Genomic DNA, 116,805 nt, shown 5'->3' on the forward strand with positions numbered 1-116,805 from the left:
CGGGTTCTAACAGCAGAGACAACAACATTCAGAGTTTCGATAGATTCCAATGAGTTTCTCATACTTTGGATGAAACCACATATTTTCCTTCCTTTCCCGATCACGGTCTCGGAGTGATGAAAGTGCTATAAACGCCTCTTCATTCGACAGGATAATTCTCTGAAGATTATTAGCTAATAGGAATTGACGATTAGCCATCTCTAATAAGAGTAAAGAGAGGTATCGTCCACAAGACCTGTTTGAAGTCAAGGCAGTAGTCGTAACAGCCATTGACAGAGGCTATGATCCATCTCAGCCAACAGAGGGCATATTTCACCAAATCGCTGTGTCCTCCACAGTGGCAATGAAGACGAGTTTTTAGTCTCGCCCTCAAAACATTACATACTAGTAATCCCCGAGGTTTATTTTCTTTTTGTTAATTCTAATTATGTGAATGACCTTACCGACCGAACTCAACATTAACAAACACACTCATACATGAATGTACGCATAAATCAATATATAGGTACACATTTATAATTGATATTTAGCGACAACAAAACGATGAGACCTTAATGGATATCCCCGTGTTTCCATTAACCCGCTTTTTTTTTTTAAAGCTTGCGGCCCATCGTCAGATCTACCGTGAATGTGAACAGCAATGGCATTAGTAAAGCACATAACTGACTGCATGATTCGGGACAGTTTAACGGGATGTATAGAGAAAGGGTGTACATATTTGGATACAATGTCTGCTGTCACACTCCAATCACTGGGCCTAGAACACCGGTGACAAGACTCAGTACAATGACACACAAATGATGACGTAATCGACCGTGCAACACAGGTGCTCCAAAACAACGAGATACCAACAACATGCAGAATTCCTCACCAGACACAAAGAGAAAGGCACTGTTTGAAAAGGTCTCCTCTTGTAGAAGACTCTTGTCTTCATAGACGACTCCTCAAAGAATCAATTGAATTATATCGTATCCAAAAGATTCTAGCCAACTAAAGAGACCTAACGATTTGGGTATAGGCCTAAACTGGAGAAGATAGAACGAAACTACAACAACAGACGGCTCACGGTAAAGAAGACCTATAGCAGGCCATCCCATGCCCTTTTTACCTATTGTGACACCATGAACATAGAATCCATCGTAAGTGCTCGATTGTAAAAACAAATGCCACGAAACGAAAAGTACAGAAAACTCAATTGCGACGAGAGAGAACAAAATTTACGTAAGTACGAGCAATACCTCTAATCAATGATCACTCAAACACCAACGTTAACAGCACAGTCACAGCTTCTGATCGGAAACAAAAACAGACGATTCAGAATTAGAACAGTGGCACGACAGAAAAATACGAACAAGTAAGTGTAACAACAACCATGGTAACATTATCTAAAACGTAACCCCAATTCCTTTAGGTGAAACACCAAAAGGTAGCCATTTTGTAATCTCTAGACGCACTTACGCTCTGAAGGTTTGCAATTCTGGCTCACGCCCTCTCGCGTCGATGCTCAGACAATACGAAAAGATTTTGAAACAGGCAGACGAAAAATATCCTTGAAAAGCCCACTTTGTCAACAGCACATATCAAACAAAATATACGTAGTATAGTAGTAGGAGGACGATAAGACACACACGCACACTCTGGCTCCCCGTACTCCAAGAACTATTCCACCACACAAGTGTGGCATGCACATTCTCCCCAAAACAACAAACCTTTCTATCATTGCAACTGATTGAAAAAAGATAACAGGCCTAGATATAAAACCAACCAACCAACCAACCAACCAACCAACCAACCAACCAACCAACCAACAAACAAACAAACAAACAAACAAACAAACAAAAAATCATGGACATACAACTCTGGTGGAATGCGACAAAAAAGGACCTAGAGATCATTAGACAGAGGTCAGATTCACTATTGACTACCGGGCTTCCACCCGATAGTCAGTGATGATTCCTTTCCCTTACAGCAGAGCGTACTGCGTGAAATTCAAGTCTCAAGCGAGTATGTATGCCGCTGTTTTCTATTTTTCAATTCCATTACGACTACTACCCACTCACTGAAGTCGGTGTTTATTTATAAATGAAATGAAGGGCAATTTGTCAATCAGTTGCAATTAAAACATCTCGACTCAAGAATCATTATCTTTTATAAACCTGTGGTCACCTCAAATTAGGAGTCCTCATTTTTTTTCTTATTCATGTTCCATATTCCACATTTCATACAAGTTTTATTATTCCATTTGATTTTGAAAAAGAAATGTTTTTAACACAATGGTCAGTTTGAAACAAAATTGCACAAGTGTATAAGGACGTATAATTGACGTGTAATATGAGGAACCCACTAAAAAGCATCTTCCTTAAACATCTTCCTTAGCAAAATTAGCAAAAAAATGGTCTTCTTTATCCAGAGTAGCCTCTTCACTTTTTGCACTGTTTCTACCAGTATTGACTAGAGGCCCTCGCCGTTATCATTACCTTAGCATTGCAAGATACCCGCACCCAGGGTCGAGAGGGACATCACGAATAAAACATCATGTTCTTGGACGTACAGGCACTTGACGGGATTCGAACTCGGGACCCTGGTTGGAAGTCAGGAGTCTCATCCGCTACTGTGCTACAATATTGTATCGGGATCCTCATACTCAAGAGTGGAAATCAATCAATTCTCCAACTCAGACCATTGTGACTCCCATCCTCAACTCTTTAAAGACACAACCCAGTCCTGAACTATATCTCCAATATCAACACACATCAAACTCCATTCTTTTCAAGATTATATTCTGAAATGGAATAATGCAAAAATCGCATATCTCTAGATTCTTAAATTCCAAAGAATTACCGTTACATCAAAGCAATAGTTAAGCAAAATTGACCAGTAATTCAGTAGTTGTTTTTATACATAACCAAAAGCACAATCGAGAATCAAAGCGATGTGTTTTCAAACATGTTTAGGGAAGAATTTTCGCATGTATTTTAAAGGAATCGTATAGTTTTGGTTGAGACCTAATTTCAGGTTTCTAACATTTTTTGGTGAGATAATGAGAAACCTCTTATGAAATATGAAAGAGCATGTAATTTAATAAGGAATTCAACGTTTATTTGATGGAAATTGGTTTTGAAATGGCTGAGATATCCAAAACAGAGCGATTCTAATAAGTGTGGGACCCACACTTTATTACGATCGCTTTGTTTTTCTTTGATTTAGGATGTTTCAGTCATTCCAAACCCGATTTTCATCAAATAAACTTTGAATTTCTCTAAATGGTATGCTCTGCACTAGTTCATAAGTGTTTTTCTTGGTATCTTACAAAAAGTTAAAAGCCCAATTTTCATCTCCACCAATACTGTACTATCCCTTTAATCTCGCGAATCTTGGCTCCTCGCGAAATTTGCAAAAATTTTAGGGCTGCGAAAATTTCTGGTTTTAAAGTATATAGAGGAGAAAACACGCTTTGTTGGCCCACGGACAATTGCTGCCGGTACACGGAAACAATCATACTGAATTTCTTCCGCGATGAGAATCCCGACAAACCCCAACTTCTGCATGTTTCCATGGAAACAGGAAGGAACCATGGTTAATAAGGGAATCCTTCAGCACTAGATAATCATGTGTGCTTCGCTGAAAGAAGAATAGACTAAGGACGACTGGTGAACTGGGAGGATTCTTTTCAATTTATTTGAACGCACACATATTAAAATATTCATGATAAACACAATTACTCTAAAAAACTGAATAAATATATTTCAACTGAATACCTAACCACACATTGTTTGAGACAAGATAGATACAAGGTAGGCCCTACTAGTAATTTCTCATTTTGTACAAAATTCACTTTGTAAGTATTTTCTGTTTTTTTTTTTTTCGTACGACTTGATCGATGTGCAAATCATATTGACGCAAACTTTGTGAAAGTTACATACATCCTACACAAAAAGAATGTAGCGTGACCAGACCTGGTATTGCCTGTGTTCCAACGGCGTAGCCAGGATTTCATCTTAGGGGGGGCGGTTAGTCTGCGAGGGAGCGAAGCGACCGAGCCCGAGCGAGCGGAGCGAGCGAGGGGGGGGGGGGGGGAGGGTGTGGGAGGGGGTTGTCCCCCCTCCCACGGTGAGAACTTTTTGCATTTTGATGTTGTAAATGGTGCAATTTGATGCATGCTTTTGCGCGTTTTATCGACGTGAAACAGTCCCACTTGTTTAAGGTAGCAGTTTATTTTGATGTAGATTATTATTGAACAATTTGCCTATAAAATGGTATAATTCAAATACACTTCTTGTATTAATTCTTTTCACTGAATATCATGAACGCGACTGAACCCGAGCAAGCGGAGCGAGCGAGGGGGGAGGGGGAGGGTGTGGGAGGGGGTGTCCCCCTCCCACGGTGAGAACTTTTTGCATTTTGATGTTGCAAATGATGCAGTTTGATGCATGTTTTTGCGCGTTTTATCGACGTGAAACAGTAACATTAGTGTAAGGTAGCAGTTTATTTTGATGTAGATTATTATTGAACAATTTGCCTATACAATGGTATCATAAAAATAATCTTCTTGTATTAATTCTTTTTCACTGAATATCATGAACGCGACTGAACCCGAGCGAGCGGAGCGAGCGAAGGAGGAGGGGGAGGGTGTGGGAGGGGGTGTACCCCCTCCCACGGTGAGAATTTTTTGCATTTTGATGTTGCAAATGGTGCAACTTGATGCATGTTTTTGCGTGTTTTAACGAGTTGAAACAGTCCCACTTGTTTAAGGTTGCAGTATATTTTGATGTAGATTATCATTGAACAATTTGCCTATAATATGGTATGATTTAAATACACTTCTTGTATTAATTCTTTTCACTGAATATCATGAACGCGACTGAACCCGAGCAAGCGGAGCGAGCGAAGGGAGAGGGGAGGGTGTGGGAGGGGGTGTCCCCCCTCCCACAGTGAGAACTTTTAGCATTTTGATGTTGCAAATGATGCAATTTGATGCATGTTTTTGCGCGTTTTATCGACGTGAAACAGTAACATTAGTGTAAGGCAGCAGTATATTTTGATGTAGATTATCATTGAACAATTTGCCTACAATATGGTATGATTTAAATACACTTCTTGTATTAATTCTTTTCACTGAAAATCATGAACGCGACTGAACCCGAGCAAGCGGAGCGAGCGAAGGGAGAGGGGAGGGTGTGGGAGGGGGTGTCCCCCCTCCCACGGTGAGAACTTTTTGCATTTTGATGTTGCAAATGATGCAGTTTGATGCATGTTTTTGCGCGTTTTATCGACGTGAAACAGTAACATTAGTGTAAGGTAGCAGTATATTTTGATGTAGATTATCATTGAACAATTTGCCTACAATATGGTATGATTTAAATACACTTCTTGTATTAATTCTTTTCACTGAAAATCATGAACGCGACTGAACCCGAGCAAGCGGAGCGAGCGAAGGGAGAGGGGAGGGTGTGGGAGGGGGTGTCCCCCCTCCCACGGTGAGAACTTTTTGCATTTTGATGTTGCAAATGATGCAGTTTGATGCATGTTTTTGCGCGTTTTATCGACGTGAAACAGTAACATTAGTGTAAGGTAGCAGTATATTTTGATGTAGATTATTATTGAACAATTTGCATATAAAATGGTATCAATTTGAATAATCTTCTTGTATTAATTCTTTTCACTGAATATCATGAACGCGACTGAACCCGAGCGAGCGGAGCGAGCGAAGGGGGAGGGGGAGGGTGTGGGAGGGGGTGCCCCCCCTCCCACAGTGAGAACTTTTTGCATTTTGATGTTGCAAATGATGCAGTTTGATGCATGTTTTTGCGCGTTTTATCGACGTGAAACAGTAACATTAGTGTAAGGTAGCAGTTTATTTTGATGTAGATTATCATTGAACAATTTGCCTATAAAATGGTATCATTAAAATAATCTTCTTGTATTAATTCTTTTCACTGAATATCATGAACGCGACTGAACAAGAGCGAGCGGAGCGAGCGAAGGAGGAGGGGGAGGGTGTGGGAGGGGGTGTACCCCCTCCCACGGTGAGAACTTTTTGCATTTTGATGTTGCAAATGGTGCAACTTGATGCATGCTTTTGCGTGTTTTAACGAGTTGAAACAGTCCCACTTGTTTAAGGTTGCAGTATATTTTGATGTAGATTATCATTGAACAATTTGCCTATATTTAAATACACTTCTTGTATTAATTCTTACACTGAATATCATGAACGCTGTCTGTTCAGCAATCAAACAGAAAAAGCATGCACACGAGGTTGTAGATAGGGGCATATCCCCTCCCACACGAAGGGGATTTTGCGTTTTCAGACCTGAAATTCAGCGATCTGGTGCAAATTTTTGGTGCAATACTTTTTCATCGAAGTGTTAAAATCACGGAATTTAGCTCTTATTCCGAATGTGCACCATCTGTGTGTCAGTGTATAAAGTCTAGTGAGGTAGAGCTTAGGGGAAGGTGAATTCCGCCTCCCGCTCGCGGAGCTTTTGCGTTTTTAGAATTGAAATAAAGCGATCTGGGTATAGCCACAGTCTACTTCTATGCATGGCGGAAGGGGGGGGGGGGGGGGGGGGGGGGGAGGAGGGGCGGGTGAGCAGGGAGAAGGCGTGGACGAGTATTATCTCCACCTTTCCCTTCCGATGGAGCTTTTGCCTTTTTAAGGTTGAAATTGAGATATCTCGTATACGCATATTTGATGGAATCAACATTTGGGAAATCAAAAAAAAAAAAAAAAACCTGATGGGGGAGGGGACTGAGGGAGGAAAGGGTCGATTAAAAGGGGAAATTCCCCTTATACATGAGGGAACCTTGAGTTTTTTGAAGGTATGTGATAAGTCTTGTGCACTCAGAATTATTCATATTTTTTTTTGTAAATCTAAAAAGTGTACTAAGCTAGGGAAAGAGGCACAGAGGGGGAGGGTTTGGGAGGGGGATACCCCCTCCCAAGCACGAGAGATTTTGCATATTTTGAATTGAAATTCAACGATCTGGTGCACACTTTGAGTGAAATATTCAAAAAAATATCTTATTTGATGAAAGGTTGCAAAGGAGACCCGCTTCATGTGCATGCATACAGTATACACGCATTTTTTTTCCGCCTCCCAAATCCCCGGTCCAAATCTTAGGGGGGGGGGGGGGGGGCGATCGCCCCCATCGCCCCCCCCCCCCCCTGGCTACGCCAGTGCTGTGTTCGTACCAATAAATTACATCCTCGCAATCAATGTCAGCAATGACAGACTTGTGATCCCAATGCGTTATCATTGCTGTGGTCTACTCTTGTTTCATACATGAAATTGACCAATTACGCCATATTTCTGTGGTCAACTCTTTCTTTCATACATGACTTTGACCAATAATATTACTGTTCTATAGGAAAAAGTGAAACATCATAACTTTTTCGTTTTACATCCAAGTTTTGTGCAACTTCAAAAGTTATGTTTGTTTTTACTTCTTTTAGATGGTTAGAACCAATCTAAACATGGAATGGATTAGCATGTTAACTCTTACAGCTTGCTAAGCGAACTATTTTGCAAATGTAATACACACAAACCCCATAGAGCAGCAATTTGTCTGGTGTAAGAGATAGGCGCTTGTGGAAGATGGTAGAAATTATGCAAGACAATGTTGCACTTCGTAAACATGGCAGCGCATTCAGGCAAAACGAAACACGACAACCTTAGGCCTAAATACAATTATGTACAATTATGTACAACATTCTTGTGTAGTTTTATTTGCGTAGATATTGGCATTTACATTTTCTTTCCCATAGATTTATGTCAAATTGAATGTCTATGGAGATTTCCACCATAAGTTTTGCCATACGTCATCGTCTACCGTAATATTCATACACAATGTATTATAATCATTCTGAAAGTACGAGTGCTGCATGGATAAAATGGAATACTGTAAATATACACCTTTTTTATTTACTCTATACAACATTATACTAGAACGTTGTAATCAGTCCTACTAACAAACCGGAAAGACACCACTTCTAAAATGTAAAATGTTCTCTTAAAGTGGCGGCTCAGAGTCTCTACTTTGTACTGCTTACAACACATTTATAATAAGTTTGGTTCTCCCCTCACAAACACTCCATACACAGCACGCAAATGTACAGAAGTTCAAGAAAGTTCCTTTAAAATGTACCCAGTCCTCGTCATTTGGACTCATCGTAAGCAATCCACACACAAAAAAAACCCTTCCATTTGTCTAAAGTTCAATATGAACGTCATAAAAAAAGCTTACAAATCAAAAATCCAAAGCAACAAAACCCAAGAAAATCGACTCATATCAGAATGCGAAATATCAAAGAAAAAGAGAATCAATAAAACGAACAAACTAAAAAGTTAAGTGACCGGCACAATAAAATACAGTTCAGTCGCATGTGCACATGTAATGGTACAAACCTTGCGAATATTTGGAAGATACAATATTCATGTACATTCCCTCGTCACGATTGATTCCTTCTATAGGCATATCTATGAACTGTTTCAATAAGGATTACATGTTATTATCGCCACAAACAAGGGCTGCCAGTAGTGTGCATGTATTATTCATCCTCACCTAAGGTGTCGGCTAAGTTTCCCGGCCTTTCGCACAGCTGCTACTCCCAAGGTGGCAGAAAATTATTATGTGATTATTTACAACAGTATCATTACGAGTAAGTTTTATTTCTCCCATTGTATAAAACAGAAATTAGTATTATGATATTAAACATACCTACAAATCATGGACATATACATCTGTACATGTATACAAGAGTTTTCATTACATAATTATGTAAATAATATACATATATTTCATGACGACAAATCCTTAAGTATACAAGACTGGGTGGAAGACCGTTTGTCGATGAGCAAATCGCTTGACGTGGACAACAGCCTCTAAGCAAATAAACAATAATTGACCAAAGCAAGAAAATTGAAATATACAGACAAAAATAGCCTGGAGTCGTGAAATATCAAACATGGTGAACATTGGAATACTGTATGGCTACAATACAATCTAATAAGTTCGAAGTAATGTTAATCACATAAAAGACGCAGCTCCCCAGTAAGCCGGCTTTTTTTTATTCTCTACCTGAGTAGATGACTGAATAGCCCATATTCAGCTGCAACAGCTGCTCTTCCGTGGGGTGCAGTTGGATGTGAGGTGGGACCACTTCACCGGATAGCGCACCTAGCTCTTTACGATAAATGAATGAAACTGAATCTTTTACGTGCATGAGTTGTGGCTCTCTCACACACGGGACCTCCATTTTATGTCCTATCCGAGGGACAGAGTGTTTTGCCTCTTGCTAGAGGGGATGGTATGATCACACACAACATTGGTCAGTTAGACTCGGGATTCGAACCCGGGTCCTTTGTATCTGGAGTCAGACTCGCTACCGACTGAGCCAAATCACCGCCTCTACCTACACCTGGCGCTTCTCCTAGACTAATCAGTGGTGGTGAGAAAACGGGGTGAATTTTGCGTAAGGGAGCAAAAACAACAATGTCATGCCAGGGCAGCTTTAAAGGCAAATCTGAACAGTATTATTTATCTTTTTTTTCCTAATTCCTTCTCATCCTGTGTTCTTTAGCATGTAATATCTTGTTATCATGTTTGCTATCATTTTATATCCTATAATTATCATCTCATATCTTGCCTGGAGTCGTCATCACGTCATAGAGTCACCGCTATAGACATTATAGTCTGATCTTACACTTCTTTCTCTTTTTTTATCAGGTCATGGTTACTTTGTAGCCGATTGTTCGCCAGGTGCCAATCAAGTCGCTCCATCAGATTTCTCTCACGGCTTTGCCTGAAATTTTTGAGGTCGTTCAATGTCTTCGACGTTGCCTTCATCCCGTAGACGTTTTCGGGTGGAGGGCTTCGCGATCTCGGGGTCTTCAGTCGACAAAAGGACCTGCTGTCGCTTGGCGGCGCTCTTCATCCTAGTCTGAAACTCTGCTGCTCGACTCGTAACGCCATATATGTCTTCATGGTATCGATTTGTGTCCTTGGTTGGAGAAGAGCATGGAGATTTACACAAGAACAATGAGAATGCCAACTCGTAATAGTTTTATTCATGCGCAGGCTCGGTGCGCAACTCTTAAACAAATTTACGTTTAAAGACGTACCAATATTTAATAAAATGAAAAATGAAATAAAAATGAAATCAACTGGACATCATGCTTCAGTGCTTCAATGCGGTATGGTGTAGTAAAAAATAACAACATTTAATTACCTTAGGCAATAAATCAGTGTTCAGTCTCATTAACATGTATGGCAGTAATCAATAAGTTCACATTTTCTGTTTTAACTTACTTTTGTATTATTACCATATTAATATAACACACAAATTACGCCTCCTCCCCCAATGCACCAATTTGAGGTTGAATTTTGCCGAAAAACAAAACAAAACAAAACAAAACAGAAAATCCATCAACCAACCAAACTACTCATTACGATCTCGCTCATTTTAAAACAAAACGGTGCTGGCTTGATACCTTGCTGTATTTGAACTGTACAAAAGCCATGCTAAACATTTTCACGTCCTGCGCGTTAAGTTGACTATTTTGTTCTAGGCTTTGCAGATGTTCACACTAAAGAGAAATGCGAAAAAAGAAAAGAAAAATAAAACCCAATGACGATAAATAAGTGAAAATCATGACTCATTTTTACCTTCATTCTATTCACGTACTCGTGAGCCTTGCTCGGTGTCATACCGCCCTCTTCGGCGAGGATGCTCTCAAGTGTGGCGCAGACGTCTGCAGCCATCGACACGTCGCCACAGACGTAGAAATGTCCCTCATCACGGCAGACGGTCTGGTAGACGAGCTCGGCCTGCTTGGTCATGATATCCTGAACGTACACCTGACGAGGTTGAGATTTAAAATACAAATAGCTCTTTGTAATCATTCTTTACGATTATGCATCATATAACTCCAAACATGACAACTACAATGCCGTTATAATCTTATCATTATCACCTTTGTTATTGTCATATGATGAGAAATACAAGTTATATAAGTTTTAGCTTCACCATCAATGACATGAAATTTGTCATACAGGGTCTACCTACTGTAATTAAGAATTATATTCAGCAACATCAAAAAAGATTGCAAAAATTCTTTCAAAAGAAGAAGAAGAAGCTGTTCTTCAAGACCGAGAGTGGATTTGGATTTTCATCCACGGCCCGAGCATCCAACACATGCAGCATGGCCAGACTGCAAAGAAAATCACGACATTGGACTGACGACGGGTGACGACCATGAGAAACATACATCGTACATCGAATGACGACCACATCGGAATGACGACCGCATTAGCATCGGAGTGACGACCAATATTTCGGCATCTTCTCAAATGCTAACAATTAGTGTTATTATGATGATTATTGATGTCATAAAAATCCTCTCGGGTATAATTATTATCTTCATAAATATCAGCAGTACCTTCTTCTCATTCGGTTCCCGTGAATACGCCGTCAGATTGCGCGTTAAGGCGCCCTCTTTCGTAGCTTGCTCCTTTTGGTCCTTGTAGATGTTATCGACCTTTGACCCACGGCAGCCGAAGATGAGCGTGACGTCACCGAAGGTTTCAAGCCCGCCCTCGGCGTCCTGCTTGGCCCTGCGTCGCTCGAACTGGCGCTGCTGCCAGAAGGATCTGAAAGGAGCTATGCCTGTTCCTGGACCAACCATGATCAGTGGCTTTGTCCGGTCTGCCGGCATGTGGAAGGTTGGTGCTCTGAGGGCAATGAACAAAATAATGATGTCTTGATTTCAAAATGTAAATTGATAAGTAACACGAATGGAAACGTGTCTGCACTATAGCGAAGGAGGTTTTCTAGAGTATAGTAGGTATGCAGTCAATTCCATTCAGGAACCAGCGGAGATTTATTACATGTATTACAGAGACAGTCACTGTACGACTGGCTTTTGATGAAGGATCTCGGGTTACTACAGGCAGAGTTAAATTAAAAATAAGACTCACCGTTTTACAAAGCAAGGGACGGATTCGTTGATTGCCAGACGGTCCAACCAAGACGAGCACACACCGCGGTGAAGAGGCCCGGATGTACCTTTTGAACGGTAGCAGAGGTAGTCAACATGAACACAAAAAAATCTTCATCTTCATCTTCAGTTCAGTGGAGTTTTGTTTTATTTTTGTATTTTATTTTCAGTCAAGTACGACAAAATTTAACAAATTGTGAGCATTATTATTATAAGCTATATGCACCAATATAAGGAAGCTACTACAAAATGTTTGACTTCCAACTATGTCATTGGTACATGAAAGCTTGATGGAGCTGTAAAGGCAGCACCTCCAGAAATCCCCCATTTTCTGTACTTCAATATTCACATTCTTTCATTACATTTGTAATGATAAGAATGAGCAAGAATGCGGATTTCACATGAAATTACTGCTATCTTGTAGTAGCCAAACTATGATAACCTCTGGGGTAGGGATTGTACGAACCTAGTCGCTAAATCACTGACTAAACACCAAAGACCCAATTTTCTACGCAAACCAATGGTAGGGGTTGCAAAGTGATTACGTTATCTCCTTATCTACACTTTTCATGTGAGATTTCGACCAATATCAGTGTTTCGTGGGGAATGCAGGAACATTCGACTTTCTTTTAACGAGCGATTTAGTTAAGACTTCTGCAGTTGAATTAATTGAATTTACTGGTAAGTGAAAGTGTCCAGAGCTATCAGTATGCCTTTATAATACATTTACTGTAGGTGCCTCTTGACCCATGTTAACTCATCTGCCATGTTCCAAACGTCCGAATACAAAGGACTCGTGCAGTGAGTAGCAACTATGCCGAAAATAATCAAAAATTTACAAGATGTCAATTTCAGTTGATTAGGCCATTGACCCTGGCCGATTCAGTTTACTACGTACGAAACTTTCAAAAACAAAGTTAAGACTAGATGTCAGTCTACATTATTCGTTATTATGTGCAGTCCACGTCCTACATACTCGTGCCATACTAACAATATGTAGGCAGTGAATCGTGGACAAATATTGAATCTGTGCAAAAGGAAGCGCACGCAATATGCGATCGCGATCTACTTTGAATGGCTGTGTCATACATCTTTGCAGGGTTGCCAACTCTCACTCATTGAGAGTGAGACTCACTCACTTTGGTCCTTACTCACTCTAAAACTTTATTTCATTTGGATGAATTTCTATTGATCTCCCTCATTTTGACTCCTAAATTATAGCATTGGCCTATGGGAGTCTCACTCTCAACTAGTTTCCAATGTTGGCAGCCCTGTCTTTGTGATAAGGGTGGCGGTGATCACCACACCATTCAACAGCGCCCTCTTGAGTCCTAGGCTCCATGTGCCTTTAAGGTTTCAGATAATATCATTGGCGTGCCGTGATTGATACCAACCTCTGACTCTATACTCGACCACGGCTACTGTGGCATGGATCTCTCCCGGGTACATCTTGGGACTGGAGGAGATGGAGTAGTAGCGTGGCTTCAGGATCGGTAGCTCGGTCAGCAGGAAGCTGGGGTTTACCTTCACTGACGGGAACTCTTCAAAAACCTCGGGAAGGTTCGGGCTGCGGTCGTACTTCCACACCTCGTAGTGGACACCACCCTACAGGGGAGAGGACGGGAGGGTTCACAACATTATCTGGAGTCGAATAAACGTACCGCCATTTATCTTAACACTTGGAATAAATCAATCACCGGACTATTATCACTGAAAACGTAGTGGGCACGTGGAGGGATAAGCTTCTTTTACCTTTCCGAGCAGGGCCAGTGTCTTCTGTTGCTCCTTGTCCGTGGCCTGGGTTGCAAGTAATCGGAGAAAATCCGGAGTTGGAGGGCTGGTGATGTCCAGATAATTGGAGAGCGCCCTCCGGAGGGAGCATTTAGGAAGGCGCTCCGCCGGATGCCATGCCTTCATCATGCCTGAGAAAAAAAAAATTGAAACCAAAGGTTAAGGGCAAAATACAATGGGAAACTTCGACAAATCATCACCCTCAACATAAAAAAGGAGATGTTGGCACATTCGAAGGGGAAAACTGCACTTAACTTTACCCCGCTGATTGCCAAGTCGAGTAAGCCTATATTGTTGAACACCAACAGACAGAAATTTGAATAAAAAACACACCAAGAAAGTTGTATTTCAAAGTCTCTAAACCTTGTTATACCTCCAGGAAACAGTAAATTCTAAACTCATTTCTGGAAGGGAAGAGACATCTGTATACTTAAAAAAAAATCATTTTCACTAACCGAGTGGTGTCTGAGTCTGCTGTTGAAACTCGACAATGATGACCGTGTCCAGACAGAATTCACTCGAGACAAACCGGAGCGTCCTGTCTACCAGTTCGCTATCATTGGATGGACAGATAGCCACGTGATCACCTGGATCGTAGAGGAGCTTGGGGACGCCCTGTGTGTCGAGCCGGACGAAGATTGTCGATCGTCTGCAGGATAAAAAAAAAGTAGTATGTTATTATACATTGGCCATCTAGATATAAAGCAAGATTCGACATCAGTTACTTTTAGTCACAAAGGAGAACGGGGCTTGCTATAAAAATGAGCACAGAGTGGCGCAGAATACCGAGCACTAAAGATGGTATACATTTTTGACCCATAATTAGATAATGATTTTATTTTTCTTAGTAGGTTATGTGTTTGGCCTGATGGAATACTCAAAATAATTGTGTATTAACAAACCGACAGAATCTGATACTGTCTCCTGCTTTGAAAAGTCACACTAAACTTTAATCACTTATCGAAAAAGACACAATAAAGTGCAATCTTTGCTATATGAAAGAAAGCAATCTACACTTGTAATAAACAAATAGCGAAAAGCGCTCCATATTGACAATAATTTCTTGACGATTCGTCATGCTGCGATAGTATCTGATGAAATGGCTTTTGTATACGTGTGATAGACACAAATTTGATTTTGTTTAGTCATAAATTGATTTGTTTATCCAGAGTGCTAAGCCACAACCTTGGGACAAATTGCTTTAAGTTCCATCTGAAGGACACTAAGTAGTGAGGGGAAAAAAGGTTTTTGGTATATAGTGGGACAAAACCTCTAATTTTCAGTGAGACCGGAGACAGGAATATCGAGATCAATACTTGGTAGTCCGTGACCTTGTCAACTGAATCACAACAAACGTAAGGTGTTATCTTTCAGTTCTTTTTGCAATGTTGCAAAGTTTTAATTCAGAAGAACGGTAGAATACCATTCGATCAATCAATGTTCATTTCTTAGTTCAAACGTGATATGGAGAATTTAACCAGGTAGACTTCTTATACCTGTGGTATTTGTGATAACTGATAGAAAGTCTAGAACAGCAGAGTCAGTTTACGTCCCTTTCGCTAAAGTTCAGAGGTCAATTTGTTGGTACAATCTCGTTCAAAGCAACATTCATCGGCCAGTCTCGCTGATTGAGGTTTGCATGGCCCATGGTAAAGCAATTACAACACTTACTCTGATTGCTTCTCTTGTAGCTCCCTGCGCTCCATCAGACGACAGGACAAGACCGTTCGGTCATGTAAAGTGGACAGGTCAGTGGTCAGTTTCTCGGCCTTCAGGGTCGCTCCGTCCCCTACCGTCAGGCGGAACCGCTGTGGGTTCCAGTTGTTTTTGCTCAGCGCCGCGTTGGCTTCCTCCATGTTCGCTGGGTCCCCGACCCCGAAAGTTCCGCAGGCCACCTGCCGAGATATACCATGAGACCGAGGGGTGTTCGTAAAAAATTAAACGTGCCATTACATGGTCAGCTTCGAAGGTTTCATCACTCATATAAAATTATGAAATTCAAGAGCAAGTGTACGAGGCGACACCGAGGAAGCGAGGATAATGTTCTGACGTGCACTTGAAAAATAAAGGCTTTCCTGAATTACCTACGAATGACACTATGTGTTACAATTGCCTTAGGCATTTTGCCTTCTTAAAAAAAAGTGAACGAGCATCCACAGCCATAAATTGATGATGTACATATTATTTTCCTCTTTTTTTTTTCAGTGCACCGGTATGGCGATTCTGTAAAAAGCACACCTGATCGTTAATGGGGAACAATTCTAATTCGTTAAGGATTGCTGTTGAAGCCTTATCTTTACGAACTTGTAACTTCATAAAGACAGCTCTAAGTTGACATAGAGATTCTATATAACATGTGGCGCTTGGTTAATATCCAAAACGCAAAGTATTAAGGTTGTAAGTGGGTATCTCACGAGAGACTTGGTGGCAACCTGGTGGCGACTCGAATTTCGCTGGTCGCGGAGACGTCTCCGCAACGTCCCCTGGAGATTAGCCTGCTCTCCAGAGAGTCGCGAGAGAATCGAAAATGCTCGATATTTTCGGAGATTTTATTTCCTGTCTCCACCTGGCCTTGGAGACGACTTCGGAAGGTCATCTTATTCGCGGCCAAGTCGCGGAGACTATTTTTTCTTTCCACACCGTCTTGTGGACTTCTCCGCGTCCTTGCGGAGACCTACCGACAATGATGTGGAGACGTCGCCGTGACGTCCCTGCGACATTCGGGCGAATACTCAGTAAGTTGTCACCTTGTTGGGAGACGTCTCCGAAGTCGCGTCCCTGATGAGAGCGCAAGCCGTTTTTTTTTTTTTTTTTTTTTTTTTTTTGGCTGTTTTGAGTCGCATGAGTCGCGGTGACGTCTCTTCCAGTGAGACTACAGTACGTCCTTTAGCGACATACGTCCTTCAGTGACGTTGTGACATTATTTTTCTTACATTGCACTTGGAGCTATTACTATATAATTTAATCATCGCAATTACTACATATCATGGAGAACGACCTTTCACCTCAAACACCTGTCTGGCCCACTTCCGGAAGCTCTCCTCCTGTCCGCCCAGTGCGTCACCCTCTCCCATAGCACTGATCCGCTCTCCGCCCAAACTCTCCAGAAGACGGTCGACAGTGCGCGCGTACGCGCAGAAGTGGGGGTACGCGCGCGACCCCAAGCCGAACACAGAAAACCTGTCATGATTCAAATAAGACAATCAAACATTTAACGAAACAACAGTGACAACAAGCCAGCCACGTAAGAAAAAGAAAGAAAGAAAGAAAAAGACAACTGTTGCTTTTGAATTGCTATGATATTACAATTTCCGTAATATCTAAGAAACAACAACACATAACTGTCGATTGGGCTGAACTCTACGTAGACTTCAAGCTAACAAAAATGACATCACCGCTACTGACGTAAGAATACTGCGATATAATTATCAAGCAAACAAACAAGTAGACAAAGAAACAATCAAACAAACAAATATGCAATACACAGTTATTATGTAGCATACCTGACTTTATCGAGTATTCCCACTTTCTTTTCGCTGTCGAGCAGGCTGGAAGTCGTGCCAGATTTGTCGAAACGCATGGAGCTCAGACTAGAGTTACAAAAAATACATTAGGTTAACTTTCTCTTTTTTTTTAATTCCGTAAATCCTTTTGGCGAGTTATAGTTTCTGTTTTCAAAGATCCTCAATGATACTTTGATAACTATCATCAATACAACACTTTATCTATTTGCATATCAAGTGATGAGTCGACAATACTTTTGTTCTATTTTCGTTTCTATTTCTATCGAAAAGGTGTGAGTGATTTATACAATCCCTCCGACAGAAAATACGGAAGACACGAGACTGTGGCAGCTTTCATTATATGTGAAATGGCAGCTCTGTTTGATATCGAGATATCGCTTGTTTAATAACATTTTTCGTGTATATTAAAGGCATTATTTACCATTTTGCAAGCAAATAAAAACCCAGCTTTAGCGCGTCAAAATGGTTCTAAAATGTCAATTAGGGATAGAAACAACCAATGAAAAATGTTTTCATTATGATCAATGTGAAGTATTGTTAAATATACGAAATATGAACAATCGTTATGATAACATTGTTTCTAGAATAAACCGTCTACAGTTATGATTTACTAAGAAAATTAGTGATACATGGTAGGCCTATATCCTTATATTTTAGCCTTTGTTGCGAAATTTTTATATGGTAAGATGTTTTGCGATACAACTGACCAACACATATGCATCAAAATTAATGTATAACGCGAGCATTTCTAAATCACCGCTCCCAATGGTAAACAATACCTTTATTTTTATTTTTTTTTTTTTAGGCCGGTATTCTTTTTTTTTTTTAAACAGAAACGAATAGCCCAAAATCAAATACTCTTTTTTTTCTGTTTCTTTTTTTTTTGTACAATGATTCCTGCGGTTATGCACAGAAGTAGATACTAGCGAGCTTTAGATCTGCGACGCGAACGCTATTATGACGCAGCCTCCCAGGTTGAAGAATGGGAACGCTGTCTCACGCATGTGCAGAACACTTTTTTAAAACTTACTAGCGTCGCTTTTAGCGTTCGCGTTGCATATCTAAAGCTTGCTAATATCTCCAATAAATGATTTACTAGATACCTCGTATGTACGGCATCTTTGCTCGCGGTCGGTCTTGCGGGTGTTTCCATTCTATAAAACAAAACAATAATAATACATCAAAGCAAGTAAATGTCTCATAGTGACAAAGAATAAGAAAAAAAAAACTATGGAAGAGCTAAATATAATTGATATACACAGCAGATAGTGATAACTTCAGTAAAACGAAGTAAATGACGCGATTGACACAAACTTGAAGGCCCGAATTCACAAAGGTGGTTTAAAATGTGACCGTGGTACAAAGTTAGACCATGGTCTAAAATAACCTTGAAATAGGCGTAGTTTTGAAGTGCGCGTTTGTTACTGGACGTCTGTTGACGTACGCAATCTGCCAATTGTATTTAGGTAGAAGAAATTTGCATAAACCACGGTTTAAATCAAAGTAAACCATCTGCTTAAATTCGGGCCAAAGTTTACGATAGCATAGATATATTTTTATATCATGCACATGATGAAATAAACGACGACTCAATGGCTAAATCTACCTTGGGAATACCGACCGATGTTTCTGAGGTACGGATAATAGACTCTGAAACGAAATGACATGTAATATTGGCTTTACAACACAAAGTTGTCACAACCGGACTAGCTGGTGGTTACCTTTATAGAGGGGAAAAATGTAAGGTTGGAAAGTGGGTTTATTACCTCTTTAGACCGTTTGCAGTATTGTCTCGGCACAAGTCCAACAGACAGTTCCCAAAATTCTGGATTTAGATGATTGATAGGGAAAGAAGAAATCAATATTACAGAAAACATTAATCACTAGGAACATGAAAACAGTTCAAAATAATCGGGCTGGCAAGAATTTTACAAACTTCACAAACGAGCATTAAAATCTGACAAAGTGTGGAAGGTCAATATAACTGGACGGGGTATCGGCAAAATAAGGAAAGCAACATATTATATAAAAATGAACCAAAGCACTAGCATTTGACAACTTTGTCTAAAGAGGGGCTAAAAGGAGAAAGTAAGGATAGAAAAAAAAAAAAGGGTTGAGTACTTACCGCTCCGTTCTCCGGGGCATCTCCATTTCCAAACGTACTCGTGACGACCAGCAGTAGTGACTCGTTCGCAAGATTGGCTACATCGTAGGCATCCATACAGAGCACCTTGGCAAGGCAGTTAAAAGGCAACAGATTCAGGTGTTAACTACCTACCAACTTTACTGGTCTTCCCTCCCCTATTGATTGCCCCCCCCCTCCTATAGTTCCTCCCACTGGGGTAAAAAGATCGAATTCGCTACCCTTCTGCGTATACAAACTTCAACTACTACATAAAGTATGAAATAGATATCAAGTGACATTTATTTCTATGTATACCTGAATGTTGATGAGTGAATGAAATTCCTTTGTCAAAATACACATAGTAACTATTAAAAAGATAAATGCAATATTGGAAAAGGCGTGACACACGGTCATTTTTATCATTATGTGTAATATGAAACATGGTGATTGCACTATCTAGAATGACATCATCATAATTAGCATAATCATTATCTTGATATCAAATGTTTGTATCAGTTAGGTGTGCGATGGATGTTTATTCTTGCGATACTTTTTTTCCGCTGTTTATATCTTAATGTTAACAAATACACCAACTGCAAAGGGACAAATAAAGCTTATGCAAGGATTCAAATCTAAAAAGTCCGGGGCTGATGGTAAAATGCTTCTCTTCCGCCTTACCTTTGCATGAAAGGCATGGCCGAACATCTCACATAACATCCTAGCAAACTTCTCCGAGTTGCCTGTCTCTGTGGCGTACAGAATGGTTGCCTTGACTCTCTTAGCCAGGGCTTTACCCATCAATCTCGTCATGAACATCACCGCTCTGCAAGTAACAAGATATAGATCAACAATTATTTGGATTCCTCGGATGAGAGATTGTCAAAAAATTCTGACTTGCTCCTTGAATACATAAAACACAAGCAAAAACAAAGCCCTTAAAGCGTTTACTTTGACTGTGCATGCCTATTGTGCTTGTGTGTGTGTTTTAGTTTTACCTTTAAAGTCTTACCAATGTAACATATATTTTACATTTATCTCTTTAAAATCAAACAATAACAAACGATGTCTACAAAATGCATGATTTCGTATATACGACGACCGTGCGTCAAAGACGATAGTTTATTCACTTTGATCCTTTCTGTGTCGTGTACGTGGGATGGTGTGTACTATCCTTGTTATGAATTGTCTGTGCATATAGGCACTTAAAACACACAAAGGGCCACGTCTGTGACGTCGTCGACCAGTAATGAATTTGAACTTTACTTCATAGGAAACGTTTTTTTTTTTTGTTTTATAATGACCATGATCAATCCTCATTCTCAGGACGTTTAACATTTCCTCTTCATTATTGTTGTCATCATCCTAGGTGTATTCAATGACCATGCAATATCTGCCTATGAACACTTTTCTGCGCATGTGTCATAGATTGATAGAGTACGCCCTCACGTGACAAGTTGCTTCAGGGTGACGTGCTTTCGTCTCTGTACACAGCGCCCTCCATCTGCCGAGTCTGTGGCCCACGTGTGGCTCTTCCATGCCTCATCCTACCAGTGGAAATATAACGAAAAGACGACGATGGAATTCATATCATGTGCTTGTTAGAGTAAACACACTACGCATAACCTTCTTACGCTACACCCCTCTACTGGTGTTCTATGTATCGGTGGTGGACATGGTAGAGATGTATTCACTGTCACATTATTCTAGCAACTGACTGCGGCCAATGCCTACAGTTACAAGAACAGTAACTTCTCCTATCTGTCTCACGCGAAGACATTTTTCTCAATGTATTATAATACCGAAGAATGTAGTGTCACACATACATCATGTTTGTTTGTTTTACTGGTTTTTTTTTTTTTTTTTGTGTCGTCAGCCTATATTCATGAGAGTGAGCTGTTCATATAAGAGTGAATGAAGCACAGTGTTATAAACTCACCTGGTACTCGAATGAAGGTTTCATGCAATAGTTGAGCATCTCACGATGGAAGACCGGGGTAATGCTGCCGGACATCGGGGGGACGATCCACACCCAGTCCGCTGGACAGCCGCCACGAAGCCTCTGCTCGTTCTTCATGTGCTTCATGAATGACTCAGACGCAGAGTGATGGTCAGTTATAGTCACGTTCATTTTCTACGGCGGGAAGGGGAGGCGGAAGTGCGTTATGCCTACCTAATGTATGTATGGTTTGCTATAGATCTAGGAAAATACATGTCATCGAAGACAGTTATTAACTCTACTCAAATGACTGGCGAGGGGTGTGATAAAAACTAATTTGATAAATAGTTTGCGAAGAGACAAAAAGGACTAAACCTGGAATATTGTCAACATAATTGCAATTGTTCGGTCTTTGTCAAATGTCTCTTCAGTTGTATTACTTGATTTTGTTAATTTACAGATCAGCAGTTGCGATCTTAACAAATTTTAATTTGTAGAGGGAGACAAACTGAAGAAACTCAAACCAAAAACTAATTTGTTTCAATAATGTGTCGGGGCAATTGCAACCTGTCACTGCGTCCAAATAGGAATGCCTCGGCCCCTGCATTATTGCCATTATTTGTTGATAAACTTGCTGGATTATGTGCGGAACTATAAACAACAAGGACGTTGACAACTGGGAATATCGTTTATTAACAGTTTATTGTTTAATTTATTTTGTTTTCGTTAAGCTCATTTGTCTTTTCATAACGAAAGGAGCACATCTCTGTCATTTGTTATCTAACATACTGATGAGATTTGATAGCAAGTTTTTTCAAATCAAATTGTAAAGGGATGTCTACCAGATAGGATATTCTATACCAGTAATCATCATACATAATACTATCTACACAGATATACCAACCTGGAAGCTATGGAGCACGGCCACATTGGTCTCAACGAGAGCCTGGTCCCTCCAGAGAGTCGAGTTTGTACTGGTATCCAAACCCATGCTTCTCCCCACTCTCTGTTGTATAAGACATACACACATTGCAGTAATCATACAAACAATGTCTGAAATCCTGAAGGATCACTATAAGTCTATAGTTTGCGAAGAGACAAAAAGGACTAGACCTGGTATATTGTCAACATAATTGCAATTGTTCGGTCTTTGTCAAATGTCTCTTCAGTTGTATTCTTTGATTTTTTTTCTTCTAATCTCAAAAGGTTATGGCAATGTCTTTATCGGCAGCTGGTGCAGAGTATACCAGATGACTTTTGAATAAAATTGTTTGATGCAGTAACCTTCTTGCTGCAAGGGTCATTCTACGTATTAGAATCTGTAGACGATTACTAAAATGTTGCAAGTTGATTCACTACAATTCGCGTATCGTTCATTGTCGTTAATTGTCGATTCACTCGCCATCTGTCCTGTTTATTATCACGTATACAGTGAGCCGCCATGGATGGAGTAAGCCATAAAAGATAGGGATTCAACGACGATCTCCACTAAAAATGGCGTCATTTTTAACGATAAAGTTTTGAGCTAAACAACTTGGCAGAGGTATTTCTACACTTATTTATTAACTTCTGAGTGACAATGAAAAAGATCCATCGGTCAGAACATTCTGTGAGAACACATGAAAGAAATGACTAAACAGGCAACTCTCATATTAACCCAGAAATCAGTCAATAAGTGTAGAAGTATTCCTGCCAGATTATTTTGCTCAAAACATATTTGTTCAAAAGTTACGCAATTTTGATTGAGGGCGGATTTACTCTTTTATTGTGTGCAGATCCGGGTATGTTGTGAAACTTTGCCGGGGGGGGGGGGGGGGGGGGGTTCGCATGCTGTAGTAGGTAATACATGTATTGATTTTGATCTGTCTGTCATACACATAGGAATGCGTTTCATAGAAACAGCTTTCGTTTTCAACACATTACAGCAGAAGCTTAATGATCGGTATCTTGTCCGAACGTATAATTATCTGGAAATTAATTGTCATCACTCGTGGGTATTGTCCATAGTCCATTATGGAATTCCGAGAATCCACATTCCTGTGGTTTGGCTCTACATCTTCTTTTGCATGTTTTGTAATTGCCACTGTTAGCCTTTTATTAGTTAGGGGAAAGAGTCTTTGATATAAGCAAGCATTTCTAAGCTATACACAGTTCTTTGTTTCGGGTGCGGAATTTCAGAGGCCTTAAATTTGACAAATTTATAGTCCTTAGATTTTATAACATACTCGAGGTGATTGACGTGTCCTTTACTCTCTCATATTGGGACGTAACATGATACTGAAGTTTCTCCTTGATTTGCGAAGATTAAGAAATTGAGTCTGTTTCATTCCATCTTTCTACAAATTAAGATATGCGCTGAAATGCAGAGATACAAATTTGATAAAGACAAGAAGATAATTTCTGCTGAATGAAATTGATGGGTTTAGCGAAGTCACAAAGCAAGAGCTTAAAAACTGTTGTACCTTGAGCATATTCAGTCTGTTCTTGTCGCACAGGTTCCTGGCCCCGATCTCTGTACCCATGTACCAGCCGTTGAAGGGGCAGGCGGTGAACTCCAGGCCACCGAGGTCGAGCATCATGTTGGAGACGGCTGGCACGGCGTACCACTTTAGCCCCAGCTCCTTGAACCATGGGTACCTTTATGTTCAAGACGTAGGATGACTAACAAAATGCTGTGCACTGCCCAAGAAAACGTGCCTATACCAATATCGTGCGTCTAAGGCTGCGTTCACATAGAAGTATACTACTAAGCATTCGGGTATTCGGTGCTCGTTTTCGAGGGCACGCGAATAGCTTGAATCGAAAGATGTTCAAAATAGCGCTGGGCCTCTCCCTCCACCACACTATCCTTTGGAACCTTGTGATACACAGACATACAGATTAAAAGACGTCAATCAAAAGATATACACTTTAGGGCCCTGTTTTATGAAAAGTTAAAATTGAAAATATGTGACCCGCTACAACAAAAGGATCCGAAAGTCGGGGGAGGACAATTTTCTGAAAATGGCATGACATTATTCCCTTAGTCTTCTACTTTAATTTCATATATAGCACAGCTCATGAAATTACTCGGTTGCGGAGATATCGATGATTTTATTAGTGCATGTCAAGTGGTAAAGGAAATCAGAGTTTCGAGAAAAACGCCTTCAAAGTTTCCCTTTCGACGCTATCATGATCAAGGGGACGCGAGACAGTTTTCACCGCTTGACAATGGAAGGCATGCTCCTAGCGACCTCCGCGATGTTCATTCAAGCTTAGAGCCAGCGGTCTATGCACGACCAATCAGTAATCAGTACTGGGTGCCCGAATAGCGAATAGCGAATAGCGAATAGCGAATAGCGAATAGCGAATACCGTATACTTCTATGTGAACGCAGCCTTACAGTGCAGGCACCAAGGGGATTTCCTATGTTCCACACCTTTACTGACAATGACTGAGACGCCAATAGCTGTAATGGTAACAGTACAGCAGGCAGTTAATGGAAGGAGGTGATCACCAAGACAGATCTCAAATATGATGATAACGAAAGCACAACCTCTTCTTGCAAAGGTCGTCTCTTATACAGTCCTTCAAAATTATATCAAATCAAATCAATTAAACAAAGTCAAAATCGGATCAATATAAGGTAGATCAAATCGAATCAAATCGAATCAAATAAAAAATCTTATTACAGGAGAAATTGACCAAGTGCTTTTAACGTCGAGAGACAATGAGAAATATTCTCCAGAATCTCCCAATTCACTTAAACCTACGATAACAGCTTCGTATTTCATCATCAGGGTGTGTGACCCTTGATACACCCCTCAGACCCTTAGCTACCCCCATATACACACACGTCATGCACACACACACACGCATACACACTAACAAACATTCCACTGTCGCTGGAATGTACTGCACTGGTTGTATGGATTTTTCAATTTTGTTTAATTCTTTCACTCGAAGGTTGTGCCTTGTCGATCATTTCTAATGATTTAAGTAGGTGTGGCATTACTCGTTTTATGCACCGTTCTTTTATGTTCTTTAAAAGTACTTAAACTGACAAATCGCGTTCCACTTGGCTCCCTATTACTGCCGACGCTCCCCCGAGAGGCAGGGCACAATGCGGCCGTCCCCTGAGACACGCTCACAAAGATCGCTGTTATCCAGAGCGGATCGATATTGAGGATGCCGCTGTCGGCACTGTCCGAACTATTTTCCGGGCCTCCTTTTCGCTGTTGCATGTGTCACATGCACTTCTGTTCTATCGGTTTCATCATCATTATCATCATCATCATCATCATCTCCCTTTTATCGATATTATACACTTTTACCTCTCAGATGTTCTTCTATCTCTTCTTGTCGTTGGTGTGTAATTATTGATTTTTTAACTATTATGATAGCTGATGATGTTTTATCACCTAATATACGTTAGCCATTTGGTAACGCACTTTAGGACAGTTCCACAGAGGATTGAGAACAGTGTAATGTATCTTAAAGTGAACATGACAGCCACATGTTACGACACGTGTAAATTCCTTTTGTTTTTATTTGTCGATGCGTTTCGATACTCGTAGACAATGATTGGTCACAAACCATGTCCGTCACGCATCGCTCCGAGAAGAAACATCTGGATTAAAGCATGGGAGAGGAGACATTCTCTCCTCATTTGCTTGTTTTGTTTTGATTTGTTCAATGGTCCCTTTGTAGAGGTGGTAGACGAAGATTAATGTCTTTCGGAAAATTATTAAGGTTCGATAGGGAAAGGAATCAACAGTGACACGACGATGATGACTTTATCACATCCCGATTTTGTTTATCACAGATGTCAAATGACAGTTTGACTTAGATTAAAAAAAAAACTGTAACAAATATTTCAAAATGAGAAAGTAAAGTTTTACCTGATAACTTTTTAAAGTTATTGCTTTTAACGTGACACCGATGCATACGTAAGTGACTCCGAAATGATACATTAAAAACCAATACATGAGTTCATACTGAGCTCTGGGAAAGGTTTGTGGACTTTATATATATGGACGCCATGTGAATCCTCACATCTCAAAATGGAAAGTGAATAGCTTTTCTTTGCTTTAACATGTCTGCAAGTATCTAATTTTTTAATGGGTGACAAGACATATTCTCCTGCGACAATTGCTTCTTATTTTCTCCAAGGAATTAGGATAAGGGTTAGGCTTGTGATAAGGTTTAAGGTTAAATTTGATGGGATGGTTTAATAGGATAAGGATTAGAGTTATGTTTGTGGGTAAAGTTAATGTTAGCTTGCAGATACTGCATTTCATGGGAGCAATATTGTCGCTGGAGCAAATGTCATGGAATCGTTTTACAGATATTGCTGATATTATTTGCATATCAACGAACCCTAACTTGCCGTCAATCTCTGAGGGATGAGGGAATAATGTAATGAAACTTTCTGATGGGCACACATTTTGTTTTGTAGATCCGACACGCAACACAGAATATGCAAACAGACAGACACACACACGATGAGACATAGAGATAAAAGAGCCATTGCTGCTATTCTAGAGGTCCCTGGTTCGATTCTGCTGCCAGCATTAGAATTATGCCCCTGAGCTGGGTCCTTTGATCTCTATGCCTTGTCTTTCGGTCCTCTGGTAGGTTGCTCATTGAGCAGTAAAGTGGATTTTTTGATGGATTTATTCATCCAATACTTCATAAAAACCGTACAAACAAACAGAGAAAGTACACAACATATAAGTACAAATACGTTACATTCAAATTCATGTCGTCAAGTGTGTATAAAGTAACTGACATGTCTGCAATGGATACAAAATATAAACGTCAACATGAAAAATTATGAAGCGTTAGGAATTTGACAGGAAGGCGGAGCCTTATATGAAGCCAAGTCCTGTAAAGTGCTTCCGTAATTGCTACTTAAAATATATCAAAACACACACATACAAACAGAGTGAAAGAGAAAGAGATTTAGATATAATATTAATGTGAGAGAAACTTCATCTACTTCCAATCACGTGCGACTTACTTGGGGTGCTCGAGTGGCACTTCAAGTACGAGGTCGAGTGGAATCTCGAATACTTCCGGGTCACCGCCGTCTACTTGGAGGACCAATGGGAGGAGGTCAAAAGGACCCCCTTTCCCTTTCCATCCGAGCCTCTGGCACACCTGCAATAAAAATCATTCAATATTCTTGACCTTGATTTTAAAAGGCTGACATATCTATCTTTCTGTCTCTGTGTCTGTCTCTCTATCTATCTATCTTTCTGTTTATTTATTTATATATTTATTCATCTATCTATCTATCTATCTATCTATCTATCTATCTATCTATCATCTATCTTTGTGACTGCATATCCATCTATCTCTATAACTATATCCGTCTCTTGCAGGTTTTTGTAATCCAACGCAATATTCTCGCAGAATGAAATTACACATTGTGTACCTGTCTTTAAATGTGAGTGCTGAGTGATGCTCTGAAGGTCTTTGACCTCTTGAGTGCCATGTTTATTTCCTGTCCATGATCGTGTGTGAGATTTGTGCACATTTGACTCATTGACAGAGAAATTGTTAAATACAACTACAGTGATTATGAACACAGTCAGGTGGAAATAGCAAGAGAACCAGTACAAACATTATTTGTACATACCTCGGTAAACTCTACCCCGATTGGGTCTCCGATAATAGATCCATCTTTCTGTTTGTACCCTGCGTAGCTTATCAGCTGCCTGTTCCACACCCGGAAGTCACCCCTGTGACCTTTGCGATGGGGGAAGATTGTGATGGCTGACCTGTCCGACGGCACGGTGAAAAAAAAAAAAACAGATCGTTTGACTACCTACAGACCTCAAAATTTCTCATGCGACACTCGGTGTTCAGAGTCAACACCGAAAAAAAAAAAAAATGGCGCTGATGCATCAAGTGGTCAATCCGATAAATGCACGTAAAGACCATTTTGATATAATTTATGAGATACAGGAGTCAACAATGCATCATATTTTTCTTTAATACGTTTGCAGTCACAACAAGGAGATACCTTTCATAATCAACATTCATGCATTCCCTTAGTTTGATCATGATTGTCTAGGGTATCTCAATATTGGGATATGGACCCTACACTTACTGCTTACCTGGAAGCGACACTACAACTGAGCTAAAGCCAGTTCATGGCAGTGAAATGCCGCACATTGAAATACTACCTAACTCTTTTTGTGCCAGGGACGTTGGACAGTGTGTACACTGCTACAATGGGGTTTTCTGTGCCATGCGGCTCTCAAAGCACGTAAAAGTCAAATGCTCATCTCTGTCTAGTTATCTCTTGTTTAGTAAATGACTGATGAATCCAAGGGAAGTCAAGTAATCTAGTAAAGAGAAATAGTATTTATTGATTATGATGTAATCTTGATTCAAATTCGTGTCAGTTGTGTCCATCGCCTTGACAAAATACAGTACCATAAAAAACGTTAAAACTCCTCAACGTTCTACAACGGAAATGTAGCTGAATGAAAATAAAGGGAATGTCTCTGACAATAAATATAAGTCGAACTATGAAATGTATCATCAGGGATAACGGATGATATCATTCAACAAGAGATAATGTAAACAAAAAGAGAACACTCGACATCGTCACAGAGGTTAAAAGGTCATGGAATCTATGCATGTGGTCTATACCTGATGTTGCCTTTGTTCGTAGCATAACTCAGATGTCTGCACACAGCACAAAACATCTCTTGAGGAGTCTGAACACTGCGGGCATCAAATATCTGTTAAAAACAATAATCAATACACTAGTTGTCAGGTGATTGTCGCAGCATATCTCACGAGCCTGTCAATTCCCGACAGACGAAAACTTTTCAAACTCAGTCCTCACACAGAATAACATTAGTATTGTGGTGTGTGTGTTTTTCTTTTCGTCTTGAATGGAAAATAGCTCACATTCAGAGAGAAATTACAGATGCTGCATCAACATTGTTTTATCTGTCACTCTTGCGAGATAACATGCTATTGATTATACATTTCTAAAATTAACCCAACTGTGAAGAAATTACATGTATCCTCAATAAATTTCCTACTGGAAATTATTGGTTCAATTCAAACCTTTGCTTTTATTGACGACACTGGCATCCTAAATTGCTGAACGTTATACACCAAAGAAAGGAGAGAGAGAGAGAGAGAGAGAGAGAGAGTAGCAGCACTTCAAAATACGTCACCGTGACAATATTTTGATTTCCCGTGACAAGCATAGAATAAGAATTAACGAGTCTCTGAATTTTACGTTGACAACGATACTATTTTACTATTTTAAATCCATTCGTTTTTTCTATGTTTTATCAAGCACTTCGATCATTCAATATCCATTCACCTGTAGATTATTCCATTGAATGCGGCCAATACAGCGAGGTGCGTTTCTCCATGCTGTCTTTGCTCCAAAAATCAGCTCGGCCTCAGTCAGTTCGTAGGATCCAGTCTTTTCAATCGAGTCCAGGACTGCTGCAAGTCTCTCTGTGTGATCTGCACTGTGTGCCCTGGTAGGTGGCAATCCAGATATTTATAGTGATAAACAGCACACTCTTGAACTTTCTAGAATCTTCAAGATATGTACTTTAAATGATCAGAGCACATCAAAAGTTAAGCCTGTTCAAAACATTTGAAATGATTAGTCTAGATGCTGACAACGTACTTCAAAGGTGGGAAGTTGGAGGGACTTCAGAATTGATTAATAAACAACCAGCCAGAGAATTGTTAACGTCAAATGATTAGACACAGAGAAAATAGCATGAGGAGAGACAAAATGCATTAAAGGGACGAATAAGAAGACGAGTGTTAAGAGTAGGAGAGAGAAAAACAGGAGAAAGAAAAAAAATAGCATGTGACCACAAGAGGAATGCTGTAGCGAAAATATCTATCTTAAAAGTTTGGTGTGTAAGTGGTTGTATTTCATTTCAAGACAAGTGATAAGGAAAGCTTTCATACATTTGTTTCCTCTTTCCCTCTTCATGTCTGTAACTGTAGTTGGGTCAAGATTTCGTATTTCATTCGTCATTTTTTTTTTCAAATAAAACTAAAAATCCCATTGACGTTTCGGTCATCTGTGTGCAACATCTTTTAAAAACTCAGAAAAACGGTGCGGGGTCATCCCACGAGACCGAACACCCACGTCGAGTCATGCAGCTCACGACTTCGACATTGAAAAAAGGTCCGTTAGTCACACAGCCCAAGAGTCATACACCGAGTTCTACATGAGGCAAATACGGCCCATGAGTTCGACACTACTGACAAAAACAGCCCACGAGTTCGACATTACAACTCGGGGCTTAATGTGTCGGCCTCCTAATGGGCCTTGTTTGCTTATAGTGCCAAACTCATGGGCTGTATAACTCGAGGGCTGTATGATTCGTGGGTGGGTGTCGGTCTCGTAACGTGTACGCAGCGGTGCTTTGGCTTACCCCTTGACGTGTGTGTAGTACTGGTTGATGAAGTCCTCCGCTTGGAACAACACCTCCTCATTGGACCGAGAAGTTTCTCTTGGCGGGAACATAACGGACCCCATGCATCTTTTCTCCGTACATTGCGTGTCCTGGGACAAATGATTCATTATTAAGAAAATGAGACAAATTTTACTAATAGTAACGATTCACACTTGGTGAGACTCAAATAAAGCAATTTAGGTCAGTAAAAGAGCGACATATTACTTTAAAGGACAAGTTCACCTTCATTAACATAAGGATTGAGAGAATGTAGCAATATTAGTACAACACATCATTGAAAGTTTGAGGAGAATCGGACAATCCGTTCAAAAGTTATGAATTTTTGAAGTTTTTGCGCAGTCACCGCTGGATGAGAAGACAACTGCCGTGTATGATGTAACATGCGTACAACAACATAAGAAAAATATAAGGAGAATTTCACAAAATTTCATCTTTTGAAAAAAGTACACATTCCCTTGACTCGTTACTGACATATGTTATGGGTAATATTATTCCCATTGACTTTAGAAAGAGGCAAATCAAGTGTTCTTTTATTACGCGAAAAAAAGTGAAAATATGTTGAATTTTCTTTACATTTTCTTTATACTGTTGTACTCATATGACATCACGAGCCTTAGTAGTCTCCTCATCCAGCGGTTCCAACACAAAAATTTCAAAAATTCATAACTTTTGCATCGATTGTCCAATTTTCCTCAAACTTTCACTGATGTGTTCTACTAATATTGCTGCATTCTCTCAATCCTTATGGTTCTGAAGGTGAACTTGTCCTTTAAGATTAAAATATGTATAGAAAAAGAACTTTAATGTAGTGTAAGGTGCACTTTGTAGCTGACAAAAAAAAAATCTCGAATCAAAAATGATATCAACCATCACTATTTTGATCAAATCATTATTTAGTGTAATAATTCTTAGAAAAGCAACATTATCTTACACTGCAATTTTCTAGAGAAGTTTTTTTTTTTAAGTTATCTACTCTATTTTCTGTCATTTGTAATAGAGTTATGATTCTATATCTTGATGGACAATGCTAAGTTATATCAACGATTAACACTTAAGATTGTAGTCGCATTTGAAAATCACACTTTGGTGACGATCATACTGTCTTTAACCTACTAAAATTTCATGGTCAGGGTAGATATCATTTTACACTTGGGACATCTTGATATCGTACATACAACCATCATAATCATATTCATACAAAAACTGCGATGAGGGAAAGATAAAAAAAAAGAAATCCATGAATGTGTGTAATGAGTTCAAACAATGCCTTAAGTTATTCCATCCAAAGTTCTAGTGTTAGCTTGCGCCACGTACCGTGTTCATCTTGTATGAGTTGTATACTGTTTTTAATGTATCTTTATGATATTATATTAGATGATTTTAATGTTTGAAGATGCTGCGTTCTGAGAAGACAGAAACTTCAAAACTGTGGGTGAATGCATGTATTAAATGCTCTGAAATAACAACTTAAAAAGTTTCCGCAAACTATTGACGTGATCCATGTTCTCAGGGCCGAATCTTTCCGCTCCGCTCCCATTCTCGCGGCGGAGGTCTGTGGGAGCTTACAGCACAATTGACGCAATCCTCTAGGGACAAGTAGGAATCTTCCTAAGCAGATTAACTCTCGATTGTTCGCAATTACCCAAACAATTTCTCCTCTTCTGCACAAATGCGGATATCTCTGTTGTCCATTCATCGGCTCTTTGAGAGTCATTAGAAATCAAGCAAATCTTTAGTAATCATTCGGGACTCGCTATTGATTCTTTCGGCTGACAGTTCAGCTCCTCAGGCGATGTTCACCAAGTGACTACCAAGGAGACCAAGATGTATCTGTATGATATGAACGAAGGATACCCCTTCTGCGCCGCATAATCTGCGCTTTTCTCATAAAACTGCGAATGCAAAAATTGTGACAATGAAGAAACCTGACTCAAAGTCAAGAAGTCTGAATACGGTCATTTTTTTTTTCGAGAATGATATAATTGTACCGATTAGAATCGAGACACTTCCCATCTATCTCTCATTTTTCTTTGATTATATCTAATTCCTTATGTTTTTCCCTTTCCTCGACTCTTCTTTCATTATTTTGAAAATCAACAAGTTTACCCAAGCCCTCTCTTACATGAAAACTTTACAACTGAAGACTGAACGATTTGTTAACAGCGATGTTTGAAGGACACCGCCAGATTTCTACAATCAAATATATCGTGTGAATACAAAAGATGACATTCAGATATTGTTGAATAAAGGCCTATATAAATGACGGAATTTTGGAAGTTTTATAATCTGGGGATAGCAACACAGGGCTCAAAAGGGCTAGGTATTGAATTAACAAGAGATTTAAAAAGTTTGGAATAAGACCGTAAATTTTGCTCTACAGCATCATTCTAAATGATGATTTAGACCAGAGTCTTTTAGTATGAAAATGAAGTCAAGAGTAGAAAAATCTGGCACATTGATACAAGACAATGCTTTCGGTTTGACCGAGACGGGATATAAATCCATATCATGTTGCTGTTAAAATGTACTGTGGTGCGAAAAAATGCAATAATATAACAGAAATCACATCTAATACTATCAGGTGCAACTTGCAATTCTTTCTCCCATTAAAGTTTTCCCTTTATAATGAAGAAATACTTTATTTCTCACTTGTGGATGGCCCTCACTTATTCAGGTTACTTTGCTGTTACTTTGAAATTAAATCTATTACATCGCAAACAGTACAACACTGTAAATGATCAAAGTAAAAAGTTTTTTTATTGAAGTTTGATTTTGCATTTATAAGACATTATTGCAGTCGGTGTTTTGAGCCTTAGGCATTTGCATAACCATTGTATTTTATATTTTGTTTTTATAATGAGCACTATAGGTCTATTCTAGGAATTAAAAACAAAATATGCATTACACGTATGATGCAGATATTGCGTTAAGACCTCGGAAAAGTTAACGGCTCTGCCAAATTGTAGGTCACTATGGGCTAAAAGCATTTCCTTCGAAACTTTTCTGCACAATGTGCAAGGGAGGAGTAGTGTCTCGAAAGCACATGCGCATGTCGTGCGCGCAATCCACCGGTTCATCAATTCCCCCTTTCCTTACGATATTGCGCAACGATGAATATTCATGCTCAGATGGTTTTGTAACGATTATGAAAGTGATTCGCAGCTGATACTACACTGCGTAACACCAAACAATGTAACTTCCCTTAAATTTCTTACCAATCGGTTGCCAGAATGAAAGTTATGTAAAGCGATATTGGAGACACCTTTAAGCTTTCTCAATGCAGGCTGGTATTTTTCTTCCCAAGTACAACGCGAGATAACATCCGTGTCACTGGCTTTGTAAATTCGTTGCCATCTTTTCATTTCCGCATTGTGTCGTTGAGAATTATGCTTAAAACAAAGAGTGGAGACAGTTGTAGAAATATGATATCTAAATCTGAAAATCACGGCGACAATAAAAAGAAACCTTTACCTGGCATCATCAGAAAGATATTAGATGAATATCGCTGAACCGTTTTTTTTTAATCAGAACACTTCTACGAATGGAAGAAAGACAAATCAATCACATCTATATGGAAAACTAAATATACTATTGGACACAGCTCATGCATATTGGTGCCTTCAACGCTGAATCTGTTAAGACTGTGTGCTCTTGATGTGGTATGAGTACAGGTATTAGCTTAAAGTTTATAGAGGATGGACAGCAAAAAGAACTTTCTTACACAGACTTTCTGTGGTATTTTGAAATGCTACGATATATGAGGGTTTGCAAGCTTTTTAGCATGCATTTACAGTGGATTAAAATTGCGCATGAAATAAAAAACTTGGAAATAACGTGTAGTCTACGAAAAATTAAAGAAATGAACTAATACTTCCACACAAAAGAAAATTGGGTGATTTTGATCTACTTACCGTCAAAACTTTTCGATGCAAACTGTCTGCGTATTGCTTTCCACTGGATAAGTCATGCAACTTTACGTATTTTGCTCGCTCCCTGCTAAACGGGCACATGAAACCAGTACCACTTTGACCGCTAGATGACAGTGATAAGGGGGACAGTGGTGATGGTGGTGATGGTGGTATTGGTGGTAGGGGCAGTGCTGGTGGGAGTGGCAGCGGTGGTGGCGATTCCACATTTCGCTTGACCACCGTTTCGGCCGAACTCTCTCCGGCTTGTAAGGAAGTAATGGGGTCGGTCTGGACGGACATCTCGGTAGTGGGCACAACGGTGGCCACTCCTCCCGTCTGGACGCCGCTTATTTCTCCGTTGACCAGTTGCATTTCGGACTGGTCTCGTGCTACCCCTTGAAGAATAAACTTTCCTCTTCCACAAACGAACGCCTCTGTTAACATGACGAACCCTATTGATGGTACAACGCTTGTCCAGTTTCCAGCGAAGGGATTAGTTCTTCCCTAGTAGAGGTGAATGGCTCAGGTGGTTTAAACTTATCTTTGACAACCTGTCCTCTGTTATTTAGCTAAGTTTGATAAAGTTTGGGTGAAAAATTCCTCTTTCCCCCTTGATATTACTAATGTGGCCGCTGGCTAAAAGAGAATGACAACTCTCCTGAACGGTTACTGACGCGAAAGGATGATGCGAGGTGGTAGCTGGAGGAGTCGTAACCTAGGGCTTTGTTCGAAGACGATCGACACAGTGAGTCGGAACTCCCTTGACTCTCCAAGGACCTGATGGCCAATGCAAGGCTGTTGCGATAACGCCACTGCGCAGAATTGTCTGACCGTTGTGTCGCAGAGACGGCTCTTAACTTTGGTTTTAGACAGACGACTTCTTTGCCTCGTTTCCAATCCTACCTGTCTCAATCAATTTCGTAGGACGTAAATCTTCACGCTAGCACGGTTGTTGACTTGAAGTCGAGCTATATAGAATATAGCGAGTGTTATATAATTTTCTGCTCGAAAGTTGAAGCAGATTGTTCCACTTCGGAGCTCACTCCCGTCAGAGTCGCCTTGTACTGGAGAGATTTGGTAGAGTACTCAATAAAATGAAACAATGGAGCTAAGCACTGTCGATCGAAAAAAACGAAAGTGTCGTGAGCATCAGTTTAAATGACATGCGCAACTAGATCAACGATGTGCAGTTCTTGAAATATGTTTCCGCATCGTCTTTGCAGCTACGATCGACACCAATGGGAGAAGGAACACAAAACAAAAAACCCATACCAAACGACACATATTTTCAATTCAAAGGATTCTGAGCCTTTTGGGATGTTTGTTAAGTAACGTATGAAAGATTCTCTTTCTGTATTGATATCTTATTTTTCAGACTGACTGAGTTCAGAAAAGCAAGACACACAGGCTTTAGCTTACATGATACATCGTTCCCCTGACTGCATTGTGAGTTTTTGTTGCTTGTAATAGAACTTAACGACAGAAATTCAAAAAGGGGGGTTGAATCTAGTTCAAGGTCTACGCAGATTTCCAATGCATAATTTAAGACACCTCGCCTGCGCCATGATGATAGCCAATAGGCGTTTTCATATCAGCCCGATGTTTCGAAATAGCGCGCTATTTTCTGACGTGGGAAATAAAAAATATCTCGAGCTTGGATTTTTATCGGGCTGATGTGACACTCAAACTTGTGTGAAGATTATGCAAGAAATTTATTTCAAATTTGACTAAACTACCCCTTTGAATTCGTATTTTGATCATTATATCCCTTTGTAATTACGTTCACAAACATTTTGGATATTGATAAAAAGAACAACTTTATTCCGCAATGTTTTATATTGCAATTCATGACAATAATGTCTTCAAATATAAAAATTTAAAAAGTAACCTAATTTCTATGAATTCGCCGTGATGTGCAATAGGATAGTTGACATATATATCATGACTGGATTTTTTCCTCTTTTTTTTTTGCACCAGCATGCGTATACTTACAGGGCATTATATTTGTGACTCTCCTACTGCGAATGCGTGTTAAACTCACCGAACATAGGTTTCCTCATTGCAAATTCTTATATCATAATGTGTCCCTGTTTCTATCAGAAAACCTAAGATAGAAGCGGTAGGGTAGACGGTCACCAGATGCATGCAGTTGAGAAATTAGCTTTTGAATATATCGTACAAGGCTACGTGTCTTTTCATCATATGTTTATAGATTTTATTCTACCCGGTGATTACAGATGAATTACTTGCAGGATTTGGTATATAGGACCCCAAAGACATGGACATAAATCACATATTAGTTTTTGTTGTATTCACAGATAAAGACAAAGATATATTAATAGGTTGAATATTTGAAAATTGGTGTTGATATGAAATATGTTATATGATGTTTTTCTGTTTTATGTTGGCAAACAGATTCCTCTCTTATGTCTTATGTGTCATTTGAATGCTGTTTATGTAATTGTATATTGCATATTTCTTGTTTTGTAAAAAAGCATGTGAACAAAACAAACATCCATGATATGGACAATAAAAGACTAAAATGAAATGAAATGAAAATGAACGTCAATCACAAGGACCATAGCAATATGTGTCTTCAAAACAACAGAAGTTGCAAGGTTTTTTGAGAACATTCTTTCACTGCGTGACAGGCTATAACTACACACATACTCACAAATCCAGTCATGCATTTTTTTAATCATCTTTATTCGCAATCAACTAAATGGTCAACCAAACCAACAACTTATAGATGAAGCAACAATGAAGTGCACTGAAAAATGACCACACAGTCAGCAGAAAGTGAAAAGTGACATTCTACAGTAATTAACAAAATCCTATAAAAATCAAGCAAGGAAAATCAACACAAACTTCACAACATTTACCCAATGTTTAATCTAGTCACAAGATGCATATTATAGGGATAGATAGCCCTAAGAACCAGTACTAGCTGTCGGGTGAGTGCCCGGTTGTCTAGTGCATACGACGCCTGTCTTTAGTCTGGAGAGACTGTTGGTTCGAGTCCATTTACCCGAGTATAATAATTATATATGCCTATTATAATTTCTTTTTTCTATCATGGCTACTACCAAGACACTGAGGTATTGTCGAGGTTTACGTCGAGGAAAGGCAATTTGTCCATCAGTTGGAACGAAACTCCATTGATCATCATCACTATAGTCAACTTGTAACAGGGTTTTATTTTTGGGTGTGTTTTATTTTACGCTCGACGGTATTTGTGACTGTACTGTTCCTTCTTCATTGAATTTGCTGTGTATAACACTGTTAATCTTTGGAAGAGAGTATAAACTCTCAAAGAATTTACCAAATGCATTTTGTATAGAGATTATATGTCTCTCTTAGTCCGTGTACATGAAATAGAAAGAGAGAGAGAGAGAGAGAGAGAGAGAGAAAGAGACAGACAGATATATATACATATATAGAGAGAGATAGATAGATTGATAGAGAAGTAGAGAAAGAGAGAGAGAGAGAGAGGGAGAGAGGAGAAGAAACACTTGCACAGAGTTGTACAGTTTTTGCACAAGGGAAAACCTAAAAACGAAAAGTGCTCATGAATGACAGGTTATACAAGACGCAGTTTAAAATCAGGTGACAGTCATTTGTGAAATACTACAATAAGGCTATAATGCTTAGCATATTCAACTTAAGTCCCTATTCTAAAGATATAGACTAAAAAGCAGTTCTAATACTCATCTATACCTCAATTTTTTATGTTGGTGACGATTCAAATACCACGATCTTGTAGGTACATGTATATAGCACCACTCTAATAGGTTACAAAAACAGACATCAAAAGTGATGTAGAATCAAAATAATAATTAATGTACTGACTACTACAATATACAAACATAATTATCTTCCAATGAGATTCGTATCATTGAGTCATATCTTCGATGAAAATTGCTAATGAGCTTATAGGCATTATTTAGCATTTGCAGGTAAAACAAAAACCCAGTTTTAGTGCTTCAAAATAGTTCTAAATTCAATTCAATTCAATTCACTTCAATTCAATTCATTTTCATATTTCTCAATGAGGGAATGTACATCAAGCATAATAAAATGAAATGAATCAAAATATCCGGCTTGGATGCACAGTAAATTAATGTAAAGATATAAAACATGGCGGTCAATCTTTGTAAGTTTGGCTCTATGTGTAAATGCTGAAGAAATATGACGGAACCTACTTATAAGCAAGCTTGTTAGGCGTAGGTAAGGAGCACGGGTGCAACACCGGACCAAAATAAAGAAAACAAAAATGGAAGGCAAAGATACCCGGGACAATAAAAGATTATTTTTATTGTCCCGGGTATGGGACAATAAATGTGAGTTAGGCATAAAGACAACCAATGTAGGAAAGTTAATCAGTATAATCAATGTTAAGTATTGTGAAATATACAAAATGTGAACAATAGTTATAATAAAATTATTTCTAGCGTAAACCGTGTGCAGTTATGGTTTATTGAGAACAATAGTGATATCTCCCTATATTTAAACTTCATTGTGAAATGTATATGGTATAGGATGTTTTGTGATATAACTGACCTACACATATACTTCAACAATCGTAAACAATACCTTTAATGATTTTATTCACTTGCCCTAGTTATGCCTTTATACCTTCATAAGAATCCAAAACAACTTTCGAATTATTCAGTATATCTGTTTGAACCTTGCTATTCACAGTCTTTTGGGAGTAATCAGAATTTCAACTCTGAAGTGGGAATAGTTATGAATAACAAGATTTTTTTACTGAATTATTCATTCACTTCACTGAACACGTACACACAAACTCACACACACAAACATTCACACCCACTACATAGCAATGCTGGAAAGAATTAACACAGTGTCCCACAGTGTGTTCACAATGTGTTCACATGGTCAACTATGTGAAAACGCTCGAATTTAACAGTGTGAAGAAGATTTCACACTGTGGTGTGGTTTTTCACAGAGAGTTCACATAGTAATAATGTTTCACACTGTGAATTGATTCATTCTGTGTTCACAGTGTGTTCACACTGTGTTTCACATTGTGTTTCACACTGTGGGACACTATGTTCTTTCCAGCAGGGAGCTTCTTCTTTTTTTTTTTTTTCTTCTTCTTCTTCTTCTTCTTCTTCTTCTTCTTCTTCTTCTTCTTCTTCCTGTTCTATGTAGAACCTCCTGAGGGTATACTCGCACACGTACAAACATGATAGTATCGTTGTCATAGACTTTGCTGAATTAACTTTTGAGCTAACATCATGAGATTCATCGTTCATTAGTCACTTTTCTTTACAGTAATCCAATCTACAATATCGTATTCTACAAGATAAATGCACTCATTCAACTAAAATGTACATACCTCAGGAGGACTTACATTACAACAAATTACTAGAGGTGAAATGTTTCATTTGTAATACGTTCTGTACGATTGAAATGACATGCATGCATGTCCAATAGTCCAAAATCCCTTATAGCTCACGGGTCAGTGAGGCAGCACAGACCAGATACATGGAATGCTTTACCCGAATCCCTAAAAGCACGGACATCACTGTTTTCATTTAAAGCTAGCATAAGGAAGTATATTTCAAGGAATTCACTTAGTAAAATATAATTATTATAATCATTATAATTTTACATATTTTTGGTCTGATTTGTCAGTATTATTGTATTAATATATTGAAGAATAATCAGATATTATATGGCCCGTGATAAAACATTTAATGCATTCCCTCCCATCTTTCTTCCACTACAGCATATTGCCCCAAAACAAACAAACAAACAAACAAACAAACAAAAAACAAACAAACAAACGAACAAACAAACAAACAACCAAAAACTACCTTTTGTGAGAGGCAAACCTGAGTTACATTTACCATATTCCCAATGAGACCATCAGCCAAGTTAAACCATGCTTATGCTGACGGTCTCCTACCTCCTTGTTTAATCAAAATGCATTGCCCCTTTTGTATATAATATATGCAACCATTTATAATGATTATGTTATAGTATAGACCGCATTTTTGTACTGCTCCTTTGTCATTTGGTAATGTTTTATTTAAAGTTTTCACAACCATGTGATTTTATTTCGATTTCATTTGAGAAGCATAATGAATGTGAAAGAACAGAGGAACTTCAGTTACAAATATGTTTACATCTTGAATTGAATGGCAATATCAAATTGAGCGTAACCAATAAACAATTACTTACAAAGACATACAAGGATCGATGAACATTCTATGTAGACGATAGACCAAAGTTATGCAACAATAGCATTTCTTAGTATGTGCCTGCCGTTATTCAGCAGTTGTATAATTATACATCAAACATTGTAATCAGACATGTGATAGATGGAAAACATAAAAGTACAATTGAAAACATTATACATTAAAACTTTGCTCAGTGTATGGTTAAACAAAGCATTCAAGAAGTTTTAACAAAAGTTAATTGCAAAATTTATTCCACATTATTTTGATTTTCTATTTTGTTTAGAAAATGCAATAAAAGACTTGAAAAAAAAACCCCCACACACACACAAACAAAAGACAAAACCCGAAATCTGCTTCCGTCTAAATGATTTCCCTCCAAACATGATTATGCAATAATTCTGTGCAATGTCATCGACAAGGCAAAGAGAAAAGTTCATGGTTTGCAGTTTGGCCACATATGCTTGTTGTTGTTATTGAAAGAAAAATTACAGTAAAATCAAATAATATGATCAAGAGGACAAACACACACACACACACACACACACACACACGACCCATCAACAACACACAGTATAGCGTTACTATAACAATAAACATATCGTTATCGTAAATATTACGTGTTATTTCTTGAATAGATTCATCTTAGTTCGCTTCTTTTAGGGCTTCTGCTACCAGTCGGAGTAGCATTTCGTGTAATTCGCCACCAGACCACAACATACTTAATCATTCAAAGCTAGGGCCTACCGCTGATAAACACTTACAAAACATACAAAACCACTGTTAGAATTTTATCGATGACTCCTATATCTTACCATGGACGTCGAATCTATTTTTAACTGAATCGTTTATGACTGAATCTGAGTAAAGGCATAGACGCATGGACACAACATCACATCACTGTAATTTGATTAAACATGTTTGTAACTCTCCAAAACGAATGAAAGAATGATGGACAGACAAAAAAAAAGGAGATACCCCTGTGTTTCCCTATATATTACACATCTGATTTGTTTTGTACGTATTATTGCATATTTCGTAGCTGTTGAGTTTTTCTTATGTTTTGAGATTAATTTCATTATGTATAGTAAAGCATTTTGTCTGTGTTTGTATTTCATTTGTTCTGATAAGTTATTGTATTTGATTATTGTATGGTTGTATTATGTACATGTATACTGTTCATGCTGGTTATGTAAGAGCGCCATGGGCATCATTCTTGATGGACTTGAACAGTGCGTTATAAGAGGCCACTATTATCTTTTTATTTCCCTCCACTTCTAAGCTATTTTCTCAGGGCCAGCAAGCTAATGGCGGGAAATCACATGGCTATACGTTGAGGAAGCTCCCGAAGCCTGAGGTATGCACGTCTATTTAACCCCCTTCCTCCCAGACAACGCCATCTATCGCAATATTATACTGAACACTCAGCACACCCATATCCAGTGAGTTAAGGCAGACTTCCATTGACCTCCCCCTTGTGTATTGAGCCCTCATTCCTCCTTCTAGAGACCAGTCGCATCATCTTCTGAACTTCTCCCGCCCGGCTGGTGAAGCCAAAGATGTCCTCATGGTAACGATTCGTGTCCTATCAGATCAGATGAAGGACATGAATCAATCAAAATGACTTCGTTGAACAATTTTGGCAAGAATAGTAGCGAAAAATTGATACTATTACTTTTATGAGTGGTGTTTCTTCTTCATCTTCTTGTGCAAGTGTGATGTTAATAAAGTACCATTTTGAAAAGTCAAAATTCTTTATTTTCATCATCATCATCTTCTTCTTCTCCTTCTTTTTCTCCTCCTCCTCCTCCTCCTCCTCCTTCTTCTTCTTCTTCTTCTTCTTCTTCTATCTTCTTCTCCTTCTTTTACTTTTTTTTTGGCCTGCTTTTCAACATAGGGGCTTAATGATTAGAATTACAAATATCGGCAAAGTCATTATTATCATTGTTGTTATTGTTTTCGTTATCAAGATAAAAATCACTGTTTTCGGGATAATCATTGTTGTAAAACATTATCATTATCATGGTTCTGTACCTGGAGGAGCATTTTTCAGTCTTAGCAGTCTTTCTCCAGATGGTACGTGTATCCATTATGCTACTGAAAAACTCTTAAACAGGGACAAAATGGGAACATCTTTTTTACACCCCGAAACTTTTGGATTGAGCAGTTATCCTTCTTCGAGTTATGACTGTCCAGATATCGCGTTGGAGGCAATACTACCTCCCGGCGTCTGTGAATCGTCTCCAGCAGAGAAAACTGCAAAATAGGGGAGCTGTTTACTTAAAGGGATTGTGTAGTATTGGTCGATATGAGGATATAAGCTTTTAACTTTTTGCGAGAAACTAAGAAACCACTGACATGTTACAGAGCATACAATTCTCAAAAGGAAACCAAAGTTGATTTGTTGCAAAAAGGCTTTCAAAGGCCGTAATATTGAAAAATAAATAAATCAATGAATAAAACAAAGCAATCCTAATAAGAATTGGGTCTCACCTTTTATTAGGACCCCTTTTGTTTTGGATATATCTAAGTATTAGGCATCTGACCGTTCTTTAAACAGATAGGTGGGATATCTTTTCTAACTCCTTTCCAAATTTCAGAACCTTCTACGACTTTCAAGTCAAAATTGGTTGGTTTCTACAAATCTTATTCTTGTGGTGAATAAGAATTGATGACAACGAAATAAGGATAGCGACCTTGATTTGCATTGCTTTTTGTCTAATCGTCAACAGTTTCTTCTGACTGACACCAGTTACACGTCGAAGTTAGATATCTCTATCTGATTACCAACTTTGCTGTCTCATAATTATGATTATGTATTATTTGTTGCCTTTTTCTTTAAAGATGATGATAGGAGGACAAATTTGTTATCGTAGGGAGGCTAAGAGCTTGGAAAGTATACGAAAATGAAGAGTCGTCTTTTTCTCGACTAACCAAGCTTGCCTGAAGTAGCAGACGACGAATGTATTCATATTACCTTCATTCCATCGATGAAGTCTCGCGCCTCTGTCGGTGTCATACCGCCCTCTTCGGCGAGGATGCTCTCAAGTGTGGCGCAGACGTCTGCAGCCATCGACACGTCACCGCAGACGTAGAAATGTCCGTTATCACGGCAAACGATCTGGTAAACGAGCTCAGCGTGATTGGATATGACAGCCTGAATGTACACCTGCGTGGTGGAATGATATGAATGTTCCTGATAATCGATTGCAGAGATATTAGAGTTGACTCGATGTGTTTTGAAGGCTGTTTGTGAAGGACAAATAATTCACATTACTTGAAGTAATTATTTTTACAGTGCCATCAGCAGGTAAGTTTTTCCTTGGGAGTGGGTAGTTTCAAAGACATCGCAGGGGGCGGGGTGCTGGCCGATAAATGTAACGGATCTAATTCTGTTTGCTCGTTCGTTTGTGCAACATGCGGTTTCCTCATAAACTGACATGACATGACTAAACAAATTAGTTCGCTGCCAAAAATCCACCCTCAAAATTTTGATTCATCACTATGATTGTCACGTCAAAATGCAACAACCCTTTTCTTTAATGCTAATAAGCAGGCGAAAACATTTTGGAGATTGCGATTTACCAAACATTCTCACAAGGTGAATGAAAATTCTGTCAGGTATTACAATATGATACATTAATATTAAAGGGATGGTACAGTATTGGTGGAGATGAGAATTGGACTTTTAACTTTTTCGAGATACCAAGAAAACACTTGTGATATAGTACAGAGCATACCATTTTAAGAGGAATTCAAAGTTTATTTGATGAAAATCGGGTTTGGAATAAGTGAAACATCCAAAAACAAAGTAAAACAAAGCAATGGTAATAAAGTGTGGGTCCCACACTTTAATAGAATCGCTCTTGTTTGGATATCTCAGCCATTTCAAAACCAGTTTTCATCAAATAAACGTTGAATTCCTCATAGAATTACTTGGTCTTTCATATTTCATAAGAGGTTTCTCATTATCTCACCTAAAAATGTTAGAAACCTGAAATTAGGTCTCAACCAAAACTGTACGTTCCCTTTAAGTATGGTAACTTTTGAAATTTCAACCGTCGACAATAGCCAATGTGGTGCGCGCTGTTTGCACCCTGTTTGTCTCATACCCCCGTTCAATAAGAGATTTTTTTTTCTTTTGTCATCTATCACTTGTGGAACGCAAAGTTGTCATTGAGGTTGTTGTTGTTGTTGTTTGCTTCCGGCCATTCACCGAAGTTCATTGGATTGCAGTTTTATGAATCCAACTCGTGTTGGTCGATTATAAGGTCAGTGTCAGACATGACAAGCTTGGTCAAATAAGGCAAGACCGTCCGATGAAGGAAATAAGCTCAGAGCTTAATTTGCCATCGGACTCCATTTCCAGTCATAAGTCCAGTCAGTGCCGGATAAGTCCGAGTCCGATAAGTCCGATAAGTGTCGAATCAGTTCGATATTAAAAGTGTCGAGTCAGTCCGATAAGTGTCGATTCAGTCCGATAAGTATCGAGTCAGTCCGATAAGTGTCATGTCAATTCAGTGTGTAAGACTTGTGTTGTGCGACTGTCGCACGTGTCCTGTCTGGTGAGTTTCCGACGATTTAAAGTCATCTGACAAGTTAACTTTGTATTTCATTTATGTATGAACAAGAAATTCAGAAAAAAAATCAAAATCAATCAATCAATCAATCAATAAATCGATCAACCTTGAGTCCAGGTCCTACATGTTCTAGGACGCTTCTGAGGTTGGTATCATCTTCGGTGATCCTTGTTGCCAATTTTTCGAGCTTGTAGGATCAGATTTGATCCGGAACTTATCGGAGCATAAAAATTCAAGCATTTGGGGAATCAGATAACAAAGCCTCCGATGGTCAGCGTGATGGGCATTGATAGGGGCTTTACCTTTTCCTGGTTCGGCTCCCGCGAGTATGCTGTCAAGTTCTGCGAAATAGCGCCCTCTTTGACAGCTTCCTCTCTCTCACTCCTGTAGAGATCATCAACCTTTGACCTTCGGCAACCGAAGATGAGCGTGACGTCACCAAAGGACTTGCCTTCGTCATCTGCTTCCGGTCTTGCCTGGTACAGCTCGATCTGTCTCTGCTGCCAAAAGGATCTGAACGGAGCGATGCCGGTCCCTGCACCTGCCAGAAGTATTGGCAGGGCCCGGTTCTCTGGCATACGGAAGGTTGGAGCTCTGATAAAAGCAAAACAACACTACGATGAGAGCAGCTGCGACTTACAAGGTGGAAAGTTTGGGATGCACAACCGTCTTCACTGATCATTGTGAAACATCCTGCTACATTTTGTTGACAATCCCAAGACTGTACAAGTTATCAAGCATCGTTGCACACTCCATTTTCGACAATTTTTTTCGGCATTTGATATTTAGTATCTATTGAACTTAAGTTCACTCTATTCTCCTCGATTTCAATGCTATGCTGATTTTGTGTAATCATGTGTATTCAAATGTTTACTTGCTATAGCATTTTTTGTTGGAAACTAAATGAAAGGTAAAAATCATGCGTCGTGTGGTTTCATTCTGCCAGAGTGTGACGGCCTCCCAAGAAATGAATTCTAGTATTGACTCTCCCAATTCACTGGGGAAAGTGTTATAAAGTTCCAAGATTTGGGGGCATGCTTATCTGTTATCGAATGCGAAATATAAGGGGGTTATCTTAGACAAAAAAAAAAGAAGAGATACTTTCAGATGAGGATGTAGCGCCTCCTACTAGATGAGAAAAGAGCTCACCGACGGATGAAACACGGAACAATTTCGTCGATCGAAAGCCTGTTGAGCCACGTGGAGCACACACCGTGATGGATTGGTCCAGAATCACCTAAACAATTCAAATGGGCAAGTCTAGATAATGGCGTAGTCATGATTGCATTGAACAGTATAATATTTGACATACAGTCTAAGTACGTTAGAGAAGGCAGAAACCAAAACCTCGCTAAAGGTAGAGCCGCCTTAAAAAAACCAAAAACAAATAAGTGACACACACCCTGTCATTCGAAACAAAGTGAGGAGAAGGTCAATGGTGGCGACAAAGTTGGCAAAAGAAATGTTTCAAAATTTTGCCAGAATAGCAAATATCAGGTGCAATCTACAACAGAGTGGTCTTAAGACACAAGAAATCATAATCACGTACAGTAAATGACCATTTGTTTTCTTACTTGAATAGATTCCAGCATCATCTGTCTAACTTTGATTTAGTTTGATTTTGATTAACTTTCCGATCATATCTCACCTTTAAGGTTTGTAATGTATCTAAACATATGCAGTTTTTAAAAAAAGCAATTTAGAGCATTCGATTACAGAAAAACTGTGGTAGAACATAAAAGACATGATACTACGGCATGCCGTCTCTATAGCCTCTTTTGCCTTTGTAGTTGTTTTTGTCACTTAAAAACAAACAAAAAACAAACAAAAAACAACAAAAACACACACACACACAAAACAGTGCGCATTCCAAGGAACAGAATCAATAATCTCACTCTTATTGTTCTTCGTAATGTTGATACAAACCTCTGACTCTATACTCGATCACGGCTACTGTGGCGTGGATCTCTCCAGGGTACATCTTGGGACTGGATGAGATGGAGTAGTAGCGTGGCTTCAGGATCGGCAGCTCGGTCAGTAGGAAGCTGGGGTTTACCTTCACTGAAGGGAACTCTTCAAAAACCTCGGGGAGATTCGGGCTGCGTTCGTACTTCCACACCTCGTAGTCAACCCCACCCTGTATCGAAAAGGAAAACGAATGAAGTGCTGTCGGTTTCACACTGCATGTTTACCCTGATTTAATGACTTTTGTATTGACAAAGGACTGATGGCCTCGACTAGCTTGCTTGTTATTACTGGTTCTGTTTTCACCAACTTTTAATAATCTTTAACTTTTGATTATTTTATACCTGTTATCGATGTTACTGTCTGGTAAATAAATCTCTTCTTATTTTATTTCATTCTTCGTTTCATTTCACCTTTAGAATGCCTAAATATGTAACCAACTTTTATGTAAACCTTTCTGCTTTGCATATTTCATCTTTCACTCCTCATTAATTTTCTCATTTATGTCCACATTATGTTTTTGTGAAATCATATAGGGGCCTATCAATCCGTGGGAATGATTCGACTTGCAACACAGTTTTGTTACTTGCTTTCAAGGCCATGCTCGTTCGAAACGAGTGTTTTCCACGGAGTTTACAGACTCTGACAAAATAAGAACAAATTCTTCATCCCAAACCAAAATTAAGTGATGCAAATGCTATGACGAATTTTATCAGTTAATATGGGTTTGAAATTATTGTGTGTTGTGTATATGCACTTAAGTTTGATAATCTAATCGATGTAACAATTACACTAAAAGAAATGGCGTTATATTCAATGACCAACACATTCTTGTTAACGGGTAGACCATAGAGATGTGTGTGTGCACGAAAGTTTAGACCTATCCGACCTTGCAGGGCACCCGCCATTACTGCAGTGTCCCAGCTGCGCACGCGTATTGCTGAATGTATGGTATATACACTGCGGCGGGCGCGAGCCGGTCGACATAAAACATATATCGTGCATTCGCCATACGCGTGCGCGCATTGGACACTGCAGTGATGGTGGGTTTTGCTGCCGGACCGGATTGGTCTTTTGAGCTGTCTTCATTCCCTACCTCACCAAGGAGCTTCAGGGTTCTCGCCTCTTGTTCGTCGGAGGCTTGGGATGCAAGGAGCAGCAGAAAGCCTGGTGTCGGAGGACTAGTGATGTCCAGGTAGTTAGTGAGTGCCCCTTTAAGTGAGCCTTGGGGAAGGCACTCTGCCGGAACCCATCTCTGCACTAAATGTACAAATTAGATACACCACTCTTCGTGCGATATATCTAACATGGTGTGCTGCAACATATTGGGACTATTCTACACATTCGTATACCATAGATCTTAGCCGGGTTCTTGACCTAAATAATGCATACAGGAGAACAGCCGTATACATAATTCTTTTAGCTACAGATAGCCAATGCAGACGATTCAACACGGGCGTAATTAGATCCCTATACCCTTTGCTCGTTCCACTAGTCCACTTGGACAATCTGCAGTTTTCCTGTTCTCTTTCATGGAGCCCATAAAGAAAACAAAAACAAACCTTGCATGATCTAGACGATTTCTAGTCTGGACGAAACAAATTCAGTAGTCCAGCTATTTACTGGACTTAAAAAAATATTTGTGCAACTTTTTAAGAGCAGCACTTTTTTGACATGATCTTTAAGTTTTAGCTGTTGATCCATGTGAATTGCTTGCAAAGTCTTTAAAGAGATTGTCGCAGCTTATGATAATTTCAAACCTCTCTTTGAAACGGCCCTTGAGATGGTAGGCAAGGTATAAATATGAAGAGTTGATGAAATATGATGTTGATTTAGAACTATAGCTACTGGTACAAACTTCACTGTCCGCGCTCTTTTGCACCAACGACGCTTACCGTCAGCGGTTTGCACGTGCTGCTGGACTTCAACGGTCACCACAGTGTCATGAGGGAGCTCCCCCGTGACGAACTGCAGCGTCCGCCGGACCAGCTCCTCCTCGTTGGGCGGGAAGATGCCCATGTGATCTCCTGGCTTGTAGGATAGCTCCGGTGCGCCCTGCGTGTCGAGACGGACGCAGATTGTCGATCGGCTGCGGGTGAACAAAGGTCGTCACATACCCGAATGGCCTCATTTGCATACGGCACATGAACACAATGGAATTTGATAATTTCCACCGTTTTCGCTTTCATTACTATAAATTCCCTTTACTTGTAATTACATTATGCAATGTGCCACATTTATGGAATGTATAATAAGAGTAACTCTACGTTCCTTACACACATTATGCACAATTATGAATTGACATAAAATAAGAGGCACTATTATGTATGCATAAGCATTGATTCTTTGAAGAAAATGCAGTTATAAATCTATATGTTTAAAGGCACAAATAGAATGGGGCTATATAGTTTACATGGACATATAGAACACAAGAAAATACATGCAATTAGTGTATTTGTGTGTATTCGTGTGTATAGATATAGCATTATTAACTATCAAGAAACATTAAGACATAAATGTAGATAATTACAGTATATCTTAAGTTTGGAATGCGTTACAATCACACCTTGAGTGCTCGGCCTGTAGCTGTCTGCGCTCCGTGAGTAGAGACGACACCACCGGCCTGCCATGTAGGAGGGTGAGCCCCGCTGCCACACTCTCCGCTTCCAAGCTAGCCCCGCCTCCACGGGAGAGGCGAGTCTTCTCTGGGCTCCATGTGAAAGCTGTCGTGTTCAAGGCCGCGTTCGCTGCTTCCACGTTCAGACAATCTTCGACACAGAAAACCTCACAGGCGGCCTGATTGATACGGGGCATGCGTACAGCAAAATTTTCATCAACGATTTCAAGTATCATTTACTTAAATCATGAATCTCTCATAAGTGTAATTACAGACTTCAAAGCATTTTAATTTTGGTTCGACAATTTAATCACTTCATAATATCACGATCTCTTAGCTTAGAAGCCCACATTTTTATTGTGTGTGATGAGCAAGTATTAACCCTAACTAGGCCGGGCTATTTAGGTAGATGATAGAGCCGGAGGGGGGGGGGGGGGGGCTCCCAGGCCCCCCCTCCCTCCGGATCTCGGCCATCGACCGCGCGATCCCGACGAAAATTGGCACACGCATTGCCTATGATGTAATCTAAAGTACCATGAAGTTATTTTTTTCAAATATTATCATCTACACTAAATTATGCTAATTTATGCATAATGATGCATGAAACCAGACAATTTGGTATAAATCACTAGATAACGCTCAAAACAGGCACATTTTTTTTTGTGTAAATATTCTTTTTAGTGGCCTTTGCAAAATGTAAGAGAAAAAAATTGCGCAATCCGAAAAAATTTCCTTAGTATTTTATTGTTTTTTAATTTCTTATGTATTTCTTTGTTTTTTTACTTTATGTTTTTCATTGTTTTTTCGATGAAATTTGTCCGTGACATTGTTCCGAACAGGAAAATGCGTTATTAATTGATTTTAATCGACAAAACCCCCAAATAATCATGCATTTATGAAATTTGCCTGTAAACAAAGTTTGCATTGAAATTGTACACAAATTCACGTTTTTGAGCAATCTTTGATCTGACACGCACGTGCATATTTATGCGCAACTTCGGAACCGCGCACCCGGGCATCGCAAATTTGGTGTCAAAAGATGCGGGAGACTCGAAAGAAAAAAGTCATGAAACGTCGCGGCGATAGCTTCTCGCGATAGCGATACATCGCGCAAAACGTCGGGGGGGGGGGGGGGGGCCTCGGAGGCCCCCCCCCCCCGGCCTAGTTAGGGTTAAATTTCAGTCTGGGAGCACTGTGGCACTGAATAAGGATATGTAAAGTATGAAACATAAAACTTCGCTCGAGTTACGTTTTCCTTCGAGTAATAAACATAACAAACCAAAAAACGCCAGGATACAAGAACAGAAAAAGGACGATTTTTAAAATGTTTTACTTACGAATGGCGGAATATTGTTCTGTTCAACAGTAATGTTGGATTTCGTGTCGGATTCAGATCATTTTTTCGCGCTTCTGAATATCATGGAAACTTGCGGAACACACACACACACACAAAATACCAAGCGACAGATGTGACCTTTCACCTTAAAGTCATCTTGTTACATTTCACCTTAAAGACAACTTGCGACCCTTCACCTTAAAGTCATCTTGTGATCTTTCACTGTAGAGACATCTTGTGACAATTAACCTTAATGTCATGTTATGACCTTTCATCTTAAGGTCATCTTTTGACCTTTCACCTTAAAGACATCTCGTAACCTTTCACCTTAAAGACGCCATGTGCCCACTGCCGGAAAGCTTCTTCCCTCCCGCTCAGCTCGTCGCCTTCTGCCATTAGAGCTATCCTCTCTCCGCCGAGGCTGGCGAGAACGCCATCTATCTTTCGGGCGTATGCGCAGAAATGCGGGTAGGCACGCGAGCCCAATCCGAAGACTGAATATCTGCGTGAATTTGATGAGTATTCCGAACTAAAGTAAAGACTTCCAAAAAAAAAAATTCCTCCAAAGTAAACACCCCCACACGCAATCCAACAAGCCAATCAGGCATGATATTCAACTTCATATCATTCATTGCAAGTTTAGAAATTTATATTCCTCCACTTAATTCAATAAGAAGATCTTACAAAGCCTAGAAATTATGATAAGAAAGATTTAATAAGGACAGCAATTTAGTTCTAAAATATTTCTTGAATTAAAAAAATAATCGTGTTTATTCAAGCGCACTGAATTACAGCAGGTTGCAAAGTGATTGGGAATTGATAAATGCTCCCTGAATTTTGTCCATAAACAAATTCAGTTCTGCTCATTTGTCATGCTAAAGATAAATATAAAAATTGAATACTGATAATTACGTAATATAAGTACTCCCGGTTGAAGTTACTACTTAATTTGTATTTCATCATTGGGATCTTATTCTCGTCCCGTGATTACGGCTAATTTGCAAAATTTGACAGAAGCCCATATACTACTGTGTTGTGAACTCTGAAATAGCAAACTTGCTTGAACCTCCTTTCAATCAAATTGCTCAAATATGAAATTAAAGAACAATTTGATTTGATAGTTCCGCTGCATTATATTTGAATTAGATTGTAAAGTATTTCCAGCAAAAAATCAAAGCTGTAGGTGCCTTTTAGCATTCATTCCGAGATTAAAGAAAAAAAAGGAAAAAGTATATTAAGATTAACTCGCGAATGTGACGGGTGCACGTCACGAGACCGACACCCACGAGTCATACAGCCCACAAGTTATACAGCTCACAAGTCATACAGCCCACGAGTCATACAGCTCACAAGTCATACAGCCCACCAGTTATACAGCCCACGAGTTCGACACTGAGTAAATAAAGCCCACGACTTCGACATCAAGTAAAATAAGCCCAGGAGTTATACGGCTCACGAGACCGACACTACGCACAAAAGGCTCATGAGACCGACAGTAAGCAATCAAAGCCCACGAGACCGACACTACACTTAAAAGGTCCACGAGACCGACGCTACGCATACAAGGCTCACGAGACCGACATTACGCAAAAGAGGTTCACGAGACCGACATTAAGCAAAGAAGGCCCACGAGACCGACAGGATGAACAGCGCCACCTATAGACCAATAAATTGTATAGTGTCCTGATAATAGCATAGGAAGATATGAGAGATGGAAAAGAAGAGTTGCAATCTCCGGCAGGGTGTGACCCCATCAGTTGCCCCCCCCCCCCCCCCCCCGAAATGATCAGGATCTTTAATTGTGTTTGCATGGGTGTTTGTTTGTGAAAAAAATGAACAAAGTACAGTAAAATTGTGTAACAAATCTTTCCACAGTAAACCTGCGAGGGTGTTGAATTGAATAGTATTAATTAAAAATAAAAAAATAACGTAATCGTCTATTAAGGTACCGTAAGGGATTCGGGAAAAATTAGATGCATCCAGGAAAACAGCTATTGTATTTCACGAAAAAATGTACTGTTTGGAGGAGAATAACACAAGCCACAAATTGAGGTGAATCCCTGCGATATAAAACGTTTTAATCAGTAGCATTACACTATAGTTACAGAGAAAATTACAAATAGATCTTACTGCAAAACTTCCAAGCAGGAGGGTAGAATATCTAAACTAGAGTAAGTACAAAAATGTAACTAGTGAATCGGGAAAGAGAAGAGGTAAAAATTATATCCTCTCCATCTTCTAGCTAAAACCTGGGAAAGCCTATTAAAATAGCACGATGGCATTATCAAAGCTCTAAAATTAATCCATACATCGTTCTTGCCCTCTTTTTAATTCATTTGTGGGGTTGGTTTTTTTGTGTCTTTTTTTTTTGGGGGGGGGATGAAGAATACTAATTCTTCTATTTTTTTTTGGAGGGGGGCATGAAGAATACAATTCTATTTTTCTACTTGATAACAATGTCGCTCCCTGACACACTTGCCCCCCCCCCCCCCAGAAGTATGTAGAAATACATGCTTGATGTCGTTCATAATTATGTAGATGGTCACCATCTTTCAATTGATAGCATGACGAAATTACAACCGCCTGTATGTTATTTTTCCGTTCATGGAACACCCTGTATAGGTGATTGACATGTAGATGGCGCTGTTTATCCTGTCGATCTCGTGGGCCTTCTTTGCCTACTGTCGGTCTCGTGGGCTTTCTTTGCTTGGTGTCGGTCTCGTGAGCCTTTTTAGCTTAGTGTCGGTCTCGTGGGCCTTTTTTGCCTTCTGTCGGTCTCGTGGGCTTTCTTTGCTTAGTGTCGGTCTCATGAGCCTTTATTGCTTAGTGTCGGTCTCGTGGGCTATGTTTGCTTAGTGTCGGTCTCATGAGCCTTTTGTGCGTAGTGTCGAACTCATGGGCTGTATGACTCCTGAGCCGTATAACTCGTGGGCTGTATGACTCATGGACCTATTGTTGATGTCGGTCTCGTGGACCGTATGACTCGTGGGTGTCGGTCTCGTGGGATGCCCCCAATGTGACTACCCTCAATCTCCCCGTTTCGTGAAATTGATAAAAATTCTATAAACTTTTTTTTAAATTATTTGTTCAGTGCTGATGAAATGTTTATCTTTGTTTTAATTGCTGTGTTTGTGATTCGCTTGCTTATTTGTGTATTTTGGGTTTGTTTGTTTGTTCATTTGTTTGTTCATTTCCATCTGAGAAGATGGCTGGATAACCCATATTCAGCTATATGTTAAGCTGGTCTTCCATGGGGTCCAGTTGGATGTGAGGTGGGACCACTTCACCGGGTTAAACACCCTGCTCTTTGTGATGAATGAATGAAGCGGAATCATTTACGTGCATGAGTTGTTACTCTTCATACACGGGGCCTCCATTCTATGTCCTATCCGAGGGACAGAGTGTTTTGCCTCTTGCTATATAGAGGGGACTGTATGCTTACACACAACATTGCTCAGTCCAGACTCGGGTTCGAACCCGGGCCCTTAGGATCGTGAGGCAGACGCGCTACCGACTGAGCCAACTCACCGCCCACCTTTTTTTTCACCTGTTTTTCATCATAGTGTACCATGCGAATTATGAAAAAGAGAAAGCTTTTCTTCTGTTTAATACAATTCAGAAGTATATAAAAAATTCACGGCTTTTAACTTTTGATGAAAATAAATATTCATAACTTCACAGACATATACGCATGTGAACGTACCTGACATTGAAGAGCTTCCTACAACTCTGAAGTAGGCTGGAAGGGGAGGTAACTTGGGGTATCGGTCCAGAATGCTCATCGAGGCGGATTGATCGGATACTATCAAGCATGAATACAATGAACCTTATTATGTGAGGAGAGTGCTTCCTGTACAGTGAACTTATTTCTGTGCCAGTGAGCAAATGTGCACTAATTTCACACACATAGCTATGGACAAGAGATTATTGTGGCACATAGAGAGCCAATAGGGTAGGGATTGGTGGATATTACTACTTTTTTCACTCCAGTTTAAGATGGCAACTTCCTTCTTAAATCTCTGCATGCCACACTAACTTCCTCTTCATTGGTTTGTGTGTGGAATTTGTTCACATTTGACTAATTGCCACAGAAAGGCTTGAAACAGCGGCCTGTATTGACTGGTGTAAATTACCCAACACAAAAGGCAGTATGTGGGTTTAACACAACATCGTGCACTTTTATCATATATACATGTTGACCTCCATGTAACTACGTATATATACTTACGAAGACACTCAGAAAGGAAATGCAAAATGAAGATATGAATCTCATGCTCAAAATACATGTACTGATATTAGCATATTCTCATATGTACAATGATTATGATAGACATCATAACTTTTGTTGTCGGAAATATGCATAATGTTTTCAGGAAAGGGTTAGTGTCTCTACTTCTATAGGACCGCCACATCTGTGTGTGTGCGTGTGTGTGTGTGTGTGTGTGTGTGTGTTTGTCTTTGCACAAATATATATGTAAATTTACAATGTGTAACAACTTATTAGGTATCCATTTATTCATCTCTTCAGTATTCTTTTCTCGGAGTAGCCCCATCATGCAGTGATTTAAACATACACAGTTATTCTTGGGGGTCCTGCAACAAAATAACAAAGTATAATCAATTTCAATGAAATAAACACAGTAACAAATCAAGACCATCCTGTTGGAGGCCCGCAGCCCACTCAGCATTTTATAAACCATGGAAATGATATGTGTAAATAGTGCAAAATAAGTCTTTGATAATAATAATAATACACGAATTCATTACATTATTTGATATAAGAGGATACCCTGTACTCATAATATGTAGGAGTACTTTTATTACCTGCTTTGCCGGCGTATTTTACTCTCAAGATTCTGTTCTGAATCCCTGCAAAAGTTTAGCGAAAATAGAATGTGAGGATGAGGTTATTAAGTGGGGATTTTAATATAATTATTTCTTAACTTATAGTAATCCTTCATCCTGTCTTGAGCAACGCAGTCATCTTACATTTTCTTATCGAAATGCGAGTGTGCATTTGTGTGTGTGTGTGTGTGTGTGTGTGTGTGTGTTTCTCTTACAAACTGGCAGTGACACTTAGATGACAATGGTTCGGTGACGGGGACATTGACGGTGCTTCGGCGCTATTTTTCGAACAGGTGAGATCAAGGCCTACCACTGATTTCACCAAATAGTTTTCGTTCTATGTGCGATATAATACAATGAAAATTTATTTTTCGAGGAATGTTTTTTTTTTCAGAATACGAAGTAATCCGACATTGTTAAAGGACAAGTTCACCTTCATAAACATAAGGATTGAGAAAATGCAACAATATTAGTAGAACACATCAGTGAAAGTTTGAGGAAAATTGGACAATCGATGCAAAAGTTATGAATTTTTAAAATTTTTGTGTTGGAACCGCTGGATGAGGAGACTACTACAGTTTGTGAGTCATATGCGTACAACAGTATAAAGAAAATGTAAAAGAAAATTCAACATATTTTCACTTTTTTCGCATAATAAAAAAGCACTTGACTTGCCTCTTTCTATAGGCAGGGGGAATAATATTACCCATAACATTTGTCAGGGGAATGTGTACTTCTTTCAAAAGATGGAATTTCGTGAAATTCTCTTTATATTTTCCTTATATTGTTGTACGCATGTGACATCTAAGTTATTCATACACTGCAGTAGTCTTCTCATCCAGCGGGTACTGCACAAAAACTTCAAAAATTCATAACTTTTGAACGGATTGTCTGATTTTCCTCAAACTTTCAATGATGTGTTCTACTAATATTGCTACATTCTCTCAATCCTTATGTTTATGAAGGTGAACTTGTCCTTTGAATACGAAATTGGATTGAATGGCTCATCTGCATTATTGAAGGAATGATGAATTCTCCTTAAAGTATCATCACATATTTGAATAATACATATTTTTTTTTTTTGATATCAGGTACCAAGTGGATTATGTATAATATAGGTTTTCCCGGCCAATTTCGCACTTTTGTCAGTCCATTTGATAAAAGGTTCATTCAATTTAGCGGAAATCCTCGTCACTGCACATTCTGTCATTCAAAATTGAAACTTGTTCGTTCAATTTAGCATTTCGATCAATGAAATTCGCACATGTGCCTTTCGAATTCGTAAAACGGGCATTCAAATTGGCACGTGCTCTTCAGTCATTCAAATTCGCCAGCACTGGCGGAAAATGGTATTTCAGTCATTCAATTTCGCGTATGGGCAGTCAAATTCCAAACATGTTCATTCAAATTGGCGTAATGTTATTTCTATTTTGAAAAGGTGAGAACCGTGATTTATACGTATTTAAATGTGAATTTTTATTTCATTTACACACTATAGTGTAAAGCTATCTTTGACCCTAAATAACTCATGTTTGTTGTTCTGTTTGCCCCTCTTCTTTCACAGAACTATACATGCACCAGTACCATAGATTCGCTTCACTTTCTTATGTCCAGTCGTGGCAGCACGAGTTAGATACATGCGTATCTCTCAAGAAGACAGGGAAAGAATCATAGAAGCATTTGAGGGTAATAACCTTGACAAATTGATGGCTAGAGCTGATCCAAGAACTTTATTCCTAATGATGATTAATGCAATATAGCACCCACCAAATGAAAATAATGAAACATGCAGATGAAAGAAATAATCACGATGTAAATTGAGACCTCCTCCCAATTAATGTCAAAACAAACTTAAGATTAATGCATCTGTGAATGAAATAGTGCTATCGAACAATATAAACACATACACATATTTTGAAAGAACTGTTGCAAAGGTGATATCATAACAAAGAATGAATACGAAAATATGAAATGTTCAGATGCTTGCAAACCATACATACATGATGAATGAAAATGGAAAAAAAGGAATAAAAGCATAAACGTGTCTGCTAAATTGACTGCAGAAAATGCGAAATCTTATGCCCAAGAATGAATTCGAATGAACTAGCGCAGCGTATACGTGATCACTTGACTATATCATGCTAAATTGAATGAACGATTTGCGAAATGGTGCTTGTCTTACGAATTTGAACTGAAAAGTGCTGATTCGAATGATATTAAAGGTAATTTGAATGCTCCAAAATGAATTTGAATGAAAAGATCATAAAATTGAAATAGCGAACATGCCATCTAGGCTAAATTGTGCTAAATTGAATGCAGCAATTAGGAATTGGACTGAAAAAGGTGCGAAATTGGCCGGGGAAAACCTATATATAATCATTAGGCTGAAGTTAATAATACCCTATACTCTCTAGTTTTCTTTTGTGGCTACGAATCTTAGTCCAGCTTTCTAATTCTTCGAATACAGAGCGCTGCCTTTGAATTCATACCTAAATTCATTCGTTTTATCTGCGTTTTCATCTTTTCTTTCCCCTTTCCTGCTTTACTTTGAAATGAAACAGCTTTCTATTAACAGTTGATATAGAAACATGGTCAGTGCGAAATCAGACACACAAAAAGACGGATAAAAGAACATTCCAAGAAATGATGACATCGGTCACTTTCAAACATTATGCCAAAATGTTGAAGAAACATTTTGATGCCTTCACAAATTTTCTTCAACCATAGTATACCAAGGTTTTATTCTTTGTTTTGATGAAGCAGATTAAAAAGAACGAATTAAGAAAGAACTCATACTCCTTTCATCATGACAATCTTGAAATCTAACAATCTAGCAATTATTATTTTGTACAGGGAAAATGAAAATGAGAAAATGTTAATAATTGTTGAATCATTGATAGAGAGAAAGATTTAACTTTTAAAATCGACAAACCAATGGATAAAGTTTTGAGATCATTACCTCATTTGGTTAACCGTATAGTTTTTTTTTGACTAATTACTGTTCAGCGAAAATAAAAACATTACACTTGAAAATTACATTTCGAAACTTTCACTTTTTGTCTGATTAAGATAAAACCTTCACCAGTGTTTACCATTCCGTCTGTTTCATGGTACTCAAATTATCAAAATAAATTGAATGCAGCGTGGAGTTTCTGTTTTTAGGAGATTACACTCCGGATGCATTCATACTGCAAAAATACTCGACCCGGAAGGAGTGACACCCACCCACTTGGTTTGCTTCCGGGGTCATCCCTACAGAGCTTGAGTAGAAAGTTTCCAAATTTCTGCAGAAGACAACAACGAAAGACGGCTTGTCAGATTCTAAAACACGATTGCGCACAAGCAACGTCACTATCCATCATCATGAGGTGATATATCATGATAAAGATCACTTCCTTTAAATTTGTAATTCATCATCATTAAAGGTTGACTCTAGAAAATAGAATGAAATCTGACAAACGGGATGGTGCAGACTCTGTCAACATCGGACTTGAGCATAAAAAAATAATGTGATTTCAAACCCTCTAGACGATATTATGAAGACTCCATTAACGACACTCATAACAGCCACATGTGCAAAAATTGAATGTGCCAATAACTTAGCAAAGATGACCTATAAAGGGGAGCTATACTAGGCTTCCATTTGCTAAATTAATGCATCGGCTTTCTGCTTTTGTTGGTGGTGAACATGACCGAGGTTGATGGAAACGATAAAAATTACAGTGATGAATGAGCAAATAGCAAACAAAGTAATGACCATGCTGGAAAACAACGACAATTCTGATGTAAGTTGATGCTTATGATCACGTTTTAAAAAAGAGACTTTTATATTTCTTCTGCCGTTCGTGTCGTATCTCGCTCAGGGTCTGAATACCAATCACAATGAAGAGTGGTGCGCCCACAATATTCAAGCCATAAGCGCAGACTGGCTTTTGGTATGTTTACAGTGGAGTGCAGTTAAATAAGAATTCATTGTAGGACTGCTTGCTCCAATTGGACTTCCCGCAGTGCCAGTTGGAGATGGAAGGCACCGAACCACGGTATGTCAGCTGGATCCTTACTGTCTTTGCTATATTTCTTGTTATCGAACGAGGTGAGATTGAAGTGCTTACCTCCCCGTTCTCCGGTGGATCCCCATTGCCAAAGGTACTTGTGACAACCAACAGGAGAGATTCGCTCTCAATGTTTTCTACGTCGTAGTTCTCCATGCACACCACCTTTGGACATTGTTTGAGGCAATTTGGAAAAAAAAGTGACTTCATCGTAGACTAGTTAAAGTAACATGAGAAACTACGACCGCAACTTGCTACGGTGCTATGTTGCTTTGTATGAAAACAGAAAAATCAGAGAAGTAGATAATGGAAACTTTGGGGATAACCTCACAGACTAAGAGAAATAATTATGGTTAACTGTTGAAGTTTAGAAAGCAAGGTGAATTGGCAATTCTGTGTGATGTACAGTAGTTGAACAACTTTCCATTCTCTTTGTCCACAGTAACTTACCAATCTCCTTCTTGTCCCTAAAACCTTTTTTTATACCTGTTCTTGTTATATGAAAAAAATGATGCTTCTACATGCCCTCATCGAAGGTTAAGAACTGTCTCTGCCCAAATATTAGAGAAAACAAGATTGGAAAATTTCTTCGTCCAACGAGAAGGGGGAACTGCTTAGCAACTACCTCTCACAGAGTTGCCAATTTTTTATATTTTCTAAACTTCAAAAGATTTCTAACTTTTCCCCAAAAAATAATAATTGATCTACTTCTTTGATATTTGATAATACCAGGAAAGATTTTCCTTTAATATTGGAGGATTCATCTGGGATAGGAGTATACGATGCCAACTCATAAATCATCGAACATCAGTCTGGTTGTCAATACAGTCCCAATGAAATCAAATTATACAATAAATTATGCTCCTCAACACGAAAACAATAGCAAAATATGCGTCTCGGGAAAACCACAATAAAAAAGGTATTGTGGTATTGCTCTTTTATGAGAATACAGAACACAAAAACGCTATGGGCACAAACAAAAGCAAATATATGTGACCCTGCATCACAAAACCAACAAAAAGTCGCTAGACACAGATTTTTAGTTAAGGGCAGATTCCGAAAGAACAGACTCTGAGTTTTAAAATGATGTATAACTCAATTGAAATGGACTCTCCTAACCCATCTAAATATTGGAAAGAAAGCACACAGTTTGGAAAAGTGTGAAACCGAGAAAAGAGGCTCTGAAATACAAGATCTATTCAAGAGCTTAATCTTCATCAAACCGTGGTAGCTGTGCTATGAATGGGACAAAACAGGGTGTAAACCACTGGAGCAACAACAATGAAGAGATTTTAAGATTAGGCTGAAATTAAACTGCTCCATTAACACATTCTGTTTATGACTAATACCAACTTTCAAAGCAGTAACGTAATCCCTTCAAAAGTTACTAGACCTGAAAATAAAGAGTGTGCAAGGGTTATCAAGAAATAAAAAGGGGCGTCTAAGACACACCTGATCTCTGCAAAAAAAAAAAAACTACCTACTCTACAAAAAAAAAAGGGTTGTAGAAAGACTGCTGGAAATGCATTTTTCCATTCATTTCATGATCCCTAACTTTAGAATAATGTAGAAGAAGGGTAGCTCTTTCAGAAAATATGAAAAACTCACCTATTTGGTTGACCCCTTTCACTTTTTTTTTAGTCCTCACGTAAAATCAAGGGGTGCAACTTTGTTTGTTTTGTGATACACGGTCACATATTACATTATGCTTTGGAGATGTACTATCATAATGAGAGAAGCGTGGAGTAGTTAGGGAATATTGTCGTATGCTTCATTACTTTTTAGTTGGTCCTTCTACAACTATGTAAAGAAAACCCGATAATCTTATTAGGCAATTTGTGAAAAAATGTCTATAATTGATCTACACCCTCTGTATTGTGCTATCAGAATAACATAGATCCCAGTCTCTTCATTCCGATGTATTTTTAGATATATTACAAAATTGAATCGAGCTGAATCGAAATAATCTTATCAAAGTCATCATTCACCTTTGCATTAAATGCGTGGTTGAACATCTCGCATAACATCCTAGCAAACCTCTCCGAGTTGCCTGTCTCTGTGGCGTACAGAATGGTTGCCTTGACTCGCTTGGCCAGGGCTTTACCCATCAATCTTGTAACAAATATCACTGCCCTGTAACAAATATTCAATTCATTTCAGTTCAATATTTTCCACTCGTAGGGTGGAACATCCTCGTCAAGAAAATGCTGGCTTTCAAAAGGGTCCACAAGGGTTAAAAATACAAATATCATACATTCATTACATATACATTATACAATCACAAATACAAATACAAATAACCCTGACATTAAAGTGAATCAGTGTGTATGGGTACAACGGTGAGTATCACCGCTGGGCATATCTTATTTTCCTTTTCTTTGAAAACAAAGAATAGACCAACAGAAGTACACCATGAATTAACGGCACGAACGAAGGCCATATTATTCAGTCTCAAAACATTCAAACCATGCTAGAGCATACAGTGCCAGAACATACCCCGCAGACCGAGCTAAAGATTATTTGCGGAGCGCAGGATTCTTGCCTCAATAGACTCGGTAAGTACTCTTACACAATGAATATGGACTGAATAGGTAAACTTCATAACAACAACATTGTCTGAAAGCAATGGTGTGAGTCGAGCCGTTAAACCTTTTGAAGACTCTCTCTTGTTGATGTCTGCTCCACAGACTCTATTTTGACACACACAAGACATAAAAATTCCAAATATTCTCATTATCATCTGTTCATCATTTCATAACATTGTCTGAATGCAAGAATAGGAATCAAATCACGAAACATTTAAAGAAACACTTGTTCTTGATGTAAATTGACCTAAACAAGACAGACAGATTGACAAGACTTCTTCGTTATCATCAGTGTCATTGGTATCAGGTTTACCGTTTTATAGTATGAATGAAAGGAAATAGTAGCGATGCGCGTTCAGGGTGGTACACGAGGGGTTTCAGCACTTCGCTGCAACATGCTGAAATTCCTGTGCAACATCCTCAAATCTTGTGCAACATCCTCAAAAGCCAGCACCATGTTTTGCAACATCCTCAAGAATTTGCAACAAGCTCGAAATAAAATGTATTCAAAGATGTGAAGAACATGTGTGGAAAGCATAAGAAACATCAAACTACCTTGTATTTAGATACAGTATTTGTGTGCAAAACATAAGAGCGAACATTGAATGTAAGCAGCACAAAGAGAGATATGCTGTGAAATATTGCTTACTCCTACGTTCTCGTGATGTGCGCTCCGCGCACATACAATTTCTGCAATATTCTCAGATTCAGACCTTGCACCAGGCTCAAATTTCAAGTTTTGGGCCACCCTGCGCGTTATATTGTATGTAAAAGAAATTGAAAGACACATACCCACACACGCACACACACATTCACGCACTCTCTTTCTCTCTCTCTCTCTCTCACACACACACACGCACCATGACTTGAAATGGTTGTGTCCTCACCTTCCAACGCTCTTGAAGGAGGAGAGGTGTTGTCTGTTTGTGGCAGCTCTACCTGCCCTCCACGCTCCGCTCTTCCACGGCTCATCCTGGGAACGAGTGGTACAGAAACAACAGATGCAGTGGAAATGTAGCACATTTTGATTGATGAATTGCCCTTCCTGGCAACATGCTTCTCACAACAGCCAGAGATTTACTTTATGTCGATTATGTAGTACAATGCCACAGCATAGTCAAGTTGACCTTAACCCTTCCTGTGCCATACGGGGACTTTGGACGGTGTCTGCAATTTTGCACTCAAAAACCCAAAGGGTTAATAGATACCGCTAAATCCGGCAGACAGACAGAAAGACATGCAGAGTGAATGGTACACGTTCTGCACAAACCTAGACAAAGAATGAACAAGTCACGGAATGTTAACGTTTCGCATAGTTTCACAAAAACTAATTATAGAATATATTGTGTCTCGTAGGCCCTTTATTTTCAGTTCGATTCAACATGATAATAGATGTTTAGTAGGAAACATTTTAAGTAGCGATGACGTCTTCTCTCGACACTCGCTTGAGTTGTTCTTTAAGATATTAAGTATTCCCGCCCCACCCCACACCCAAAACAAAATATAGATTAAAACAAAACACACACACAAATCGTAAAACAGAAAACAAATATATTTTATCTGCTGATCGTTCCCCTTTAAAAATCGCTGTTGATAGGTTATACCGTAGACAGTATGCGAGGAGGTTTCTTGCAGCACAAACCTGGTACTCGAAAGATGGTTTCAACTCGTAGTTTAGCATTTCTTGATGGAAGACCGGGGTAATGCCGCCGGACATCGGGGGGACGATCCACACCCAGTCCGCTGGACAACCGCCACGAAGCCTCTGTTCGTTCTCCATGTGCTTCATGAACGACTCCGACGCCGAGTGGTGGTCAATTATGGTCACGTTCATTTTCTTAGAAGCACAGAAAATCACAATTTTAAGGTAGAAAGATTAATTTCTCTCTCACAACCCCAGAATAGGCTTCAGATACCTACTAACAACTATGATTTTTATGTTTAAGACCCTTATTTTGGATTGTTTCCTGTTTAATAATTCGCTCAGGGAAGTGATACCATCCTTAAACTTCTTTGAGACAAACACTAACCTGGAAGCTATGGAGCACGGCCACATTGGTCTCAACAAGAGCCTGGTCCCTCCAGAGAGTCGAGTTCGTACTGGTATCCAGACCCATGCTTCGTCCCACCTTCTGTTTATAGACATAAGCAGAGGTCAAAGATCAAGATCAAAGGCATTATTTAGAGGCTTTCACAATTATTTGTAATGTAAAGTGCATGAAAAAAAGTCTTCTATACCTCCAGCATATTCAGTCTGTTCTTGTCGCACAGGTCCCTGGCGCCGATCTCTGTGCCCATGTACCAGCCGTTGAAGGGACAGGCGGTGAACTCCAGACCACCGAGGTCGAGCATCATGTTGGAAACGGCTGGCACGGCGTACCACTTTAGCCCCAGCTCCTTGAACAATGGGTACCTGCACATGGGGAACAAAGAAATGTTATGCTTGTTAGCTCAAAGGGTTGTTTGACTTTAATGTCGTTTGTCGCGCCTCTGTATATAATCAAAGCTCGATTCCTTTGATGCACTTTATACAATCATAAATAATAGTCATACAAATGTTACTTAGACAGACATTACAATAGGTAATCTTACATTCTATTTCCAAGGAAGTACAATGAAATTAAACGAAATAATTTGTTGAACACCCTACGAGGATATTAGGTGATTCATATGTCAATGCATGTGCTTTTCCCGCCCCATCCTTTTACAACGGTATACACAAAACACCCACACGTACACGTAAAAAAAAAAAAAAAAAACAAAAACAATGGAATTAACCCCTTCATCCTTGTTGTAATACCACTCACTTTGGATGTTCAAGCGACACTTGGAGTAGGAGCTCAGACGGTATATCGAACATCTCTGGCTCCCCGCCATCGGCTTGTAGTACGAGTGGGAGGACTTCGAAAGGACCCCCTTTCCCTTTCCATCCTAGCTTTTCACACACCTGTATCAGTCGCCAGATATAAAATCATCGGTTTATTGAAGTCATTGAAGCCCTTTTTAAAATCCATCAATTCTACACTAGTAAAGTTGCTAAGCAAGTGGAATGGTAGTGAATAACAGTGCTACATTAATGGAATATGTGAGCCTCCTACGTCATCATCCATGTTCAGTGCAACTTTTTTTTTTTTCTCCAGAGTATTGGTTTATCTGCTCAAGGACTACAATAAATTTCACAGATTTAAACATGTCACTATCGATTATGCACACTGCACGATGTGGAATCATGAAAATCATCTGGAGTCCTCTTTAAAGGGTTGGTATAGCATCTGTTAGAGATGGTGATTCAGGTTTTAACTTTTTAGAGACAATTAGAAACCACTTATATGAAATGTTAAAGGGCAAACAAATTATTGCTAAAGGGAATTAAAATCGGTATTGAACGGGCTGAGATATCCCAATGTTCCTAATTAAATGGGGTCTCACATACCTGTGTGAATTCTACTCCTGCAGGGTCTCCTACGACGGATCCATCTTTCTGTCTGTACCCTGCGTAGCTAATCAGCTGGCTGTTCCACACCCGGAAGTCACCCCTGTGACCTTTACGATGGGGGAAGATCGTGATCGCTGACCTGAAGCACATAAAATTGAGTAAAATGTCTGTTGTTGATAAAGTATCACACTTGAAGCTATTTGGTCACGTGAAAAATGTCCATGTTGTGTTTTGTCTCTTGTGAAATTATACAAGTAATACATTTTCCTGTATTGTTTCAATGTTCTATGTATAGTTAGTTCTTGTATTCTTTGTAAATGCTTTTTATCAGATATGAAAATAAGTAAAATGGAATAAAATAGGAGAAATGAAAAGAATCCGACTGGGCAACGATATCGAGGTCATTTATTAACTGATTAAACACATGATGATTACATATTATCAGTCCTAACATCTACTGATTTTATTCATCATCTAGATACCAGTGAGACAATGCCAAGATCATGATAAGAGTCTCCCTAGAACCCTCTGGAAGTTAAATAAAAGAGGATTTTGCAATGGTAATTGAGTCGATTGTATACTATGCCGTTAGTGGATGCCTAGCTCTCGGCATGTTTGTAATGCTACTGCATGTACTTGGGGGTAAGTACACCTCGTGATTATTGTGTCAATGAATGTATTGTGGGAATGAAGGTGGGCAAGGGTGGGTACAATTTTTCATTTGTACCTTCCAGGGGGCATTTCATGAAGCATTTTAATGGGATGTTGTTGTTTTTCTGACAAACGGTTACAAGCTACTGAAATCCTTGCATCTGATTAGCTGAGGGCAAATTCGTCCGACAAACTTGTCGGACAAAACACTGCATGAAATGCCTCCCCAGGCCTATACTTACCTTATGTTCCCTTTATTCGTCGCATAATTCAAATGGCTGCAGAGAGCATCAAACATGTCACTCGACGAAATCGCTTTTCGTGCGTCAAACACCTTGGCAAGAAAGCAAAAGTAACAATGATTATGCTACAAAAGACTTTGATCATTCGTCTCCCTCTCTACAAATATATATTCTAAAATCGCAACCGTTGATCGATATTGTAACAAACTTGTCGAAAAAAGAAGCCAGTAGGAATCGAGACTATCATCTACAATTCCGGCCGGGACAGTGACACTTCCACCAGGCTGTCCCTGGTCGCAGGCAGTGACATGTTGAATTTGGAACAAATGCCTAGGCTCTGAAATTGCGATATTGTTGTGTTACGTAGTCCAAGACGGACAAAGCTTATGGAATAAAATGACCAATCTCTTGATTAGCAATAATTCTATTTCAGCATATACATTTATTATGACTTCTCAATGTTTGCCTCTAATCAATGTTCATTAAATCTCAGTACTCTCATTTTTTGTGCCTTAAGTTATACTATGCGCTTTAATTCATCTATAAGTGATATGTTGCGTTCGGTCTCTGTCGATATAAATATCAGATAATTCCTTTTGTGCTCAGCATGTTTTTGCTTTTAAACTAAGTGAATCTCAACCTATACGCACTTCTTCGAGGGAGGGTAGGTTTTATCATCTCCAAGAGTTGTTCGCACATTTTGTTGAACTGACTATATTTTGTAAATTTCTTTTCCTTTCATAGGCACACATTATTTCGTCTTAATTTTTACAAAAACTAAACTATTCATTATCAGGCATTAGTTGGTTTGCTGTTGTTTTTAATCACATAACCTTTACATAATAAACGGCCGAACGAAAATCGTAAAGGAATGTGGCTATTCTTTGATGGCATGGTCCGTTAAATGTTTTAACTCTACATAATGAGACACGTAGGGATATACTCTGTAAATGAGGAATTTTCCATAGCGACAAGAATAACTGAAAAAAAAAAATTATGTGAAAAAAAGGAACGACTATCACTTTTCCACAGATTCTATGAATTCATAACTGTCTATTAAATCCACATGCACTCAAGAACTGTTAGCGTATTTCCCATGACCGACCACGTAGACAGGCTTAACCAACAAAACATGCAATTTTACATTAACGTCTCATGTATGCAATTCATCTGTTCATTTATCTATTTTCTTATATAGACTTAAGTGAATTTGAAGAACCTGAAGGTGATTCCATTGAATGCGGCCAATACAGCGAGATGCGTTTCTCCAAGCCGTCTTGGCTCCAAAAGTGAGCTCGGCCTCCGTCAACTCGTAGGTTCCCGTCTTCTCAATCGACTCGACAACGTCTGCAAGTCTCTCATTGTGTAGCTTGCTACCTGACCTGGATCAGCAAAATACACTAACACTACTTACGTCGATGTTGGGCAATTTGTCAATCAGTTGCAACACTAACACTACGTTGATTAATTGCTCTATGTGATATCTTGTCAACAGAGGTCAGTGGAGGTTGAGTGATGTTTAAGCTCTCCCATCGGTTTGTGTTCAAAATGATATCTAAAAAAAAAAAAAAAAAAATCGCGCTCCGTGCCATAAACTTACAACTACATCCTTTTCTTTTAATCTACAACGTAACTTGACAAGAACAGCAGTGATCTCATTCTTCTTGTTTTTTTTTTTTTTGGCATGGAGAAGTATTACGAAGTGGAAGTGACTTATATTTATCCGCTCCTCAGCAACAGGGTCTAACCTGTATTCTTACGCATACAATCTGTGAATTTTTAGCAACTTCGGTGGGTATCAACGTTATCAGTTTGGTCGTTCTGTGGTATTTTACAGAATATGCTTGAGTGTTTTTTATGTATAATAGGCACACTTACTATTGAGTAATGAAACTATCAAGAAATACCGTAGAAACGTAGAGTTACCTTTTAATGTGAGCGTAGAACTGATTGACGAAGTCCTCGGCGTGAAGAAAGAGTTCCTCTTTAGTCCGGTCCCTTTTGCGTGGAGGGAACACAATAGATCCCATGCACCTCTGCTCCGTACACGGCCCATTCTGTGATAGGAATATATTTCAGCAGCCTTTAAAGGACAATTACAATAATGGATCATAATAACATTACTGATAAACTGTGTGGGAGGCGCGACGTACAAAAAAATTCCATCTTCAGAGTCTAAAATCGAACAAATAAGAAATTCCCAAACGAAATGTGATTACTAATAATTTGTTTTAAAACTCCCCAAACCTACATTTGAAAACCTGATGGCAGAACACAAAGAATGTTCCACGTTACCTTCAGCTGAAAGTCATCATTTCGTCGCTCTCAACACGAACAGTTCTCTCGAGTGGCATTGAGGGAAAAATAAGTTTCGAGAAAACGCGTATTGATATAACGTTAAAGTATAATACTTTTTGAAACCCAAACCGAGCAATTTCATCACGAATCGTCTTCGCGGACATGTCAGACCTGCACATTGCAACAAGTCAGTAGAAATAGTACGGTAGATCTGTCAGACAGCTTTAATTAGAGACGCCGCCTCTAAAATACCAGTATTTTAGATTGTTTGAGACTGAACATAAATAACAAGGTGACAAGGGTATTGCACACCACTCCTTCTTTTATCACACATATCCATGTTACAAATCAGGAAGTAATTTTAGTGTCTACTGGCGTGCAAAGAGAATGGGAACTTTGATAGTGAAACAGATGATAATATATACGTTCAGACGGTGGTCCTTCACTTCGAGGATAAGATACAGCATAAGCTCGTGTATAGGTAAGTATGGGGCTTCATACGATCTCCTCCTTCATCGCGAATTCGGGTATTTCGCCGACTAAATGACAATTTCGTCAAGAAATAACCTTTGTCAGATTCAGTTGTATTATTACACAGTCTACTCAATTTTGAGAACCTATTTTGTGAAGTAGAATGCCTAAACAAAAGTAAATAACACCCCTCTATTAGCGACGACATCAACGATACTGAATCAGATGTCTAAAAAGCAGACATTTTCCATGTTTTTTTTTTTATGAGGGTGCGTAGCTGGTCATACTATAATATTGTATACTGTTTACTGTTTTAAGAATAAAGACGTCACGCCTGTGCGAACAATGTTCTTGTGTTGGCAGAAAACAGATTTTCTATTAAAACACACTGTTAAGAAAATTATTTCTCCTTTATAGATATGACCTTATTACAAGACATCGTTCAAGATGATTTGAAAAATCGCTAAAGTTATTATTACATTTCAAAAGGGAAATTAAAATAAGGTTAGGCAGACCTTAATCATCGTCTAATGTAACTCTCAATATTTACATCTACAATACTTTAAAGAAAAGTGTGTTTGTAAATGCACTTCGAATTTTTAATTAAAAAAACGCTTTTTCTAACTTCGAATTTTTAATTAAAAAAACGCTTTTTCTAAATTCAGAATTTCGTTTTAGGAAGAAACATTTCACCACTCATGCTTCACTGACTTCTATGGATATCCAAGCGATCGATGATCAATTCTGCCCTTGTTGCTATAATTTTTATTGGACAACGATGTTTTGTTATGTAAACCGTCTCATAATAATTCCATGCAAAGGGCTTGGACTGGTTCAAGAGCTATTTTTCTATCAGAAAACAATTTTTTGTTACTTACATTGGATACATGCTAATAAGCTGTCTCTGAATATTTCCAATGGTGTTTCCTAACAGTAATCAGAAAAAATCTTCTTAGATTTTTAAGTTTTATGAATTGATGATAACCCCTCACAGAAATCCCAAAATCAATTTATTTTATGTAAATTACTTGCAACAAACACTGGAATTCTCTACACACTGAAAGATATTTTTCCTACTAACATTCTACAACTGCTGTATACTTTCATATATTCATAAATAAGTATGTATTATGGTGTGTCTTGAATAAAGTACTTAAAGCGGAAATCCAGACAATTTTCATACCTTCACATCACGTAGTACATAAATCAACAGCTCCATGTTAAGGTTTTGTCGTCCAGAGAAACCAAAACTCAAATGAAATTCTGTTTGACTTTATTCTGGCCCAAAATTCTTTTTCTTGATCCTACGAGTTATAGAGAGGCGTTTTCAAACTTTTATTGTTACAGGTTTAATGAACGTTGTCTGTTAAGCAATCAAACAGAAAAGGCATGCTCACGAGGGTGTATATGTGACCGTGCATCACAAAACGAGCAAAAAGTTGCACACACTGATTTTGTGTGACGACTGAAAACAGGTGAAATGGGTCAACCAAGCCGATCTTGATTTTTTCATATTGTCTGGAAGAGCAAGCCTTCTTCTACATTATGCTAAATTTGGGATCATAAAACGGGCAGGAAAGTGTATTTTCTAGCGGTTTATCTCGAACAGTTTTTGGCAGAATAGTGTGACTAAAAACCTTATACACATTCTCCATTTTCAACTCCTATAACTTTTGAAAGGATAATACTGCTGCTTTGAAAGTTGACATTGATTAAGGACAGAGTGTGTTAATAAGGCATGCTCAATTTCAGTCTGATCTGATAATCTCTTCATTGTTGTTACTCCAGTGGTTTAGATCCTGTTTTTGTCCCATTCATCGCACAGCCAGCACGGCTTGGTAAAGATTAAGCGCTTGAATTGACGCTGTACTTCAAAGCCTCTTTTCTCAGTTCACACTTTTCCTGAGTGTGTGCTTTCTTTCCAATATTTAGACACGTTAGGAAAGTCCATTTGATTTCAGTTATACATCATTTTAAAGCTTAAAGTCTGCTCTTTCAGACTATGCTCTTAATTAAAATTTCATGTCAGACGACTTTTTGTTTGTTTTGTGGTGCAGTGTCAAATATAAAATAGCAGGGGCGGATCCAGGAATTCTGTAAAGGGGGGGGGGGGCGTGACTAATATTTCTGGTGCCACTTCCGGTTTCATTTCACTTTTTCGTTTTATTTCTTTTGTTTTTCAAGAAAAATAAAGGGGGGGGGGGCGTGCGCCGGTTGCGCCCCCCCCCCCTCTGGATCCGCCACTGAAAGGGGATATTTCTCCTTCCACACGAAGGTGATTTTACATTTTCAGACCTGAAATTCAGCGATCTGGTACAAACTTTTGGTGCAATACTTGGATTTTTTTTCTAGCTCCCCCGGCCCCCCTCCAAAAAAAAAATATCTATGGAAATAATTTGTACTTTTTTTCAGAAAATTGTTAATAGCAAAATCACGGCATTTAGCTCTTATTCCGCGTGTGCATCATCTGTGTGTATGTACAAAGTCTAATGAGGTAGAGGGAGAGGGTGTGGGAGGGGGATGCCCCCTCCCACTCGACGGAGCTTTTGCGTTTTTAAAATCAAGATAAAGCGATCTGAAGCACACTTTTTGTGAGAAATTCGGGTAGTGTGATTTTCTCCGATTTTTCCCCTTTCTTTTTCTTTTTTTTTTCTTACGATCCAAAAGTGTGTGTGTGTGTGTGGGGGGGGGGGGGCTGCAGCCCCCCCCCCCCGGTTCCGCGGCCCCTGCTGTATAATGATATGTATTTTTAGAGTTCTCTGAAAATGTGAGGCTGTATTGCATGTGGCCTTCGTTCTGTTTTCCACATTAGATTAGTATGTTTAATAGACTGTAACTCACCAAACATGCCTCTTGAAATGTTTGTGAATGCATCTGTTAGATTCATTATGAGCAGATGATTATTTGTTGTCTTTTTGTTATCATCTGGTGTGAAGCAAACATTGTTTCTCTTCAAAAGACAGCATGTTGATCCGTTATTACGGATGGTGCAATACATTCCGACCCACACATTTACCGTGAGACGTCCGTTGTGGCAACGACCTCCATCTCTGTTTTCCACCTTAGATTGGTGTGTTTAATAGACTGTAACTCACCAAACATGCCTCTTGAAATGTTTGTGAATGCATCTGTTAGATTCATTATGAGCAGATGATTATTTGTTGTCTTTTTGTTATCATCTGGTGTGAAGCAAACATTGTTTCTCTTCAAAAGACAGCATGTTGATCCGTTATTACGGATGGTGCTATTCAATACATTCCGACCCACACATTCACCTTGAGACGTCCGTAGCAATTAAAAGATTGATCCACTAAGAAGCAAAGCTTGTACATCGTAGATCACTCGAGAGAAAAAAAAATAATGTAAGATATAGAATATCCAAATTTGATAAAAATTACTTGTTCCGCTAAGCAATTGAGATAGCTATAATGACATAATGTAGATATATTGATGTTATAATGATATTAAAGGGATGGTACAGTATTGGTGGGGATGAAAATTGGGCTTTAATTTTTTTTTGCGAGATACCAAGAAAACACTTACGAAAGAGTACAGAGCATACTACTTTAAGAGGAATTAAAAGTTTATTTGGTGAAAATCGGGTTTGGAATAGCGGAAACATCCAAAAACAAAGTAAAGCAAAACGATCGTCCCACACTTTATTAGGATCACTCTGTTTTGGACATCTCAGCCATTTCAAAATCAATTTTCATCAACAAGCGTTGATATCCTCATGGAATTATATGCTCTTTCATATTTCATAAGAGGTTTCTCACTATCTCACCAAAAATGATAAAAACCTGAAGTTAAGTCTCGACCAAAACTATACGATCCCTTTAAGCATTCATAAACAGTACTTGTAAAGTAGAAGAAAATATAAACGTAGAAAAACATGGTATACGGACACTATTCAGCCATGTTTACCACGAAGATATAGTGACGAAGTAACACTACATAATCATATTATTTGATCAATAACATGAACCGACAAATGCATAATTTTAATATGTCTTACTTCTGTTATCACTTTTGTTAAATTTAATTTAATTCAAACTTTATTTCATGTTGATAACGGCAATAAATTTGAACTGAATTGAAAATATTGCATTTACTGCATATATTCAGTGGGATACGTTCCGAGCAGTATTTTACGATTTTATAAGGTAATCTGTTTGGAGATATGATGATAACAGTCGCTTCATTTACTTTCCATGCAAATTGTAGTTACAACCCTATATCACGGATTCGTTAAAATGCGCGATAATGTAAAGCACATTGTGTTTGTAATTTTTTATTGAAATGAAACTCTTGAACCCTTCTTTCACATAATGAAATGGGGGAGCACTTCGAGTGAAATTGACCTGTCGTTATGAAAGATGTGTTGCAACTTACTTGGCAAACTTTCTGGTGCAATGTATCATGAATTCGACTCCTATCGACCATGTTTTTCAAAGGAATGTACCGTCGAGTCAAGGGACACGTAATATGCCGGTTGCCTGGACATTTGCTTGACCGCACAGGCGACTGTCCATTTTGCTGGACACTCGTCTTCACGGAACTTTCTCCCAACTGTACGGAGGGAAGGGGATCGGGTTGAATGGACGTCGACTCTGAGATGGACGGGACTGTCCGGCTGTGTCCATCCCCGTAACCATGGTAAGTGGTTGCTTCTCTGTTGACCAGGGCTAATTGGATGCCCTTCCCTGTAACCTTGTCACTGGTGGAATAATATTCCTCTTTGCCTTCATCCCTTATTATTGTGACGTCATCTGTTGAACACTGTTTCTCCATGTCAAGTCTTATTTCGCTGGTAGATAGTTCCCTAGATCAGTGATGTACTCCTCAATCTCCTTGCAGCTCATGTGGAGTCTCTCTCAAAATCCAAGCTCGTTAAAACGATCACTGCGACCCTCCTTTCCGACAAAGGGTGTGCTTCTTTCTGCTCGTGCTGTTATCATCGTTGTCATACATGATGTTTATTAAGGCATGAATGTTGCCGTTATTGTTTGAGATTGCAACTAGTTCATCACGCATGATGGGCTATCTCCGCATTGTTTTCTCTGAACTACACAAAGCAATTCACTAGATGATTAGGAAATTTCATGTTTCAATAATTGTTTCATAGGTTAACTGCCGGGGCGTGGCATAAATGGGGCTAAAAATCTGGCACCAGCAAGTCATGACGTAGTGTAGGAACAATGTTTGCTATAGTCAAGGCGCTAATTCCTGTAAGAGGCTTAATTAAGGAGTTCGTTCAACCCAACCCGCAGAAAAGGTTTGACCAGACAGGGTGGTAGATGGGACCTCCATGAACATCCCCAGGTAGTATGTGGTTCCAAATTGTGGTGTCAGTAGAATTTTACTGGCCACTTTTCATCATTATTTGTTGGAATAAACGTAAAAGGGTCTGCGCACGCCAAGACTATTACACGCACCTCTAACACTGCTACAGGCGCCAGTGCCAGTGGTGCGTGTAGTGGTCTTAGCGCACACATACTTTTTCTTCGACAAACAAGGGTATTGCCTGCAAACTAACTTTTCACGCCAAGCTGGGGTTGGTGTAGTGTAGTTTCTAGCCGTTTTTATTTCGTCTTTATTTCTCCGAGTTGAAGCAAGCCGAGTGAGAGCGCATACCCAGTAATTGCGACGCCCGAATCGCAATCACTGGGTATGTGCCCTCACTCGGCTTAGCGCAATACTGCGGGCTTCTGCACAATACACAAGCTGCAACTCAGTGAAATAAAGACGAAATAAAAACGACTAGAAATAAGACCATGGTCGGTGACGCTTGTCGCTATTGGGGCACTGTAAATGACAAACTTATCACAGTTTTTGCATTTATTTCATGAAGAATTCATCAAAACTGCATAAAACTATATATGTACACGTTGCTAAAGATGTCAGCAATACAGTGGAATTCATTGTAAGTTATGATATTGTAATTGGTTACCATGGTAACCGGATGCCTACAGGTGATTGGTAACCCCCAAATGCCTCCTACTGCTGCAAACTTTGATTTCTTTTTATATTTTATAGATGCAATTAAAAAAAATATTGATTATTGTAAAGAAAAAAGTTTTCTTCTGTTGCCAAGGCAACCAGTATTATCCAATCAGGGTTCAGCTGTCAATAACTCAAAAACTAAAGCCCACAATTTCAAAAAGCTCAATAAGCATGTCCTTCCCTCTGCATTGTGTACCACTTATGTGAAGAATATATTGAAGCATTCTCAAGTTACAGCAAAATTTGTAAACAAAGGCATAATAAACGGCCATTGAAAGAAAGATATCATTTTCGAATAGTAAATTGCATGAAAAAGTTGCATCCGTCGTAAACTTTCAACACAAATTTGACTTCAAAGTATATAGGCCAATGTAGTTTTTAGTAATGTATGGACACACATTTCCCTTAGAAATATAGGTGAATACAGAGAGCAAAGCCAATTACATTCTAATGTTAGCTCTTTTGAGTATTTAACGAGCGATGGTTATTCAAAACAATCCTGGAAAAGAGCAGAGGAAAGCAATAACTGTTCATGTTCGTAAAGGAAGTTTATTCAAGAATGCAGATAAATTCCTTTCTAAAGAAGGAATATACTCGTGCGCTGGATTATCCATCAAGAATTAAGCATACTTTTGTGGTCGTTAGCTTTTGTGAAAAAAAAAATAGAATAAAATGAAAAATCCTGATATGTACATTTGAAGAGTTTGTTTGCAAAAACCGATAAGTCCATTTTTGAAGATTTTGAAGTACGGTCTCTGTTATGAAGTACAAAATAACACCTTTTAAATGATATATTGGTCACTACATAGAAAGGTATATTTTTGAAGTTATGGTCAAAAGAAGCAAAATTTTTCTTATTATTCTCTTTATTTTTCTTGACCTTTAATCGCAAATAATATCTCCATTTGACAAATATGGACTTATCGGTTTTTGCAAACAAAGTCTTCATTTGTATCAAAACGTGCAGTAATGAATTAATGCATAGGAGAGAATGAGGGAAAACTCTTGGGCGTCTTTCCCTTTTATCCAGGCTAATTTTACGGTGTTTATAGTTTTATGCAGTTTTGATGAATTCTTCATGAAATGAATGCAAAAACTGTGATAAGTTTGTCATTTTCAGTGCCCCAATAGCGACAAGCGTCACCGACCCTAGTCTTAATTTCTAGTCGTTTTTATTTCGTCTTTATTTCTCTGAGTTGCAGCTTGTGCATTGTGCAGAAGCCCGCTGTATTGCGCTAAGCCGAGTGAGGGCGCATACCCAGTGATTGCGACAAAAAAACGGTTCTGGCGTCGCAGTCACTGGGTATGCACACTGCACACGCTGCTTAACTCAGAGAAATAAAGACGAAATAAAAACGACTAGAAACTACACTACACCGAACCCAGCTTGGCGTGAAAAGTTAGTTTGCAGGCAAAAACCCTTGTTTGTCGCCTAAAAAGTCTGTATGCGCTAAGACTACTACACGCACCACTGGCATTGGCGCCTGTAGCAGTGCTAGTGGTACGTGTAGTAGTCTTAGCGTGCGCAGACTCTTTCTCGAAGAATAAGGTCTTGTCGCAACTAAAGTGGCCTGTAAAATTTTATTGATACCACAATTTGGAATCACGTAATACCTAGGGGTGTTCCAGAGGGTCAAGCCGACCACCCCATGCAGTCAAACCTTTTCTGCGGGGTGGGTTGAACGAAGTCATTTTTTCTGGGTCACTGCGCCTTGACTACTACCTTTTACCCACTTTTATACTTCAGAAGCTCCACTGTGAATCCAGATGCACTAGGCAGGTGTCGGCAACACGATGAGTTCTTCATGAGCAAATGACTAGAACGCGGTTTAATGTGGCTCTTGGAAGTGGATTATTGGTTACTCCAGGAACAGTTTAACATTATTGGAAAAACGGCTGCATTGTTGAAATGTGATCTTACCGAGGTTTCCTGATCTGATGCTCAGTGCGGGACTGTCTTTGTAAATGACGGCCAAAAATCTTTCCTAGAGTGTTTTAGATGAGCCTCATGAATTTGCTTGACCTATGTGAGGTGCCTCCGTATTTACTCCCAGGTCATCCGTTCAACGAACTTGACTATTAAAAAAAAAAAGCCCTCCAAAATGTCGTTTATTGCATTCTTTAATATTCTACAGTGGCGGACCGGGGGGGGGGGGGGGGGGGGGTGAGCACAGCGGGTGCGCGGCCCCTTTAATCTTTTTTTTCAACAAAAGAGATAAGAAGATTGTGCGGCCTTTAATTTTCGATTGTACTGTACAAGAGAGTTGTGCTGAAGCCTTTTTTTTTGGCTTGTCAACTGATTGAGCCCGGAAGTGGTATGCACCAAAAGTAGTTTTACGCCCCCCTCCCCACCACCCCCTTCCCTGAATTCCTGGATCGGCCCCTGTTTGGTACAATCATACACATATAACAAGAAATCAATGATTATTGTTAAATGTAGGTAATCTATCACTGTTGCAGAGTAAGGTTCTATTGCAAAGTCTACAATTGGATCTCTAGAGGCAGCAGCAGGTCCATGAGAGGCAGTGTCGCCCATTACGCTCGGGAAGGAAATGGTGAATTTAAAATATCCCCGTAGTCAATGGCAGACTGATTTTGTATGTTTTTTTGTCTTGTTTTGTTTTAGCCTCCATTTCATGTCCATGTCCACGTTACCTCCAGCAAAATTGTACAATATTCAGTTTTTGCTCATATCAATGCCAGTGTGATCTGATAGATAGTTTTTGAACTATCAAGGATTAAAAGTGGAAAATGTTTTGTTGTTATTGTTGTTAGAGCGTTGTAACACCTACTATTGTAGTGTTTAAATATGTCATCTTCAAGAGATTCTTCCGTCGAGATGTTTTGATTGCAACTGATTGACAAATTGCCCTACATCGACGTAAATCAACTTGTTTACGTCGATGTAGGGCAATTTGTCAATCAGTTGCAATGTGCCATCTTGTTCGGGGTTTGCAGGAAACAATACTTTAAAGGTAAGATGCAGTATTTGGTTGCGGTGAGGATTTAGCTTTCATTTTTTTGCGAGATACTTCGAAACCTCTCCATGAAATGTTCAAGGGGCATTCCAGACGATTTTCATAATTTCACATCGTGAAGTACATAAATCGACGACTGCATGTGTAGATTTGTGGAATTTATTGTGGTCCTTGAGCAGAGAAACCCTTACTCTGAAAATCTTAAACAAATCACATGACACAGGAGCCTCAATCCTTTCAGAAATGTAGCAGTGTAATTCCATTATAATACCGCTTGCTCAACCAGTTCACCTGTGTAGAATCCATGCATGCCTTCTTCTTTTGTTCTGCTTCCTTGAGCCCCAGCTCATGCATGCTTTTGGTGAGGCTGCCATGCTTGTTCATTGCAATTTGTCAAACATTATTATTCCTCATCCCAGTCACTATAAATTCATGCATTCTTATAGCGAGGCTGTCGTCATCCTTGTTCATTGCAATTTGTTATAAATTTTGTAAACATTGTTATTCCTCATCCCAGTCACTATAAATGTTAAAACTTCGTACTCAGTATAAGTCGTTCAAATGTAAAAGTCTGAAAATATCCGGAGGTCTCCTTTAAAGACCATGCAGTTTTAAGAGGAATTCAAAGTTTATTTGATGAAAATGGGGTTTTAAATGGCTGAGATATTAAAAAAAAGTAAAACAAAGCGACCCTATTAAAAGATGGGTCCAACCTTTAATTAGGATCGCTTTATTCTGGACATTTTAATCATTTCAAAATCATTTTTCATCAAATAAACATTGAATTCCACTTCTAAAGAATTGTATACTCTTTCACATTTCATGAAACGTTTCTGATTATTTCAAAAAAATTATCATCGAAAAACGTTGGTAACTTCCTGAAGCCCAATCTCAACCAAAACTGTGCCATCCCTTTAAAAGCATGGAAGTAATGTTGAAGCAAACTAGCAAATTAAGAGGGGAAAGTTACGAAGTTACAAGGAAATGTACAAATCAGATAGCAAGTATGGCAGATATTATGTTTTGATTTAGATTTGATTTGATTTATTTCTGCATTCAATCAGATACAATTTGAATACAAATTTCAAAAGTACAAAGACAAAGAATAGCAAGTGCAGTGAAATAAATCAATAACAGTACACAAATAGATACACAGAGGTGATTGCATTGAGCAGTCTACATACACAAAAACTTATTTTTTCAAAACCACAAGATTTAGAGCTATTTAAAGATTTGGTGATATTGATAATTTCAGACTCTCGATTTTGGTCAGAGAGCTAATCTGTAAAATGAGTATTGCTAATCTTAGTTGCAAGTTCCGGACTGATTTTAACGAAAAATGAGTTAAATGAGTTTGCATACGTATTGGGATCAGTTATTTTGATGCCATTTAATGTAACTTCATCCGTTGGTGGAGAATCGGGCTTTTTACCCAGGACCTCTTTGATGATTTTCCATGTTGCATTGATATTCGAAGAGACCTCTTTTAATCTATCAGAAAAACATAATTTGCGGGATAAACGAATCAATTTTGTCAATTTATTTCGATAAACTTTATACATGTTCAAATTAAATTCAGTTGGGTTACGACTATATAACTTTTACAATGAATAACGATTGTTTATAGATTTCAAAATACCTTTAGTAATCCAAGGATTTCTTGGTTTACTTCTGTTATTTTTTATTCTACAGAAAGGAATATTATTTTCAAAATAATACAACAATTTTGCATTAAAACATTTATATGCCATATTAACATTATTAACACTATAAATGTATGTCCATTCCTCTAGAAATAATTTCTGTTTCAGCAATTCTACATTGCGTTTTGATTCTTTATAATACCAAATTTTATCAAAAAATTTTTACAACCTAATTTACATTCACAAAGTGAAAATATTGGTAAATCATCAGAAACTTCAGAACAGAATAAACCCCCTATAGCTGTTTTATTATATACATTCGAAAAAAAAAAAACCATTATCAATCTGAGTCGATGAGTGCGGATTAATCCTGGTGGGTTTATTAATAATCGACACAAAATCATATGAGTACATTAAGTGCATGAAATTAAGGGAATTGTTGTTGTCGGATGTGGGGGGAAAATAAATGATGAAATCACCAAAAATGAAGATATGTTTACTGTTATTACTTATCTTATGGGGATGTAAATCCAATTCATCACAAAATAATTCACAGTTCAAATCAGGGGGTCGATAAATTAAACCTATAATAACATTTTTAGAGATTGGGTTATCACTTTCAATGAATAACGTTTCTGCATATCTTTATGTAATTTCAGAACGGATTTTACTGAAATTTTGTGCAATGTAAAACGTAGCACCGCCACCCCTTTTTCCTTGACGATCAGCCCTAATAGATTTGTAATTAGGTAAATTGAAAATATCTGGGAAGTTCTGATGTAACCAAATTTCACTTATTCCAATAACAGAAAATTCAAAGTTATTTGAAGAGTGCAAAAGATTTTCCAAATATTCAAAATTTTTATTCAAACTCCTAGAGTTTATATGAAGAAGTGAAATATTATCTGGACTATACGGTGTGGTATCATTGAATTCAAGAGGTGTGTAATATTTACTGTCGTGCATAGGCATAACGTCAGCAAGACGTGATGTGACGCCATTTTGTAATACAGAAATGCAAATTACCGGAGATTTGAAAGACAACAACTGCATAGGTGCTGATGTGCATTTTGCAAGTGCATACTACTGTGCTGGTGTGTGTACAAAGTGCAAGTGGGTGTGGGGTTTTAATATACAGTACAAAATACGATTCAATTAGACCCATCTTGGTCACTATTAATACAATAATTACTCAATTACAACAGATCACCAGGGGATAGCCGGACCACCCAGTATAAGGGTGTTGTGTTTTCAAACACGTACACCAAGAAAAGGAAATGAGTTGTGGAAAATAAATATCGTATCCGCCATCGCAATCCACACAGCGAGACGTTCATGTGTATCATGCGAGCTATTAAACGTACATGTTTGCGAATAATCATAACTCTTCAGAATACATCCCTTTAGTGAGAACTACAGTATATTGGCATTCCCAAAGAATAAAAGAAACATAATATGATTAATACTTTCTCATTAAAGTTTAAATTCTGATCAAAAACAAACAAACAAGCAAAACGCAATTTTAAAACCTAAGTCAGGCTGGTCAATCAATCTATTTACACAATGAACCCAATGCAACATGTGTTCAATTTGAGAGCACCATGCCACATTGGACTGACGTGGGATCAGTCAGCCGTGGCGGGGAGGAGAAACAATTTACGCCCTTTGTCGACATTACACGTATGGAACCAATGTTATATATGTTCATTTTAAATAGGTCGTCGTGTGAATAAGGTCGTACGTTAAACACAAAGAGATTATTACAAAAAAAAAGAAAAATGTCCTGCAGAGTAGAAGGACACATACATAGTATGAGAAGAGAGTTGAAATATTCATGCTTATTCAACAAAAATGAGAATTCGAAATGAAGGTATGCGTAACTAACTGAATATCAGATCTTTTTCTGCTAAGTTGTGTTTTGGCCCGCTTTGTCTGCTTTTGCAAAACCACATATCTACTATGAACCATTCATTGACTCTCATTAACAATTTCAAATAGGTAGGCTTAAAATAACGTAATGTTTTAGATTGAAAATTACAGAAAATATGTTTTTCACACTTCATATTCTAATCATTCAACTGCGAAAGAGTTGCTTGTCCACAAGTAGAAAAAAAGCATTTGTCAAGGATACAAAATTGAATTGTGTAGTCCTAGAAAGCTGAAAAAATAATGGTAAACGTACTTTCCTTTAATATTCATCACATAAAGTGAGTGACCCGCCCACCTCATCCCCCCCCCCCCGAAAAAAAAAGAAGAAATATTGCCAAACGCTCCAACATTTAGCGATGTTAAGGGCCTACGACAAGTGCAGGTATTTCGAGAAGGTATTTGAAACACGTTATGTGGGTGACTTCTGCGTTTGACGCAGATAGAAATTATGTGTGTACGTGTGTGTGCATGTTTATGCAAATGAGGAAAGTGTGCGGAGGCTTGAGCGTGTTAGGATGTTTTTGCTCAACTATATTATACAGTGACAATTCAAAAAACGAATAACAAACAAGTTGTATAATTGGTGGGGGTGTGAAAGTTCCCTTCCCATCAAAACTATTTAGTGACAATGAGATTTATAATTCCAAGTTTACCAAGTTCATTATAGGCTTTGGAGTTCCTTTATGAGAACCAAAGGACCATGACACTTGCCCAGTTGAAGTGCGGTGAGACTTTCCAGTATGGGAGGGGGAGGGGGGAGTAAAGGGGAAGTGAAGGTACATTTCTTGCAACATCTGTATTGGCTATTGAATGCGAGACTTTTAACCATGCACCCACTAACACACGTATCCAAAAAAAATACAAAAAACAAAAACAAAAAACAACAAAAATGTTAAATGAGAATCACCCACTACGTGGTTATTTTATGCGGTCAGGAAGCAGACTGTCTCTGAAATGTGTTACTAATCAATGTGCAGATTATTATTTTTGTGTCATACGAAATCTGGATGTGCAAGAATGACGAATAATACAATAGCTGTAGCTGGTTTGAATATGAAGGCGGATGTGAGAGGGAGTGCTTGTATATCAAAGGAAATAATTATGTGGAAGAATTTTTGGATTATGATATCACATTTTGTACAAAATATTTTTCAAATGAAATGAGTTTATGTAATATTTGTTTCCTTTGAAAATAGGTTGTTTTATTTTATTTTTTTTTTGTATGTAGGCCTATATTTAAAAAAAAATGTAAATCATCCGAAGAGAGTTCATTCGGACTTCTGCGGTTAAGCAGAAATCTTATGGTTTCTGAAATGTTGTACCAACAGATATGAATTTTTTTTTCTCGGTATGTGAAATAGCCCTTGATAGTGCACCTGACATCAATGAAAGGGAGCAGACTGTACAGCGGGTTTGGGATGGGGGGGGGGGGGGAACGTGCAATATGTGGAATAATTTATGACTTATGATACTGATATAGCCTGTAGACAATTTTCTCTAAAGAAATGAATATGTTTTAGAATTTGTAGTTTGTATTTGTATTTTTTTAAGTAGTTGATTCTTTATACAGGTTTTGTGTGTTTATTTCCTCTATGGTATTTTCACCACGTAACGTTAATAATTTTTGTTTTTATTAATTGTTTAGTTCCGTGCAATATTTTTAGTACCAATCCGATAGTATATGTAATGTAAATTGTTTCTTATGTTCTGAAGATGTTTCCATAGTGAATTTGTGACCAAACCAAATCCTCATACCATAATTATGTAATATGGACAAATAAAGAAATGATTATAAAAAGACAATAGATTATTGAATTTTAATTCTAAGATGCAAAAATATTCTAAAGGGGGGCGGAGGATACCCCCTCTAACAAATCCCCCGTTCGGTACATCTCCATGTACGTATAGTTTACAGTGAAAGACAAATACACGGAACAAAAAGTGCATGCAGATGGCACGATTTTTTATTAGCCATTCACATTGTCCCTGCATATCTCTTCTTATTACTTTTTCATTTGATATGAACAAAATATGCCGCCTATATAGTGCACTATGCATCACAGACTTATGGCGTGTTCGCATAAGTTTATTTATTTATTTTTTTTTAACTAGAGTAAACAGTGTTGGTATGCTTGTGGGTATTGTCTCCTTTCTTTTACCAGTGTTCCTGCATTGTTTTGTCATCACGAAAGTGTGTGTGTGTGTGTGTGTTTGTGTGTGTGTCTGTGAGAGAGAGAGAGAGAGGGAGAGAGAGAGAGAGAGAGACACAGACAGACGGAGACATCCGGGACAGGATGACAACATCAGAATAAGAATCAGAACAACCAATATTGAAATGCGCTGTAAAGATGTTTATATGTAAGTTGATTATCAATGATTCGAAAAAAATCCTTGTACATGAATATGTAATTTTAAATATGCATCTACTCATAATAATATATTTATCAATTACTTTCTACTGATTCCTATAGTAGTGGATCGGCATCGGAAATATACTGCCGAGGAGTTACATACTCTCTTGTTAAGTGTTGTTGTTTTTTTTTTTTTTACAATTTAACAACTTCCAATTTACTTACTATTGAAGGCTATGAAAAAAAATATTAATGTCCAGGGAATACTAGTCAATACTGAATGCGATTGCATGTTGATTGCAAGATGATTTTTTTTAAATGGAATCTTAGCACAAAAAGTAAATGAATCAAAGCTCAAGGTTGACGTTTAGCATTTGTTAGGGCATACATCATATATCAAAAGATAATCCAGTTGATTATCAATGATTCGAAAAAATTCTTTGTACATGAATATATAATTATGAATAAATGATATGTATCCACACAAAACAATAATATTCATCAATCACTTAAGATATCTACTAATTTCTACAGTAGTGGATCGGCGTCGGAAATAAAAACTGCCGAGTAGTTACACACTATCTTGTTAAGTGTTTCTTTTTAAACTTCCAATTTACTAACTATTGACCGCTATAAAAAAAAAAAAGAAATTAAAGAGCAAGTTAACCTTCATAGACATCTGGATTAAGCGAACGCATCAATTTTTATAGAACAAATCAGCAAGAGTTTGAGGAAAATCAGTCAATCCGTTTAAAAGTTAAAAGCTTGTGATGTTACATATGTACAACGATATAAAGAAATTATCAGGAAAATTCAAGATATTTTCACTTTTCTCGCATAATAAAAGAACACTTGACTTCCTTCTTTCTGAAGGCAAAGTGGAATAATATTACCCTTGACATACGTCAGTGATAAGTTGAGGTGTGCACCTTTTTCAAAAAGTAAACTTTTGTGAAATTCTCATTATATTTTTCTTACATCGTTGTACACCTGTGACATCATACATTGTAGTAGTCTTCTCATCCAGCAGTGACAGTGCAGATATTCTATAAATATTGCTGCATTCACCCAATCCACATGTATATGAAGGTGGACTTGTTATTTAATGTCCAGGGAATGCTACTCATCACTGAGTGCGATTGTATGTTGATTTCAAGAGGACTTTTTTTACCGGAATTTTTTGAAAAAGTAATTGATTTAAAGCTCAAGGATGACTTATAGCATTTGTTAGGGCATAATATTTTGTGAAAAGATAATCCGGCTCAACGTTAGCAGTATACTGACCTATGAACAACAGACCTCTCATTCATTTTAACATTTTAGTAGATTCATCTCTTAGATGACTGAGCAGCTGAAAAAAAAAGGACAAGCAGAAAATTGTAATTTTCATGTAGGATGTAAGTGCTGCATGAATACCTTAAGCTAATTTGGTTTGAAAAAAAAAATGAAAATACAACATCGACAAGTCGGTTTCGAGAAACAAAACAATCTGCAATGACTTTTATCTGCGCATGATCAGATTGCAGTCTTGACCTGGCTTAAATCCTTCCCTATATTGGCATGCCGACATGAAAAAAAAAGAAACAACGAACAAGTTGGAAGTACGTGAAGTAAATGTGACAATTACGATAAAATGGAATGCATTTTTTCATGACTCAAAAATCTCTACATGAAATTTTATCATGACATTTTAATCAAAACACAATGACAAATTAAGAAATGAAATAGGTATTCCCATTGACACTATGTGCGACAGTGAAATTTTCACATCATACTTTAGAAAGTTCCAACATCCTAGCATTATTTCATTGGCTCTTAAAAGTTCAGTAACCAAGTTTTGTCATCGACTTTTGAATAGACATAATTTCAGCAGCAAATTATTACACAAACAAATGTAAACCTATAACCGGTAGAAAAATGGCCAGTTCCACCTAAAGTCTACAGGAAGTCAAGAATCTCGCAGGGGTCGGTTAACACGAAGGCCTAGAGGAGAATCATTCTCAGCGAGCGACCAGTTTCAGGGTTATTCCATTGGGAGGAGAAAGAAGACCACTGGTACCCAACTTTGGAGGAATCTGCAGAAAGTAAGCAAACAAAATTGAGGAACAGACAGTGATATTCTGTTAGAACGGGTTCAAATTGGCGAACGCCAAGACGAATCTGGCCACCTCCAATTCAGTGGAGAAGCGGGGGAAAATGATGTCGTGCATGAACTTCAGTAAAAAGAAAATATTTTGTGTTGTTTGACATGCGTGTCAGAGTGTATGCATGTCACCACTGGGCAAAAGCTCTCCCTATACGCTACTGGTAGTGTTTAAAGATGATATTCTAGATTTACAGTGGAAAGTATTACCATAACTGCCTCGGATGAGAGATATGAAAAATATAGAAGATATTAATGTTTAAAAATCAATTACACATTCTAATGTAAACAACACAAGCATTTATTGTAGGATTCGGTCAACATCTCAAACAAAGTGGGTAAGACGCTCACTCCATACACATCACAAATATATCATTTTTATGAGGTTGGGGCTCAACGGCGCTGTGAGGAAAGAAACGTCTATGACCTGATTTCGTTTAACGACTGGATGGAACCACTTTGTTAATATCCAAAAATTGCCGAAATTTAGGTCCAGTGCTAATGTAGGTAGGATAAGTATATAAACGATAGTTGTTTTTCGAGATCATTGATAACAGGCACACCAGTTAAAGAGACAAACGCACACTTCCGAGGATTTAATCCTATTATATTACATGGATAATGCTATCTAATGTGTCGTTTATAAGGATATGTTCTTTAGTAAATCTTAAATGGTAATAAATGCTCAAATGAAGCAACTAACGATGAATCACATTAATCTGCTTTGAAGGAGCTTTTTAATGCGTTTGAACTAACCATTTTCAGAACTGATAAAGACCAAAAAAGCAACAACAACAGCAACAAAACAACCCCTCAAATCTGTAGTCTCGTGCAACTTTTTTTTTGTATTTTTGCAGATGTTCGTGAATGTGTACGTATATTTATTTCATTCTAACCCTTTGTCAACGGAATCTGATGGGTCCTTTGCAAAGTTTAGTTAACAGGATATAGCTAAGTCCGAGTTTTCAGAAGGGGGGGGGGGGTATCAGCAGGCAGCGGAGTTGTACCTCAGTCAGCGGGCTGGTCTCGAAACGAGCTTTCTGCAGGACGCGAACAAGCGCCATCTTAGCTTCCATCAGAGCGAACCTCATCCCGACACAGATTCGTGGTCCGGCGCCGAAAGGCATCCAGGTGAAAGGGTCTCGCTTCTCGCGATTCTCCTTAGAGAACCTGGAGACGATTGAATAAGGAGACCATCGAAGAAGAATTCATTGGAAGAAAAACAAGAGGACACGAAAAACACATCGAAGAAGGGAAAGGAGAAAAAGTGAAAAAAGAGAAGAAGTTCAGCAGGACATGAAGAATATGAGGACAAGAAGAAAATTAGAAAAAGAAAGAGAAGACATAGGTAAATTCAGAATGAAAATATGGTGCAAGAAAGAGAGAAAAATCAATGACAGAAGAAAAAGAGGAGGATAAGAAGAATAAAAGCAACTAGAAAAGGGATAAAGAAGATTTAAAATGGATAGCTAGTCAGAAGAGGAGGTAAAAGAAAACCAACGTCTACAGGAATCAAGCTGTAATTGGGAATATACTGGTGTTGGCACGGTTGGTGTTGCTTAATGAATCGTGATTATGGTATGTGTATTTTTCATCCGCTTATTGCCTCCTTTCTATCACTACAGTATACAATGCTTGGTTGGAAAGGGTTGTACCCAATCCGAAAACAGGAGAAGGAAATGAAAGGGAATTACAGTACGGAAACATGATTTCGAGAAAACATGTTTGACTTAACGCAGAGTTGATGTAGCAAGCATCCCAATTCCGATCCCCCCTCTCCAATATCACTTTGGACTACGTTACGTGAATTGGAAGAGCCTTTGCCTTACTGGGTCGGACATTCATTGACTTTGCCAATTCTACGAGGCGAGAGACAAAGTTCATGAAGCTGTTGTTTCCCGAAGAAATTGTTTGTCTCAAATGTCTATTGAAGTATCACGTCACATGGATTCAAATCACCCAATCAAAACACATGTCCTAAGCATACTATGACTTTCTGTACGAGAACATCAGACTAAAACGTGCATTATTTGCGGGTTTAGAAAACCAGGTATGTTAAACCTTGCACAGAAACGATATAGAAATTAATTTCCATCTGTAGCTGTCAAGTGAATGTTTTTCGCCTGATGACGTATCATGCATGCATGAGTGCTGCTGATGAATATGACAAAAGTCATGATGTAGGCCTTATTGCCTCTTAGAATTGGGTCAAATAAAATATGGTATCCACCAGTTCCGTCGGACTGATGGTGAGTAGCCCCTGATTAAGGCCATGCATGTTTTCATGGGGGCCAATCGAGGTGAGGAGGAAATGTACCTCACCTATCGGGATCAAACTTGCTCGGTTCGGGCCAGTAGTCCGATGAGTGATGCATGACGTACGGGCTGACGAAAACTCCCACGCCCCGCTCGATCGTGACTCCTTTGTACGTCACAGTTTCGCCACACATGCGATCCAGCCTGCCGTTGTCCATAAAATAAAAAGCATGTGATATTTGCCTGGACACTATTCATGTAGTCTATACTCTATGCTGACACACTGGGGAAGGATTGAGGAGGGGCGTGGCTTTGTATATATGAGTAAGCAATTAATGGGATCTGTATCACACAACTATAACATGTGCGATTATCGTTATCGGTTATTGTCATGCCAACATGCATGTTTAATCAAGTGTTAAAACAAATTGTCATTCAACACCATAATCATAATAACTGCTACTGTGCAATTAATAGAGAAACCATTAATGAAAAATAGAATATGACGAAATTATTACGGCAAGTTCTGTTTACTTGTTATCTGCCGAGAATTGCAAAAGAGAGCTTTCTCTCTCTCTCTCTCTCTCACACACACACACACACACACACACAGACATCCCTAAACAAAACAAAACAAAACAAAAATCAGAAATGACAGCGCACATGAAGTTTGTCATATCCCTTATCGAAGGTGTTAATGTAACGGAGTCATAAAGTTTCGTATTTTCCGTAAGAAATAAACAATCGTAGGCCCTTTACTCTTGATGTCTCCACGATGTCCCGGCGACGTCTCCTGTAGGCTAGCCTGGTCTCTAGTGTGTCACGAAAGAATTGAACATGTTCAATTTTTTTTTGAGACTTTCTCCTGTCTCCAGCTGGTGTAGGAAGCGTCTTTATGACGTCTCAACGACGTCTCTTATGACAAGGCCAAGTCGCAGGGACTATGCTTCTCCACGAGGTCCCTGGGATGTCTCGGCGACATTGAGGAGACCCAGTGGCGGCCTACGGGAGACTTCGTGGAGACGTCTCAGCGACTTAGCAGAAGTTTTATAGACGTCATGAATACATTGTAACCTTGTTGGGAGACTTCTCGTGTGTTGCCCTAGAGTCTTATTTTGTGAGCACTTTTTTTTTTTTTTTTTTGGGGGGGGGGGGCTCTAAAGACTCTCAACTGTCGTGGAAGTCCAGTAAGATGGGCCCTTTATTATAAGAATGATAAACCGAAAAAAATATATACAAAACTTATAAAAATAATCAAAGATAGAAGAGAATCATTACGAGGTAGCGGGTGGGTAGTAGCGGAGAATCTCACACATGACCTGATCGAGGTACGGCATCGTTGAGACCTTCGTGTAGTCGACATCGTCGCGGTTGGGAGCGAGCTTGTCGATCTCGGCGATGAGTTTGTCCTGGGCTTGAGGATTTCGGGCGAGGAGGTACGATCCCAGCGTTAGAGCCGTAGTAGTTGTCTCATAGCCGGCCGAAAGGAAAGTCACCGCCTATAAAGAAAGGGAAAGTATTTCTAATGGGGCATGGATTATTGGTAGTAATGCGCGCTTTAAAGATGTGAGTCTCCAAATGTTTTGAAATAAAGGTCACTCCCGTATTAACGAAAAACGTCTGTTTGCTTAGAAATGATGATAACAGTCGTAGGTGTTCGACGCCTGAAAAAAAAAGGAAGAGAAAAACACTGCTTCGGCATTCCCAGTGTCATATACGCCAAGCATTGCAACCACAGGCATTATTGCGCTATGATGATGATTAATACTTAATTTTCCAGTGGCTTTAGGCTCTTCATGGCATGAACCACGGCTGGGGCCCCACAGAGGGCGGTATTTACACCTGTGATAAGGGGAATAATCATTACATTACAGTAGTTATGATTATATATCTCCATTAGTCCAGATGTTGTAACTTTATCATGAGGCGGACATAATCTACATTACATGCTACAATTTTACTGGTCTCGTTCATGAAAATATTTCCTTGTGTAGGTTGGTTCAAAGATAAGCTTACCTCGAAAAGGAGTCCAATCAGTGGTCGAGTAGAAAACGCAATCAAAAAAAAAAAAAATCTTTGGAATCACAGGTCTGAAGTGAAGCATGATTATTGGTGTATTGGACAATGAAATAGGAGATACATTGCATTTTAATCATGTTCATGTATTTTTGTCTTTGTTTTTTATTCACTTTACAAGAGCATGATCAAAATTCAGACTTGAGCCTACCTGTCCAATAACTTCACTTCGAGTAAGTCGCCCTCTAGTGGCCGGCGTGATGGAATTCTTGCCTTCGTCGGATCCGACGAAGAGTTGGTTATGCTGGTCGTCTTCGTCGTTTTCGATGGCGTGTATGTTTTTGCCGTCCTGGGCGTCGATCAGGAGTTGAAGGAAGTCCACATTCTGTTATGTCATCAGAAAGATCGACCATCATGTCACTGTAACCATAAATTTTCTTGTTATTACCATCCTTCCATTCAAGGTTTCCACATGTTTATTACGCATTGAGATGTCATGGTCTACATAAGTCCAGGCTAATACAAACTGAAGATTTCGCGTCATTGTTTATTTTTTTTGTGCATTTGTGGTTCTATTTTACAATACAGGGGGCAATGGGTATACTAAATATATTCTTTGGAGCACATTTCAACTGCTGCAGAGAAGGTAGCTCTTTCGAAAGAGTCCTCAAAATATTGTTAAACCATAAATGTTGTCTTACTCAGAAAAAAAATAGAGCAAAAAAGAAAAGGAGAAGAAAAATGTAAATAAAAGAAAGAGACATGCGTGCAGTAATCCATGAAGTCATGGAAACGGTCATTCTAAGGTCTGATATATCTGTTTCTTATCTTAACGACATTGTTACCATTTGTCGCTTCTATTTCATGAGGTCGAATATAAACAAAAGCTGTTTAATTTGAGATGTTTTGGGTGTCATGTGCTTAACTATTCATTTCCTCTGCAAAATTATCAAGAGTTGCCACGGCTGAAACATTTTACAATGATACAAAACAATGATTCTGCCTCAATTTGGCCTGTTCTTTTTTATTTGTACATGTAGATACATAAAATGCAATTATTTCCATCAATCTTTTTTAAACGCTACATGCACAGTGAAATTCAGTCAAACCTAATATTTTAGTAAAATCGGATAATTTGCGGCATAAGTTGATGGGTTACATGAGGGTCAAGAGAACGCTGAGGTGAAGGTGGACGATGAGAGATAGGAGGGGATTAGACTGCCAGACAGAGAGACCGGACAAAAATGAACAGAGGGACAGATAAACAGATAAACAGATAAACAGACAGATAAACAGATAAACAGACAGATAAACAGATAAACAGAGAGACAGATAAACAGATAAACAGACAGACAGACAGAGAGGTAAACAGATAGAGAGAGGGACAGATAGACAGATAAACAGATAAACAGATAAACAGACAGACAGATAAACAGATAAACAGATAGACAGACAGACAGATAAACAGATAAACAGACAGACAGAAAAACAGATAAACAGACAGACAGATAAACAGATAAACAGACAGACAGATAAACAGATAAACAGACAGACAGATAAACAGATAAACAGATAGACAGACAGACAGATAAACAGATAAACAGACAGACAGATAAACAGATAAACAGACAGACAGATAAACAGATAAACAGACAGACAGATAAACAGACAGACAGATAAACAGATAAACAGAGAGACAGATAGACAGATAAACAGATAAACAGACAGACAGAAAAACAGATAAACAGACAGACAGATAAACAGACAGACAGATAAACAGATAAACAGAGAGACGGATAAACAGAGAGACAGATAAACAGATAAACAGACAGATAAACAGATAAACAGAGAGACAGCCAGCCAGCCAGACAAGACCGGACAGAGAGGAAAAGAGGGACAGAGGGACAAACAGAGAGATAGACAGACAGACAGACAGACAGACAGACAGACAAACCGACCGACATGACAGACAGCGAGCCAGTCGGGGAGACAACCGGACAGACAGACGGTGGAACGAGTATGGAGTATTAGGTGCAGGAGACAGTTTTTGACATGAACCTTCCACTGACATGGTTGATGCGTCAATATTGAAAATATACATTACGATAATCAATATTATAAAATTTAGCCATAAAAATGTAACCATGCGTAGTGATGACACGGGCACCTCCTCAAAAAAAAAAGGAGAAGCAAAAAATGAACAAACAAACAAACAAATGAACGAAAACAACAACAACAACAACAACAACAAGAAACGACTAAACCCAGATAAAAAGAAAGACCACACAACGACGAAAAGGGCAACAGCTAAACCTTATCAAACCTACGTGCGTGCCGTGTCCGCTCTTCCTCAGAGCTATGGTTTTGTCGATGACTTCGGTGAAGAACTTGATCGTTTCTTTCGGGAAGAGGGTGAATCCAAGAAATTTGACAACAGGCGCCATGAATGGCAGGAAAGCTGAACGCGAAGAAAAGCATCGAGAAAAACATCAAACAGTGGGGAAGAGGCAGTCAGTGGAGGCACACTAAATATACAACTAGGCACTACTACTACTATAGTAGTAGTGTTACTACTACTACTGCTACTACTACTTTTACTACTATAGAACTACTACTACGATAGAACTACTACAACTACTACTACTATTAAACTGTGCTACTACCTACTCTACTGTACTACTTCTAACTCTACTATACTGTAGTACTATCAACTATTATATTCCACATACTAAGAATCTTGCTGTAGGATTGGTCAAGAGCTGATCATGTGATAAAGCGTAGTTTTGCCCATCACATTACCTGAGAAAAACTAGGTCACTTGATAGTACACAGTGCAACGCACTTTCCCTTCAGTGTCGCCCGGTGCGCGCAGCAAATTCATTGTTTTGTCATCTATAAAGACAGCTGTTTGTTTTGCTGATCTCTGGCAGTCCATACAGTCTTAACGCGAGATGAGTACGCGCGAAATAAAAGTGCGTTACACTGTGGACTATCATTTAACTAGGTCACTTGATAGTACACAGTGCAACGCACTTTCACTTCAGTGCCGCGAGGTGCGCGCAGTAAATTCATTGTTTTGTTATCTACGCGCACACGTAGCCTAAGCCCTAAGGATACCTAAAGACAGCTAAAACGGTTTCAGATGTGGAATAAAATGGGAATTTCTAGGACCCAAGATGTGGAATATAAAGCAAATAATCAACTCTTAGTTTCAGGCAATGAGACAAACTATCACTTCCTCGGCGATCTGAAATGTGTACGCTATCTTTCCTCAGCTGCGCTTCGGAAAGATAGCTACATCCAGATCGCCTCGGAAGTGATAGTTTGTCCCATCACCTTCACCAACGTTGATTATTTGCTTACTACTAACTATACTACTATATACTACTACTACTACTACTGCTACTATTACTACTACTACTACTACTACTACTACTAACTCTACTATACTGCACTACTAATACTAATACTACCACCACCACTACTACTACTACTACTATACTGTACTGCTACTAACTCTACTATCCTGTACTACTACTACTAACTACTACTACTACTACTACTACTACTACTATTACTACTACTACTATTCTGTACTACTACTACTACTATACTACTACCACTACTAGTACTAGTAGTACTATATTATTATTATTATTGTTATTATTATCATTACTACTCCTTACATTGGTTACATGTAGAAAAAAGGATTATTTTCAAGATTCTGTTCTTAATACATCATTTTTCCATTTTTTCTCTCTATACGTAAGTGACTCTGTTCAAAAATACAATCCAACACGAAGTCTACAATCATCATCAGATGCCTTGTTGCTCCAAACACCCAGAGTAAAACATGCATGGAGCGATCGTGCTTTCTCTGTTATGGGACCAAAATTGTGGAATCACTTACCTATACTGTCATCTGCAGAGACATTCAAATCAAAACTTAAAACGTTTCTGTTCCTCTCACACGGAGATCTTTAATTGCCGTCATTAGTGTTTGGAACAACATTGTATTTTTTATTTGGTGTATGCTCGTTTTTGTTTCCCATTTTCTTCTTTGTTGACATGTTCGAACATGACCGTATATGCATGTACACATCTATCTTTTCACTTCTGAAACACCACGATCACTGAAAAGTTGACCTGTGCGCTATAGCCACTATTAGTGTTATTGTTATCATTATTATCATTATTATTACTATTATCATTATTATGTTTTAGTTTTCTCAAAATTGATGTCATTGGCGCGCATGCGCAACAAATAAGAATGCTTGAGTCGTCTGAATGACTGTGACGTATCAATGCTCACACGTGCATCAATGGTCACGTGACATACTTAACTAAGTTAAGGTTAGTTAAGCTAAGTTAAGGTGACTGTACCACGTCGTGGTCAGACTGGCAAAACATCGAGAACTTAAACTTTGCGAACTTGGACTTCGGGATGTTTTACCGGTGTGACCGCGGCTTTCGTGTACATAATCTTTTCAATAACTCCTCAGTTAATACTTACAGACGAGGGCGAAGACGGGAGTGGTGAAAGAAATCTGGAAGAATTTCTTGGCGTGGGTGAAGAATGGTTCGTCTGGCTGAGTCTGTGACTTCACCTGCAGACCGAAGGCACAACTCGCCACCGTGTCCATAACGAAACCACCGAACAGCCTGCATCGAGCAATCAAGTAAGCATCAAAATTAGAACAACAGCAACAACGACAACCACAAGTACAACAACTACAGCAACAACAACAACAAAACGACACCAGCTACAGCAGCCGCAGCAACAACAACATTAAATAATATACCAGGTGGGTTTGGGAGGATGGCCTGGTAGCCCAAGTCATTTAGTTGGCTCTTTCCAGCCCCGGGCTACCCAACCTGGTGCGCCATCACCTATCCAGTGTATGTTCTGATTTTGAAAAAAAAAAATGTAATATTGATATTTGTGCTTGAAAGCCGAATAAATAATGACAATAATAATCTGAAAAATGTTCCCATACTAATGAGTAACTGTGCAGTATTTCTTGGTAAGAGTTTTATTTTGTCAAATTCCTCATCCTAGGACTAGTTTAATAGTCGCAGCACAAAATACATCACACATCTCGCATTCTTGTGCCGACAACCTAGAATGTCTGAAAACGAAATATCAAAGCTCGATTTGAATACGTTATTTTCCATTAAATGCCCAATCCCCTTGTTGACTGCAAAAGATTATTCCACATTTCCGACGACGATGTACACAATGAGTGATTTCAGCTGTAATATCAACTCACTGGTGGACACATTAGTCATTGTATGCACGTACAGGTCTCACATCCATAAATAGGGTTGAATAACCCAAGCCAATCACTTCTTCATACCAAAGATATTAAGTTGAATAGGGATTTGTTATTACTGTTGGTTTTTTAATAAGCCTAAGCAGCCAATTCCAAACAATTAGATACTGTTTATGAGTGGAAATGCTGGTACAAAACACACGTCGTTTGGAGGCTGGAATTAGTTAAGGAAAAATACTTCATTTCATTTTGGCCAAGACTGAAAAAGCACATTTAATAAGACGACTGAAGAAAATTTTGTTGGAGACTTCTGAGTGGAGACAACCCCTCCCCATTCCTCGACTGGGGTGAAGTGAGAAGTTTGTCTACTAATAGACATGAAAAAAAAATCAACAAAGACGCTGAATCTATTTCGTACCTTTTACATAATAGTGCTGCAATCTCTTTATTTCTATAAAGAATATGAATAATATGGAAAATTGTTTACAGGTTTGAAATCAACGAAAACTTAAGGGGAAAACACCGCAGTGGTGGCTTGTGTCAAAATTACCCGTAACCATGCCGACCTGTACTCAATATCTTATATTGTTGAGAGCAGTGCCGTGTTTAAAGAGAGTCTGGTCAACTCTGTTTTCGGCTTATGAGATTTGAAGCCTGTGATTGGTCAAAAGCTGGTCCCGTGATCTACAGGCGCCATGTCGTTACCAAAGTCAATTACGCGGGCGCGAGCATAGCTCACACGCAGTGCCCATTGCTCATTACGCGCGGCTACACGCTAATATTGCTTGCCATGGGGGATAATTGCCGTTGTCTACTATATTGAAGTAGAAGGTATACACGAAAGAGATATTTTGATATCTTACCGCGATAAACGACCTGGCTCAAGTGTAATGACGCACCGCTTTCCGACAGATCCAAAAGGAAGGAAAAGTGAGAAATCAGAGTGCGACGAGAAAGCAGATCCAAAAAGAAGGAAAAGGTAGGAAATTAGAGTGCGACCAGAAGACTGGTCAGTGAGTAGCAACTCGTTTCTGTGTCAGGTGAGATTCATTATACAGGTCAAAGGATCAATGTCGGGTGAAATGTTGAAATTATACTATCTATTGTAGAAATATCATTACACAGTTCATCCATACCTTAGAGATTGCCCAATGCATAAAAAAACAAACACGGTATATTTGCATTCCACCTTTACTCCACAATGACGCGTAGGGAAAGATTTTGGCTAAGTTGGCCAAGTTCCTCGGTTCTCCTAGTTATTCTTTACTTAGACTTCTTGCTCTACCTTCACCAACACCTTTACTCAGTGTTTCATTGCTCTTTCCTCTCTCTCTCTCTTATACTTTTGTCTGTTTCTACGCTACTTATCTTTTCTTTTCTTTTCTTTCCTTTTCTTTTCTTTTCTGTTCTCTTTTTTCTTCTTTTTCGTTTTATTTCTTCCTTCCATACACCTTTTCAGGACCACTACTATTAATTTGACATTTCTTTACAAGTTATTTCTCTTGTGTTCTCTCCTCAGGTCTACACTTTAACCTTATTTTAATTTTGATTTTGCATTTCTCCCACAGGAACCTTTTCAGGATTTAACTGTCATCAATTTTCCTCTCCATTTTTTTTTCTCCTCCGCAGCATTTATTTCTAGGATCCACACTAGCTCCCTCTAATTTACGTCTTGAATTTCAATTTGTTCTTTTCTTCTTCTTCTTTTGCCCCCCCCCCCCACCCTCCTCTCTCTCTCTCTCTCTCTCTCTCTCTACAAAAAAAAAAAGTTAAGTAACACAGTGCCTTGCGCCTATGGGACACCTGCGCGTACACGCTAACCCCCAAGCGCCACACGCTACAACCCCAAGCGCACTGGGTAACGACATGGCGTTCAATTTATGAGTTGGCCAGACTTTCTTTATATACGGCACTGGCACTGTGAGGAGCGCCCTCTACAGCCCAAGCTGGGCTATTTTGAAGTGTCTCGATAGTGACACGCCACTTTACGAATGTGATTTTTTTTTTTTCATTTGTAAATTTGCAACTCAGTTAAAATATGAAATAAATCAGACGAGTTTTATCTAAACTATTAATGTGTTTTATGGGTGGGAGGCAGTCTGAAGAAATAGAGTATGTATTGAGAGCTACAGTGATGCTACAGAGAAAGCGCCTCAAAGAGAATAATAATCCAATCTTACTCTCTACATTGTACTGTGCCATCCTTAGCACACGCCTTTTGCACGTTATCCATCATGGTGTCTGCGCAAGAATTCACGATACCTGACATCTGGGAGAAAAGAAATTATAATCATATATGATTAGAACAAGCTGAGAAGCATGGATTCGTTGAAACTCTTCAAAAGGATCACATACGAGATGAAACGGACAGAAAAAAAAAACTTTCCTTAAACATGTGCAGAATGATGAGTGACTCACAATAATTGGACGTGTTAGGAAAACAGGAAGATTGGTTCAAAAGTGAAAATCATTTTTTGGTAAATTTGCATTATCTGGACATTTCTATGTGGCGCCCTCCCTGGATCAAGAAAAAGTCTGGAATAATTTTTTAAATGTCACAGTTTTTTGTTTGTTTGTTTATGTGATAGTTCGTATCAATTCAAGGATGCAAACTTGGGGGCATTTGATGATCATGACTTGAACATTGATATTATAATGAGAAGAAAAGTTCAGCTTTAACTGGAAAATCTCAGGGCAAAAACTAATAAGGAACTTTTCGAATAAAAAGCGTGCTACTCTGAATGAATTTAAAACACCCTTGTCATGCTGATTATGAAATAAATGTGGCCAAGACAATGATGTAATTCATATGACATATATTCCTTTATAGCGCAAACAAGTTTGACTTTCATTCAACTGGAGAGAACAATTAATTGAACACAACGTAAAATGAAATATGCACGAATGGCATTATGAAAAAGGAACGCTCTGGTGTGTTTTGAATGTATTTGAACGTGTATTGCTTGTGCAGGTGTGTGCGTAATTACCAAACAGGAGATTAAGTTAATATAAGAACTAACACTTGAAGTTATGAAAAGAGAATCACATGAGCGTTTCTGTACGTACCATCTTCATCTTCCTGCCAGTGAAAGTCGGGGTAAGGATGTCACGCACTCTCTTCCACTGAGCGTCTCGGAGGCTAAACACAGCGCTGTCAAAGTCCCCGGATGACACGGGTAGCTCCTGAGGCACATACACAAAAAAGTGGAAAGTCAAAATGGAAATACATGGTATTCATTCAATCTGAGCTATAGATTAATAGACGATGAATTGATTGACAGATAATGAAAATAATAATAATAATAATGATTATAATAATAATAATCATAATAATCCTAATAACAATAAAAATAATGATAATACTAATTATAATGATAATAATAATAATAATAATAATTATTATTATTATGGTTATAATTATGATTATGATTATTATTATCATTATTACTATCATTGTTATTATTATTATGATGATGATGATGATGATGATTATCATTATTACTATCATTATCATTATTATCATTATCATATATTGATCATAACGTCTTGATTATCCTTGATAGCTTCTTCAGTGTTGCCACTGCTCTACCAGAGGGCCCTGCCATTATTTTACACCAGCGTTGCCAGGTACCCGTCTATTCAGCTGAGACAGGTTTTTTACCTTTGACCTCTGATGACCTCCAGAGGTCAATGAACTTTAAATATCAGAATATCGATGTTCTTAGACATTTGTGAATGATATAATGTGGTTATGACTCATTAAACATGCATCTATACTTCAGGGAAAACATTTTCTGATTCCACAGAGCATTGACAGATTTTAACCTTTGACCTCTGATGACCTTTAGAGGTCAATGACCTCAAAATATCATATTGATCTGTGATGTCATTGGTTAATGGTAACCATTGTTAAGATGTACAAAACAATGAAATTGTCTCTCATATTCTTAAGAGCAGACAGGTTTCTACCTTTGACCTCTGATGACCTGAGAGGTCAATGACCTCAGAATATCAGAATATTGAACAATGACATCATTTGGTGAAAGGTAAAACATGGTAAAGATGTACAAAACAAGTATATCTGTGTGCAATGACATTGTCTTCATATTCCAAGGCACACAGACGAGTTTCTGCCTTTGACCTCTGATGATCTCTGAGGTCTAATGACCTCAAAGTATCAGAATAGTTTGGCATCATCAATGGTAAACATAAATGATGTTCTAGAAAGCACTCGTAGGCCCTGCTTATTAACGAGCCATTATCCTTTCACCTATGAAAATCACACAAGGTCAAATACCTCTAATGAAATGGGAGGATATTAATATTGATATTGCGATACCGGTAGTTAATAGTTAATTGTTTATAACGTAGGGCTTACAAACCATGCATTTCTGTTACCAAAAAAGTGGCTACTCATTCCGCAGAACTTTTCAGGTAATTATCTAAGTCGGGTATGTGCACAGAGCAAGGGGTGTCGATCTGTTTTCACCTGGGGGGGGGGGGACTTGGAAAATATGTGTAAGCATAAGTTCATGGTGCAAAGGAATGAAACGGAGGGGGAGGGGGAGGGTGTGGGTGGGGGTTTGGATTTTTGCAGGTTTAGACCTGAAATCAGTGATTCAGTGTAGCTCTTGTTTAACGTGTGCGTCATCACTTATATGGAAGTTGATGGGGTGTGGGCGCATCTCACCGACCCCCCTCCCAAAGACGAAGTTTTTGATTTTTTTTTTAGAATCTGATGCATACGTTTTGGGGAATATTTGAAAAATTATGGATCGCCAAAGTGTACCAAGTCTATATGGATGGGAACCAAGCAAGGGCAGCGTTGGCGAGGGTAGGGTATTCCACTCCCATTCGAGAAATGAGATTCAACGACCTGGCACACATGCACTTTTAAAGGAATACCTAGAAATTTGTATCAGAAAGGTGTAGTAAGTCAGCCATCTATGGAGGGAGACCAATCGACAGAAGGATGTGGGTGGAGGTATCCCCCTCCCACATTATGGAGCTTTTGCATTCTTTTGTTTGCAATTCAATGATCTCGTGCCACTCTTGGTTGAACTACCATTTTGAAGAAAAAAAAAAGTCCATACCCAAATGTGTAGCCATAATCAATGCATGGAGGAGAGATTGATACAGCGAGAGGAGGGTATGAAAGGGGCTGTCCCCCAACCCTTCCCATGCGAGGGAGCCTTTGCAGTAAGAATAGAAATGTAAAAAAAAAAAAAAAATCTCGTATACACATCTATGATGGAATATTTGGGAAATTATCAGTAAAAGGAGTGCACTAAATCTAAGGGTAGAAACCGAGGAAGGATTGTTAATTGAAAGATACACTACCCCCTCCAACAAGAGGGATTTTCTTTAATATGTTGGAACTGAAATTAAAGATCTGGTACATACTTTTTGATGATATAGAACAAAAATGGGACAAAAGCACTGAGCGTATATGGAAGGGGACCTAACGAAAGATACTAGTGTGGGGGAGAGGGTATGCAAAGGAGATTTTGCCTTTTAATATGGTGCATACTATAGCTGAAATGTTCAGTGACAATTCATTTTCTGTCAAAAAAGTGAAGAAAAAAAAATCTGCATCTCAGGAAATACTTGGAGGTAAAGTTTTATGTCCCCACCATTCCCCCTCCCATATTTTCTCGGGAGGCGGGGCAAATGCCTCTTGCCCTCCAAAATGAACACTCGTGCATATATAGGAAAGCCTTTTCATCTTTAGAATTCAAATAAAATATCTCTTAAAAACATTTTTCATAGAATTAGGGAAATCATAATTCCCCAAAGTATGTTATATCTGTGGAAGGAACCAAGCAGGGGGAAGGAGTCTATTGAAAGGAGATATTACCATTCACAGAAGGGAGATTTTGCATTTCAGAATTAAATTTCAACAATGCCATGCACACTTAAAGTGAAAAACTTGGGCAGTTTTCTGTCTAAAAAGCAAAAAGCAAAAAACAAAACAAAACAAAACAAAACAAAACAAAACATAGTCCACATCTTAGAATTTAATGGGGTGGGGGTCAACTATCCCTGCCACTTCCCCACCCCTCCTCCAAACTGATGCCTCGGTATGTGCGTGTGTTTTATTCCACTTGTTGAAAAGAAGAGAGAGTTTTAAGAAACAATATTGTTCAGTGGTCACTATCCCAGTAAGGTAAATTGTCTATCAATAAGGTGATTTCCATCACCTGTATACCTTAAAGGGATCATACAGTTTTGGTTGAGACCTAATTTCAGGTTTCTAACATTTTTTGGTGAGATCATTAGAAACCTCTTATGGAATATGAAAGAGCATGTAATTCTATGAGGAATCCAACGTTTATTTGATGAAAATTGGTTTTGAAATGGCTGAGATATCCAAAAAAGAGCAATTCTGATAAAGTGTGGGACCCACACTTTATTATGATTGCTTTGTTTTACTTTGTTTTTGGATGTTTCAGTCATTCCAAACCCGATTTTCATCAAATAAACTTTGAATTCCTCTTAAAATGGTATGCTTTGTACTATATCATAAGTGTTTTTTGGTATCTCGCAAAAAGTTAAAATCCCAATTCTCATCTCCACCAATACTGTACTATCCCTTTAAGATGATGTAGGCCTGGTATTTGCTTTGCACGTTATTACATCTATTTCTTTTTTAGTATTCTCGTTTATATTTTGATTTGAAAGTTGTTTACTTTGCCTTGATTTTATTTGTACATAGAAAAAAACAATCCACGACTGAAAATGAAAATGATACATTATTTAATGATTGACATGATGCACATACACGTGTATTGTGTATTTCTATAGCAACAAAAGTGAGCAATTCAAAAGGCGTGTACTCATTTCACATGAACATTAGCGATGATCCTCTGACCTCTGGAGAATATTGAAAGATATGCATCAAAATGTAAGAATATTGATGTCTGGTCTCATCGGTTTGTAATGGCCAGCTGCTTATGAAATAATAATTTTACCCCCCCCCCAAAAAAAAAAAAAATAAAAAAAAATAAAAATAAAAAAATGCATATTGTGTGTGTGTGTGTGTGTGTCCAAAATTGTATGCAGAGTATTCCACACACAGTTCAATTTTGACTTCCATCTAGGACAATGAGCGATTACTTTTTTCTCAATTACACTGTAATATCAAAATCTATTGAAAAAGCACGGTGGTGGCTGGGTCTAACATATTATCATTCTTTTTCGTTGGAGATCCATGCCGAATGGTCAAAACAAACATAAAAACAGATATTTCAGACCTAATTGTTATAACAAAGCATCATATCCTCATAGGCAAACCAGTCCCATAATGAGTTCGACACATGGGGGAAAAGATCTATGAGACCTACACTGAATAGATTAAACGCTATGTATATCAGTCTCGTGGGCCTTGTTTTCCTCGAGTGTCGAGATAATGGCCATATTTGCCTATATTTGCTAGTTTGCATAACTAACCCAAACATAACAGTTATATTTGAGGTCACTGCCATCACTCAAGAAACTTTAAGCTTTATTTCTGAAGTAATTGACCTCTCACATTCCAGAGACCTGTAACTATAAACCAATGCTCTATGGAAAATGTATTGTATACAATACATACTTTGATCAAAAGTCAATGCGTGATTTGTACATGATTAAGCTGTGGCATAGTTGATAAGACTCCCGACTCCCGAACGGAGGACCGTGAGTTCAAATCCCGCCCAGTGCTTACATCCTTGGACAAGATGTTTTACCCACAATGTCCCTCTCGACCCAGGTGTATAAATGGGTACCTGGCAACGCTAGGGTAATAATAATAGCAGGGCCCTCTGGTAGAGCAGTGGCAACACTGAAGAGGCTACCCTGGGTAAATAAGACCTTATTATTATTATTATTATTATTATTATTATTATTATTATTATTATTATTTACGATTAAACCAATGAAGCCAAACATCAATACAGGTAAGCCTATACATATTCTGATATTCTATGAGCTCAGTGACCTCTCATTGTCCTGAGAGGTCAAAGTTGGACATAATGCACAGGCTAATGACCAATGTTCCATGGAATGACAAGATTCTTCTATTATAGCATAAATGCTAATAGCATAATGCATGATTGTACATCGGGTATAAGTTGACCATTGACTATACATAAAATATCAATATTCTGATATTTTGAGGTTATTGACCTGTCACCTTCCTCAGAGGTCAAAGGTAGAGACACGTGAGTAATTTCTCTTGCTCTGTGGAATAGGAAAACAATTCAATTGTAATACAAATGAATATGACATCTTATTCATGTTTATCATTAACCAATTGCACCAAATATCAATGTTCTGACATTTTGAGGTCATTGACCTCATCATAGGTTATCTGAGGTCATCAGAGGTCAAAGGTAGAAATCTGACTCGAAAGGCTCAGTGGAACATTGAGGCAATTCCTCTTACAAAAAATGGTTTTAGTACATAATTATCGTGTTTCAGTTACGAGTGACGCATTAAAATATCAATTTCGGACATTTTGAGGTCATTGACCTCTGCAGGTCATCAGAGGTCAAAGGTAGAAACCTGTCAGGGCTCTATGGAACATAAAGACAATTTCACTGTGACAAAAATTAAGTTTTAGTACGTCATTACTGTGTTTATCATTAACCAATGACGCAAAATATCAATTTTCTTAGATTTTGAGGTCATTGACCTGTAGAGGTCATCGGAGGTCAATTCAGACTTACCTCCCGATCTTAAAATTAATCTTATAGCATGTACTAACAATGGTGAAAGTTTCATGCTTTAGTCAAATTTTCCACAATTCTTCGGCTTATCTGCTCTACTAAATAGCCATAGAGGTGCGGGGATAATCCTTGGGTGAGCGGTCGTTAGTTCCGGTGGCGATTTGCACGCAGTCATGCTTCTTGATTAATAATAATATTAATAATAATAATAATAATAATAATAGTGGCTACTTGTATAGCGCACAGGTCCACTTTTCAGTGCTCATGGCGCTTCAAAAATGAAAAGATATCATATATTTACATGCATATACATATTCAAACATTTCAACAAATAAGAAAATGGTAAACAAAAACAAATATATACCAAATAAAGAATACAACATATACCAATTAAAAATACAATATTGATCCAATATTAATGACATACAGCAATTACAGTCCTCAGTATGAAAGGAACGGATAAGTTTCAAGTTTGGATTTGAATGACTCTGTCGATTAGGATCCACGTAACCATTTTTTTTAATAGCTACTTCCACTTTGTTAATACAACAACCGATGGTGTGCACTGCAACTACTAACACCAAAACCGCTACCGACACTGTAGCTATGTTTACTGGTTTAACTGATCTACTACAACTTTACGCCGTATCCGGGCAATTACCCCCAGAGGGCAACTACCCCCGACTAAACAGGTTAAAGGTTTAAGTTAAGATTAGGTTTAGGGTTAGGTTAAGGGTTATGAGTTTGGGCTAGGGTTAGGATTAGGTTCAGGATTAGGATTAGGATTAGAGCCAGGGGAGGGTCCGCGGAAATTGTCCAGGGGGTAACTGTCTTTGAATAGACCCCTTTATACTCCTACTTCTACGATTACTGCTTGCTAGTATACTACTACTCTCATTAGCACATCGCCATTTCCACTCCAAGTTTATCTACACATGGCCACGACTCACCCTCCTGTTATAGAACTTGCCGAAGTCCTTGATGAGTATTTTTCTGAGGAGCTCGACATCAGTGACCATGATGACGGGTTCTCGCCATAGGTAGAGGCCCATCACTGGGCCGTACTTCTCCGACATGCTTTTTATCGTCTCGTGAAAATTCTTCAAATGTGAAAGGAACATGTAATGTGCATGTAGGTATAAAACTGTGTATCATTCAAATGGTTACAGTTCGTTATTCCGAAGATTCGTTATTCCGAAGGTTCGTTAATCCGAAAATGTGATAAGGTCTGTTATTTCGAAGGTTCATTAATTCGAAAATGAAATAAGGTTCGTAGTTCCGAAGGTTCGTTAATCCGAAAATGAAACAAAGCTCGTTATTCCGAAGGTTCGTTACGGACCGTTATTCATTTCGGATCAACGAATCTTAGGAATAACGAATCCTATATCATGTTCGGATTAACGAACCTTCGGAATAACGAACACTAATTCATTTTACGATAAACGAGCCTTCAGAATATCGAACCCTATTTCATTTTCGGATCAACTAACCTTCGGATTAACGAACCTTCGGAATAACGCCACAAATGTTCGGAATAACTTATACCCTTTTTCATTTTCGGATTAACGAACCTCTAGGTATAGGGAATTTGTGTATTTCGGATTAACGAACCTTCGGAATAACGAACAGCACCCAAAGAACTACAGCATACTTCAAGCACATAACCGTCACAACAACATCACCAACTATTTTATTAAGTAATATTTAATTTGAATTGAATTGAATTGAATTGAATTGAATTGAATCAGTTGAATTGAAGTGAATTGAATATTTTGTGTAGATGAAAGCAAGAGATTTTTATGCAGAGGGGTGAAGGTTGAGGTGTGGGGTTCCTTCAATTTGTCTCCCCCTACAAATTAAGTTTAAAGATCGCAACTGATCGAGATAGGCATATTTAATGAAAGGAATGATATTCAATTCATGTCAACTTTAATACTAAACACTATATAACTCATTACAACGCTTCTTCTCCTGAACTTTAATAACTACGCTATGAACAGTGTTGCCATGTCAACGTTTGTAAGTGTGCCTACGTGTGCTAAGGTCTATGTAAACTTACGCTTCCAATAGCGAGGATGTTACCGAAGATCGGAAGAGGGGTGGGACCACGAATTCCCTTTCGCCAAAAGTAGGTGTGGCACCAAAAATCGTACCTACACGACAGAAAACAAAGTTTTGTATATGCAAAGCATGATAATCAGTAAGTCCAGTTCGTCGACGCTGACAAACAAAGTATACATGATATAATCAATAAAGATACTGAATAATTCTAAAAATCTGCTCTAGGTATATTAGCTATTTTGTTGGATCTTGTTGGCTGACAGGCTGATATTTCCTTATTCGCATGGGTGAACCCTTTGTTTGTTCTGCCATATGCGTCACGTCATTCGGTCAGGTGATTGTTGAGTGCTGAGGACTTCCAGGGTACACCATGAACAAAGTCTTTTTATCTTGATTGTCAAGCTCATTGTTACCACAATCCGCTTTTTTAAAACCATGATCCCCCAAACATACTGTTTTTGTTGTTGTTGTTGAAAGAAAGTATTGTACCGCACTCGAAATAACTCACATCAAATACAAGTTTGAAGTAAAGATTTAAGGGAAGAAGGCGGGTAGTCGATCAACCCGGATGGGGGGGGGGGGGGGTGGTGGTGGCGGGGCTGGGGCGGTTATATGGCATGGGAGCTCCGAGATCTGACATGTCCGAGCTGGCCTCTTATCTGAAATCGATCGTGCGTGATGCTAAAGTAAATCATAAGAGGATCATGTTTGCTGTACGGCTTCAAGGTTCAAGTTTGAATTCACGTGATGTTCGTGTCACTTTGAAAGGTAAACAATCACATTGCTGTTTTCACTCAATTGTAAAGAAATTAAAAATGCGAACATTTTAAGAAAAGGGACGTATTTTTTGAGGTCTCAAAACGCGCTAACGCGAGACAATTATATCTTTCAAAGTCAACCATTAAAGTTGTTCGAACGAGAAAAAGGCATAACAACAACTCTCGCTTGGTTTGCACATAAAATCGTTTCTCATTCACAAACACTGATTACTCTGGGCTTACAGGCTACAGCCAAACAATAATGTTTTTCTGTAGGGACCATCTAACTTTCTTTGTACAACCCTATTCGATTCCGACCAATGATTATAATTACTGTGAAAACTATGCCTGTATATTCTTTGGTTTGTTTATTATGGACAAGGTAAAAGAATTTGTGATATTATTCTTGCAGTAACATTATATGAGAAGTAAGAAATACATTGAGATTGAAACTGAAATAACTTATTATGTGTGTGTGTGGGTGTGTGTGAGTGTAAAGACTTGTTTATTAGCGAATTGGAAATTTCCATGATATTTTTTATTTTTTAGTATGTCTCCGGTCTCTGTCACTATGATTTGCTTACCTTTCATGTGCAAAATCAGCCATGGATTATTATGTATATATCTGAAAGTGATCATAGTCGAATATTTGTACCATACAGAAACAATAAAATGAAATGAAATGAAATGAAATGAAATAATGTAACAATATAATTCCATTACAATAACGCTTGCTGCTGAACAACCTTACCTGTGCAGAATAGATATATGATTTCTTCTTTTGTTCTGCTTCCTGAAACAGCGAATCACGCATTCTTATGTGAAATTGCTATTTCGTCATCTTTGTTCCTTGTGTTTTGTTATTCAATACAAACTAGTACAAGGTTTTGCCCTAACATTTCATTAAGATTTATTCGTCATCAATGTTAACCTCCCTTATCTATATCATTCAATGATATCGTGGAGATATAAAAAGATTACGAAAGGTCTATTCACCTTCGTGTGTGTATAACTTATCTGGAAAGGTCGCTTGGTACAGACTGCTTGTCAGGTGATCATATCAACCACCATATTACACCTAGACTCTTGCTAGTCGTGAGAGTGGGTGGGCGGAGCTCTGGGGGAGTTCTGGGGGAGGGTTGGGGTGTAGTTAGGGGAGGGGTTAGGAATTGGCCCAGCCTGACACGTCACAACAATCATAACATACTCAAACTCGTTGCATGACTGATATGTGTGGCCCATGTTTTGGTTTCAATTTAACTGTTATGCAAAACAGACAAAAATATGATCGGTAAAATCATATAACTCACAAGACTGCCCCCAAAAGAGTGACAAACGTAGGTTGTTAGCCTTGAGTCCTACTTTTGTCTAAAGGTCATCATTACTGATCACAGTAAACATTCTAATATGAGGGGCCCATTATATCTGCAAATATTTGAGGCACGCAACTATAATATACAAGGATTCTTTCTACTGACTGTGCAAACAAACAGACAATACATACCCTGAGCTACGTACAATGATAAAACATAGTCGAAGTTATGATTTTATTGTAGAAACCAATGTAAGACTTGCAAACTTGTACAAGACTCATTTCTGTGTTTAATGTAGGCCTATTCCTCTAAAACTCTTTAAAAAAAATCCTCTCAAAAAATTAAGAGTAATTGTAAACAACAGGATAGTACTGGTCAAATTATTTCATCAGGAAACGTATTGCTCTTGCCTTCAAACAACAGTTGACTTCTCTTGTTGTTGTTGTTGTTGTTGTTGTTGTCGTTGTTGTTGAGAGGTTACATTTTTCTTTTTCTTGTAGAAACAGCAACCATGCGTTGTATAGTGAGTGCCCTGTTATTGGAAAGTCTGCTGCTCAAGCCATACTTGCGACCATATATAGTGTGATTCACAATAGGAGCGCTAATTAAATCAGTACGTTTGACAAGCTGTATATGTACATGACATTGGTATCAAATTTAAAGGGCCCCTGGAATCCAAATGCATGTTGATTTGTGTTGATTTATGATACCCTCAACATCACTTTTGCGGTGAAACGAATATCTAGAAACATTCCATATATTTTTAACGATGTTGTCTTCTACTTTTTTTTCAGATTACTTGAGAACGCCCACAAAATCCTTCCAAACCAATATTCCTCTTGTGACCTCATCTGTCAATCATTGCTATAAAGTGCTGAAATGTTTAACAAGAGACATTGGAATGCACCTTCCCCTCGACTCAGCATAACTTGCATGTTCCCTCGCCATGTCTTTTGTTAGTCACATTAACATCACAGAAACATGCAAATAAACTTTTACAAATTTCGTTGCTGTACAGAGGGAAGTGGAAAAAAAAAACTTATCTGTTATAGTCGCCTATTAATTAGAACAGATCACGGGCTCTGGTGCTAAGTAATAATTTGTCTTCGCTTGCAAACATATCTCTATTGCTATTGTTGACATGCATTTAAAGAAAAAAAAATCATAACAAACTCTTTAGGTGCTAAAATGGCAGTTTATTACTGAAAGATATAGATATCTGTTCAACTGTCGTACGGGACTGTAGGATAAGTTTGAGGCGATAATCCCATTACCGTATCTAATTTGCATATACGTTGGTGACATATTATTTCACATTTTTAAAATTTGGAAGCAATTCCGGACCAGAAAAAAAAAGTAGTCAATAACTTTTTAAATTGCCAACTTTTGTTATTGTGGCGAAACAGATGTCGAATAGTTGATATGAATATGCAAAAAAAAAGTCAGTCGATGATCAGTATCTCTCACCTCTACTGCTAGTGTTAGAAGAAAATGACGATAATTGACTTTCTATCCAGCTATGGAAGTGGTAAAACCCATAATATTACTTCTTACAGAATAATTTCAAAATGATGGTCAGTCAGACATACATGTACTTGGATATCAGAGGAGCTCTCAGATGAAGATAATTATAAACAACAACGAGAATACTATGTGTGTATGTGTTTCGTGCGCTTCTTTCATACAACAACATCGTCCAACATGATTTTAAGGATATAGGAAGAATATTTAGATGTACACACGAAAATTTAATTCAGATTGAACTTTAAGCAGCTATATTCAAGTGCCAAATACATCACCGAGATTGCTTCAGAATGCACAAACGAACCACTGAACCCAATCCTAAAACTTAAACTCTCTATTTACTTATAACTATAATGTGTGATGCAGTGAGACAAACATTTTTTGATCGCTATGAGCCCCGTTGTTTCATAGCTAACGATGAAATACATCTCGTTTCATCGAACTCCTAGTACATTATCTAAACACTTTTTCTACCATTTCCTACTGCTTATACAGCTCCGTGTTGTTTTTTTTTTTTGGTTGTTTTTTTTTTTGCGTTTTTGCGTTTTTGCCTCTTGCGCCTATGATTGGGTGCAGTACGGGACTCTTTTGTTACAATTACTTTTTGCAAAGAAAATAACCGATGTATTACAGTGTGAAATAACCACCCGGGTCGAAAACATAACAAAACAACCAATACGGTCATGACTCAACCGTCTAGTAAACCAAGGACGTGTATAATAGTTTTTCACATTTCAGCATTATGTGAAAGCATTGCACCACCTGTATATAAAAGAAAGTACGTTTGAACTGATAAATTTTAATAACCTAAATAAATGGCAAGAACTCACGCGAAAAGTAGAAGAAGGACCGTGACGAAGAGATAGACTGTAGTCGTGGACATGGCCACATTGAAGGCGTCGAGGAGAGCCATGACGATCACGGAGGAATCAAGATGTAGCGGGTATCAAGCAAAACGCAAAACTTGGCAGAAAGCTCTGAGGACTGTCAAGCCCCTTAAATCCCGAGATCAGACCTCAGCACGAATGGTGACACCGCTGTGAGATTGACGCTGATTTTAATATTCTGCAGCGATGCGTGCGCTTCTGTCTGGGAAAACTACTTAAAGAAGGGCGAAGGTAGTGTGCACAACCACAAATGACATACAGTAAATTTGCATTTCTCTTCACACGTTACAATAGCCGACATTTCTTTTTTATACTTTTTTTGTCATGGTTGAATATTGTGTTCAGTATACAGGTGAGAGGTCTTTTTGAATGAGTTGATTCTTAACAAACACGTATTCTTTTCTCCCAAGCACTGTAGGAGCCATCCTCAAACTTCAACCTCTCTTATTTTGCATATTTTGTTAGCCCCTTCTGTACAAAAGCCTATTATTTCTGAATCTGAATTTGGCCAAGTGCCTGCGGATTTGTAGAGAAGGGGAGTGAAGTGATTTAAAATAAGTGAGCATATGCCGATCAAATTATCAACACTGCCAGCGTGACTGTTGCAAGATGGCAAACATATACAATACTGTAACACAAGAAGTACCTGTGAAGTGTAACCAGACCTCTCATAGCGAATAAACTTGGCTTTTGTTTAATAGTTCTGTTGGAATCGAAGTCAGAGAGTTTATTTCTGAGGACAAATGTTAGAGATCTCTGGAAAGCTCTCATTTTACTTAGAAATGCTCTCGTAGCGATGTAGAAAACAGAAAATTAACAGAATATGATATGTGTCGATAGAATATAACAGGACACCAGAACAAAGTAAATAACTCAGGAAGGTTATTCCATATCTTGAGCCCCTAATAACTATATTTGAAAAAAAAATCTCCATTCCCATGCAGTTATGCATGATCCTTGGTATGTACTCTATTTGTGGGTTAATTTGTACATGAACCGAGATTTTGTGATGGTTTGTTATTAACATTAAGGGTATCCTGAATTAAATCCTGCGCATTGTACGGTAGATTTCTCAGCCATTCAAAAACCTGATGTTCAACAAATAAACTTTGAATTCCTCTTAGAGTGGTATGCTCTGTACTATTTCATAAGTGGTTTCTTGGTATCTCGCAAAAAGTTAAAAGCCCAATACTCATCTCTACCAATACTATACTATCATTGCTTCTTTTTTTTTTGAGAAAAATAATTTGTCAGACACAAGTCCTCCTCAGATGTTCCTGTTAATTTACCGTATATATACATCGTTTCTATTCTCTGTTTCTTTTATGTCCGCTGTTCTGCATTCTTACCGGTATTTGTACCCAATTCTTTGCAATATATTCAATCCAGGCTGTATTTTAACATTACTCTCACATCGTGGAATCCAGTTTGTCCACGATGGCACGTGTTGCAATCTATTTTTTTTTCTTTTTCTCCTTCCTAATTTGACTTCATGATTTCATGTCAGTTGACATTGGTTCTTGTTTTATGTCAGTTTGTATTTTCGTTAATTCATTATTTGTTTTCTTATGTATTTTCTGAGGGTCCCATACTGTATTGTACAAGCTTTGCGTTTTAGTGGAACCTTCCATTCCCATTCCTATTTAGTTTGTAGTATGTATATATATATATATATATATATATATATATATATATATATATATATATATAAATAAATATATATATATATATATATTTATATATATATAAACAAAAATACAGTTATGTTTTTTCATTCTGTTTTATACTCATTTTTACCTTGTATATTGTTGATTCACTTTTTGCACTTGTTCAAGTATGTTCTGGTTGTACATTGTGTATCATTTTTCTTTTTATTTGATGGATGTGAAAAAAATATGAACTTTAAACTTCAAACTTCATATTCCTAGCATGTAAGGTTGGTATTGCATCACAGTATTACAGCAACATCTTTTTTTATGATAAGGGGGACTTTGAACTGGAGTTGACGCCATGCCTGCTGCTACACTTGTATAGTATTAATTGATCGAACTTCGCACAGGCACGCACGCTGATTCTAGAGCATATCAGTAATACTAAGGCAAGACCAAACGCCATGATATCATTGTTATTTTTAAACTCACACTTTTTTTTAAACAAAGGGGGCCATTTGAAAACGCCGAAACAAAGTTTTGATAAACGTGTAAAATTCATGTATGTCTATAATATTAATCATACAATGTGTATGTGTGTGAGCGCAATAGTGTTTGTATTTGTGTGATAGAAATTGAACAACCGCGCAAATACATTCTTTTTCGTAAATAGGAGAACGTATTGCAGCAATCAATTAGTGATAACGTGCAAACTTACACAAACTCTCATGTAAAGCCAATAAAACAATTCATCTCGTCTACACACCCCAACACCAACCTACACCCACACACACACGGACAAACAAGACATTACCGTTGATTATCATCTCATTTTTACCTGAGGAATATGAGTACAGTACAGTACAGTACAGTATAAAGTAAATTTGTTGGTGTAGTAATGCAATGTAAATGTATAATATGTACACTGATGTAACGGTGTAGAACTTCCTACCAAATATACAACATGGTGTCCTAATTCAAAATATTTCTACTCTAAAAACTTTTTTCTCACGCTTTTTACTCACGAATGTATGTAATGTCTCCTTTTTCCTATATTATGTTATTCTCTTACAGACAAGGTCGTTACGGCATTGACAATTCCTACATTGATTTGTATCTTATACATACCTCTTTTTGACATACATCATTGCCATTTGTTACAATATTTGGAGGAAAAAAAAACCCAAATGCAGAATAAAATAAAAAAAAACAAGCAAGCAAACAAGCAAACAACCTCAAATTGGGATTTTCACGGTTTGAAATCAAACGTTTAGCCTTTGATATTTAACAGTTAAAATTATTGCACTTCTCAATCCTAAATTGTGAAAAGTTTGATATTCATTACCTCTCTAATTCAAATGAAAATTTTGAGTGTAGATTGAAAACATTTTATGCAGTATTAAACAGCAGTGAATTTGTCTCACGCCAAACCTTTAAGGAGCGCAAGGGAATATGCTCCATAATGTGAAATGTTCAAATTTCAAAGAATTAGAAATAATATCAAGGAGCAGTTGTTTAAGAACCTTAAATTTGCTCGTGCTTTGTACCCTGCTTTGTTGTCTTGTGTTTGTTTTATCTGACACATTCACACACGAACACACACACACACACACACACACACACACACTCACGGACATGGTTAAAACCAAGACTAAATCAATTTCATTTAGGTAAAATTCTACAGATGAAACCATACACAAATGGAATAAATTCTATAATTCAGATAGATTTTTTTTTCTATTTCAATGGCATGATTGAAGACACAGCTTGTAGAATTCTCTGAATCCAGGTGAAAGCCTAAATATGTATTGTATTTTATCCCTTCGTGGAAATCCATTCTATTCAACAGAGCTTTTACAGCTTTTCATTTTCAGGAGCACTGTTTCTCTTAATCTTTTCTCCAAATCATATAGAGATAAATAAACAAATAAATAAATAAATAAATAAATAAATAAATAAATATATATATATATATATATATATATATATATATATATATGACCCGCTACAACAAAAGGATCCGAAAGTCGGGGGAGGACTATTTTCTGAAAATGGGATGATATTATTCCCGTACTCTTATACTTTAATTTCTTATATAGCACAACTCATAAAAGTACTCGGTTGCGGAGATATCGATGATTTTATCAGCCCATGTCAAGTGGTTGAGGATATCAGAGTTTCGAGAAAAACGCCTTCAAAATTGTCCTTCCGACGCTATCATGGTCATGGGGAGGCGAGACAGTTTTCACCGCTTGACAATAGAAGGCACGCTCCTAGCGACCTCCGCCATGTTCAATCAAGCTTAGCGCCAGCGGTCTACGCACGACCAATCGGTGATCAGGGTGCCACGCACTGACCAGTATTAAGATCATTCCCTCGTTGCTAGGGGCGGAGTCTAGTTGCGGCGCTAAATCAAAATCTTCGGACACGTTTCTCTTACATTGAAAGTCGGAAAATCATGGCCCAGGAAACTTTAATTTCTTGCCTTTACTTTTATCATTTAGCTTCGAAATTTCGGAAGATGATGGACAAAACATTAGACTACAAAATTATGCCAAAAACAGAAATCCGATTGGTTTGACCGATTTTGATGTTGTGACTTCAAACTCGATTTTCTCGGCTCGGCCGTCAGCGACTTTAGGATCCTTTTGTGGTAGCGGGTCACACACACACACACACACACACATATATATATATATCTATATATATATATATATATATATATATATATATATGTATATATATATATATATATATATATATGTATGTATATATATATATACATATATATCTATATAATTATATATATATATATATATATATATATATATATATATATATATATATAGTCTTGACGAAGGAAGAGTGAGCGGACGTTGAAGTAGTTCACTTAGTGCTTTTAATGCTTATAGATTTTTACAGGTCAGGGCTTGGGGACGTGAACATAGCAAATAGCAACTATTTGTAAATACTTAAGGGGAATATGGTAAACACAAGGCAAAAACAAACGATAGCCAAAGAAAAAGAAAATATCAACATAACATAAGTTGATATTCTCTACACCATAACAGCAATATGACATACATTGGCATACACGGCGGTGTAAAATAATAGGACAGCAATACGGCATAAATACACAAAAACAACGGTCATAGGGCAATGAAATAATTCAAATTATATAACAATTAAATTAAATTGCTCGAACGATATATAACCAAGCAAACTGATTACGTTGTTTAAGGCATGGGAAAGTGTACCTGTGGAGTTTCTGGTGTCTGTAGAGTGAGT

At 38.3% G+C, this 116,805-nt stretch overlaps 3 protein-coding genes across 3 annotated transcripts; all 3 read right to left on the minus strand.

Moving 5' to 3' along the window:
• Nucleotides 1-9,790: 9,790 nt before the first annotated feature.
• LOC139718774 (nitric oxide synthase 1-like) lies at nucleotides 9,791-35,113 on the minus strand. Its single transcript, XM_071630239.1, has 23 exons — nucleotides 34,951-35,113; nucleotides 34,745-34,872; nucleotides 30,792-30,922; nucleotides 29,708-29,870; nucleotides 29,017-29,108; nucleotides 27,995-28,136; nucleotides 27,374-27,513; nucleotides 23,835-24,009; nucleotides 22,277-22,378; nucleotides 21,373-21,567; nucleotides 20,883-20,980; nucleotides 20,115-20,259; nucleotides 19,437-19,541; nucleotides 19,078-19,136; nucleotides 16,793-16,967; nucleotides 15,459-15,682; nucleotides 14,243-14,436; nucleotides 13,749-13,918; nucleotides 13,391-13,601; nucleotides 11,977-12,064; nucleotides 11,439-11,730; nucleotides 10,666-10,857; nucleotides 9,791-10,000 (listed from the first exon to the last, which is right to left on the minus strand). The coding sequence occupies exons 1-23, from the start codon at nucleotides 35,111-35,113 to the stop codon at nucleotides 9,791-9,793; spliced, it is 3,594 nt and encodes a 1,197-aa protein (XP_071486340.1).
• A 7,281-nt stretch (nucleotides 35,114-42,394) lies between these two features.
• Nucleotides 42,395-74,816, minus strand: LOC139718775 (nitric oxide synthase 1-like). Its single transcript, XM_071630240.1, has 23 exons — nucleotides 74,418-74,816; nucleotides 69,183-69,313; nucleotides 68,476-68,638; nucleotides 67,257-67,348; nucleotides 66,361-66,502; nucleotides 65,735-65,874; nucleotides 65,166-65,340; nucleotides 64,958-65,059; nucleotides 64,570-64,764; nucleotides 63,815-63,900; nucleotides 62,331-62,475; nucleotides 60,403-60,507; nucleotides 59,516-59,574; nucleotides 55,149-55,247; nucleotides 51,773-51,947; nucleotides 50,059-50,288; nucleotides 49,382-49,581; nucleotides 48,589-48,752; nucleotides 47,454-47,664; nucleotides 46,677-46,764; nucleotides 45,830-46,121; nucleotides 43,925-44,116; nucleotides 42,395-42,532 (listed from the first exon to the last, which is right to left on the minus strand). The coding sequence occupies exons 1-23, from the start codon at nucleotides 74,814-74,816 to the stop codon at nucleotides 42,395-42,397; spliced, it is 3,723 nt and encodes a 1,240-aa protein (XP_071486341.1).
• Nucleotides 74,817-85,174: 10,358 nt separating this feature from the next.
• On the minus strand, nucleotides 85,175-112,026 carry LOC139718733 (cytochrome P450 3A29-like). Its single transcript, XM_071630197.1, has 12 exons — nucleotides 111,812-112,026; nucleotides 107,385-107,478; nucleotides 106,276-106,425; nucleotides 99,684-99,800; nucleotides 98,798-98,886; nucleotides 95,858-96,006; nucleotides 93,672-93,802; nucleotides 91,556-91,729; nucleotides 90,607-90,827; nucleotides 89,395-89,532; nucleotides 88,080-88,242; nucleotides 85,175-87,004 (listed from the first exon to the last, which is right to left on the minus strand). The coding sequence occupies exons 1-12, from the start codon at nucleotides 111,892-111,894 to the stop codon at nucleotides 86,930-86,932; spliced, it is 1,584 nt and encodes a 527-aa protein (XP_071486298.1). The 5' UTR covers nucleotides 111,895-112,026; the 3' UTR covers nucleotides 85,175-86,929.
• Between the last annotated feature and the right edge of the window lie 4,779 nt (nucleotides 112,027-116,805).

Source organism: Diadema antillarum, unplaced genomic scaffold, assembly GCF_040938485.1.
Source record: "Diadema antillarum isolate AM-2024a unplaced genomic scaffold, OU_Dant_1.0 scf00000099, whole genome shotgun sequence".
Taxonomy (NCBI): domain Eukaryota; kingdom Metazoa; phylum Echinodermata; class Echinoidea; order Diadematoida; family Diadematidae; genus Diadema; species Diadema antillarum.

Bases quoted from the DNA above. Each gene is read 5' to 3' on its own strand.
- LOC139718775 (XM_071630240.1), bottom strand. From the start codon at position 74,816: ATGGAGAAACAGTGTTCAACAGATGACGTCACAATAATAAGGGATGAA. The intron at 67,349-68,475 runs GTTCTTCAAATT...TTTCTTGCCAAG, and splicing joins TTCAATGGAATCACCTTCAG to GTGTTTGACGCACGAAAAGC. The intron at 65,060-65,165 runs GTATAGAAGACT...GTCTATAAACAG, and splicing joins ACAGACTGAATATGCTGGAG to AAGGTGGGACGAAGCATGGG.
- LOC139718774 (XM_071630239.1), bottom strand. From the start codon at position 35,113: ATGCAACTGGTCAACGGAGAAATAAGCGGCGTCCAGACGGGAGGAGTG. The intron at 28,137-29,016 runs GTATAGACCACA...GCCGTCGGACAG, and splicing joins ACGAACAAAGGCAACATCAG to GTCAGCCATCACAATCTTCC. The intron at 24,010-27,373 runs GTAAGTCGCACG...TTGAACATAAAG, and splicing joins GTGCCACTCGAGCACCCCAA to GTACCCATGGTTCAAGGAGC.
- LOC139718733 (XM_071630197.1), bottom strand. From the start codon at position 111,894: ATGGCTCTCCTCGACGCCTTCAATGTGGCCATGTCCACGACTACAGTC. The intron at 99,801-106,275 runs GTGAGTCGTGGC...TATGTGCCTCAG, and splicing joins GCAAGTTCTATAACAGGAGG to GAGCTACCCGTGTCATCCGG. The intron at 90,828-91,555 runs GTAGGCTCAAGT...CTTTCTTTATAG, and splicing joins GAAGTGAAGTTATTGGACAG to GCGGTGACTTTCCTTTCGGC.